The sequence below is a fragment of the Trifolium pratense genome, linkage group LG4 (genome assembly GCF_020283565.1).
Source record: "Trifolium pratense cultivar HEN17-A07 linkage group LG4, ARS_RC_1.1, whole genome shotgun sequence".
NCBI lineage: Eukaryota > Viridiplantae > Streptophyta > Magnoliopsida > Fabales > Fabaceae > Trifolium > Trifolium pratense.
The window spans coordinates 13,448,562-13,568,127 of NC_060062.1; the positions used below are offsets into that span (position 1 = coordinate 13,448,562).

A 119,566-nucleotide genomic window follows, 5' to 3' on the forward strand; every position below is an offset into this window, starting at 1 on the left:
TTCAAAATTCGATCAAATCCGATTTTCAAAAAAACAAAATAAAATTCAAACACATAAAATTCAAAACTGATTTTTTATCTTTTAGGATCAGCTTGTTGTTTTAAAAATTTAGGGGTGGGGGGGCCACCAAGGAAGTAGGGATGGCAACGGGCGCCCATGGGTGCGGGTTTGACACTTACCAAACTCACACCCGAAATCATCACCCAAACCCAAAGGCTGTTCGGGTGGCAAAACTACACCCACGCCCACACCCATTGGGTTCGGGTTTTTTTCCACCCAAACCCAAACCCGCAACACATTTGAAAATAATTTGTAAATTTAAGAAATTAAATTCCAACATAGACTTTGAATTAAATTACAACTAAAATTAAGGTCTTCCAAGGAAATTCAAACATAGACTTTCAAGAAATTACAACATAGACTTTCAAGAAATTAAATTACAACTAAAATTTAAGGTCTTCCAAGAAAATTGAGAGAGACTATGAGGGTAATTAGGTAATTATAAAATATTTCGGGTGGGTGTATGGGTTTCGGGTGTGGGTTTCATTGATACCAAACCCACACCCATATTATCGGGTGTCACCCAAACCCAAACCCAAACCCAGTCAAATCGGGTTTCGCCCGTTAACTTGGGTTTGAGTTCGGGTGGGTCTCTCGAGTTTGGGGTTTTTTGCCATCCCTACAAAGAAGGTCCCATCTTATAATTTCTTAGGTTGAATGTGTCCTCCCCTAAATGTGTGTGTGTGGGTGGGGGGGGGGGGGGGGGGGGGGGAGTTTACCAAGGAAGGTCCTGTCTTAAACCATGTACAATGGTTTAAACTTTCAACACCATATTTTTTAACTCCCAACACTCCACATTATTTTCTCTTTCTTCCACATACTCATTCAACACTTATTCAACTTTTACCCTTTCCAATAGTTTTTTCATTCAACACTCTACCCCACCACTTTCTCTACCCCACCACTTTTTATTTCATATTCTTATTTAAATTTATATTTTTGTTTTTATGATTACATAAAATTACAATTACCGATTAAAATTAAATTAAAATAATTAACACTTAACGATTGGTTGGAAAATTGATTTGGATTTTGAAAATTGTTGGGATTTTGGTAATTGTTCGGATTTTGATAATTGTTGGGATAATTAGAAGAATTTTGGCTGTTGAAATGATTATTGGGATCCATTTCACAAAAAAAAAAGACTAATACTTCAAGATTAACACTAATAGAAAGATAATAAAAGATTAATATAGTGAAAAAATCAATTTTTTTTCATGTGTCCAAATCAAATGAACCATGTCTCTATTTATAGACAAAAAAAAAATCATAAATTTTGGTGAAAAAATAAAAAAATAAAAAAATAATTTGCAACGAAATAATTGAGTTCAAAGTATTAAATAGATAAAAATCCAACTAACCAATCACAGCCAGCCACGTGGCTGGATCTTATCACATTTCCTTCTCTCTCCGCGTAAAAGAAACGCCCACTCTCACCCTATCGCGTGTGTTGCACACGCGCCTGCTTCAAAACCACAAGAAGAAGCCGCGTGTCCCCCCTTTACAGATTCAACTCTGTTGAATTGTTTCAACTTCTCTCCCTTCCATGTCACATTCAACTCTTTATTAAACACACATTGCACTGTTTTTTTGGTGTTGAATCTTCTTACAACAGACCATTGTAAATGATCTTATAATTTCTTAGGTTGAATGTGTACTTGTCCTACCTCGTCATATCACCAAAATAGTCATTCAAAACGTTCTTTTTATGTGTGAAATAAGGTCGGTTTCAACTGATAAGACTACATACAATGGTTTCAACACAAAAAAATATTCAACACCCACTTTTTCACTCCACATCATTTTCTCTTTCTTCCACCTAATCATTCAACACACATTCAACTTTTACCCTCTCCAATGGTTTTTATATTCAACACCATACCCACCACTTTCTCTACCCCACCACTTTCTATTTCATATTCTTATTTAAATTTTAATTAGCAATAGTTTTCTTGCTCTTAGGAGTTGAATCTTCATTAGCAATAGTTATTTGTGTTGAAAATTCGGGAAAGTTAGTTGTACCACCACTCGAAAAAATTTCATTAACCATCGGCATGTAACCATTAAACGGGGGTGTTTGAGATGTATTTCTCAGCATAGTTCCATAATATGGATGAAAGTTTGGAACAAAGGATGATTGGTTGAAATTTGGTGTTAAACCAAAATTAGGTGTGTTTTGAGGATGTTGGTTGAAAAATTGATTTGAATTTTGATAATTGTTGGGATTTTGATAATTGTTGGGGTTTTGATAATTGTAAGAGTTTTGATAATTGTTGGGATTTTGAGAATTGTTGGGATTTTGAGAATTGTTGGGATAATTAGAAGAATTGTTGGGATCCATTTCACTAAAAAAAGATTAAAACTTCAAAAGAAAGACTAATTAGAAAGATAATAATAGATTAAGATAGTGAAAATTTTGGTTTTTTTTTTGTGTCCAAATGAAATGAACCAAGTCTCTATTTGTAGAGAAAAAAAAATCACGAATTTTGGTATAAAAATTAAAAAATAAAAAATTAATTTTCAATGAAATAATTGAGTTCAAAGTTTTGATAAGATAAAAATCGAAGCAACCAATCACGATCTGCCACTTGTCCCACTCATTCTTCTCTCTCCGCGTGATTCAACAGCCATTCTCACCTGTCGGCGCGTGCATCACACGCGCTACGCTGGACCAAAAGCAAGGCAACACGTGTCCCTCCCGCGTCAGTTTTTTTCAGACTTCAACATGTTGAATTTGTTCAACATCTCTTTCTTCCACATCAGATTCAACAAGGCACATGCAATGGTTTCAACACATATTTTGCTGTTGAAAGACAGATTCAACACCCCATTGTAGGTAGTCTAAGTGACTCTTTATGATTGTCTTAAGGAATTTGACATAACCGCGATCAGTTGGTAGAATCAAAGTTATCAAATGAATAAGGAATTTGACTCTAACCGCAATATGTTTTTTATTTAGTCCAATATTAATAGACCACCAATCATTCCATGAACGCTTCTTATCATGTGAATTGAGTTTCATCCAATCTATGTCTTCAAGTTGAATATTTTTTTCTTTTGACCGATAGGAATGAGAATGTAAGATGCTAATATATTCTAATGCAATTTTTTTTATAAATTTCCTTGCTCAGCGAACTCATGATCTTATCTTTCTCTCCCTCTTCAAGAGGATTTGTCTCCAAATCCAAACCTTCATAAATTAATAAAATTCTCTCTTTTGGATATTCTCTTTTCTTTTTGCAAGTTGAATTTTTTTTTCTCTTCAATTTTCTCAAAATTGTCACCTTTCTCAATGTCCTCTTTTATTTTATTTTTCTCATAAAATTCTTTCTCAACCTCCGTCTGTGCGCGATTTGCAAAGACTAATTCCTTCTCATAAAATTGTCATATAATTTAGTTGGATACTTCTTTTAATCGATAAGAATAAGAATGTAAGATGCAAAAATATTCTAGTGCAATGTTTTTATTAGTTTTCTTCCACATGCTTAGAGAACCCATAATCTTATCATTATCTTCCTTTTCAGTAGGATTTGTTCTCAAACCCAAACCTGCATAAATAACTAATGGATTAGTAAAAAAAAAAACTCTCATTTGAATATTCCCTTTCTTTTTGAAATTTAATTATTTTTTTCTCTTCAATCATCTCAAAATATACTAATAATTAAAATTAAGTTAAATATAATATTAGTTAATACAATTACCGCGTTTATTAATTTTAGTATCTATAGCTTTTCATTTTTGTTTGGATTCGGTTATGTAAATTGACAAACAATTACTTTTAGTCCTTAAAATCACCTTATTGCTCATATGGTGTTATGTGTCATGAATCATATGGAACCGTTTGTTTCGGCTATTTTAAAAAAAGGTAAATATGTTTTTATCCTCCTATAAAGTAGGCGAATTTTGGTTTACCCCATTGGAAAAAATATTTTTGGATTACCTTTCTGTAGTGTGAAGATTCTCTGATTTATCTCCCTCATGGAAAATGTTGACTTAAGATTTCGTTCTTTTGCCCTGTGTAATGTTAGCGAGTTTTGGTTTATCCTCATGACTGACCATGCCACATCATCATTTTTGTGAAATCTTAGGTCAACATTTTCCATTAAGGGTTAAACTAGAGAATCTTCACATTACAAGGGGATAATGCAAAAAATAAATAAATTAAAACTCGCCTACTTTGCTGGGGTAAAAACTTATTTACCCTTTAAAAAATGAATTTCGTAGTGTTTTGTAGTTTTGTTAAAAAAAATTAACAAATAATTTTTTTATTGAAGCTTCAAATGAAAAATTGGTTTAAATAGCTTTTCTTAAAATATCGTTTTAAGTGTTTCAAAAAAATTTCTAAAAAAAAGCTATTTTAAATAGTTTTTTATTAAAATCATTTTTGAGAGATACATTTTTTTTTTAAAATTTTGATTTTTATTAAATTAAAATCTCGAGCAAGAATATTTAAGTTATGGAATGTCAAAATTACTCTTTATTCATAATAAGATGAATTTGAAATAAGTGTTACTATTTTTAATCAAAGTTATCATAAAAATCATTTTTAAAAATCCAAAGAAAAAATCATTTTTTTAAAGCTAAAACAAACTATATCTATATTGCACCATATATGACATTAGGGACTAAAACCATTAATGTTTAAATTTGTAGGTTTAAAACCAAACAAAACAATTCACAAGGCCAAAGCGCGAGGACTAAAATCATATTTAAACTTTAAATTTAAAATAAAACTCATATTTCTACTAATGCAGAGAAGCAAAGTGAGAGGTGAAAAGGGTTTGAAAGGGAAAGAGAGGAGTGACCGGAATGTTTTTTTGAGAAGGTATTCTTTCTCCTACATTTTTGCTGCCTCTGTTTTTTCTGCCTCCCCTGTTTTTTGTCTTTTGATTTTTTCTCTACCCGCCTTTTCTGAATTTTTGTTCTCAATTTATAAACTTCATTGATGAATACTTGTGACCATGAGATAAAATTGAGTTTGGAATATTGCATGCTTTTGCACAAAAAATGGTTTTGTAGAGATGAAAAAGGGAAGAGGTGGTTAACCTTGCTCATAGGGGAGGGAGGGGGCTCAGCAGCAATAGGGATATGGATTAGGGAATTCACACATATACTGACTGCAGTGCAGTCGGCCACATATAAACCGTCCGATCAAGATCGGACGGTTCAGATTTTAAAATCAGATTTTATAATTAAAATCTGACCTTAAAATCTGAGCCGTCTGATCTTGATCAGACAGTCCAAATCTACTGGCTGCATGCAGTCGACTTCACAGAATCCAAATCCCAGCAATAGGGTTGTTGTTGTGCATAATTTTTTTTTGTTTATTTTATGTTTTACAATCTGTAATCTTTTTAATTAAAGATGAATAATTGAAACAAATGTTGCTTTATGAAGAACTTAAAAATAATGTCAAATTCCGTGTTAAAACTCTTTAGGGAGAGTTTGTAATCTACTTGGGTCCTACAAGACTCGAGGGATTAGTCTTTGCATACTGCGCATAGACAAGAGCGGATCCATACATTTATTAATGTTTGTGGCTACATATCAAAGAAATTATATTTAAAACACTTTGGTTTGATTAACAAATGCAACCTTGATACTTTGGTTTGGGTTCGTGAGAGCATAACCCATATGCACACAATCAACATGACTACTAGAAGAAATAGCATGATTAGCCAATCTTTGAGCGTTCTTCCCACGAAGTGATCCCTCCGTATTTAGAAACATTTTTAAACAAAAAACATGGCAGACATAATATTAGGTCTTTAGATTCTCTATCATCATTCCAATCATACAAATAAAACCAATTTTTGCATAATCGACGTCTTTTGTCTAAATAAGCTTTCCTGACATCATTTTGGATATTAGGATGATAGCTTGAAATTGGAGGCATAATTCTTGGATCCCGGTTCCAACAATTCATAATCAACAACCTTAATACTCTCATCGGTTGAGTTGGGTAGAATATTAGGTTGCGGCACACTTGAATGTTTTGGTTGTTTCCAATGGTTTTAGATTAGCAGAAGAAATAGCTTTGTCAGCGGGAAAAAAAATTCTTCATCCTATAGAACAATGAAATTTATGATGTTGTCACACAAGAACTGGTCTAGAGCAAGCAAATCAGACCTGCAATTCATTGATGAAAATGGTCCAGCTACCTAGGTAAAAACATGATCACTATTTAATCTAATTAAAGTAATTAAAGAATCATGCCTATGACTAGATTGAACAAAGTCAAACACTAAATTATTTTGTGAGGAGCAAAGTCAAACTTTGCAAACTCAAACCCTCAACTAACGACTCCTTAACTAATCACTAGCAAACTCAAACGTTAAACTAATTAGGGAAAATTTAATTAAAGAAGAAAAGAATTTGTGTTTTTCTTTTTCATGTTCTGAACTAATTAGTGTCTGTATTTCGAATATTAAAAAAAAAAAATGAAAATTCCACTTTGGCTAAAGCCATAGCATAGAGGATGCCGATTTACAAATAAATAAAAAATAATAGTGAAAAATTTAATAAAACTATCACTTATTTTTTTGGAAATTTTTAATTTATCCGGACAAAATTGTGTACTACATTAACAAGTTTATAACAAAGTAAATCTAAAAAGAAATAAAAAATATAGCAACTCAATTAACATATAAAAATCATCCACTTCATTAAAAAAGTGCAAGGTATCAACACATGCATTACATTCCTGTCAAGCTAATGGGAAAAAAAAAAAGGCAAAGGTTTGAACACCAATTTTGCAAGCATAATAATATTCTTCTCTTGTATCATTTTCTTCTGCCAAAAGAGAGCAGATTCCAGTTTATTATCTATTTGATGCACACTCAAGTTTGTCATATACAACCTCAATCTTTGCAGAAGATCAATCTTTGCCTTCAGTCTTGTATACTTATTTGTCCAATTTCCCTGAACAATTAACACACACATATGTAGTAGTAAACAAACCCCAAATTTCACAGCAAGTTGTAATGCTTCCAAGTTCCAACCGCGTATTCTCACCGTTGACATAAACCGTCTCGTTTTGGACTTTTAACAAATAGAAACCTCCACTACTTGTGCGAAAGATTGCTTTCATTCAGCAATTTGTGAGGGTGTGTCCCTAGCATTACTCTTATCAGTTATTACATGAAGAAAAATTGTATTAGGCGTGATAGATGATAACTCCATTTATGTGAGTTATTTGGACCCTTGATACTTAAATTTTTTCCTGTAAATTCGGTGATCATTATTAAGTTTTGTCAATAAAAATAGGTTTTTTGAGTATTGTGAGTCAAGCACGCTAGGTGCTCTGTTTTATGAATTTCATTTCGCTTGTGTTTTGTGTGCAGAGTTTAGTTCTGGTGATGCTTGATGTCACGCCATGCGCCATAACCTTGACACTTAGTCCGTACAACCGAAATTTGAGGGATTTCATATAGGTGGTTTATTGATTTAAAATATGCTTTGTGATAGGATTATAGAGGTTGATTTAGTTAATTAAATAATATTATTATATTTATTAATTGAACTTTTATTATTGGACCTTTTGTTTAGTTGGGCCTTATGGCCTTTAGCCCAATTACTTTATTTTCCATTAGCACTATATATATGTGTAATGTCTCGGACATTAGGAATCAATCAATGAAAAATGACAATGTTTTCTTAGATAGTTTTATTGTCTTTCTAATCTTTAGTGTAGAACATAGTTAGCTTGGTAGGTTTTAGCTTCCTCTCACTTTGGCTCTCTCCGGAGACATAAGTTACCTTCATTTATTTCATCTTTAAAAGTTTGATATAGAAAAATTGATTTTGTAGTTTATGTTATCAAATATGTTATATGAAAGAGTTTGTTGGACTTTTAGGATTAAGGTTTTGGTTTGTTAATTTCTCATTAGCTTTTGAAATGCTTATGTGTATCTTTAGTATATTTTTGACATTCTTAATCACTAGTATTGACTTCAAAATATGGATGGAGAATGTCTCAACATATGGTCATTTTAATTGTACTATTTTTATTTTATTATTTGAATGAAAATTATTCTTTTTGTAAAATTATATTAATGATTTTAAAACATGAAAAATTCTAACAAGTGTCCTTAGGGCATTGCTTAAAGAACAAAAAAAGATTAAATTTTGCATAAAATTGAGGTAATTATTGTATTAGTTTGACAAATATTTGACTTGTATTTTCAAGACAACTTTATCTATTCTTTAAACAATGTCCTTTGGATACTTTGTTTGCATTAATTTTAAAAATAAAGGTCTTATATAAGTGATATAACTATATAATAAGTACACTTTAGATGAGTATTTATAGTAGCTATTATGAAGATACTATTTGATATGATGTAGTTTGAGGCGGTTTTCATCTCTCTCATTAAAATCTTATCCATTCATGTTTTTCATTTTTTTAATTTTTCAATGGAGGGCTTAGATTGAACAAGAGGAAAATATAATGGAAGAGAATCCATTGACGCGCTAATGGATGTGTTACATCAGATTTCGGGTGGCTTATGCAGTTTTGGGCGAATTGCATTGGCTCGGTTCGAGTGGTTCATTTGAGTTTATCGGTGCCTAAATCCGAACCAAACCATACTCTTTTTTTTTCCTCAGGTAGTACTTCAATTATTCATTGAGCCATATTTACCCAAGCCTAATCCTCATAGCCATATTTAGTATAATAGGCCCCAACTCATTCAACCAACAACCCATTCAATCCTAATCCGTCTCACTTTCAGTCTCATCGTCACAAGCTACAATAATTTCTATAGAACATCCTACGGATAGCAAATATATTTCTTAATGTTGCTCTCACCTATTGTTTCTTCTAAAAATATAAGAGATTAATTTAATGTTATTTTAACATGATGCTGATTTTAAAATGCATAGTTTTGTGATTATTTTTGAATAATGAGAGTGTGATTTTAAGTTTGTATTTTTTGTGTTTTTAAGATCAACGTTTCTGCCACTCTTGCTTAATCTTTAAAAAGAAGGATTTTTTTTTAATTTTTTTTTTTTTGTCGATTCGGTCAGTTTGAATAAATGGACCTAAACCGAACCGATGTGCACCTTTATTAAAGATAATGCTCACTAACCACAATGATACTAACTAGTGAATCATATAGCAACCTAAATTATTGTAGCCCATGTTTTCTCTTTAGGTTCGGTGAGATTCTTTTAACCGGATTTTTCCTGAATTTGAACTAGAAAAAACTTCGATTTCTGCGAACCGAAATTTTTATCAAGGACAAAATTGGATTTTTTGATTATAAAAAATACGTGGGGGCAATAATGCAATGCTAATAATCTTCAATATCTAATAATCTTCTACCCAAGAAACCAAACGAAATAATGCAATGCTGGTGTAATAGGAGGCTAGTGATATAACTAGGCCTTAAATTGCAGGAAATACTTAAAAAGGAAAAACCTTATTTTCACTAATAGTAAAAAAACTAGCCTTCTAATACTTGTCACAAAAAACTGCAAATTTGACATTGATTGTATATTATTTATAGAGGCCCCATATATGTAGCATCATTACATTATTACATTACATCACTGTCATTATTTGATTTTAATTCACCACTCCCCACACTTTCAGAAAAATCAATATATCTACAGAAAAACATCAATGCTAGCTATTGAATTGTATTCATGGTGATGCTGAAAATCTCACTGTTGGGTATTCTGAATTGAAATCTACTAACCTTTCAAAATAGGAAAAGTTTGAGCTGGAAAACTTTTTAATTATTTTATTTTCTTGGTTGTAAAATGCAGAAGCCATGACCTTTTAATTATCTTTAGGTAGTAATCCATAATGCTAAATACTCAGAAAAAAATGTATAAACAATATCTGGCATCAAACAGAATTATTTTGGCTAGAACATTAACTTTGTTATTTGTTTTTTAAAGTGATGATATATTTTGGTCCCTACATTTTTTTAGGGTCCAATTCAATCATGACAAAAATAAAACTCAAATTAATTTATGTGATTTTCATATTAGAGATAAATTATTTCTTCTATTATAATGAATGAATTAGGACTCTTTGTCACCCGTATGAAATTATCAGAGACTAATTTTAATTTTAATTTTGTTAGAGACTGAAATGAGTGGCCAGAAAATTGTGAGATTAAAATGGGTCTTACTCTTTTAATTGAAGAAGTGGAAAATGTTTACTCATTAAAGTGATATTAAGGCATTTTACAACCGATTTTAAGGTGATTTAAGTGTTTTGTACGTTAAGGTTACAACCGTCTCCAAAGAAAATGATTTGCTATGATAATTTTTGTGAGTTTATTTAGCTTAAGACATTAGGTGAACGAGTCACATTTAACATGACATTCTCATTCATAGTCATTATAAGATTTAATCACCCACACTTAAAATCCAACATTGAGTCTGTTTTGGATGTACTATATCAGGCTCTCATTTTTCAGAGGTTCTTTGCAAAAGATCATATAATATTCATAGGCCGGTCCAAATTTATTTTTTGTTGCTGCCCTCTCTACCGTGGATCCAAATCATCTCGTGTTGCTTCTCTTCTGTAGATCCATTTTGTGCCAATGTAAATAGTTGGATTAATATGGATCCACACGTTTATTCTTTCTTTCTATCTATCTCTCTTTTGCACACCAATTTTTATTTTTTTTTAATTCTTACAATAATGTGAGTTTGCGTGACTCCCGGCTTTCACTACGTCATCATCAAAAGAGCCTCATCTACAAGCCGTACAATAATTGTACAGTGTCAGTACAGAAAATAACATGTATTTTTTATTTTTATTTTTTAAATGTTAGAAAATAATCTAGGGTAAACCAACAATAGCAATTACGTGGTTCATAGTGACCCATGAATAACCACTATTAATTTTTGGGTTTTCTTATATTGGAGAATAAACAGCAATATAAAGAATCAAAGTATAATTGTCACTTATGCATGAATCAAGGAAAACGAATTATCTTATTGATATTCTTCCAAATGTTTTACTCCTTCTCCGTTCCTAAATATAAGTAAAAATCTATTTTTTAGATATATTGAGAATTTAATGTATTTATTCTATAATATAGACTAACTACATTAGATTATCAATGAATCTAAAAAATAGATTTTTTCTTATATTTAGATTGGAGGAAATATATGATTTTCTCCGAAGAAGATCTGAATGATAAGATGGAGAAGTCGTTGTTATAGGACTTTAATTGATAACATAGTTGATTGTTGGCGATGATGGAACCCCGTTGTGAATGAGAGGGTGATATCTGCACGTACACACTCTGATGGTCAAGTCAGTAAGAAATATGAGGTATTTAGGATTATATATTGCATACTTAATAGTCTTTTAGCATACTTTATATAAGTAAATAATTAGGAATTTAAGGCCTAAAATACTCTTATGCCCCATGTGATTGTGACAAGTGTTAGTGTCAAACGGTCCACTTGTCTCTATTGAGTGGTGATGATCGCATGTAATCAGAGTGTACCTACCATATAGTCTGTATTGCTTCTTTATGGATCGGGTGAACCAGTCCTACATGTGGATGGACATTTGGTCCAGTCAGAAACACTTCCTATTTGTTGTATTATTTCCTTATTAATAATACACCACTTGTCATTACTTAGGTTAATGTTTAGACTTAATTTATGTGCACTTGCTTCTTTTGTATAGGTCTGAGGTTCTATATATGTTCTGTTTGTAAATCATTGTTTTTGTTATAAGCAAAATTTTGAACAAGTTTTTATAAGCAAAATTGAATTATAAAGGAGTACAAGGGGTACTCAACCCCCTACAATTCAAGACAAAACATTATATGCTTTGTAAACATACAATAGGATTAGTACACCAAAAGAATATGTGGACTTGCGACCTACTCTGCCACTAAACCAAATCCACGATATCATCAACCAACAAAGTAACATCAGCCACCTACCCTCGAAAAATGATATTGTTCGTTAATCTCCATAAACACCAAGAAAAGAGATTTTATTGATTAGAGAATATGAGAAAAAATTATTTACACACTTGTTCTAACTCCTACTTATAGAAAAACAAATGATAGGTGGTTAACTTGATAAGCAAGTAACCAACTAACCAACTACTAACTAACCAGTTAGTTACAACCAACTAACTTGAATTGAAACTAACTTTTTAAACTAGGTTTCAACAATTACAAAACAACAGTATCAACAAACTAACTCAAAATGATTCATTTTATCGTGATACGCATCATCAACTACCATTTTGCTATTCATTTTAAAGATCACGGTATGATAACTTAACATAGCTATCCACTTTATTTCTTGTAACAGTCCCCGCACTTCAACTTCAAATGTTGTCATAATCACAGTGCCATAACACTCATGGTTGTCATGAAAGTTCCAATTGCATCTCTAAGACATGCTCCCATATTCACATTCTGATCAATTGTGAAAATCTCCTAAGCATTGCAGTTAGATACAAAAACCGTTGCGAAAGGTTAAGACAACGCCTCGGTTTATCATGGATGAAAAAACGTTCTCATAGTCTACGACAACAATTTTTTGGCATTGTTGTAGAATGAAAATGTTGTTTGTACAAAAAAAATGTTGTAATGAATGTTGCATCAGTTCATAGGTGGTGGCTTTGATCGTTCTTTGGCCTACTATTACAAGATGTGCTTTTAAGATCCATAGAAACATTAAAAATTCGTCATTTAATTTTGTATTTTGGTTTAACATCTTCCCTTAAACTACTCAAACTAAAATAAAATTGTAACCAAACCACCAAAACAACGAAATGATAATAAAAATCAATTCAAAATTTGTCCGCTCCAATTTTTAAAACATTTTAAGAGAAGTCAATGAAATATCATACTCCTCAAATGGTCCCTCTCCTAATTCATGTAACAATGTAATGAGTGTCCACAAGAGCTCCAAACAAAGTGAAAGAATGACTAACAGCTTTGGCCAGTTGGCATGCGCACATTAATAGTATCTATCTTTCTTTTTAATGTCCTTTTTCTTGGTATTTGAATTTCATATCCTGGCTGGCATCTGATGTGGCACATTCCTCCATGATGTGTTGTCCATTGGATTATGGAATAAGAGCTTGCTTCCCAAGCCACTCAAAATTTAAATTGAAAAAATATATATTTTTGACTATAAAAACCCATCAAGCCAAAGAAGTGTCTCATAGTAAAAGCTTCACTCTTTTCTCTATTCTCTCATCTTCAAATGTTTTCCAAAATGTGTGGGTTTTTTGTTTGTCTTATGTTGGTGTTTTGTGTGTCTTTGTCTTCCTCTTCTAAGTTTGATGAACTCTTTCAACCAAGTTGGGCTTTAGACCATTTTGTCCATGAAGGAAATCTCCTTAAACTCAAACTTGATAACTCTTCTGGTAATTAATCCATCATTTTTTTTATATAAATTTTTTCCAACCTTGTTATTTCATACTAGTACCTTAAAATCTTCAAAAAAAAAACTTTGAATCTATGCAAGTTTGAAACTTTTCTACACGTGTGACACATTTAATCGACATTTTAAACTCCTTTTTGCTAATTATTAGATTGCTAATTAAAAGAAAATTAATTAATGTGAGTGTGTTTCTATTTATGTGATAAACTTGCTAGTTATATATATTTTTTAAGGATGTTTATTTAATTAATTAATTAATAATGGCATATGGATATTTAGGTGCTGGTTTTGGATCCAAAAGCAAGTATATGTTTGGGAAAGTATCTATCCAACTTAAGCTTGTTGAAGGTGACTCTGCTGGAACTGTAACTGCTTTCTATGTAAGTGAACAAATTAAAATTCAGAAATGATATACGAACCTACGAGTAACTTTTAGACACAAACTGGATAAATATACACTATTTTTATTTTTTAAATAATATAATATTCTTGCTTCAAAAAAAAAATAATATAGTATTTTTTATAGATTTCTGTACATATTCATTTCCTCTTATATTTATACGATGTTACATGTGAAATATATGTAGGTTAAATTTGTGTTCAAATAACATGTCTCAGAAATGATAAAATTCTTTAATATATTGTACAAAAGTACAATAATACTATTAATCAAAAAATCAAAATACATTGAGACTATATTATATTTCATTAACATTTCAATCAAATGGTTAAGGAAGATTAAGAATATATTTTAAGTGCTATGCAAAAAAAAAAAAAAAAAACTCTTCAATATAAAATTATAAATACTATTTTATGTGTCTTTAGTTTAGTCATCAATGGAGAGCTCTACCTCTTGGACCCCTAATCAATAGAATACAGTTCATTCAAGTGCAAGAAATTATTTACATTTATATTTTGGTACTCATGAATTAAAAGAGTGGAGTACCATATAGTTATTACTTATTATTATTATTATAGTGGTAGCTACCTCTGCCCTTTACACTATTAATATTTACTTTTTCCCTACTTTTTTTTATCAAGAAGCTCAAATCATCAATAGTTCAATACTTTATTTTATTTGACTAAAGTTCAATACTTTATGTTAAATTAATTTTTGATGATTTTATTATGCACATTATTTTGTTGTTGAATTGACTTAACACTTTAATGTATGTGTTTCAATTATTGAGGAATCTAATTGACTCAATTTGTGATGTAGATGTCATCGGACGGTCCAAAACACAACGAGTTTGATTTTGAATTTTTAGGCAATAGCACAGGGGAACCTTATTCTGTTCAAACAAATGTGTATGTGAATGGAGTTGGTAATCGTGAGCAGAGACTTGACCTTTGGTTTGATCCCACTAAAGATTTTCACTCTTACTCTATTTTCTGGAATCAACGCCAAGTTGTGTAAGTTATTTTTTCACTATTGTTTATTAAAAAAAACTGTTACTATTTAATAGGGTAAAACAATGAAAAAATTGTAAAAAATTAAGTAGTTTATAAAGAATAAAATTAGAAGAAAAGAAAAGTGCTTACACCAAAAATTTCCTTTATCCAACTGATTATGCTTTTCCTTTATATTTAATTTATTAAAAATTATTGAAATTCCATAAGAAAAAAGTGAATAAAAAGAAAGGGAATAATAAGAAAGGAAAGAAACAAAAGAAATGGTGCTTTTATTTTTTGGTGGTGGTTGAGCCATCATAGACATTGGTGTGATTGTGTTCCCCAGTGGGTCACTCAAAAACAAAAATCATAGAAAAAAGGTGATGGAATCTTAATTGTACTATTTATTTATGCCAATACTCCCAATTGGTTAATTGCAGAATACTTATGTACATTCATCAGACTCTGTGCTTTGTAATTTCAGTCTATTTTTTTGGACTTGTTAGCACCATGCCATGCGCATCCAATCTTTTTCCTTCCTAGGGGGACCATTCAATCAACTGTAGTACAAAATATTTAATAAAAAAAATTAATTAGTAAAGTATTTTTTAGCAAATTAATTAAGTTGATAAGAAGTTGACTCATATATTTCGTAAGAGTCTGAGTTCAACTTTCGTTATTAGAGTGAAGACTTTTTTAATGGGTGATAAAATGTTCGTTGAACTTTGACATTTACTCTGGCTCCAACTTATTAAAAATAAATAAGATATTGAACTCAAGTGATTAATGAGTTTCTTCTAAGATGAATCATTTGAAAGAACCTGAGTTCAATTCCTAACTTATCGAGACCTCCTTCCCCTTAAAATCAAATGGTTAATGCTAAAAAAAACTTACATATTCAAAACAAATAATAATAATAATTTTAGTTCCAATGTTTTAGCCCTTGTCGCATCGATTCCTTTAAAATATTTTTTAAAAAAAAATTGTAGTAAGTTTTAATAATATTGGAAACCTAAAAATGTTTTTTAAGAATCTAGGATACTCATAAGGTAGGGTACAAAAATTAAAATTATGTTCATGATCAATTAATGTTTCAATTAAGTTATGTACTACTAGTACTTAATTATGTCTTACATTTTCTAACATTACCTTTAATGTTTTCAACAATCAGATTTCTAGTAGATGAAACACCAATAAGAGTACACACAAACATGGAACACAAGGGTATCCCTTATCCAAAGGATCAACCAATGGGTGTATACAGTTCAATATGGAATGCAGATAATTGGGCAACACAAGGAGGAAGAGTGAAAACAGATTGGTCTCATGCACCTTTCATTGCAACTTATAAATCCTTTGAAATTAATGCTTGTGAATGTCCTGTTTCAGTTGCTGCAATGGATAATACAAAGAGGTGTAGTAGTAGTGAAGATAAAAAATATTGGTGGGATGAGCCTAATTTGTCTGTGCTTAATTTGCATCAAAGTCATCAACTTATGTGGGTTAGGAATCATCATATGGTTTATGATTATTGTAATGATGGTTCTAGGTTTCCTGTTACGCCGGTTGAGTGTGTTCATCATCATCATAGTTAGTGACGTGGATGTTTGGTATCACGGCATGTTTGTCAGAACTATGATAAACTATTATGATTTAAATAAATCTACCGTAATACCAAACTTGTACGAAGTGATCGATGTGAATGTTGGGTATGGGAGGAAATGATGTATTAAGGAAAAAAAAAGTGATGGAATATGTGTTCCTTATGTTTAATATTATTGTAAAATATCATATTGATAAATTATAATGTGAATTACTTGGTATTTTTCAATTTGTACAACGAAAATTCTCTTTATCTTAATTTTAAAAACTCAATTCCTGCCTGCATTGAACAGAATCCAAAGAAGAAGGTTTGGAAATTTTTTGTTTATCTTAATTTTCTCTTTTTGAGCTTAGGCCTCTATATATGATATAAAAAAAAATGAAATTCAGTTCTATACAAATATATTAAAAAAAATCTTTGAAAGGAAAATTTCAATACATATTATTAATTTGTTAATAATAAAACCCTCTGCTTCAAAAAAAAAAAAAAATAGTAATAATAATAATAGCACTCTAAATGTCACAATTTGACCGTGCACAATTCACATAACATATTTTGACCATAGTTTCTTATTAATATATACAAACAACCGTTAGCATATAAGATGTTTAATTTGTCTCGATGAATATTTTTGAAATATATTATTTTACAAACAATTGTATGCATTGACTGTTGAGGTTGATTGCAATGTAAGTCTCACATTGCTAATGAAGAAAAAAAAAGTCAAGGAAATTATATTTGAGAAGTCTCACATTGCTTAGAAAAGTGAAGAGTGGAGGAGCTCAATGTTATATAAAGAGAACTCAAGTTCCTTGTTTTAACACACCAAACAGTAACACTTGTAAACACTTTAAGTTTATATTTGTGTTTTTTTCTTTTCTCTTATGCTCTTGTTTAAGAATATTTGAGATGTAGTTCAAATATTTACTTTGGAGAGTGTGGGTGTACAGGGGCATGAGGTGGTTGAGAGTGAAGTCTATGTGTTGTAACAATTTTCACATAGTGTTTATTCTTTGGTTGTCGGTTTTGACAACGGCCGTGGTTTTTTCTCCGGTTTTGGAGTTTCCACGTTATATTTTTGTGTTGTTGATTGCGCTATTTTATTTTCTCTATGCTTGTTTTTCCCAACATCGGCATGTATGGTGTGGTCAAAAGAGACACTTAAAAAGAAACGGAGCGAGTAAACATTTATCTTTTTTAAGAATTTTTTTTGTTTATTCTCATAAAATTAAATGTAAATTGCATTTAGTTTAATATCTCTCTCTCTCTCTCTCTTCTCTCTCTCTCTCTCTCTCATTTTTTCCATAACTAATAACCAATAAAAATTGTTTTTACATTTTTTAATCCAACTTATTTTAAAATACAAAAATAAATATACTTCAAATTATTATACAGATGGCATGAGTTCTTCCAACGTCATTTTTACAGATGAGGTTGAATTCCAATGTTGCTCATGATTTGGCAATTTTACAGCAGTATTGAAAGAAAAATGATGGTAGTGACATATTGGGCATATGGTTTATACCGATGAGGAAGAGGGAGCGACAACTATCAATTTTTTGAAGAATATGTTTACAAATACTCTAAAAAACACATTAATTCATTCTCTCTTGAAAGATAAAATTGTAAAAACAATATCAATTGCCAACAAATTTAATATCACAATCAACTTTCTTAACCTGCGTAATTTTTTCAATGAGTTTTATATTTAGGGATGAAGGTAGTATCTCTGTACTAAAAAGATACTTTTTTGGGAATAAAAGATACTTTTTTGAATGAAGATATGTCTCTTGTGTTTTATTACAAGATCTAAAACATAATGTTAAGTCCCCAAAATAGGTGGGGTGAATTTTTATACTAATTTCAAGTTACTAGTATACACATATAGTAAGAAAAACACCATTACATATTGGTGTATAAGATAAGATTTATTCATTAATGAATCGTCTTGCTTACTTCAATGACTCAGCATTTGACATGGAATGACATGGCAATTGGTACCACAAAGGATCACGGGTTGGAAGGAAATTGCTCTTTGGGGGGACCAAAATAAATAGCATTTCATTGGGGGGGAACAGAGAATGGTTGATAGTCTTGTACTGTTTTGGAGGCAATGAAAATAATTAAATAGATGAAATAGAAATAGAAATAGAAAGGTGTGGGACAAAATATTTAAGTATCAAGGACTTAGCTTTGTTGGGTAATGTTTATTTCGTGTCTTGTGTAACAAGTATTTATTAATCTTACTGGACTCTCAGCAATTTGCATCATAAAATGCCAAGCATGAGTGAAATTCAATGAATGGTTAATTGTTTTATTGCTTCTATAGAGGTTTATCCGAGATAATGCGCAATAGAATCAGATTCATTAATCTCAAATCTTATTCATAAACAAATAATTTTAAAAGTGTAGAATTGATTTTGACATATGTTTGATTGCTTTGAACTTGAGGTTGTCTCGAGCATTTGTATAAAAAACATTTCTTCATTTTTTATCAAGTAGTCTAATTAATAGACTTATACATTTGAAGTGTGAAAAAATTTAAATTCAAATTTAGACATCTGTCGATAATATTCTTAACCGCTACACTTGGGAAGCATTAATCATTTTTTACTACGACGTACATAATCAAACACATACCAAAAGTAGTTCATTTAAAATCATCATTTTTTAGTAGTACCATTTGAAAAAGAGTTTTTACCAATCTGATGATCATTTTTCAATGCATTGAATCTGATATATTGATATGATTCGATATGATTGCGTTGCTTTTTCTACACCTTTATGAATAGAGAAATAAAAGTTTGATACTATTTAGTATTTTGATTAACCATATAACATTATATTGTGCAAATCCTTTCTTTTCGACACAATTAGCGTGACTCGGTTGATAAAGTAGTGCCCAAACTATGAGGAAAGATTATAGTTCGATATGTGTAGATCACACTTGTTTTGGATATGACTTTTGGACTTAATTAAGTTAAATGTCAAATTCATCGGTCCAATGTCACATCTATTGACTTATATACATGACTCTTTACTACTATTATTAGAATTTGAGAGGTCTATACTCAACCACAAAAGTTAGCTTGAGAGTTGAGGTTTACACTACTATTATAAAGGTTATCTATATCATATCTCTGCCCAATGTGAAACTTCTAACAACTATCTCACAAGTACCTCTTTTTTTTTCATCGGTCACATTCAAGGTTCAATTTTCGACCTCTAGGTTGAAACAATCCTTCAACCTTACCACTATTCTGTTTTCTATCCTCTCTTTTATAGTTTTATCCTCTTCGGATAATTGTGAGTTCTGTGTAGAACAACACTTTACATGAATATTGGTGTGGTGGCAAATACCCTCATTATAGTAATTTCCTATTAAAAAAAATCTTTTTATTTTTAGAATTTAGAAAGCAATTGGGACATAACATTTGATCATGGTCTTAATTTGTTCATACGTGCATCCGAAATGATCCATAGAGCAGTGCAACAAAACAACAAACATGTGAAACTTATGATGTAATTGATGTGGTTTTCCTAATAATTAGAGTCAATTATTTGATTACATCTTGTGTCAATAAGGTTGGCTCATTTGATTGGCTTATATGGACAATTGAAGTTTGTCTTTCAGAAGATAGAGGCTAGAAAGGCTACGATGGTTAATTCCATTTGAAAGGGATAGTTAGGGCCATCTTCAATATATGAAATGTGACAAAAAATAAGATGGGACTTTTTTTCAACGTAGATTATTATTGGAGGGCCCTATTTGGTTAATTGTCATGAGTTTTTTAGGGTAAAAAGTTGAGTTGGATTTGTGTCATAGTCATATTTAATTGTGTTGTATAATTGTATTGCAATGATGAACACATGAAAAGGCCAGATTTCTAGCCATGATTAAGTGCATTCAAAGTGTATATCCCATCATGTCCTTGTGTAAATAATAGTAGAATCCAACCTCTCATGAAGAACAAACATATACGTTTCAATAAACTTAGGTTTGAATTTCCTGTTGTAACTGTTGTTATCCGAAAATTCGTACGAAGAGTTCGAGAAGTTATTAAGGGCTTTGAATTAAGGCAATCATCGAATAGGGTGGAGTTTCGAGCGATATGGCCTATCTAAGAGTCATGCATCAAATCAAAGTTCGAGAGGATTAGTCAAAGCGCGCCAAAAAGAAGATATTTTCCTCCAAGATTCAAATTCAAATCAAGTCTAAGCAGGAACGGTTTTGTGGACGTGGCCACGTTGTGGGCAAGTGGAGATCGAAGGACCCGGCCAATACGGAACAGTTGCCAAGATATTTCTCAAACTCTATAAATAGAGAAATTTTAGACTGTTTTAGGGAGTTCATTTCCAAGAGAGAAATACACTGCCTAAAATAGAAATACATCCGTATGCTTACACACACAAAAACAGCAATAGGATACACTTCTTAGCACATGTTGTAGAATCTTGAACGATGTATGAACTCAATTTATAATTCGAGTACATTTTCCTTTTATTTGTACATTATCTTGTGGAATCAAGTTCGTGAGCGCACGATTTACATTCACAATCCGAACCTTTCGTAAACCAAGTCCTAGATTGCTCATTAGATTCATTGTGTTGGAGTGGAAAAATATCACTTCGTTATGTTAATATACCACTGTCAACAACTGTGTCATGCAGTTACAGCTCTCAATCGTCCGATTTAAATAGACGATTGAGATCGTTTTACAATGCAAGTGATTTAGACCGTAGAATCTAAAACCAATTGTCTAAATTTATTTATGCGTGAAACTATTGTTTACGGCATGAAATCCTGGTCCATAAACTTGGTGTTTGGTGGACTATAAATTGATATGAACAACCATACCAAAAGACCCACTATTTCAAGACGAATCTATCAAACTACACTCTGCCTTAGATGGATCTCATTCAAGTGACACTCAACATCAGAGGGACTCTACAGCAGTTCCTGCCCAAAACATTAGAAAAAGCAAGTACTAACTAAAATATTATAATTGAATTTTATCAACAAAAAATATTTTAATTGAAATTCATGAGTCATATACATCTTTATCAAAGATTTAGATTTATCATTTTTTACAATGAAAAAAAAGGAAATATAATATTGAAAACACATCCTACTAAGCTCCAAATATGACTTAAATGATCGATTCATCCCTGTAAGTTCAGGGATTTTTGGTTTTCATCCCTGTATTTTTTTTTGTTTTAAAATAGTCCCTTAATGTTGAAATCCATTTTGTTTTAGTCCCTAACGTTAAGTGCCGTTACAAAAATGATGACGCAACAAATAGTGGGTTGACGTGATAATGTGTGACAAACGATGATGTCATGTCAATAATGATGCTTAGTCATCCACTTAGAAGGACCAAATCCAAAAATAAAATTGCAGAGAGGGACCAAAACCAAAAAACGAAATTAAACCCAAAAACATATTTTTCTTCTTTTTCTGTAAACCCAAAAATGGACTCATATTTTTTATTTTTCTAAATCCAGAAATTTGTGTTGAATATACTAAAACGATATTTTCTTCTTCTTTCTTCTCCCCAACCTAAAATTCCATAAAACTCTTTAACCAACAAAAAATTGAGTTTCCTGATACACAATTTATTTTGATTTAATCAAAAGATCATATTAATTTACTAATCACCATCTTCAAAATTTGACATGAATTTTTAATCAAACAACTTTATATATTGTAAAATTTGAGTTCCATTATATCCTCAAATGTCAACCAAAAAATTCACAAACTTTTAAGATAAAATGACTCATTTTTAGTCCTTTTTTTCTTTTGAATCTCTCAAATCGTATCCATTAAAACATGGTTTGCAATTTATGGGTTCATAGAAATAAAAAAAAAATATATATATATGAGTCAATTTATGAGTTTAGAGAAAAAAGAAGAAAAATATGTTTTTGGATTTAATTTCGTTTTTTTGGTTTTGGTCCCTCTCTGCAATTTTATTTTTGGATTTGGTCCCTCTAAGTGGATGACTGTGCATCATCATTTGCCACGTCACACGGTGCCATGTCAGCCTCTGCTTGCCACGTCATCATTTTTGAAACGACACTTAACATTAGAGACTAAAACCAAAAAGATTTACTCATTCAGGGACTATTTTAAAACAAAAAAAGATACATGGACGAAAACCAAAAACTTACCAACTTACATAGACGAATTGATCATTTAATCCCTCCAAATATATACTAGCTATAACTGGATAGCCTATCCAACACAAAACTTCCAATTTAATAGCATATATGCATGCTTAGCTTAGCTACAAGCTAATGACTCAATGAGATTAGCCACTCCCACACAAAACTACTGCAAATACTCCTTGATGCCTTGATGCAAGCTTAGACTAATTATCAAATATTTAAATACTCCTTGATGCAAGCTTAGACTAATTATCAAATATTTAAAATAACATCGAAGCAAAATAAAAATAGAATATATAAAATGAGAATTGTATCTTGAATTAAAGTGTTGCCCTTCATTCTTTTAAAAACTTGAATTCATCAATAAATTAAATCAATACTAAATTGTTAAAAAATAATAATAATAATAATCAATTTTAATCATTATATTGTGAGCAAGAAATTCACTTCAATCTTGGGGCTGTGGCAAGGAGTGTCACGAAAATTTCTCAACGCACCTCAACATTTCTCCCCCACTCCCTAGCGCACCTAAAAAAATTCGGAAAATACGTTCCGAACTGTTTTTTAGTGTAAAATTTACACTATAAAAATTTCGGAAAACGTTTTCCGAATTTTTTGGGGAGTGGGGGAGAAAGTGGGTGGGTGCGTTGAGAAATTTTCGAGTGTCACCGCTTAAGGCCTATAAAAATAGGGGCCCAACTTTTATTTGAAAAAAAGAAGCAATTATGCCTCAACTATCAGGAAGCAATTTTCATTACTGCATTGGGCTGCATAAATTCCAGGTCCAGTATATTCAAAACTAATTCAGTTTTGTTTTTGCATTATTTAGTTTCAAGACCCTTGGATGTGTGTGTAAATCATCGATTAGATTTGTTTCTGCCTTCTATTTTCTGATTTCTATCATTTGAAAGACTAAGTTAGAGATTGCTGATTAACAACCTGAATTTGCTGGGAGTTCCAAATAAGCATTTCATCACTGCCAAGTTAGCACCTATGAAACACGGACACGACAAAGATACTGACAAGTTAACACCGACAGTAATTTGAGAAAATGAAACAGTTCAATGTAATTATTAGTATCGGTGTCCGGTGTCCGACACCGACACGTGTCCGACACTGAGACATGCCTAATCCAAAGAGTGTTTGTGCTTCGTAGGTTAACACTCAACACTGGTGGTGGATACCTAAGTCTTGGTGAAAGAAGATTCTTGCCGAGTTGCTCTGAATGGATTCAGTTCTGTTGAGTTAAATTTACAAGTGAATCACCTACGGATATGACTGATAAATTGTGATATTTCTTTAGGAAAACACAAGAAGTACTTAAGAGTTAAGACTGAGTGTACCTACATTGTTTTGGGATATCTTCTGTTTCGGACTGGTTCAAGGCACATTTCCATAATAAACTATTAGACAGGGTCAGCCCCAATCACTAACGCTTGGATGGACCGTCTCATGGGCACGCCTACAATGAATCTAGGCCGAGGCCCTTATCCTAACCTTCAAATGAGGCATGATCTAGGGGAAGGTTGTAGGACCTAAGACTCTAATTTGCTCACTGTAAATTCTAACTCATGATCTAGACTTAGGTATGCACTATTGTAAACACTAAAACTTCAAACCACCGAGCTTAGTTGATCAACGGTCCACCACCAACGACCCGTATTCACTCTTTCTGGCCAGATATCTTATGTTTGAAAGAATCATCAACCATAACATTGAATTGTGCATAATTTGGACCAAAGTCATGTAAATAACTTCAATGATTTCCTAACCTTTTGAAGAGGAACATGGTTTTCAGATGAATAAAGTATCATATTGGAAATTTGGAGTTTTATTAATTTTAATCATGGATCACCAACTAATCTATTTTTTTAATAATTTCTCGTCATTTACAATCTCATAACCTAAATGTAGACTTGATAGATTATATATTGGATTAAAAGAAACAACACTTGGTCACATCATAGGCAACACTTCAGTGCATATAAATCAATTCTTCATCTTTGCATTCTCTAACAGCAATCTCCATTTGGTCACCAGCACTAGAAGGCAATACATCACAGCATTGCCTTCTTGGAGCCTGCAACTGAATTAAAAAAAAAAAGTTTATATCAGATTATTGCCAATGTTAAACCATGCTCCTAAAAACCATGAAAAAAATATTACAGAGTCGTTTACTTTCTAAAACATTATCAAATTTTACTTTCTACATAGGTGATTGAAATGAAATATAGTTAACCAAAGAGAATGCATTTTTTGTTGTCTTAACCTCTGGTTTTCAGGGAAAGGATTCTTGATAATCCCGAGTTCGGCGGAAAAGTAAGTAGAGTCTAGCCAATGATTGTTGAGTATGGCTCATATGCATCAGGAAGAGGATTGGGGGCAGCCCATATGGTCTTGGCACAAATGTTTTGGGGGTACTAGCCCCGCGGTACGATTCAGGTGTATAGTTGTTGTTATTTGGACCGAATTACTATTATAAACACTACCTGTAACATTGAAACCCTAAGTCGGAGACGTACCCACCACTTGGGGAACTCCGTTATCAAACGTCTTTTGTTCATTGTTTACATTTATTCCTTATTTCTCTTTTGTTACTAGTTGTTCCAACAGTTTCAGTTGGGTTTCTATCTCGGGTTCTCCTGAATAATTTGTATTTAATTGAAACTCATTAGCTACTTTAGTCCAACCAGAAAATGCATTTCTAAAAAATGTCAAAAACATTCAATCTATTCTTAAAATGAATTTCAAAAACTTCCATAATACCTACTCTAATGTTTATTTTATCGGTAGAAACAAAACCAAGAAAAAAAATGAGAAGTAAACATATACATATAACCATAGTTACCTGTTTGATGCCAAGGTTTAGCTTATGAGTGACAACTTTGATAACTTCAACTTTCTTTGGAGACACCAAATTCTTTGAGCAATTTTGAAAAGATCTCTTATAATAGCTACTTATGAAACCATCATTACCAGAAGAAACACTATCAAAATAAAAGATAGTAGATCTTTTACAAGGATCAGAATGAAGTGGTTTTGTATTAAAAGTATATGCTTTTGCCAACATATTTCCCTTTTTCCATTGCTTGAATGTTTCTTGAACATTAACAACTTCAGGCAAAAACATATGATTTGGGAAAACTTGAACAGCATAACCCCATGAAACTGAAATTGTCCATGAAAACCTTTTGTCATAGCAAATTGTTTGTTGTAGTATTCTTTGAGAATCAACTTTTGCTGCTTGAAATAAATGTTGGAGGGCTTTTGTCCTTGTCATGTTCGGAAAGATTGGTTCTGTGTAATCTGGATGATGTAGTGATAATAACGGTGTTACTGGATGTGATGCTAACAGGCCAAAAGTGTTTCCAGTCAAATCAACCTATCACATTTCATAACCACAAATTATACATTAATTTAGGTTCATTAAAAGGAAGAAAAACAGTGCGCGTTGTAGGCGCCGAATAGTTTAGTTTATATCAATGAAATTCTAAAATGATCTATGAAATCGAAATTTTTCAACCACGCTACATTAGTCATTCAGGTCAATTTTTGAACTAAATTGACCTGAACTAAAATGATTAGCGTGATTAAGAATTTTTAATCTATGGTATCCTATCGGGCCAAAGGTGTTTCCGGTCAAATCAACTTATGGTTATGCCATATCATAACCACGAAAACAATGCATTAATAAGGTTTGTCAAAGAAAAGAAAAACAAAGAGCGCATCATAGTCATCGAGCAATTCAGTTCATTGAATTTTTTAAATGACCTATGAAAATGAAAATCCTCAATCACATCACATTAATCATTCAGGTCAATTACATTAAAAAACAAAAAAATGGCTTACCTAAAAAGACTAATGTAAATTTCGTTAATTTTTAAGACCAAATTGTTCAATATCTACAATTTCATAGACTAAATTAACTATTTCATCGAAAATAAATTACTCGTAATTTTCAGCATTTCGAACTAATCATGATTTCAATTAACTATGCCTTAATTACCTGATGAAAACCTGGTTCATGTGTCAATCCAACACCAAGTTCTGCTAAGCAAGAGTAAACCCTTCCATCACTTCCATAGAGATGAGGGTATCTTTCCAAACAAGAATCAAAAACCTTAGCCAAAACTTTAGCCAGAGAAGAACTTATAGCAAAACCAGCACCACCAAAAGCCATTCCGAAACCAAAAATCCGATTTTGCTCATAAATCTCGGAGTGTGCACCAATATAATACCAAAGCTCATGATCATATTTAGAAAGAGTCTTCACTAAATTCTCCGGAAAAAAAACCGTATCATCGTCTCCAAATACATACCACTTCACATCCGAATGATTCAAGGCAACCGTCTCTGCAACAACACGCGCCACGCGTATAGCTGATCGAAGTCCACCTTTACAAGTGTATTTAAACCGCGAAGTGTCTTTCGAGACACAAAGTGGCGGAAAAGAAGAAGGGTCATCTTCATTTGGAGGTAAACTATCCAGAAACACACAACCCTTCATTGCATTGTTGGTTTTCCACCATAGTTTCACATAATCTTTTCTCTTTGTCCATGAACTTTTGCTTGAAGCAATACCAAACACAATATGATCTAGAGTTGTGTTTGTGGTTGTAATTATAGACACATCTTGTGATGAAAAATTATGTAAATGTAATAATAGCTTTGAATTTGAAGTACCTAATATTAATATTGTTGCAAGGACATAAAAGCCACAAAATGAAGATGTTACTAATATGAAATTAATCAAAAATTGTGTTTTTGTGTGTTTCTGAAATAACTGCATGTTAATTCACAAAGAAAATTTTGTTATGTTACTAATATGATGAAGATGTTACTAATATGATGAATATTGTTATGTTTTCTAATGATGTAGAGTTTTCTATATAACTAGACAAAGTACTACACCGTGATTAACGGCTTAAGAAACATAAAACATGCCTAAGGTTTGACGTTTTATGTAAGTTTTTTTTTTTGTACCATAAATTTTATGTAAGTTATAATTCCATGTGTAAAATTAAGGTAAGGTAGGTGTATTAGAAGAAAATAATGTCTCTTCCAATTAGATTTTCACGGTTGGCTAGTTAGTGACCAAAGTCATTAGATATTAGTGAAGTACTTGAATAAATATTTGTTGACTATAGAGAAGAAATGTTTGGTGTGGGAGATTTAGGTAGGTCACCAATCTAGTGAGGTCTACGGTTTGGAGACTTTGAATTGACTTTTCATAGTATCCTTCTACATTTACGCGGTTAGCATAATAATGGTTGTATGATCAAAATCAGATGGTTTAATTTTTATAAAATCTAAAATATCAAATTTAAAATATGGATTATTTGATTTTGATCTATCGACTATCAACATACTGACGTTAAATTTCTTACTTGAGGCAATCAAAATCCTAACTATTCAAATTCATTGCATTCGAAAGTATATGTAATTAACCAATCGTTAGTTGGTCTAGTGGTGATTGACGTTGGACTTTGTAGGGATGACTACGGTTCGATCTCCCGCAACTGATATAAGGAGGAGGCTGAAACCACTTGATGCAAGAACTGACTCCCGAGCCAGATTAGACGGTGCAGTGGACCGGATACTGGTGCTGAAAACAAAAAAATATATACGTAATTACACGCATAAATTAATTTAAGTCATTAATTTGTGATTAGTTTGTCGATTCACGTTATACACTATACAATCTACATTGTTGGTTTCATCAAATAGACAAGATTAATTAGCGTGTCACATATTTCGATCCAACAACCATCAATATACTGATTGCGTGAATGCGTTGAATTTCTTATGTGAGGCAATCAAAATCCTAACAATTCAAATCCAAATTCGTTCCATTAAAAAGTACACGCAATTACACGCATCACGTTATACTTTATTAGTTATCTTTAACATTCACATCGTTGATTTTACAAGAGATTAATTAGTGTGTAACACATTTCGATCCAACAACCATCAACATACTGACTACGTGAATGTGTTGAATTCATAACATGAGGCAATCAAAATCCTAACTATTCAAATCTAAATTCATTGCATAAAAAAATACACGCAATTACACGGATCACGTTATACTTTATTAATGATCTTTAAATTAATAATCTACACCGTTAATTTTATCAAACAATCGGGATTAATTAGTAGGTCACACATTTAATAATGTGTGAAATCCAAATACTAGCTACTATTCCTTTCTCTAATAAGGTTCTTGGTTTGGCCAACAGCCCCAAGAAATACGTGGCTTGTGTTGGTTTTGTGCAAAAATTCAGGCATGATAACACAAATAAGGTTTTACCTGTTTGCTACGGCTTTTTTGTGCTTTTTGTTTTTTATCATTTGGCCTGACTTTTTTTTTTTTCTTATTTAGAGCTTATGCAAACAACTTATGCAATTTTTATATATTATTATAAGTTTGTCAAGGTAGTTTATGATAAAATAGCTTATAAAATTATAATTTTCACTAGTGTGAACTTATAAAATAATATAAAACTTAATTTATATTGCATAAGCTATTTGCATAAGCTAAAAAAAAGTTAGTCCAAACGGATTATTTGACTTCAAATTAATTGTTACGTTTATCATTTTCCTTAGTCCTTACATTATTTGTGTCATTCATATCTCCAAAACCAATCACCTTGTCCTGTTCTAATTTGCCTTTACTTGTAAGATAATGCATAAAATTAACACTGGCATCACATGATTATTCGGCTTATATTAACTTAATTAATTCTTAGAATTTAAGCGGCAAGTAACTCAATTTTACAAAGTTTTTTTTTGTAAATTGATGATTGTTTTCCATTTATAAATATTTTTTGGAACTAATTTTCATTCCATGTGAGCCTTTTAAAGCACCTTCACACTTAAAACCATTGAATTTAATGCGTGAATATAAATAGTAAATGATCGAATAACCTTTCAAAAAAAAAATGACCTAATAATAGAAACATGAGATCAGATGGCCCAACAAATCTTGAAAATTCTCATACCATTTTAGAATTTAAGGTTTGTCTAAGTCAATCTTACAAATTGAGAAATTCTTAGGTGAGTACTCACCTAAGCATTAATAATTAGTCACAACCAATAAAATTCTTACAACTCATTAATATATTAAATAATTAAAGATAATTAATAGAGGATTAATAAATTCAAATCTAGACCAAATCTGGAAAATAGAAAGAAACAAAAAAAATAATAAAATCATGTAACCAAAATTATTATTTTTTTGCGCCAGATTAATATAAACTTCTATTCCCTTCCAATTTGTATTTTTGTTTTCACCGCAACAAAGAAAAAATAAGAAGAGAAAAACTATATTATTTTTTTTATTCTTATATTTCTTGGACTAAAAATGTGAAGATTTAAAAAAACTGCACTCATTTAAACGGCAAATAAAATAAAAAATAGTAAATGGTTTTTATCAAACGGGAAAAGTCAACACATTTTTATCAAACTAGTAATTATATTTTTTTTTATCAAATTGATCAAATTGAACCATAATAGTTTGAGTAAATTTCCAAGAAACATAAGAACCAAAAAACTAATATAGCTTATCTCTTCTTATTTTTTCTTGTTTTGTGGTTGTGGTGAAAACAAACATACAAATTGGGAGGAATAGAAGGTTATATTAATCGTCCCTACGAGCTTATCTCAGTTGGTAGGAACATCACACTATATGTGCAGTGCCCAGTTCGAACCCAAGACACTCCATTTATTGTGAATTTTTTAGTCACTAGGCTAATTGACAAAAAAAAAAGATTACAAAAAAAAAGTTTATATTAATTTGGCGCCTTCTTCTCCAATCCCCTCCCAGTGTGGAAAATTTCTCATCCCACCTACCCACTTTCTCACCCACCCCCTGAAAATTTCATTTTTGCCCTTGGTCAAAAAATTCGGAACGCCTTTTCCGAATTTTTTTTGCCTTCAAAAACAACTTCGGAATGTGTTTTCCGAATTTTTTCCAAATTTGAAGTAAAAAAATTCGGAAAAGGCGTTCCGAATTTTTTGACTAAGGGCAAAAATGGAATTTCCAAGGGGTGGGTGAGAAAGTGGGTAGTGGGATGAGAAATTTTCCCCGGTGTGTACCGGAAAATATCTTTCGATGGAATGGTGGGTTGTAGAAGAACAATTACCAAAATGTTAAAGGAAGAGAAGTGTTTTTGATGCCCAGCACAATATTCCAGAGTCTAGCCTGAATAGTTGTTGGGGAAAAGCAGTGTAAATGATACCTACTTGTGTAAATAAAGATGTAACATGGAAGATTTTATAAAAAATAAAATAAAAAAGATGTAACATGGAATCATAAATTCATATCTCATTGCATAAAAAGTACTATTAACTATGGAGCAACCAAAACAGTTACAGTACATTTACAAAATTTCAAGACAAATCAATAGTTAGCTTAAATAGCCTACAACGAGACATGGTCCCCTTTGGGATCACAATCCAGAGCAAAATTGGTCCTTCAGGTAAGAGGTTACCTCACTACAAACATGGGAGCTTCCATTAAATTTTGTGCATTTTATATGATGAATACATGCAATAATATGTACAACACTACAAACTGCAGGGAAAGAAGCCATTTGAAAAAATGCATCTGCACGGCGAATTAAAACCTGCCTGTGAGAGGTTGATCACCAGCACGGCATGTAGTTATCTCCGAGTACATATATTTCTTCTGCAAAGTGATCAATAATCTTTCTCTACCGCAAAGTGGACATAAACTTAGTGACATATTGCTGGCAGTGTCCTAAGGAAACATCCCCTCGACTTGTCGAACGGCCCTTGTTGAATGACATAACAAAGTTAATTAAGAATTGATGAAGGTTGAAAGAAATATATTTACCTTCGATCCAACTTTGAAACAGAGAAAATGATTCAAGTTCTAAATGAAAGTATATCCTATTGAAACAAAGTTCTAAGAACAGTCATGATCATAATCATGATGAAGAAGCATCCACCTTATATCAGCTTCAACATGGGTCCGAACTCTATCAAGCATTCATGCTCGCGAAAGTTTCAAAGCTTTTAATAGTGGCAACTTCTTAAAAGAATGCTATGATTCCATGGAGATCAGTTCAATGGTTTCACACCGTCTTAAATGAATACTGACTGTATCATTTGTAGATGGAAAAACATCGCAGCACTGACGACGGGGAGCTTTCATCTGCGATAAAACCGAACAAGACAATGTAAGCTTAGATAACTTGAACAAGAACATAGATAGACATGTGAAACCAAAAAATATTGTAAAATTTTAATCAACAGTTTGTAAAAATAATTTTACAATACCTCTTCAATACTAAGATCAAGCTTTCTTGAAAAAACAGTGATCTTCTTCGGGTGTGTAGGATTTGATTTCGGGCATTTCTTTTCTATTTGCCTACTGTAATCGCTCCAGATGCCCCTTTTATCAGAAGTAACATTTTTCAAGAAAAATATAGAAGGCCTTTTACAAGGATCTTTAGGATTGTCTCTTGTGTCAAACATGAAATTGGAATGAATCTTCCTCCACGGTGCAAAAGTTCTTTTTACCGCAAGTAGATCAGGAAGAAGTACATTTCCTTGAAAAACCTGGATAACGTAACCCCAAGAAACTGAGAAAGTCAAAGAATTCAAACGATCATAGCAGACAGTTTGCTGCAGAATTCTCGCGGGATCAACATTTGTAGCTGCAATAAGATTTTCCAAAGCTTGTGTTCGATTCATGTTTGGAAAGAGAGGCTCTGCCGCGTCCAAGTGATGAAGGGAACATAAAGGAGATAACGGATGTGCGGCCAGCAACCCGAATAAATTCCCCCGCATATCTAACTGATGTAAAAATACAGTTTGTTAAATTTCTGCAGAAGTTGTACACTTGAACTGAAAGATAAAAAGAATCCTCAAGCAGCTTAAATGAGATCTTGCTAAAGTACTGAAACTTGATACCGATACAATATATATGAGCAGTGCCAATGAAATTTGTTCAAAATGCTAAAGAAATTAGTAAGATGAAATCTCAAACCAAATAATATAAGTATTATTCCTTACATACCTCAAATGTGCACAAGTGATATAATATAAGTAAACTTAGTTTAAAGACATAGTAAACTTTAGAGTAAAACCTAAATTTAGTGTCTCAAGTTTCACTGTATTTCCTATTTAATTCTTAAAGTATATGAAAATAGATTGTAGTCTCGAAATGATAGACACCCAAGAACAAAGTAAAAATATTGTATTATTTACTAAATTCAAACGATCACAAGAATTTCCTAAAAGGATGAATACCCCTATGCCCAGCAGAAGAAACTGCAAAACTGAATGCCAAAAGTTATGATAACCACCCCATGACACTACCTCTATATAATCCCCAATTCCACGTGACATGACCCTTTACAGTATAACTACCAATAGCTCACTTTCTCTCTAACTTCTCTGTGCAGTTCAGTTGTTGAGCGTAGGCTGACTAGGCTCAAAGCCCGTATCCTATCACTACTTACTTGCCGCTAGAAGGACAGCCTTGTACCCCAAGACTGGTTGAAATGAGTAAATACTTTGCAATCAGTATCCATCATTGCCATGATCAGGACTTTTCTCGAACCAAACATAAAACTTTGATCCAATTTTTTGTATTCCATTGACCTTTTTTTCCCCGAAATCATGATAAGGTAACATTTTTCACTCAATCAAGAGTCCTTTGACACACAACCAAGGGGCAACTATAAGATTACACAATTGGCTGCCAGAACCTCCTTAACTAAATTGGTCTCAAAGAGCACAATATACAGGCTTGCAGAAGTAGTGAACTGAGTTGGGATGCTGCGAGAAAACCAAAAATTTGGTAATTATATTATCTAACTTTAGTTGTTTCCTTTCTCCAACATCAAGAAATAAATTTTATCATAATTACAAAGAGCTTCGCATAATTATCAAAGCATGGAAAGGTAATGCCAACAGAGGTTAGTCAGTTGATAAGAAGTTGGCTCATACCCCGCAAGAGCATGAATTCAACTCCCACTGCCAGAATAGGACCTCGTTGGTGGGTAATCTATTACTCCCTTCGTCCCTAATTACAGGAACCTTTTACAAAAAAAGTTTGTCCCTAAATATAAGATCCTTTACAAATTTCTACATGCAACTATTACTCTTTTTCCAAATATATCCCTCATTAATAGTTGCATCTATAAATTTGTAAAGGATCTTAAACAATAGTAACTAGTATCCAGACCCGCACGGGTAAAAACGCATTTGTAGATTTATTGACTTATAAATAATATATTTTACTTCAAACTGAAAAATTAAAATTTTAATTGCTAATAGAAGATAATTAACGACAACTACATAAATATTTATAATCTTATAAAATTTAATAATTAAAATAACACTCTGTGATAAAAAAAAACTAACTGCAAAATTTATGTATAGTGTCATAGATCCTCTAGAAATTTCAAGATATTTGGAAATAAAACATAGAAAGGTAATGAATGCTCACATCACACTTGACAACATTAAATCTAAACAAGATTCACACCTCCATGTGCAGCAATAATTTCCTTATTGGTATAAACTTCTGCTAATTTGACCAAAATATTCAATGACAATTCCTTCAATTCAGTCCTTCCATATAGCATTTATAGCAAAGAAGGTATAACTCCTTGCTCACCAAAGAGGTTTAACTTTAATTCTTTCTATTCCAAATTAATTAGACAAGTTGCAACTCACATTCTTGAAGACTCTAATTCCTTAATTATGTGATCAACAATTGGTTTGCACCCCAAACATACCAACATCATAAATATTTTCCCAATCTATTTCAAAAAAGCTCCAATACCTAACCAATCTAAAAGTGAATGCCATACTACTTACTCCAGTCTCAATTATAAGCAAAAATTCTCTGTTCACCGAATAACTGATATATCTGGTATATCGAGTCTAGAGGTAAATATTTAGACAAATATTTCTCATTACAAAATTGCAGGTAAATAATAGAAAAAACATAATCAAAGAATCCAACAAATTAAGCAAAATGAAAACAAAATTATATACCTGATGAAATCCAGGTTCATGAGTCAATGTAACACCAAGCTCAGCAACACATGAATAGATTCTAGCATCACTACCATACAAAAATCCATATCTTCTCAAACAAGAATCCAAAACCCTAGCTAAAACCTTAGCAAGTGAATAACTTAGAGCAAAACCTCCTCCACCAAACGCCATCTCAAACGAATACATAGAATTCTGTTCATAACTCTCAGAATTACTCCCAACATAAAACCATCTATCATGATCATATTTCGAAAGAGTCCTAACAACATTCTCCACAAAAAACACCGAATCATCGTCCCCGAACACGAACCACCGAACATCCGATTCATTCCGATCCACCGCTTCTTTCACAACACGCGCCACACGAATCGCTGAGCGAAGTCCTCCTTGTAAAGTATACGGAAATCCAGAAGCATCGCCGGAGATCACAACCGGAGGTGACAAAGAAGACGAATTCACCGGCGGTTTATCGAGAAAAGCGAGTGCGCGAGTCGATTTAGGTTTATACCAAAGCTGAACGTAAGATTGACGGTGTGGCCATGAGAGAGAAGAAGAAGCGACGGAGAAGAGAACATGACGGCGCGTGGTTGGTGAGAGACGAGATACGACGGAGGAAGGTTTATATGTGGTGGGGTATGGGGCCCACAGAATTAAAAGAAAATAAAAATTAAGAAGTAATGAAATGAGTAATATTAACGATTGAAACGATGTCGTTAGTGTTGAAGTTCTGAATCTGAAAAAATTGGAACTAGAATTTGAATTTGAAGGCATTGGTGAATTTGGTTGTGATGATGAATTTGAAAGAGGTAATGTTGTGTTTGGTTCTTTTTTTCTTCTATGGAACATCATTGTTGTTTTTGTTTTTTTGTAACTCTGGTTAGATTTTTAACTGGGTTTGAATTTTTTTTAATTAAAGTAAAGTGATGTAAGAGTGAGTTGAGTTATTGAGGAACATAGATGTTGAGATAGTGACAGTAATTGAAGCAACTTGTTTGATTTTTAATGATTTTGTTTGTGTTTGTGATATTAGAGATCGTCATGGTCCGTGTTAGAAGGTGTAACTGTGCGACAACAAAGGTTTGAATTTGGACTGTTTCTTTCTTCTTGGAAATGGAGGAAAATTCTACCCCAACAATTATCAATCTACCCCAACATTAATTTTGAATAACGAATTTGCCCTCATATAATATGTAAAAAATTTCTAATTTTTTTTTGTTACCTGAACACTTTGAAAAAAAGTGTGTAGGTATGTAAAAAATTTTTAAATTTATTTTGTTACCTCCATACTTTGGAAAAAAATGTTCAGGTATTTAAAATTTTTTTAATATTTTTTTTTACATGAACACTTTGAAAAAAAAGTGTGCAGATATGTAATAAGGATATCACTTAATAATGCCAGTTTGAAACCATAAGCAGAAACTCTACCCGCTAAAGACGCTCCCTGTGCATCAATGCCTCCGTCAACTCATGTTTGTGTTTCTGTCTTATGTCTCTAATTTCTTCCTCAAGCTGTCTCACACGACCTTCTTGAGTGTCAGCTTCCTCCTTTGCAGCAAGATATTCCTGCCTACTTTCAGCTGCCCTTTGTCTTTCTTTTTCCAGAGTCTTACTTAATTGAGTTTGTTCTGCCCTAAGGCATGAAATCTGAAATTCATTATTGAAGTTAGTCACATGTACACAAAACCATCATTAAGGACATGATTTCACTCAAGAAATTTCAGAACCTGAGCCTCAAGAACATTAATTCGAGAGATAAGCGATCATTCACAGATCGCTCTCTTTCCTCAGCAGTTGCAGCTTTAGCCTCAGCTTCCTGTAGAGTTAATTGAAAAATATAAATACAAAAGATTCTAAAAATTAAAAATAAAAAGTATTCTAAAGACCTGAAGTCGAGAATTAAGACTTCTTTCAACAGCAGCCCAAGCTTCGGCTCTTCTGGCATTTGTTTCCTGTTATCAGGTGAATTCAAGTCTTAGTACAGATCCCACTTAGCAGAACAAAAAACAAAAGGAAAAGTAATTTTTTATCACATGTTTATTACCTGCATGGCTTCAATTTGCCTTAAAAGCGGCCTTGTAGATTCTGGAACTTGCGTAATCAGTTCTTCACACCGTCTTCTGGAACAAAAGCAAGTCAAATTAGAAAACTACCAAAAGCACAAACACGGCTGCTAAACTATAATAAAACAAGGAAAAGCAAAACCATCAAAAGTTAAATAACTGAACAACAATCAGAAAGCAGGGGAGCAAACCTGGTAACAGTTTTTAAAGTGTTCAGGTAACAAAAAAAAATTAGAAAAATTTTACATACCTGAATACATTTTTTCAAAGTGCGTAGGTAACAAAATAAATTTGGAAAAATTTTACATACCTACACACTTATTTTCAAAGTGTTCAGGTAACAAAAAAAAATTAGAAAAATTTTACATACCTGAACACTTTTTTCCAAAGTGTGTAGGTAACAAAATAAATTTGGAAAAATTTTACATACCTACACACTTTTTTTCAAAGTGTTCAGGTAACAAAAAAAATTAGAAAAATTTTACATATTATATGAGGGCAAATTCGTCTATTCAAAATTAATGTTGGGGTAGATTGACAATTGTTGGGGTAGAAAAAAAAAATCGAAATGGAGAAGTCCCGAGTTGTTGGGTTTATTGAGTTTAACAACCGGCCCATTAGAGCTGTCAAAACGGACGGCCCGGCCCGATTCAAGCCCGCCCGGTTGGGCTTCAGGTTTTATCGGGTCGGGCTAAAAACCGGATAAAAAAATGGGCTACGAATATTAGTGTCCGAGCCCGGTACGAGTTGTCGGTCTTTACCAGGCCAGGCTAAAAAGCCGGGAAATAATTCAGGTTAGGATTTTCGAGGCTCAAACCCGAGAAAAAATCGGGCTTGGCGGGCCGGCCCATTTGGGCTAGCCCATTTTGACAGCTCTACGGCCCATATATGGTTCAATTACCACCAACCCCTTAATCTTCTCACGTGCTTTGTTTATGATTTTTCAAAAGTATTTTGCTCGAGTTTTAGAACTTGAATCAGGTTTTTGAGATTTTGAATTTTAAAACTCGGAAAAAAACTTTACTACCACGATTCAAACCTGTCTTCAAGTGTTTTCGATTATTGTTGCAAGTGAGCTTAATTCACATTTGAACGCAAGAAGATCATGTGCTAGCAACAATATGATGTTTTTTAGGATTATAACTAAGATTATTGTGTGCGTATTAGTTTTAGCCAAATACATTTAGGGGTCCGTTACACTTGTGTGTGTTTGTAAAAGTTAAGTCATCTAATTTTTTAAAGTAACAATTAGGTTTTTAAGTTTTAAATTTGTTGCACCGTTACTCTTTTAGTTATCATAAGTTTACAAAAACGTTGGCGTCGTTAATTCTAATGTTAACCATGATGAATTTGAGACTCAATCTGATGTGAACCATGAGCCCCATACAATTAAGGTCCAACTGAAAGGGAGGATATAACTGGAAGAAGAGTAACAATGCAACTAAGTTAGAAACTTAAAAAATTTATTTGTTAGTTTTATATTATATGCTCAAGCCTCGATCATATATTCAAGACTTTTTTTTTCAGAATATTTCATTTTGATTGAACATGTATTTTTTTTTTTTATTAAATGTATTTTCTCTCATTTTGTATTTAAGGATTCATGTTTGGATTTGTAATGTTTTAGCATGTTTTTTCTTTTCTCTCTCAAGGATAATGCTTTTGAGATTTCTAATGTCGAAGCCTTTCTCTTTTTCTTGTTTCTCTCATTTTTGGTGATAGCCTTTCATTGGCGCAGATTCACCAAGGGTGTGCAAGTACGTTTGTTAATCACGAGCTTAGTGTGATTGCAACAACCATTGACCCAACACTGCCAGATTAGTGACAATGTGGCATTAAGATTTAAGAGCGAGTCTTCAGTTTAGATCACGTTGATACTCCATCCGTACCATAATATATGTCACTTTGGGGGGAATGTATACAACAATATATGTCGCTTTATATTATAAATGAAGCATTTAATGTTATTTTTTCTATTATACCCTTAACTATTTATTATTTTATCTTCTTTTAATTCTTCAATTTATTTTTTCCATACCATAAATGAAGGACAATTTTGTAAATTAACTCATAATCTCTCTTTTTCATACAACATTAATTATCTTTCTTAATATGTGTAAAAGTGGCAAAATGACATATATTGTGGTACGGAGTGAGTATTTTTAAGGAATAATCATCGGATCTTTAGATGATGTTTGATCTAGATGAGTGATCTTCACAATGATTTGTCTTATGTTGATTTTTATATAGATTTTCTTCTTAAGACAGATGATGGTCTTATCTTCTTTTTATCTTTTTATGATTTTGTCTTTTTAATAATTTACACACTTGTGTAGATGATTAATAGATAAATTGTTCATTTGCTTGTTAGTTATTGCATTGTTATCATCAAAATATTTGCTGAGAATGATTGAACTGATTCGGTTCTAACAATCTCTTCATTTTTATGATGTCAAACAACTAGGAATTGTAAACAATTTTTTTATTTTATTAAATAAGCATTGTTTACACTCTCTTGAGTATGATACCAATTAAAAGAAAATAGAGTTTTGGATATACCAAATATACAATAAAAAGAGATATGTTCTCCCCTTGAGCATAATACCATTATTTAAGTAAAGCTAAGTAAATAACATCAAGAGAAAAAGATGTTCTTTTTTTTAAAAAAAAAATAATAGATACTTAGACAAAAAAAATACAAAAGATGTAGAATACTAGAATGAATCCTCTCGATTGAAAAAAAAAAGTATTTTAAGGTGTCTTAGTAATCAAGACTTGATTTATGGTAGTGGAAGCTCTTCCTTGATGAAGAGAAGATGAAAAATCAATGCAAATTAAGTTTGGTCGTAGCCAAAAGCCCAAAAAACTATCACTAAAAGATGAGCAATTGAAAAGTCAAGAATTTGCCAAAAACTAGGACCTGCCACGAAGCTGTGGTGCCCTGCCATAGTCGTGGTAGGTAAGTCAGAAGCCAAGGGTTTTGCACCTGCCACGACTGTGGCAGCTCTAGCAACAAAAAACGACAGTTTTTGTCTCTTCATTTCATCTTTAATTATCCATTATCTTTATATACTAAAGGATGAGTTGTTTTGCTAACCTAATTGCCTTGCCAATTTGTAACCCTAATCTCTTGCCCAATGAACCATTTACATCTTTGTATATTGGCCAATCATATCTTGCCATCTTTAGGTTTCAATCTTCACATTCATTCTAGGTTTAGGGTTATATTCTTATATCATCTTACACATGGCTTCATCTTACACATCTTACACATGGCTTATTATAATTCTTTGCATGTCTCATGTGGACCCTCCTATAATTGCTGGTTTTGTGATTGCTGGTTTATGCAAACCATTGACACAAGTGGTTTATGAAAACAATTGTGGTTTTATGATTACTTTCCCAATTTTTTTTCATTTGTGAAATTGTTTTCTCTCTCTTCCCCCTCTCTCTCTCTCTCTCGTACGCTCTCCCTCTTTCTCACGCTCTCCCTCTTTCTCATCATCCCACAGTTTCATCTCTCTCACTCCCCATCTCATCCTTCACCATAACATCCACCCCACAACCTCCACCACCATCTACGAATCAATCACTCGTCATGAGAGTGAGGGAGTGGCCGAGTGAGAGAAGATTTACCGGCGGGAGAGAAGTTCTGGCGAGGAGGAGGAGTTCCGGCCGAGAGAGTTCTTGTGGCCGTTTGTGGTGACACGGCGGTGCTTGGCAACGGCGGCGACAAAGCTTCTTGCTCCTTCTTTCCTCTGGTTCGATCTTAATTTCTATGCTCTGTTTATTTTTTATTTTTTTTCGATGTTTTCTTTTGTTGGTGAGGATGGTTGAAGATTGGAGGTGATGGTGATGTGTGGTGGTTATGGTAGATGGTGATGTATCTCCAAATTCATCTTCTAGATTTCATCTTTCTCAATTTGTCAATATTCATCTCTCTAATTGGTTTTCTATGTTGATTTTTTGCAGGCTCCATGGAAGGATAAAGCTCCTCCATGAAATTTGATCTTTGGATGTCAATAAACTCAGGTGACTAGAAAAATCTCATCTCTCTTTCAAACTTTTTCGTTTTTATTTTATTTTTGCAGGAAGCATTCCAATGATAAAATTGAATTTTTATCAATTGGTTTATGCTTAATCAAACCCCAGATGAATTTTGTGTTATTTTGTGTAAAACAAAGACTTGCTTAATCTTTCGTTTTTTTAGTTTTCTTTCATATACAGATTTGTCTCTGTTTTGCAGCTAGGAAAATGGTGAAAACTGGCGACCACAACCTTTTTAATGGGAAGAGGTGAATGTTTTGCTATTCTATTTCTGTTGATTTAGATTAGATTTAACAAGAAAGTAGGTTATGTTGGACCTAATTATTTATTTTTGATGATTCAAGGTTATTATGTTTTTGAGTTTGATAAAATAGTTTCTCCTGCAAAATTGCACCAAATCCATTATCGAAGGTAGATTTTGGTGGTTTTGATTTTTGATTTTTATTTAGGTTTTCAATTTCTGTTTTGAATTTCTTTGTAAGATTTGGTGAATCTCACCGCAGCACATGACGTCACTCCTCTCTCCATTAACCAACGTAGGAGAAGGAAGAAGAAATTCTAGGGTTAGTAGTACAACAAAATCAAACCTTCATTCCTCTTACAATTTGCTTTTCCAGTTTAATCTATACATTTATTTCAAATTCAACTGATTCTTTCTCATTTTCTCCATACATCCTCTTAAATCTCCATCTCCATTTTTAAATTTGTTTTTCAAATTTGTTCTTTTAACCATTCCTCAGTTAAAAACACTACACTAAGATTTTGGTGGTTTTGTAAGATTTGGTGAATCTCATTTATATTTTTCCTCTCAAATGTATTCTCATTTTATTCTCACCATTTGATTGCATGTTATATTTGAATAGGATTAGCACAGTTTCAGCAAGAGGAAGGGGAAGCTTTGCCAGAAAAACTCTCACACATGTCTTGATCCAGATGCTAGCAGAGTTAGTTGACCTCTTCTTTTTATCTTTTCTTTGAGACTTTCCCTATTGTGGGTTTAAGCATAGTGAGAGATAGAGAAAGACAATTGTGTGTGAAATGAGAAAAATTCAGTCTTTTGTTTGTTTCTTCAATGTTTTAGCAATTGGAATTTGGTGATAATGGATTCTCTTGAATATTATAGTTTCTTTGTAAGATTTAGCTTCAGAAGCATATAAAAATATTTTTTTTTCCCATCTTCTGATTGATTAAAAATTGGATTTTTTTGGGGACAATTTGTGACTTTGATATAGGGAAGAGGCAGTTGTGGAGTGGAGTGTTTCAGAAATTATATATGTTGTTAGATCAGAAATTGAAGTAGATCATGGCTTCTGTAATTGGTTAAATGTCTCGGCTAGCGTTTCAATTTAGTACCCAAACTTATGTCATTATTTTTTCCCTTAATTTTTAGGTGGTTGAGAAAGTTGAAATTGAGTATCTACCAAAGAAGGTAGACCTATATGAAGGCATGGATGAAGAATTTAGAAAAATATTTGAGAAGTTTAGTTTCACTGATGTCGCTGCTTCCGAGGTAATGAATTGTTCTTAATTGTCTTTTCTCATTGCAACTTCTTTGTTTTATTGTTTTGATTAAAGGTTTTCTATTGTACTACTAGGAAACTGATAAGAAGGACGAGGTGGCAGAAAATGCAGTTACTAAAAAGAAGGCTGGTTCTGATTCTGACTCTGACGATGAAGAAAACGAGCAAGAAGAAAAAGGTATAGCAATGCGTAATATCATTATTTAATCAATCAACCCAAATTCAGGGTTTAGGATAGAACTCGTGTAGTGTACTTGCAAATAGATATGAAATGTAACAATCATGATTAGCCATAAGCCTAACAATGATTATAAGACAAGCATGTAGTTGATTCATTATTACTTGATCAAGCTTATGTGAGCATTTATCAATACCTTGCTGTACAGATGTGTTGGTGTTTTTGCTTATTATTTTAAGAAAATTGCATCTTTTCATAATTATGTTTGTGTTTGGTGGATATGTGAAGATTATATTTAAAGACATATGTTAGTGTTCCTTGCTAATTTATTGTTCCATGTTTTTAGTTTGGATTTGAGTGCTATTGAATCCTGATTTTTCATCACTCATGGTTTCCTCTGTTTATGTCCATGCTGCTTGGCCAAACTTATGTGATGTGTTAATGTTTCTTGCATTTTTAATCTACACTGAGATAACCTCTAAATAGTGCCTGCATATATGTCTATTTTACTTTGTTCATTATTACTGGCAATAGTTCTCAAGACCAACCAAAATAATTTCATCGTCTATCTTTTATAATAGATGCACCAGTCCTTTTAGTTTTGTGTATCCTTAAGATCTTATCATCAATTAAAATAAACCATCTTTATGATCAAGATAATCTATACTTGCTATTAAATTATGCTATCCATACTAACTTCAACTTTTCATTTTGATAATTTGCATATTCTTTTATATTATATAGATATGAACCATCGCTACGACAAGACACATCCTGACATTCGTCCTTTTTCCATGATGACAAGAACAGGGTATATGGAGTACAATCCCATGAAGGTAAGCAATGCTGTTTTTTTTTTGGATGTTTTTTGGGTACCAAGTATGTAGTTGTAGTAAAAAATTGTGAGGGTGTTTTATCCAAGACATTCTTAATTGACATACTTGAATGAGTTCATAGTGATTATTTCCAGCTTGAATGAGCTGTTTTGTTTTGTTGTTCATTTCATGGCCTTTCCATTCTCTTGCTTTTAATAGACATTTTTAATTTCCAGAACTGAATGATCTCATAGTGTGTCTTATCAGTCTGATATATCTATTTTGCTTTGTTGATCATTTCATGGCCTTTTCATTTCCTTGCTGTTAATATTGTGATAATTGTGTTAATGGATGTCAACTTATACATTATATTTCAAAATAAGCTAGCATGCTTAAATGAACTCAGATTTACCTAACTTGGTCTATACACATCACTTCTTTGATCATTTCATACTATAAGACAAGATAGGGTGTAGTATTTTACACAAATCATTTTTAATTACCAATTTGAGTGAACTCAACCTTGCTAATGGCCTCTTCATTGACACATTGATTTCTAAATAAGTTAGCAAATATATTGTGAACATTTTAGCCAACTTTCATCCATTCTCCCCCTCTTAGTGCTGTGGTTATAATGTAGAAGTCAGCAAGTGTATCTCTATGCATCACACCCTTAAAATGACAAATATGAACAATATTAACAATTTGTCTGCAAATTGAAGCTGCATCTCTTTCACTGTATTTCCCTTTAGCAATTTAGCAATAATCCTAAAGTTGATCACCAACACAAAGTTCCATTACAACATGAAATGATTTTTTATCCTCATAAGCACCTTTAAATTCAACAATATTTGGTTTTCCACTCATATGTTGCATGATTTGAATCTCTTTCTTTATTTCTTCTTTTTTCGGCTTTACTAACAAATTTTCAGTTTGGAATTGACTTGCAAGCATAGATAAGTCACACCACATTTTCCTCTCCCTAATTCTTCCCCAAGTTTGTAAATTTTCTTGCATCTTCAAATTGTTTACCTAGGATTGTGTCTGTATCTGGTCTTTTAACATCAAACTGTTCACCTAGGATTGTGTTTGCATCTGGTATTTTTGTGTTTGGCCTTTTAATATCAAATTCTTTACCTATTTAGCATATATTTTGCTTTGTTGGACATTTAAAGGTCTCTTCATTCTCTTCCTCTTAATATTGTGGTTATTATGTAGAATCGAGGGAAACTACCAGAAATTTATGCACGTGTCATTGGTCAGTACATTGGTGATACAGTTTTCTTACAGGACATCAACGAAAATCAAATCCAAGTAGCTGTACTCAAAAAGAACAATTCAGAAATTTATTTAACTCATGGTTGGTCTCGATTGAGAGATTTCTATAACATCAATGCTGGTGCTTGGATTACTCTTTTGTTGATCAGTCCTTTTGTTTTTTTCATCCGGGTTCGATACATTACTGGCATGAAGATCACCTATCCTCATAAAACTCCTCCATATAAGCTAATGTTGGAAAAACCTTTCCTTGAAGCAACTTCAAATGGACCTATTCCCTACTTTGTTCTCCCAAAAGTTTTTTCACACAGTCTTGAGAAAACTCTCACTATTCCTGATGTCCAAACTGGGACTTTGGTATGTTTCATTTCTCATGCTACAAGATCATCAATACTTTTTATTCATCACTAAAATGTTGTTTAATTATTCAACAGACGCTCTATTGGAGAGGTTTCTGTCAAAATGCATTACCTAATGAGGAGACTCAACTCAGATTAATTGATTGGCTTGGTAATACATGGAATCACTGTGATCTCAAGTTTGTCAATAGTCCTTATATCAGCTGTAAGATTTCAGGCCAATGGGGTGATGTTTGCAAGGTGCATAATTTGGCTAAGGATGTAATTGTTAAATTTGGCGTCACCGAGGCATCCAACAATAGGACCATCTACTTTAAGCTCGCTCCTTTCATTGGTGTTAGAACTACCCTACATGCTCCTTCAACATCCAGCAACCGGAAGAAATTCTACCAGAGCCAGCACTATTACATGCTCTAGATTTCCTACTACTTATCTTTTGGAACTTTTTATGTAATATGTGGAACAAAATTGAATTTGTCTGCTTTTTGAGGTTCTTCATCTTGCTTAGAGTGTAACTCTCTAACAAAGACATGCTCTTTTAAATGCCATTTTGGACTATTTTAGTTACTATGCTTTGTAGGGAATATTATGATATAAATGACATTTTGGACTATTTTGATCAAAACCATATAGTTCTTTTTAGCTTAGGAAATGTTATGATATAAATGACATTTTGTACTATTTTGATCAAAACCATATAGTTCTTTTTAGCTTACTTTGATTCATATCGACCATGATTGGCAGCGACCATGGTTGTTATATAAATGAGGTCACTACAAACCCGTACATCGCACGGGTCGGTTACTAGTTTATAATAATATCTTAATGGTCTAGACGTAGGAAATTAAGATCCTCTAATGTAAATATCATTTCACACACTTGTAAACATTTTCAATTGTCGATAAAGTTTTCTTAATTAGTTTATTTTCTTGTTGTTCTTAGTTTATTTTAATGTTTTTATTTAGTTTTTGCAACCATTCACCGGTGTGAGTAGTCTATTTTCATCTTAGAGTTATTATGGAGAGTAGTCTGTATCACACTTTCTAACAAGTTTCATTCATTGTGTATTGCTTTTATCTTTCAATAATTTGGAGTATTTATTTATCTTGTAAAATAAAATTCAGTTACAAATTAGTTATGAGCATCACATGTCACATATAATTTTTTTTTTGGTAGAATATCACATATAAATTTACTTACATGAAATGTTCTTATCGATTGTTAGATAAATATTCTCAACTTATTAAAGAGTAGAGTATGTCTCACCTATCAATAATTAATAATCTTCTCTAAAAGCACCACTCATTTCCATGTCCATAAAATTCCACTTTCTTTGGGCTCATAATTTGCCAACTCGCATTCGTGACTAGTAAGTGTATCTTTGGTTTCAATTCTGGAGCATCCAGAATTGATTCTAGACGTGTAGAATTGATTCTGACTTGTTTGGTTTCACAAAAGTAGAATTGATTCTGCCTCCAGAATTGATTCTACTTGAAGCTAGAAATCGTAGCTTCTGATTCTAGAATTGATTTTTACACTCAAATTTTTTGTTCAACTCACTTTTTCATGAATATATCCAAACATAAACCACTTCAGCTTAAAATCAACTTTGGCCAGAATCAATTTTACAGAATCAATTCTGCCAAAATCAATTCTCTCCGCCGCAGAACCAAACACATGCTAAGTAATTGGCTGAAAATCAAACTCTCAAATTTGACCATACACGTGGATTTATATTAGCCATCCTCAAGAATATTATGTGGACAAAGACACATTTTGATTTGATTTTTTTTCTCCTGTACCCCTCTTTTTCTGCTAAATTTGAGTAATACCCCTGTTTTTAAAAAAATTTGCGTAATACCCCTATTTTGGAAGGAATGTTGCTGGAACAGTGTAAAGCACATGGCAGAAACGGGAAATGTGCCATGCAGGGGGTGATGGCGGAAACGGGAAACGTGCCATGCAGGGGTGATGGCGGAAACGGGAAATCCGCCATTGACCGGCCTAGATCAGCGCGCGCGTCAGTCCGCGTCAGTCCTTACTGCAGTTTATGCAATTTATGTTTTTTTTTTTTTTGTCTTTTGCTGTTTTTTTTTCGTTTACATTCAAAAAAAATACTTAAAAATGTTTTTTTTTAAAAAAAAATAAATTAATAATAATAATTTATAAAAATAAAAATTATTATGATTGACGCGGACTGACGCGCGCGCTGATCTAGGCCGGTCAATGGCGGATTTCCCGTTTCCGCCATCACCCCTGCATGGCACGTTTCCCGTTTCCGCCATCACCCCCTGCATGGCACATTTCCCGTTTCTGCCATGTGCTTTACACTGTTCCAGCAACATTCCTTCCAAAATAGGGGTATTACGCAAATTTTTTTAAAAACAGGGGTATTACTCAAATTTAGCAGAAAAAGAGGGGTACAGGAGAAAAAAAATCTTTTGATTTTGTACTCTCACAATTAGTATTATGGATCCAATCATAGAATTACATAAAACTCCAAAAAAAAGAGGAAGTTCTTAACAATATCAAATCAATTTCATTTCGCGTGGCCATATATGCAACAAAACATATGGACATTGTGTCATCACATCACATATTAATCAAAATTCAAAAGTGACCATTCTAGACCATACAAAAGAAGAAAAAAAAATCTGAATATGCTTTGCTTGGTATCTAATCTAACCACTTGACGACATAAAGTCCTCAGGTCACAGCACACGAGAACCTTCAAAGCATTTGACAAGGAATTCAGATATAATTAACCTAGTGCATTCACACATTCCAAATACATGCAGTTGTTAGAATAAAATTGAGGTCAAGATTTATTTTTTTTACTGTTAAACTCTTATTTTGCATTATATGTAATAATTATATTTTAATAAAAGACAAAGTGACAATAAGTTGTACTATTAATTTTTTTTAATGTTAAAATCAATTATAAAATAGAAAATTTTAAATTTAAACCTTGTCAAATGTTAACTTAGCATTCGAGCATGTGTCAAATATGTGATGTGGTAAATTTGTGAATATGTATGGAACCCTCCTTTGACAAGGTAGCTTGACTTGTAGAACTAAACCAAACTTTTATATACGAGACTTTTTTTTTTTGGGAATATTTTTGTGTCGACCTTAACTTACAAAGAATAATCCTAGCTAGCTTCTTTCTTATTTTCAATTCAATTAAAGCTAGTGGAGTCATCAAATCATTAGTTGGTTCAGTAATGATATACGCTTGATGGTGGTTCTGCAAGTGCACAGAATTGCAACCACAGGGATTGTGCCAAAATTACTAGTTTTGCTTAGGAATAGTTTTGCATTCGCTTTGTTTAGAGATAGTTGTGCGGGTAAAAGTAAATTGCAGAAAAGTAAATGACTGAAAAATAAATAAAGGTGCGTGTGTGTCCATGCGGGGTGGTTAAGTGTTTTCGGGTCCCTCCCTTACTCCTGCTTGGTGGTTAATTCCATTGTTCCTCTCTATTAGTCTTATAAAATAGGTTCAGAAGCACTCGTTCCCTATTTCTATTACAAATTGGTCAGAGCCTAATTAGGGTTGCCTTTACTCTACTCAAATATCCTCGCCTCAGTCGGTTCCACTTTTTCGTTTAAACTTTGGTATCATTACCCTTAAGGCTCAATGTGTCGCAAGCTGTCACGTGTTCCTCAAACTAGTTCTAACTCTGACTTCAGGTAGGATTTATCGTTCTAGACTAAGCTTTAATCCTACACTAAGACCTCAGATACTGAATTTAATGGTCTCATGTTGGACCTTAGCACACCATTCGTTCGGGATAATTAGCTTCGTTTCCTATCCGATATCCACTAATTTCCTTAGATTTTATTCTAATGTGATCAGTATTAAAATAAATATAAAAACCAGACAATAAAAGAGTTTCAATAGGAACAACTGAATTTATACCCAAATTATACAAAATCAATCATTCGTAAAGGAGTTCATCGACTCCACCTAACCTAGGAAAAATAAATTACAAAGACAGAAAAGAAATGAACTTTATTGGCCTTTGAGTTCTTTGGCCCTCCTGGCCTCCTCCTTAGAGTTCTCCTAACTCTAGAGTGAATATTCAATGTCTCTGAATATTTTGGAATGAATAATAGTGAAGGTGGAAAACTCTATTTATAGTTTTTCAGCTGGGTTTAGGCTTTTTCTGCACGTCCATCGCACCTATCGTGGCCACAATGGCGTGTAATTTCGCCTCATCGTGGCCACGATGGATCATATCGTGGTACGATGAAAGATTTTCTCCAGATTTTCTATTTTCTTCAACCGCCTTTCATCGTGCCACGATGACAAGTCATCGTGGTACGATGGTAAAGATTTGTTGCAGATTTTCTTCAATTTAAATCGCCTTCTCATCGCGCCACGTTGGATCTCATCGTAGGTATGATGGATTGCGCTGTTTATTATGTTTTTGCCCTTTTTTGATGTTTTTTCCACTTTTCTTGCTTCAGGGCCAAGTAACTTCACTTTTCCAGGTATTTGCTTGCTTTAGAGCTTCAATTGCTATTAGAACTACCATAAATTGTTACTAAAAACATCATATAATTGACTGTCATCAGCGCTGAACTTGGTAGGGAGGACCACGGTTCGATCCCCGCAATTACGATCGGGAGGAGGCTGGAACCACTTGATGTGAGAACTAACCCCGAATTAAATTAAACTGGTAGTGAAAAAAAAAAAAAAAACCTAGTGGAGTCATATATATGCTTTGCATGTGTATAAATTTAGAGCTAGCTGTTTCATACTAGTAGTTTTTTGTTTTTTGACTAATTCATACAGTAATTGTTAAAAGTTATCAATGTGTAATTGACTAATTTCTATCTACGTACCGTAATTTTGGTGTTTTTCAAACACACACATAGTCTTGAATTCACTACATTAAAATTTCTCTACATTTCTCTTTAGTTTTATCAAATTTTTAACGATCTATATAGGTATATATATTCTATTTAGTTCTCTTATTATTTAGCCAAATCTGCAAGAGTTACCTATCAACTTTTTTTTTTTTTTTTTTTTTACAGAAACTTATAATTTATGTTTTAAATAGGTCTTTCATATTTTTTTCATGCTAAATTAATCATTTAAATAGCTTCCATTATAAATTTGTGTACATGATCATTGAATAAATACTATCATTTAACTTATTTGACACATAATTAAAGAAAGGAATAACATGACACAAAATAAAGAGAAAAAAACTTGTTTGAAATATTAAATTAAGGATCCTAAAAACAAATATTATTTATATTTTATAAAATTTTCTTTTGATTTATAAACACGGTAAGCAGGGCCGGCCCAACATATTCTGATGCCTAAAACAAATTATTATATGAGGCCTTTTTTTAAATTAATAATAATATTTTATAAAAAAATAAATTAATGATTATATTTTATAAAAGAGAGCTGGTAAATAGTTCGAAAAACATTTTCACCATTTTTGACGAACTGCAAGCTTCTGCACTCTCTTTTGTTATTTTAAAGAGGAGATTAAATTAATCAAATAAAAAATGCATGCCCTCCAATAATTCTAGTGTCTCATGCCATTTTTTGAAGATAAAGTTGAAACATCAGGAAAAAACTACAGTATTTCAAATCAACCTTTGGGTGCATATTATAATGGTAATGATAAAGTAGCAAATCCTTCAAAAATAGTTCATAATAATAAAGTAGTAAAAAATTGCCATGAGTATGAACTGAACGCATGATATGTTGATGCAATTGGGAAAATATTGCCGCTCGGCTGCACTACAATTGTTTACAATGCTTTATAACGTACTCCCTCCGTCCCAAAATAATTGTCATATTTTACAACTGCACACTTGCCGATGCACAATTTTGATCATTAATATCTTTAGTTGTGTATTACTAAAAATTATGAAAAATTGATATTTTGATAGTACTCATCGAGACAAATCTAACAAGATCTCATATGCTAATATTTATCTTTATACATTAGTAAAAAAATATGGTCAAAGTAGCTTGCATGAATAGTGCACAAAGTCAAATTGCGACAATTATTTAGAGACGGAGTAACATATATATACAAAATATGGGGCCTAATTTCTAGACCCAAATTGCCCAATAATTTTGGGGCCTAAAGCCCTACTTTTGTTGGCTTTGGGCTTGGGCCGGCCCTGACGGTAAGAGACCTTAAGATTTACCCATAAACACGGTAAATAATTTTTAATTATTAATTCAATATCAAACAACTCAAATTATACAATAAACAAATTAATGTTAAACAATTACTCCTTAATTTTTTATAATCAACAATTACTCCTTAAATTAGACGGTTGAAAGTACAAATAGAATCCATTACCCACTCAACCATTGGAACCAAATTAGACGCAACATAGAATCCATCTTCCACTCATCTTTGACTGAAATTGGTCCCTTTTCTTCCTTCTTTCAATTTTCACATTGTTGTTTGACATGATTAGAAAACGACAAATTGGCTAAAAAATAAAACATTGGAGTATTGATTACGTAACCAAAATGACATTAATATTCTTGTCCACAAGTATTCCTCCAAATGGCACCCATCATATGTATGTGGTTCAAACTTCTAACCTCACAAGTTCCTATAAATTAAATGCCTCATACACAACAATTTTCTAACCACAAAACTAAGCTAAATTAATTAGCAAGATCTCTCAAAATGTGCAAAGGTACTATAGAAGAGAAAAATCATAGTTCATGCAAGAGGTTTCCATCTAATGAAATTGCTTCAACATGTGACAAAAAATCAACTTCAAGTTCAATATCTTGTGAGCTTTGTGGATTGAAAGCTTCATTGTATTGTCATTCTGATAATGCATATTTATGTAGAAAATGTGACAATTTAGTTCACAAAGCCAATTTCTTGGCACTAAGACATGTAAGGTCTTTCTTGTGTAACACGTGTCAAAATCTTACTAGAAGATATCTCCTTGGAGCTTCATTAGAGGTTATTCTTCCAACCACCATAGAGAATCTTCCTAATGATGATAGCATCAATAGAAATTGTTCAAGAAAGGAGAAAAGTACTACTCTCTTTCAGTTTCTTTAGTATGCATAACTTTTTTCAGTTTGTATTTTCTTTTTTAGTTGATTTTGAGCTTAGTTAACATCTTCTTCATGGTGTCTTGGTGAGATTATTGTTGAAAATAGGAGAGTTTGTAATTTTTTCTTGATAACAAGATTCAGAAAAATGTGATAATTGATTCATCCAGTTTATTTTCCTTCCAAATATAGTATGTAATATTATTCAAAAGTAAAATAAAATAAAATTAGTAGTTATGGTTATTGTGTACTATGATATGTACTGTGATGGTGAGTATATAACCATTAATTTTGATATGTCTCAATAACATATTAAATGACTTTTAATTTTTCTAAAAAAATTTATGTATGATCTATATGATATAATCTATCAATCTAACGATCGATTTTGTAAAATTCGTATTCGTTATAATGTTATTTGACACTTGTGCACCATGCACAATATGAGTAACTTGTTCATGTTAGAAAAAGCCTATACTTATGGTATGTTTGGTGATCAAGAGAAAGTGAGAAAAGAGAAAGAGGTGAGAGAGAGTAAGAGCATAGAGAAAGATGTGAGAAATATAGTAGATTTGATCTATTGATTGGTATAAGAGAAATAAAAGAGAAATAGAAGAGAAAGAAATGTTGATTATATTTAAAAGTACAAAAATGTCCTCAAATAAACACATTTTCACTAGTATATATTAATGGGTCTTGTTAACATGTGCCCTTATGGCACATGTTAAGATATACCAAAATAGAAATTCAACATTTAATGATACAAGAAATTTAATGCTTCAAAAGTCAAAATGCATAAATTAGCATTTAATAATTTCTATTTTTGCTTCCTTAACATGTGCCTTAAGGGCACAAGTTAACATTCTCCTAAGAGAAATACCCACTTTCTTCTGTCTTTCTCTCTTCCCTTTTTCTCTCTCCCCTATTTCTTCTAAATACAAACTCAAGCCAAGCCATAGTAGTTTCTCCTAGCATGCCAGACATAAATTATAGGTGAATATTTCGATACATATTTTATTTGAATATTGGTATATCTATTGAGATGAACAATTCTGACACTTCAATACATATCTTAATTAGCTATATATCGTTACACTGTTGGGGTAAATAATTCTAATAAGTTTACAAATAGTATTTAATAAAGAAAATTTAATAAACGCTATTTGTGAATTTACCAGAATTGTTCATCTCAACAGGTGTCCCAGTACATATTTAAATAAAATATGTAACGAAGAATTCACCTTAATATATTTCTTTTGTTTTTTATCCTTTAAAGACAGAATTAGATTATGATCCATGTTGTGACGGGACTGATTTAGGCCACAAATGAGAATGAAGGTGTCAATTTATCTTATACCATAATCTTCTTTAATTTTATTAGACATATGTCAGGAGGATCAACACTACGCAACCACCATCTTATTTTAGATTTTTCTCAAAACTCGGATATAGAGCTTCCCTCAAGTAACAACCGCGATCCACAATTGAATATATATTCTTGATACCATGACTACACTTAAAAGTTAAGACATTCAACAAGTTAAATTTTTAATCAGTAGCAATACAAACTGGTTCCTACATATTGCACTTGAATGTAAATGTGACGTGTAGAAGAAAATGAACTATCTTAGTTTTCTTACGATAGAGGGTTATCAATACAAAACAAATAAATAAAAATGATCACACTATATTAACATATCTTCAATAGCTCCTATTTTTGAATAGCTAAATAGTATTATTAAAGAGCTCTCAACGAATAATACTTGATTCTAACGGAACAAAAATTTAAAGACTTGTTTGTTACCTTGTTCTTCAATTATCATCATCATCTTTCAGTTTTAAGTACATCAATACATAAACAACAAAACAATTTTGCCCAATAGCTAAGAGAAAATTATGCACAAAATACAATTAGTTAGATCCAATGGGAATGTGGAAGGCATGCAAGAGATATAAATTAAACTAATTAAATGACAAAGATAGAGGAAATGATGGGCTTCCCATGTAAGATTTTTAATGGCAGTTGTTTTTTTATCTCCTCGAGTTTTGGTAGTCCTTACAAATTGTATTTTTTCTTTTTTAATATTATTTTAGAGTCATTTACTAGGTGATTTAGACTGAGGTCTCAATATAATTAGGATGTCAAGTTATTTTTTGTCCATTAATTTCACCCCTTTTCAGAAAAAAATAATATAATTGAAAAGAACACAAAATTAGTAAAGTTAGGAATCATATTTCAACGCAACATAGAATTCAAACCTTCAAAAATATATTATCATGGTTCAATCCATATTAGTCGCAAAAAATGTAATAATATGCATGGGCTCATAGATTCCACTTCTTCGTTATTTGATATCATTCTACTCTAAAATATTTGGTTAGGAGGGTTGATACTAGGCCAATTTGCACTCAAAGATCATCTCAATTCGACTTGAGATACATATGCACGACAATCAAAGCACTCATGTGTTAGATGATAGCTCCCGACATTTGGGAATTAAAGACTAATCCACATAGGAGTTCCCCACCTAAGATTTACACAATTTAAGTGTCAAGAAATGAGAAATCCTAAAGTTGTTTGATATAATTGAGGATTGTTCAAACATATATTAAGAGTTGGAGGAAAAAAAATCAATCTTTTCACCTAAATTGTGAATTTAGGGTTTTAAGTTTAGATTGTTCATGCTGTGAAGAAGTCAATGTTCAATCAATCGTTTGAAGGTTCAAGGTGAATACTTCAAAGATTGGAATTGAACATATTCATTGCAGAAAATCAAAGACACATTTTGAAAGGTTTTCAAGATTTGAGTTTTCAAGGGTGTAGGATCATAGGGCTCGAGGAGTTTCTAATTATAACAAAACATTCAATAAAAATTCTCTTTAAGACTCTCAAGAAAAATTGACCTATAATAAATAATCTAAGAAAAACCAGAGTGTGAGAGTAAAACAACATTTGAACTCTAGAAAAAAATGTAATAATGGTAACCTCTATTTGGTAAAGATGGAAAAAGCATAATCATAAGAAAAGAAAAAAAAAAAAAAAAAACGAACGCATCAAAGAGATATACATACATGAAAAATATCATGACTCTGATACAATCTTATGAAACATGGTAAAGCTGATATAAGAGAGAATATGCAAAAACTGAAAAATAAAAATTGTATTAGAACGAGTACAAGGATAGGATATTGATTCACATCAATCAACTATTACATAACCTTATATATAGATAACAAATGAGTAACTAACTACCAAGAAATTACTTACTCAATTAATTCAATTAGTATCTGCGATATTGTAGATGAAACTTTATCTACATAGAGAATTCATTCTTTTACACTTAAAGATAGGTTTTTGTTATTATGGTCACTCCAGCCACAACAATGCCTACATATGCAAATATTCTCGTCACAGGTATAGGCAGTTTGGGAGGCGGAATTGTCACAAGATCCTCAATCTGATAATAGTAAGGAAAATTGGTTTCAGAAAATCTTTCAAATACAAAACAGAATACTATACTATTTTTTTTTTTATTGTATTAATCCTCTGATTCCCTGGGAAAAATGGTTTTGTTAATCCAGAGCTCGGCCAAGAACTATAGTTTAAATAGTTCTTTTTCTTTTCCAAGAAAAATAGGAGCAGTTGAATGATGCACACATGATACTCCTACATTCTAGCAATTATTATAATTAAATATAACATATAAATAACAGAATATTCACCAACCTACCTTGATAGGTTGCTTCCAGTTCTTTTTGATTCCTTGAAGATGCCCCTTTCCAACAACAGCAACAACTGATCTGCTCTTTCTTGCCACTTTGAATAATGTGTGGCACATGTATCTGGATAGAAGCAATATTGTAAACCTTGTCATACATAATATATGATATGATATGACACAACATATAAACATATAATTCTATTGTAGACAAAATCTAGATAGAGTTTTTAAATCAACTTATTTGAACTTATTCATTGATATAATCACTTGTGAGATATTTTAAGAGAGCTTATAAAAAACAGCTTATGATATGTTTATAATTAATTGTTTTAGCTTATTTTTATAAGATCTCCTAATGTTTTACAGGTTTCAAGAACACGCCTTAGGCATGCATATCAAAAGAAAGGTCATACTTGTTTTGGACTGGACCAAGGCCAAATACACGCGGCCCAAGCGCTTTAGTTCCCGCCTAAATTCATTCCTTCTTGGAGGCACCTTAATAGTAACAGACACAATAGTTACTGTACACTACCTGCAGTGGATACGCACCACCCTACACGCTCATGGGACTGTTAGATCCATCTCAACGGCTCTCATCATCTTAAGTGTTAGTTGTTGTCAGTTGTCGCTGAAGGTTATAATCGTTTGTCTCTATATAAAGGCAAGCTTTGGTGCCAAGACACACAATTGCAATCACTTTACACTTCACTCTCTCTTGATCACATACTAACTTGGGTGTTGGAGTGCTAACATGTTTTGCACTACTCTCCCCAACCGGAATTCACCGTACTTGAGATCTATCGCCACTGTAACTGTCTTGAGTCTCACCGTACTAGTTACACACTGTCTTGAGATCTTTTCTGAATCTTCCCGAACCTACTTCTTTAACGTTTTCATCGATTAATTTCATCTCTGATGGCTGAATCGAAGGTTGCACGTAAGAATCTTGCATGAAGGCAAAGATCAGCTTTGCAGACACTGGAATCTTGCATGATGGCTGATATCGGAACCGGTGCTTCACTAATAAGTGGTTCCCGCATATTTATGTAACTCAAACATTGTGTTCCAATGAAATAAAATATGGATCATATTAACTTGTGGCCCGAGTGCACATCTTAAAGAAATATAACATTTAATGATACAATCCTTAAAAAAAAAAAAAAATATTTAATGATACAAAAAAAATTAATGTTTAGAAAATTGAATGCCAAAGAGATAGGGAAGAGAGAAATAGTGAAGAGAGAAATAAGAGAGAAGAGAGATAGAAGAGAAATTGGATGGAAATTTTATATGGTTTGGATGAATAGAGAAGTGAGAAGAGAGAAATTAATAAAAATGAGAAAATAACAAATTTACCCTTTTTTACAAGAAAATAAACTAGTTGAATGAGGGTATTGTTGTAAAATTATTTATTTCACTACTTGTCACACAAATCTCTCCTAATATGGAGAGATTTATTTTTGGCAGTTACTAACCATTATATTTCCCTCTTTCCTTATTTCTCTCCTCATCCAAACTATAGAAATAATTAATTTCTTTGCTATCTCTCTCTTTCTTATTTCTCTCTTTTGTAAATCTACCTAAACAAACACAGTGTATAAGTTCATTAAATATGGGTCAGGTTAACTTGTATCCTTAGTGCAATGTTAACATTCTCCGTAAAATATAATGCAACTCTTAAGTAAATGCTTCAGTATGGAATTATTTAAACCACTACTAGAAAAAAATCCAATTAAAACAGAATTTTGGGATATCCAAAATAATATCAAAATAATTACACATTAACGGACAACAAACTATACCGATAATCCTCTAAAAAGAAGAATAAATAAGTAACGAATCTTGAATCTTCATGAAGATAGAGATTCACTAGATACCCATTAGTGATGCTCTTAATACAATAATTTTTTATTTTTTTAATCCATTTTTACTTATATTTTGGGATAGAATATACATTTGATAAGTTAAAAAAATCTATTTAAACACAAAAGTCAAATACTTAATATTGTTCACTTTATTTATTTATGGTATACGATGAACAATTCTAATATTTTAAAAAAGAGGATTTTTGTTCCGTCAACTAAAAAAAAGATTTTTGTACACAAAAATTGATTTTTTTTTAATAAACGAAATGACAAACTCAATGAAAACTCACATATACAAAGTGGTGGGATCGGGGTTCGAACTCCGATTATGATGTCCGACACTAGCAATTTTTGAATTTCTGTCGATTGAGAAAAAGTGAATGAAAACTCACATACACAAAGTGGAGGACGGGGTTCGAACTCCGATTATGGTGTCCGACACTGACAATTTCAGCATTTCTGTCGGTTAAGCTAGGATTTGTGAACGAAATTGAATTGTGTTTTATTAATCTATTTTTTTATTAACACAAAATAAATTAAAAAAATACTGGGTCCACAATCACACACAAAGCTCTAAATTTTTGGCCAATATGAAAGTAAATTACTCGTTTTTTAACAACATGTTGACAAAACAAAAGGAAATTCCAATTGCAATGGATGAATGAAAGGAATAAGTTGATTTACCTTAGAGAAATGATTGGTACCAACTACGTAGATGTCACAAACACCATCCTTTGCTGTAGAATCACACGACAATACGATCACATCTTTCGAAAGTTCCTTTGGTAGCTCAACTCGCCGTTGTTCCGGTGACATTTCTCCACCGCAGTTTGCGGCGGTTTTGAGTGAAAATCTGGGAAAATGAGTGAAAGGAACGAGTTGAGCGAGTTTAGTACGAGTCACCAGGTGAGTCATTGTTTCTTTCTCCCTCAACAAACAAACTTTGAGTGTGCAATGCAATGCTTGAGAGTTGGGACCCCACTCCCTATAAAATAGGAATGGAAGTGAGAGTTGTGTGTGATTATCATCTCTGTATTTTTTGTGTTGTATTCAAAACTTTAATTAATCATTTTTTTTTTTACCGAAAAGAAATATAAAGTTATTTCGATTTTTTGACTGTAGAATAGTAAAGTCATCTCTAAAATTGGAATGCTAGTTGTTTTCTTTTTGGTTCACTTTCTCTCTCTCACCCTTATTTTGTTTAAAGATGTGAGGTAAAAGTAAGGAAATTAATATTGTTTTACAGGACAGGTTGATGAATAGGGAAGAGTGTTGGGTCACTGATTCATGGGTCGAATTACTGGATTACTGATTGAATTGCATGACTAAACCGAATAAAATCGGATAACTTGGTTGAATAAATCGGTCTATATAACAAATTTATATAGGTATTAAATTGGGTCGAACAGAATAATTCGATCTCTAAAAAAAATCATAACACCTACAAAATATTAAAATTTCAAAATATCATAATTTAACAAGTTTATTCTTTAAATTCAAATTCTAAAAAATTAAAATTAGGTTGAAGACCCAACTAAAAAAATCTTACTCTCTTCGAACACAAATATAAGTAAAATTGTACTTTTAGATTCATTGAATAACAGATGTATCTAGTCTGTATTATAGTCTAGATACATATGTTATTCAATGAATCTAAAAAATGCATTTTTACTTATATTTGTGTCCGGAGGAAGTAACACCTAAAAAATAAATTATTTATAAGTTGTTATAAATATAAAAAAAAATTGACAATAGTTTCAACTTTACTCAACAATTTGGTGATATTCAGTTTTGCCAATGGTTCCATTGCCGATGGTTCGATGACTTAACAAAAGATGAATTAAATAAGAATTTTTTAGTTTTTTGCACATAAAAATTCATCTTATGTTAAAAAATTCTAAATTTTTATCGGAGATGTTCTTATAATATTATAATTTATAAACATGAATACAAAAAATCATTCAAAAATGTGAAAGTATACACGAGTTAAATGAAAAGTAAGGACTAAAAACAATGACGGGAAAAAATTTATGGACTAAAAAGTGTGAAAAAATCTTCAAGGACTAAAATGAAAATTCTAGAAAATTATAGCGACCAAAAACATATTTAACCCTATATTCGATCGCTCCTTTTCTTTTAATAGCTAAATAATATTATTAAAGAGCTCACAACAAATAATAGTGGATTTTAAAGAGTTTTTTTTTTGTTACAATGAGTTGGGAATCAATCACATAACCTATAACATACTACCTAAACCCGTCATCACTAGACCAAACTCTAGTAGCTTTGATTTTAAAGAGTTGTTTGTTATCAATTATCATGTTCTTGTTCTTCAATTATCCTCATCATCTTCATCATCTTTCAGTTTTAATTACTCAATACATAAACAACAAAACAAATTTGCCCATAGCTAAGAGAAGATTCTGCAAAAAATACAATTAGTTAGATCCAATGGAAATATGGAAGGTATGCAAGAGATATAAATTAAATGATAGAGATAAAGGAAATGATGAGCTTCACATGTAAGATTTTTAATGAATTGCTGATTTTTTATCTCTTGATTTTTGGTCTAGTCCTTACAAATTGTACTTTTTTATTTTTTAATGTTATTTTAGAGTCATTTACTAGGTAATTTAGACCGAGGTCTCAATCTAATTGGGATGTCAGTTCTCTTTCGTCCATTAATATCACTCCTTTTAAGAAAAAATAATATAAGTGAAAAAAACTCAAAAGGTGAAGTTGGAATGATATTTCAACACAACATAGCATTCAAAACCTTCAAGAATATATTATCATGGTTCCATCCATATTAGTCACAAAAAGATGTAATGATATGCATGGGTTCATAGGTTCGACTTCTTCGTTATTTGATATCATTCTACTCTAAAATATTTGGTTAGGAGGGTTGATACTAGGCCACTCTGCGAGTGGATAGAAAATTCGAATTGGCTATGTACTCAAAGATCATCACAATTCAACTTGAGATACATGTGCACGACAATCAAAGCACTCGTGTGTTAGATGATAGCTCCCGACATTTGGGAATTAAAGACTAATCCACATAGGAGTTCCCCACCTAAGATTTACACAATTTAAGTGTCAAAAAGTGAGAAATCCTAAAGTTGTTTGATATAATTGAGGATTGTTCAAACATATATTAAGAGTTGGAGGAAAAAAAATCAATCTTTTCACCTAAATTGTGAATTTAGGGTTTTAAGTTTAGATTGTTCATGCTGTGAAGAAGTCAATGTTCAATCAATCGTTTGAAGGCTCAAGGTGAATACTTCAAAGATTGGAATTGAACATATTCATTGGAGAAAATCAAAGACTAAATTTTGAAAGGTTTTCAAGATTTGAGTTTTCAAGGGTGTAGGATCATAAGGCTCCAGGAGTTTCTAATTATAACAAAACATTCAATAAAAATTCTCTTTAAGACTCTCAAGAAAAATTGACCTATAATAAATAATCTAAGAAAAACCAGAGTGTGAGAGTAAAACAACATTTGAACTCTAGAAAAAAATGTAATAATGGTAACCTCTATTTGGTAAAGATGGAAAAAGCATAACCATAAGACGAAGAAAAAAAAAAGAATAAACGAACGCATCAAAGAGATATACATACATGAAAAATATCATGACTCTGATACAATGTTATGAAACATGGTAAAGCTGATATAAGAGAGAATATGCAAAAACTGAAAAATAAAAATTGTATTAGAACGAGTACAAGGATAGGATATTGATTCACATCAACTATTACATAACCTTATATATAGATAACAAATGAGTAACTAACTACCAAGAAATTACTTACTCAATTAATTCAATTAGTATCTGCGATATTGTAGATGAAACTTTATCTACATAGAGAATTCATTCTTTTACACTTAAAGATAGGTTTTTGTTATTATGGTCACTCCAGCCACAACAATGCCTACATATGCAAATATTCTCGTCACAGGTATAGGCAGTTTGGGAGGCGGAATTGTCACAAGATCCTCAATCTGATAATAGTAAGGAAAATTGGTTTCAGAAAATCTTTCAAATACAAAACAGAATACTATACTATTTTTTTTTTATTGTATTAATCCTCTGATTCCCTGGGAAAAATGGTTTTGTTAATCCAGAGCTCGGCCAAGAACTATAGTTTAAATAGTTCTTTTTCTTTTCCAAGAAAAATAGGAGCAGTTGAATGATGCACACATGATACTCCTACATTCTAGCAATTATTATAATTAAATATAACATATAAATAACAGAATATTCACCAACCTACCTTGATAGGTTGCTTCCAGTTCTTTTTGATTCCTTGAAGATGCCCCTTTCCAACAACAGCAACAACTGATCTGCTCTTTCTTGCCACTTTGAATAATGTGTGGCACATGTATCTGGATAGAAGCAATATTGTAAACCTTGTCATACATAATATATGATATGATATGACACAACATATAAACATATAATTCTATTGTAGACAAAATCTAGATAGAGTTTTTAAATCAACTTATTTGAACTTATTCATTGATATAATCACTTGTGAGATATTTTAAGAGAGCTTATAAAAAACAGCTTATGATATGTTTATAATTAATTGTTTTAGCTTATTTTTATAAGATCTCCTAATGTTTTACAGGTTTCAAGAACACGCCTTAGGCATGCATATCAAAAGAAAGGTCATACTTGTTTTGGACTGGACCAAGGCCAAATACACGCGGCCCAAGCGCTTTAGTTCCCGCCTAAATTCATTCCTTCTTGGAGGCACCTTAATAGTAACAGACACAATAGTTACTGTACACTACCTGCAGTGGATACGCACCACCCTACACGCTCATGGGACTGTTAGATCCATCTCAACGACTCTCATCATCTTAAGTGTTAGTTGTTGTCAGTTGTCGCTGAAGGTTATAATCGTTTGTCTCTATATAAAGGCAAGCTTTGGTGCCAAGACACACAATTGCAATCACTTTACACTTCACTCTCTCTTGATCACATACTAACTTGGGTGTTGGAGTGCTAACATGTTTTGCACTACTCTCCCCAACCGGAATTCACCGTACTTGAGATCTATCGCCACTGTAACTGTCTTGAGTCTCACCGTACTAGTTACACACTGTCTTGAGATCTTTTCTGAATCTTCCCGAACCTACTTCTTTAACGTTTTCATCGATTAATTTCATCTCTGATGGCTGAATCGAAGGTTGCACGTAAGAATCTTGCATGAAGGCAAAGATCAGCTTTGCAGACACTGGAATCGATATCGGAACCGGTGCTTTTTGTTATTCATGAAGCTTCTCCGCAAAACGCCACCGATTCACTTCAAGAATCGCGAGCATCAGTGTTTGCACCTTTTCAAGCCCAAATCAATCCAGTGTTTCAAGTACAAACACTGCCGCCTCCGTCAAACGTGTCGCGAAGCACCATCGTACGCGAAGAGAACCAAGGAAACAGACAAGAGAAGGCACAAGAAATTGTTGAACAGGCATCAACCAACGATATACTGATGAACATGAACATGTTGCAACAGCAGAATACGCAGCTACACAACGTCGAAAAGTCGCAAGATCGTATTCTGGTGGAGATCGCCACACAGATCGAAGGAATCCAGCAGACTCAACATAATGTGGTCCACGAAGACGAGGATCAACCGAATGATGCACAATCTCAACCGCTTTGAAATGATAACTCAAGGCAGAAGAAAGCCACATCACAGCGCCACCACAGCTGGAACGGAGGCGTAACACGTTCACCTCCCCATGACTCTGACAACAGTGGAAGTAGTCACACTCCACCGCCACCGTAGAAGGCAAGACTCCGTTTCCTATCAAGAAGACACACGCGCTGGAGAAACAGTTGAATCCGGAGTCATACAACTCGTATGACTCTGAATTATATGACAATTAATAAAAGTGTTTCAGTAAATGAAATTCATTTTATTATTGAAACATACAACTAACTAATTACTATTCTTAAGAGTCATACACAACTAAAATGAAACACTTATAATAAGACAGAGGTATAGTGCGTAGCTAGCTAACAAGTAACAACCCTTTCCCCAAAACCAAAGCCCTATACTCTTCCTCCTAACTCCAAAGCAAGTTTTAAAGCATGTGATAGAGACAATATTAGAACTTACTGATCTCTTTCATCGACAAAGGTCTCCACTACAGTTGGCAGCAACTCAAACATTTTTTCCTTCAACCGAAGAGGCAATGCAAAAGTAAAACCCATGTTAGGATATAGCCAAGAACTTAGAATAGACATGATAAATTCACATTTATCACAAGAGCATTAGATCATGAAATAGTATACCTTTATTTTAGCTATATCAGAGAATGATAAAGAATCTGAGAAATTGATGTCTGGATAAGAAGAAGGATTGAACGCTTTTATGATGTGCTTGAGTGGCAGCTTCCTCCAAGTTCTCTTTAATGTAATCTGTCTCAATCAAAATTATAACCCATCAATACAATATCAAAGTTGCAAAACATAAGTAGTACTGTTAACAATGAAAATAAAAATAAAAATAAATAAATTAGTGAGCATTTAAGGATTTCATTCATGTTAACTCTTAGATTCTTAAGGAAAAGGTTTAATTACAGTTTTGGACTTTTGGTCCCTCTATTTACACATTTTCACAAAATTGGTCCCTCTATTTTAAAATCACTCAGTTTTGGTCCTCCACCGGATTTTTATTCTTAAAAATTGTGATTTAATATATTTTAAATGATATGGCATACGATTTGATGATGTAGATTCATCCAGGTGTGATAATTGCTTACATTTCATTAATTAAATTTCAAAAATGAATAATTTTTAAATTGAAATCGAAGTTTTTATTGAGTTTTTTAGTAATTTCGTGACTTTTTATCATTTATTTGTCATCGGTATCATTTATTTGTCATCAGATTGTATGTCGCATCATTTAAAATATGTTAAATCATCATTTTCAAGTAAAAAAATTTGATGGAGGGACCAAAACTGTGTGATTTTAAAATAGGGGACCAAAATTGTAATTAAGCCCAAGGAAAAAGACGATAGTAACCCCAAGTTAAACGAAAGTTAAGTAAAATCATGGCAAATATTGTTTCTGTCAAGTAAACTCAAGTGCTTTTGATCGATCGAGTTGAAGTTAACACGTATTAACCATTCAAAGATTTAAGTATCTGGTCTATATCATTGTCTAAATACAATCTTTAAATGAATTTAAAAAGTAATATTTTTTTTATTAAGGACTAGAGGGAGCATTACTATCATAATAACACTATTCATGAAAATACCAAGAGTTGAAAGCTATATAAAGAATGAAAAAGATATTACATTATACTTATGCAATATCAGCAGTTTTTCATGAAGTACCAAATTGATGAACTCATAAATATGAATTTAAAAATTAATCTAACCTGTTGAGGGCGATCACCAAGTACCACTTTGCCACCATACTTGCTTGCTTCTCTAAATCCAGAACGAAACTCAGCACCAGGATAGACATCAAGTCCATTGGCAATCTGTCAGAAATGGATGCAAGAGATGATAATTGCAACATTTGTTTTCTCGAAAATAATATACAACATTCCTGTATTAGATGGAATGGAAATGATTGTCAAACATAGAAACATGCCTCGGCAATGAACCTCCAATAAAGTATTCCAAAGATGTTGTGTTTTTTCTTCAACATTGCAATCATGTCTTCCACAGTAGGTACCTGGAAGAAAGAACGTAATGAGGAAATTAAGAAATTAGTTATACCATGATGATGTGGCCAAATTTCAAGATTTGATTGGATTGCAACTATTGTACTAGTATATTTCTAAGTGTCTCTTTGGAAGATTTGATAGTCCCTCGAACTTGAATGGAGGAATTTATTTTATTTCATAATACAAATCTTTATCTTTATTATTAGAAAAGGAATAAAACTGATTCGGGTTAAGCAACTAAATGGTATGCAAGAGGAACTTTTATGTTACTTGCTATTATTAAGCCTGTTTGAAGCTTTCTTTTGACAGTATTAAGTTCTATCATATTAAATTTCATATGAGAGCTTCACAATAAGAAACAAAAAATACAATGTTTGGTTCAATGATGGATTGATTTCTTTGCATAGAAGGTGTTATATGGTATATGATTCTAAAACATGGTATATGATTCTAGCATTTGGTACATTAGCATTTGTGTGTTTTAATTCCTACTTAACATCTATATTTTAGTAATTCTAATTTTCAAGTTCTTAACATTTGCGTGACAAATTTATAACAATTGAGCAATGCAAATGAGAGAGGTGATGATGTTCAAGTTCTTAGTCAGATGGCTAATAATAATAATAATAATAATTGTGCTTTGGTATAATTTTGTTAGTTTTTTTATTTTGTTATAGATTTTTATACTTGATTCATTTGCTTAATTTATTTAATTAACAAGAATTGGCTGAATATTGCAAAAATAGCACATTCATTAAACAACTTTGATTTGTTAATAATGCTATGACTATGATATATAGATTGCTTATTTGTTTTATTTTTGTTTCTCAGGTTACTTGGTTTTTGGATTACAAAGGAGGGTATTGAAGTTGGTGATTCAAACAAAGAGTTGACTGCTGCTGCGGCTGATAGTCTCGAATCAATTGTTGTGAATGTTGTTGGCAGTTGTGCTTGGTCAGTTACTAAAAATCTTAATTTAAGGTCATCCTCCATTTCAACCATCCAGCTTAAATTTAATGGTTTACATCTCCTATTTCTCTGTTGTTTTGTACTTTAGAAAATAGACAACCTTAACCCTTTTCTTTTCTAGATTTTCCACAAAATGTTTCTAGGTTCTCAATCACACATATTTTCTAGATCAATGAAAACTATTGGAAGTCATTTTGATCCATCTGATAGTGCTTCATCACATGTTATAGTAAGTAGATTATTTCCATGAACAATCTTCGAAACATAAATTCAAATTTATTATCAGTAATTTAGTTTCTTTTTTTATTCTCCACTCATGCTAGTGCTCAAAACCACTTTGTACATGTCCGTTTAATTTAAGGCATTATTCTAACCCTGCCTGAGGTGCGTAAGCACTAATAACATTAAAAGTGTCTTATTCTACTACAAGTTTTAGGGTTGTGATCCGATCTTCTATCCTCTATGCAACCACAATATACATTTTCCACTCCTTAAAGGTGATAAGTCAGAAAGAGATCATGTCCAGAGAGGAATATAGTGATACTTTTTTTTTTATCAAGTAATCTAGTAGCTAGAAAATCCACTTTAGAGGTGAATAAGTGGAGTGTTCGGGGTTTGAACCCCAGCTTCTACACATATAGTGCAATGTCCCTGCCAACTGAGTTAAGCTCACGGGGACGGAATATAATAGTGAGAAAAGAATACTAGCAAATAGTGTATATAATATAATAGGCCATATTAGTGTGTTGCCATATATACTTGCTAAATTAATCTAAAATATAATGTTAAAAGTGGAAACCTTAATGCTTTCAGCGAAGAGGACTGCTAGACGACTTGAGCACAATTCCAAAAAGACGGTCTGCGATAAACAAAAGTGAATCAGACGATTTCATCATAAAAATATGTACAAAGAAATAAGGGTATGAAACAGCTTGATATCAAACGAAAAAAAACACCTCTGGTTTCAAAAATTTGATGATATCTTCAACTTGTTTGCTTGATTCCTGCAACATAGTTCAACATAAAGTTTGGTTTGATAGTAACACGGACAATGTAATAAGATAAGCAAAAGTTATTTTTTAGATTCATTGAAAAACCAATGTATTTAGTCTAAATATTAGCTAGATACATTGATTTTTCAATAAATCTAAAAAGTAAATTTTACTTATAAATAAGGCCGGAGGGAATACTATACTAGCTCCATTGCAAATTACTAGACATGTTATTTTTCCAATATATCTCCTCATATTGATAATACTACTAATCTATGAGAGATGAAAAGTTAATCTTGAATAAATACATTTATATGCTAACAACGATCTACAGCATCTCTAATCTAATCGTCATTTTGTGGTAAACCAATATGAGTTTCACACACCACTAATAAGTGGTTCCCGCATATTTATGTAACTCAAACATTGTGTTCCAATGAAATAAAATATGGATCATATTAACTTGTGACCCGAATGCACATCTTAAGTTACCTAACAATAGAAATATAACATTTAATGATATAATCCTTAAAAAAAAAGAAATATTTAATAATACAAAAAAATTTAATGTTTAGAAAATTAAATACATTATAAGTTCATTAAATATGGGTCAGGTTAACTTGTGTCCTTAGTACACATGTTAACATTCTCCGTAAAATATAATGCAACTCTTAAGTAAATGCTTCTGTATGGAATTATTTAAACCACTACTAGAAAAAAATCCAATTAAAACAGAATTTTGGGATATCCAAAATAATATCAAAATAATTACACATTAACGGACAACAAACTATGCCGATAATCCTCTAAAAAGAAGAATAAATAAGTAACGAATCTTGAATCTTCATTCTATGAAGATAGAGATTCACTAGATACCCATTAGTGATGCTCTTAATACAATAATTTTTTATTTTTTTAATTCATTTTTGCTTATATTTTGGGATAGAATATACATTTGATAAGTTAAAAAAATCTATTTAAACACAAAAGTCAAATACTTAATATTGTTCACTTTATTTATTTATGGTATACGATGAACAATTCTAATATTTTAAAAAAGAGGATTTTTGTTCCGTCAAATAAAAAAAAAGATTTTTGTACACAAAAATTGATTTTTTTTTAATAAACGAAATGACAAACTCAATGAAAACTCACATATACAAAGTGGAGGGATCGGGGTTCGAACTCCAATTATGATGTCCGACACTAGCAATTTCAGAATTTCTGTCGATTGAGAAAAAGTGAATGAAAACTCACAGTGGAGGACTGAGGTTCGAACTCCGGTTATGGTGTCCAACACTAGCAATGAAAAGATGATTAAATAAAGATAATGTTCATTTCTTGTGCCAAAAAGGCTAAAACACATGAAATTGTACTAAAAGAAAAAACAAATTCATTTTTCCAACACTTCTTTTTTTACACATTTTCCAACACGTTTTTAGGACTCTAATGCTACTATTTTGTATTGTGTGTATACTAGTATAAATTTAGGTAAAGTTTTAAGTATCTTAGAGTTTTGTTGGATATATATATCCGGGTATGCTCTAAACAAACTTTATTTAATATTTAAATTTTATTTTAAAATAAAAAAATCATAGCTAATGAATACATATTCAATCAAACTTTAAAAGTGTTCACTTAAAAACTACATAAATCGGTTGCTGCTGAAGGAGCAATTCCACAATTTGCGCATGGATGAGGGTACGAAAATCTCTGATCATCTTAGTACTTTAAATAATATTGTTTCTGAGTTAGAATCTATTAAAGTTGAGATTGATGATGAAGATAAGGCGTTAAGGCTCATTTGGTCCCTTCCACCTTCTTATGTTCATCTTAAACCTGTTTTGATGTATGGGAAGGAAAAATTGAATTTTGAAGAAGTTGCAACTAAAATTATTTCTGAAGAAAGGAGGATGAAAAGTGATGAAAACACTTCATCAAGCTCGATGTTGCTAACTAGAAGTGGGACTAATGGGAAGAAAATCCATGCAAAGAATCTGCCGTGTTGGAAGTGTGGAAGGTGTGGGCATTTAAAGAGAAATTGTCCAGGTGGAGCAGTATCTGAAAAAGACTCTGAGACAAGTGCTAGCAATGTCTCCCTTGTTTTGGGAGATGATGGCGATCTTATCTAGAAGATAAAGTGTGTCCTTATGGTATTTCCGCTATACCATGGGAAAGGACAAGTTATTGCTAGCGGATTCAGAACAACACACGGGCATTGGTTGACATTGATGCAAGGTGTGTGGTGAGATGTGTTGATGGCTGAAAAAAAACTTCCTGAAAGCCAACATGGGAGTTGCACCATAACCTTTCAGCAGGTTTCGACATGAAATTCTTGGGATGGTTTAGTTCCAAGTGAAGTATACTTTTTATGGTGGAGTATGATTGTCGGTATAGACAATGGAAGCGGAAGATGGAACTCTTGCAATCAAGGTGGAGATTGTTGGGGTTGATTGTCAAGTCCCACATCGCCTAGTTTCTTAAATAAAGAAGGAGGTTAAAAAATAGCTATTGAAAGTCCCACATCGCTTAGAATTGTGAAGCAAGGAGAAAATCAAAGCTATATAATGGACCTAAGTTCTTTGTTTGTAATTGTACTAGTCAGTAGCACTTTAAGCTTATATCTGACTCTTAGTTTAAATATTTGCTTTGTGAGAGTGTGGTTGTATTGGGACATTGGGGTGAGAGTGAGAGAAGTCTATGTGTTGTAATAATTTTCACATAGTGATTATTCTCTAGTTGTCGGTTTAGACAACTGTTTGTGGTTTTTTCTCCGGTTTGGAGTTTCCACATTATATTCTTGTGTTTTTTGATTGTGTTTATTTTTCTTTAGTGTTGTTATTTCCTAACAGTGGTATCAAGAGCTTCGGTTCGATATTCTGAAGGTGCTAAAGAAGGGGCTTTGCTATGTCTTATTCAAGTGCTATGAAGTTTGACATAGAGAAGTTTGATGGAAGAATCAACTTTGGCTTGTGGAAAGTACAAGTCAATGATGTGTTGATACAATCAGGTTTACACAAGGCGCTGAAAGGAAACACTTCCAAGATGGATGCTGACAAGTGGGAGGAACTAGATTTGAGAGCTGCAAGTGCAATTCGCTTGTGTTTGGCAAAGAATGTTCTTGCGAATGTGCAGAATCTGTCATCAGCCAAGGAACTCTGGGAAAGGCTTGAAGGGTTGTATCAGGCAAAGGACATCTCAAATCGGTTGCTGCTGAAGGAGCAATTCCACAATTTGCGCATGGATGAGGGTACGAAAATCTCTGATCATCTTAGTACTTTAAATAATATTGTTTCTGAGTTAGAATCTATTAAAGTTGAGATTGATGATGAAGATAAGGCGTTAAGGCTCATTTGGTCCCTTCCACCTTCTTATGTTCATCTTAAACCTGTTTTGATGTATGGGAAGGAAAAATTGAATTTTGAAGAAGTTGCAACTAAAATTATTTCTGAAGAAAGGAGGATGAAAAGTGATGAAAACACTTCATCAAGCTCGATGTTGCTAACTAGAAGTGGGACTAATGGGAAGAAAATCCATGCAAAGAATCTGCCGTGTTGGAAGTGTGGAAGGTGTGGGCATTTAAAGAGAAATTGTCCAGGTGGAGCAGTATCTGAAAAAGACTCTGAGACAAGTGCTAGCAATGTCTCCCTTGTTTTGGGAGATGATGGCGATCTTATCTAGAAGATAAAGTGTGTCCTTATGGTATTTCCGCTATACCATGGGAAAGGACAAGTTATTGCTAGCGGATTCAGAACAACACACGGGCATTGGTTGACATTGATGCAAGGTGTGTGGTGAGATGTGTTGATGGCTGAAAAAAAACTTCCTGAAAGCCAACATGGGAGTTGCACCATAACCTTTCAGCAGGTTTCGACATGAAATTCTTGGGATGGTTTAGTTCCAAGTGAAGTATACTTTTTATGGTGGAGTATGATTGTCGGTATAGACAATGGAAGCGGAAGATGGAACTCTTGCAATCAAGGTGGAGATTGTTGGGGTTGATTGTCAAGTCCCACATCGCCTAGTTTCTTAAATAAAGAAGGAGGTTAAAAAATAGCTATTGAAAGTCCCACATCGCTTAGAATTGTGAAGCAAGGAGAAAATCAAAGCTATATAATGGACCTAAGTTCTTTGTTTGTAATTGTACTAGTCAGTAGCACTTTAAGCTTATATCTGACTCTTAGTTTAAATATTTGCTTTGTGAGAGTGTGGTTGTATTGGGACATTGGGGTGAGAGTGAGAGAAGTCTATGTGTTGTAATAATTTTCACATAGTGATTATTCTCTAGTTGTCGGTTTAGACAACTGTTTGTGGTTTTTTCTCCGGTTTGGAGTTTCCACATTATATTCTTGTGTTTTTTGATTGTGTTTATTTTTCTTTAGTGTTGTTATTTCCTAACAATATGATCGGTGCCAACTACGTAGACATCACAAACACCACCTTTTGCTGTAGAATCACACGACAATACGGTGACATCTTTCGAAAGTTCCTTCGGTAGCTCCACTTGACGACGTCGTCGACGTGACATTCTTCCATCGCAGTCGGCAACGGGTTTTAACTGTTGCAGTAGGTCTAAAAAAATTGTTCCATAAATGATTTATTCATTTCGATAGTTTAAACAATTTTCGTATATTATATATTAAAATTTGTTCTTTGATTAAATTATAAATTTATTAATTTTTCAGTAGTTTAAATTTATTAATCTACATTAGTTTTTCACATATATAAATATATTATTATAAATTAGAATTGAAATATGATGATATATATAGTCAAATTTTTTAAAATATGATGTTAAATCTTAAGAGGATCTTATATTTAGGGACGGATATAATAATTTCTACAACATCTATATTTCTACTTATATATTAGTATACGTTTTTATAACTTATACGCGAACCTATATTTTTACTCATAATAATTTGTACTTTTAATAGGACACATTAGACTTTTAACATGTCAGACTTAAGCCCAAAAGATAAACCCATGATTAGGGGTGGGCAAAAAAACCAAAAACTGAACCGAACTGCGGAACTAAACTGAACCATAACTAACAGTTTTAAAGCTAAAATGAAACAGTTTGGTTCGGTTCGTGATTATCAGTTTGGTTCGGTTCGTTTCTCTTAATGGTCCAATTCTTTTTAGTCAAAAGTTAGTTATAACTTGATTCAGAACCATAAAATAAAACCATTTTAACAGTTCGATTTAAAAAACAAATGGTTTAGTTCGGTTCTGTTATTATGAATTTTGAAAACAGTTTGATTCAGTTCGGTTCGATTTTTCTTAAAAACTAAGCCATGTCCACCCCTACCTATGATAGGGCACAAACCAAACTCAGACCTTCGTTTTTTTTTTTTATGAACTCAAGTTCGGCAAAGTCTAACTCGGCTTATCCTATTCTCACTATTAATAATAACAACAAGTAGTTTATTTTTATTTTATTTTACAAGTCAAGAAGTAGTGGCTCCACTCTTTTCCTCCACTCCACCATTCTTCAACTTCAAGGTAAGAACTTTCATTCCCCCCATTGACTCACACTCAACGACAACAGTTCATTTTTATTCTTACTTTTTTCTTTTTATAAATAATTTTATTTATTTATTTTTCTTCAATTTTGTTCCTAACGAATTTATTCTATTCCCTTTTTATTTACATATATCTTTCGTTTTCTCAGCAACAAAACAACAACGCGCAACCGTGGAAAATTTTCGATTGAATTAGGGTTACTATATCTTCTTCATTCATCAAACTCGAATAATTCAAAGCTATTTCCGATTATTGTTTATCGAATCGCTTAACGTTGAAGATGTTTGAACGGAAGCAGTTCAAGACAAGGTTATGCGCACTCTATCAGAAAGGTCGTTGCAATCGCCATAACTGTTCCTTTGCACATGGGAATGCTGAGCTTCGACGTTTTTCTTCCTCCTTTAACGGTGAATTTTCAATCTTTCGTTTTTTCATCTGTTTTTTAATTTTAATTATTTTTTGTTATGAAGTAGTGTTTGATTTGTTTAGGTTATTGAATTAGTTAGTTAGTTAGTTACATACTTGAGTGCATTTTAATGTTAGTTGATGAATGATGGATGCATATTGTGTGAATTATTACTTATAGAAATTCAGTGCCACTTGCATTGGTAAGTCATTTAAGAGGTTTCTGGCTTCAAAATTCAAATGGCCCCCCTGCTGGTGGACGGTGTAATTAGTATCCATTGGATTAGTCAGTCTTTGGGTCGGATACCGCGTCTTAAAAAAATATTACTTATATAATGTTGTTTACTAAATCTAACTGATCACTATTGTTTCGCGGGATCCTATTTATTTTAGTTAACTGATCAGTATTGTTTCGCGGGATCCTATTTAGTATGAAGTGTTGTCAAATGGCGGCTAATCGGCTATTGTGGTGCAATAGTGTTGTAGCGTATAGGAATTTGAACAAACCGCTATTTTTTGCCATCCAGGATGACATACATTATAAATGCAATTCTGTAATTGATATGCACTTCAATTATTATTTGGATTTTGGTGTACTTCAGTATAAATATTACACCTGTTTTGTTCACTTGCTTTGTTGGTTTTATTTCTCCTCGTATGGGTTTCTCTTCAATAACCGTCCTTGAATTGAGGAAATCAATCTTAGAGCATATAATATCTATTTTTGTGGCTAACATCATCTTCCATCAAATCTGTCGTACTTAATTTTTTTTTTATTTATTTTCAATATTGTGTTTTATTTCATGCAATTTTATATCTCTATTCTAGAACCTGACAATCTATATTTCATTTCTGGATTGCCGAGTTCAAAAGAATGTTTCTGAATGAAGAACTTACAAAATTTTGAAGAGCTCTTCATATTCCTTCTTGCAGATATAAGAGGACTGTAGATATTTCCTTCGACTATTTGTAGTCCACTAGTCTTTGTGTCTTTATGTGTTTGTTTTGTGACTTCTACATAAGCTGGTCTATTATTCATGATATAAAGATGTTTAAGCAGTGAAGAGTCCAAGTTGCCTCTCATATTTGTGATAACATACTTAACTTGAATTGGGAAAATTGACTAATGATAAGAAAATGAAGCATTGCATCAAAGGAGAAAAATGTGAGGAAGTAAATTATGCAGTGTCACATTATCGGCATCCCTCGTAAACTAATTATTCACATCTCCAGCTTGTTTAGTCGGCACACTGTTATTCTATTTATTTAGCTGGATTCAATACTCTTAAAACACTGAGGAGCTGGATGCTTATTTATATCTGATAATATGGCTCCTATGTCCATTTATTCTATGTAAGCAGACATTGAAGCATACATATGCAATAACACATAGCACGTGAGCTTAATGTCAGATTAATATATTCAATTTCAATGATCAGACATCTGTCCACGTTATCTTGTACATTGTTGCATTTCCAGCAGTACAGATATTTCATTTAAATGAGAGATTATTCCTCATGGATTCTGCTGATTGATTTATCTTTGAGGCAATGCTGGTGTTGTTGACATTGCATTTTCTTGGCAATGTTTTATATGCTTCATTCCATGAATCTGTGGAACTACAGTGTTTCCTGAAGGATCTTAATCAGTCTTACATGGATGTATCTGCTAGCTTCTTATTTTGATCAGAAGAGTTCAACAAATTTCCCAATCATTTCATATACAAATTCCACTACTTAAATGTGATCTAATGATATTCCTTTTGGCTGTTACTTCTGGATATGCCATGGCTACATGGACATAGGCAAAATGGAATTATTAATGAAGATGATATCAGGAGATATAAAATCTGATAGCATTTGGATGGATATTTATTTCTTAAGCACCTTGGATATGATGCCATTTGAGGTTATATATTATATCATACTTCTCAACAAGATGAGGATGTGAAATGTTGTTAATCTATTTCCACCTTGATTACACTTCAAAGATATAAACTACATATGCCGATTTTACTATATCTTTCATAATATGAGGGTGTGATATTTTCTATCTCCTCTCCTCTTACATGGGAGGCACTAATATTATTCATTATTATGTTTCTCTTGTTATTCCAGTTAATGGTAAGCTGGTCTTCATTATCAGTTTATGTGCTCTGTTTTTAGCTTCTGAAATATCTGTTGCTTTTTATTTTAGTCTGCAATACTAAAGCTAATTTTCATATTTCAGGAAGGAGGGACTATTTAGGTAATGACTTGAGGGATAAACTTGAGAGAAGGAATTTATCACCTCCAAGATATTCACCTCCAAGATATTCACCGGCTCGAGATGCAAGAGCTCGGCAGACTACTCGCGGTTAGACTCAACATCTTTATATCTGCTTGATCTCATTGTTTTTAGTATCGTTTGTTAGTTTACTCGTTCCATGGAGGGGAAGGTTTAAAGTCACTCTAAAGAGGTTTTTCTATCCATGATAGCAATTTTACATTTCATATTTTGAGATTGATTTCTTCTAAATCTTGAATGTATCTGATAACAATTTTAAGAGATCTTTAAACAAGAGATGGTCAGAGACGTGTTCTATTTCATTGCTTCACGATGAAGTTATAGCCAGCATAAATGAGAGGGGTAGATCATATTCACACAGATTGCACACACTGTTTTACTTAATGATCCCTTTTCTCTTTCCTAATGTTCCATGAAATAAAATTGCAGAATATAGTCCACCGAGGTCTCCGGAGAAAAAAAGGTAAATTAACACGAATTACTTTTGACAATATTGTTTTTCTCCTTTCATTTTTGTTGCCAATGATGCAGTGTACTTGTGTTTTTCATTTTTGTTGGCATTGTTGTCAACTACTTTGTTATTCTTGGATGTTCATATAAAAATATACTATATAGATGAAGTGGAAATTCAGAAATCTAATTAGAAAAAAAATTATTGACATATATTTGGGAGAGACAAACTTTGAAAGGGAGGAGGGAGATTAGAGAAGGATGGGGGGAGGCTTGATCCCTCATGAATGAATGAATGAATTCATGAGAAAGTGAAACATGCGAAGCATGCCAGAAGTGACAAATATATACTTTGTCTGCCATGCAATTATATATCATTTGTAATTGTAAGTCGATGATATTTTGTTCATTGATTTTTGTTATTAATAATCGTCAACTTTCTTTCATGGAACTCACTTGCTGAGGAATAACGGTCTTATTGTTTAAGTTATGTTTTGTAATTGGAGTTACAGGGTTTGATACCTAGGACTTGGTGAGGGAGTTTCTATAATTAAAATTCTGTTCTTACTTTCAAGACACTTAGGTAGAATTTGTTAGATGTGTTAAGATGAGACACATCAAAACATGGGATTCTACTTTATGTTTGGTACATTTTAAAATCTAACATAGCATGATTTAATATAAAAATGTGGTTATTTTGATTCCACTAAAGGAGCAGAACCAAATAGTACAAAACAGAACCATTTAATTTCATTCTGTTCTATTCCATGCTGACTGCATGCAAAATTACTTTATGTATGTAGTATCTCTTTCAAGGCCAACCTTTAATTTCTACATAAAATATTTCATTTTGTTTCAAATCCATGTCCATGCTTTAGTCTAAATATTAGCAACTCATGGTGCAGTGACAGAAGATATAAGAGAAAACAGGGCATCAGTGGCCAAAGCGATATTTCTGGAAGTTTAAAAGTCTCTGATAGAATTATTGATCAAGTTAAAGAAGGAAAACTGCATTCCTCTGATTCTAGAAATACTCTTGAGGATCAGGTTTAGAAATTGTTTAATCTTTCTATCACAAATATATATATCCAATACTCTTGTTTGTTTTGTTAAATTTCATGTTTTTTTATTCTTGGAAATTTTTGCAGCTGAAGAAAGTACATTCCGATATCGACACTCTTGAGAACCGGAAATCCCAACTATCGGTTAGTTTTGTCTCTTGTAGTTGCATTTTTTCACATTCTCTATGGTAGCAAAAATTCGAAACAGAAAATTGTTTTGTTATGTTCATTTGGTTCCATTCTCTTAAAGCATCTAAAATATACTACTTTTCTGAACACCATGTCCCATTCGATTTTGTTTTTAAAATGCACTAAACATAAGACAAAACAAAACACATGGGTCATCCCCAAAACCAGACTCAAAACACGTCTAGCTCAGTTGAATTTGAATACAATCGAATTTTGAATGTCTCTTAATCATTCACAAGGGTTTTACAAGTTTATATACTAGAGAATATAGTAGATATTTCACTTTTTTTTTTATATAAGGTGAGAAGGAAGTTAGAAATGACAGCGAGATTACTAGCTATTTTTTTATATACGCAAAATATTTGAATTAAAAAAGGAGTACAAGGCGTACTCCTACCCGCCATTATAACATATATACAGTATTAAATACACCTCAAACATAAACCAAGCTGAAAAGGAAGTGACAAATCAAGTGAAAGAAGGCATGCTGATTATATAAGGTATATAAGCTGAAACCAAGTGCAATGGCTAGACAATGGTTCGATGCTCACAGCAGCTAAAACCCTAACAAAAATCAAGTGAAATGGGAGACAAAAATTAAGGATCAAACCAGAGATAGCTCTGGAAACATGAACTTGAACAAGTCATATGGGATTTACAGGTATATATACAAGAGAGCAAAGAGAAGCACGAGCCCATAGTATTAGAAATTTAGAACGAAGTCATTCTACCTAAGCTAAGCTAACTAAGGAAACTATGAAAGCCTAATAGGTAGGAAATAGTAACTGTAATCACATTATATTTACACACATACTGTGAAGCAATTTGATTCTGCCAAGCTGAATCTAAAAGCCACGCCTGTGTGCACTCCTTAATCATGTTTTTTTAAAATTGGTTGGATGAGCACACACTTTGTCAGTTGCATCCCTGTTCAGAGAGGAAAAGTTGGAGGTTAAAGTTATCTTATAGGGGGTATTCAATTGTAATTTCCAAATCTTTGCTTTGAGGCTTAAATCTGATGCTGATATTGGGAGTTGTTTCATATGCCATTTTGAGAAAATTAATTAGATTGAACTTCCTATCCATTTCGCTGAAATAATTATCCTCTTCGTGGTTGGATTAAATTCAATTCCGACTTTTTGACTTGCAATGTACATTTTTGAAGGTCCGTCTAGATGAGAGTGTTCAAGAAGTGGATAGCCTTAATTCCAGAATTCAGGAACTTGAGGCTCAGTTAAACAAGGAGAATGGAGAGTATAAAAGGTATTAACCATTTCCATTACTTTTACGGTTCTTGATCATGCCATTCCCTTTCCTGGTTTTTATTTATTCTTTGTTTCTTATGTAAAACATAAAATTCAGAATTACTTCAAGAATAAGGAAGTTTGTTCGAATGCACAATCATAATTTGGAGTTGCAAGATGAACTTAAGAGGCAAGTTACAACATTTGTATGAATTCATGTCATTTGGTCACTTTGTTTTCTCAATTGCATTCTTTAATCCTTTAGCAGTGATTTTCATTTTCAATTTGTTTGTTTTGTATGTAGATCACAGGTCCGACTTCAAAGGTTTGGAGATCAGCTTTTCTCGGACATTTCTATAATTGGTGCTAATGAGGAAGATTTTAGCGTTGATATTGTAAGCAATGGTGAGAATACTAGTCTCCCTCCAATCACCAAACATAATTTGGAGCAGAATGGCGGATCTCCCTGCAGAAAAAGGCTGCATGGGGAACGAGATTCTGTGGAAAAGTTAAAACAAGGTAGTAGTTGGTAAAGATAGTTACTTTGAATTTTTTTCAGAAATAATGCGACTTTTCTAAGCAAAACATAGGATAGCGCTTAAATGAAAATATATTTCATTTGCGTGGGGATGTATATGTTCAGACAACCTATAATCAAGCTAGTATCTGACATTTTTTATATTGTGAATAATGCAGAATTGTCTTTTAAGGCCATATATTTCGTAACCTGTGTGGTTCTGGACCACTAGTTTTTTAATGTTTTAGTTGTTATTAGCATAAATGGACAAATTTAACACAATCCTCGTATTCTCATTTCATATTTGATAAGAACATAAAGGTAGACATGTGTATAGGAGCATAAGACGTCTTTACCCCCACTTTGTATTGTCATGGAAGTATTAAATTTTTTACTGACCTTGCACTGATTATATAAAAGATTACTTGATACTGTCTCTGTTTGCCAGAGACACATTTCTTCTAAATTTTATCATGGTTCATGGATTTTGATTGTCTTTTTAAACCAGTTGGTCTGGTAATTTTTTTGAACAAGCAGTTGGTCTGGTAATTGACTCCGGATAATATTTGATTGTTAGCTTGCTTAAATATTCTAATAACTTTATTTGGACATATGCTCATTTGCTTTCAGCTCCTTTGACATCTTTAAGGTTGTTCTTTGCTGCGCAAATAATATGCTTCAATTTTTCCTTTAATCTTGCCACCGGGCATAGTTATTGGAAATGAGCTTTTTATTATTTTGCTGACCTCTTGCGGACGTGCATGCAGATAAATCAAAAGTGGGGCATTTGGTTGAAACAGAAAGAAGCGGGAAGCGTTCTCGATTGTCTGCTCAAACGAATGACAAGGGTTGTGAGGAGGCCCCAGGCAATGGAATTGAAGTTATTAGGCACGTAGATCTTGAAGGAAAGCACAAGAAAGGAATATGGAATTCTTCTAACAACACTCATTCAGAAAAGGTACTAGTTCAATTAATTTCATGGCAGCTTTGCCTCTGCTGACACTTAGTAAAATGAAGCTTGTTTTGGTATGTTGCATTTTTTGGTGATGCTGGGTTTTTTGTTTCGGTCATACATGAAACAGCTAGTTTTATATCTTGTCTTAAATAAGATTTTCAAAAGTTTACCATAACCATGAATATACAGCAGAAGGAATCCAGGATTGAAGTGCCATCAACCAGCATGGCAGCTCATGTGTTTGACGAGGAAGTTGATATTGAACATGATAATGGAACTGATATCGATGAAACTGCAAAGACAGAAAATGAGAATGCAGTGGCATTACAGGTGAAGGGCATACCTCTCATGCTTACCCCAGATTTGATTCCCCGTAGCAATTATTCACAGGTTTGTTCTTCTCTGGGGTTACAATTTGTTTACTACCTTAAAATCTAGACTCTTGTAGTAAGCATTTGTAATAGCACTTTAACTAATGTGCAGTATGAGGGTAAACACGAGAACGTGGATGTGGATGGTCTCGATGAAGAGGCAGCAGGATCACGCATGGACATGGTCTAATTAGTATTTGCAATCTCTAGCTTTTTGTTTTGGCGGTTCAAAAGCTGTATATTTGAATCATAATAGGATAGGATGCAAGATAGTAAAACAAGAAACAAATGACTTCAGTACTTATCTTTGAATGGATGTAATGATGCATTCCTTATTAGTGGATATTGATGTGACATTAATGTGTTATACTGTTATTTGTTATTAAGATGATAAAAATCAAACCCAACAAAAAAGAGAATAAAAAAGACACTTGGGTTCAATGTTAATCCACATGAGAAACCTAGACTACAATTACAGTCTCATCTAACATCAGCTCTCACCTCTGTTATTCTTCAATACAAGCTATCCACTGTACCTCTTATCTCTGTTCCTCATATATGAATCTTCTCTACAAGCCGTCCACTATGTGATGAATATTGAACTTAACTCCACTTTAAGATCATGATTCAAAGGGGAGGGTTGCCCAGTCTTATATAAGCCCTCATAAACATGGTTAATTCTTCACCTCAAAACTATTAAGTCTTCACAATGTTGTGCTGTTTTGGAAAATCATTTTTTTGCATGTGAACATTAATGACTCCTAGAAGTGGCAGCCAGATCCATTTGAAGGTTATTCGGTCAAATGTGTATATCAATTTTTAACAAAGAAGGATCAAGTGGTCATTCCGGATCAAAAATGACGTGATTTGAAATAATTTACTTCTGCGAAAAATATCTATTTTTACATGACAATTATTTTGAAAATAAGATAACAACAAAGGATAATCTAGCGAGAGGAGACGTAACTCAATTAGATTCTCTACTTTTTTCAGGGAGGGTGTGAGTTCAACGAAACATCTAATTGTTTATTTTTTTTTTTGAATGATTTTTTCTGTAATCTTTTGAGGGGTGTTGTAAAGTGCCTGGGAATTGATACTGTTTTTTCTATTGATTTTCCTCTTCATCCTCTTCAATTTGGTAGTAGTTATTTGTTTAAAAGGGAGACACACAAGTGTTTTATTGATTAAGTTTATCTATAAACTATAATATATATAAAGAGAATAATCAGTTTTGGTGTGAAATTTTTATAATATCAACAATATTTTTGATTTTTTTTAGCAGCAAATTTTTTTTTTATTAACAAACTCACCAAAACATAAGGCTGGTCTATTGTCTATCGACGCCCTTTTTTATTTCTTTTTTGTTCATCCTTTGACTCGGTAAGGGAACGGAAAGCAATTCAATGGCAACTTGAAGCAGAATATCATAATTTTTTATTAACAAAGTGGTTGAAGACAGGGAAAAAAAAACTTCATGTACGATTTAAACTATTGGTGACTAAATCTTCTGTACTTGTACAATTGTACTTTTTTTTTTTTACTTTATCTTGTACTTGATTGATAAATTTTTTGTACTTTTACAGTTTTACCCAATTTGGTGCATGATGCATCTTGTACTTGATTGAGATTGTTTTACTTAATATATTATTTGTTTTTCCAAAAAAAAAAAAAAATATCTATCAAACATTCAAATATCATATAAGAATAAAAAAATCTTTAATATCTCAAAAATTTGTTGCCTTTTCCTTCCACCGAACACAAATATAAGCAAAAATGCATTTTTTAAATTTATGATGTATCTAGCCTGTATTATAGTTCAGATACATTTGTTATTCAATGAATCGAAAAAAGTATATTTTTGCTTATATTTGTGTTCGGAGGGAGTATTCAATGGATAAATAAAAATAACTTTTTCAGGTTCATTATATTATTAATGTATCCGGTCTATATTATAGACCAAATACAATAGTTATGCAATAAATATAGAAAATATTTTTTTTTACTAGTGTTGTATACTATGAAGCACGGACACCGGACACGACACAGACACTGACACGTCGACATCGATAAAAATTTAAAAAAATGACATAATTTAATATAATCATAAGTGTTGGTGTCAGACATGGACACCGACACGTGTCTGACATGGACACGTCTAATCTGACGAGTATCGGTGATTCCTAAAATGTATATCTTTTATCTTTTATATAAAATAAAGGAAGGAAAGTAAAATAAAGAAAGAATAATTCCAATTCGTGCAAACTACACCACCGTTATTTTACCACTTTGAGTGAGAGAACGAAAGAAAGAAACAATATTCAATTTTTATGACTCACCTCGTCACTCGTACTCAACTCGCTCGACTCGCGCCTTTCATTCATCGCTCCATAACAACAACAAGTCTCATTCCAAAACCGTCACCTTACCTCAATTCTCAACCATAACCGATCTCAAACTCCTCCGAACAACTCTCCGGCAATGGAGGCACAGCCACCGGAATCCAACACCCCCGCCGTTGAAGAAGGAGGAGGAGGAGAAGACTTCATCCAAGTCCACGATCTGAAAATGGAGAGTTTATCTGATAGCATGGTTCGAATTGATCATCCATCAGATGCAGTCGATGCAGCTTCGTCTCCTTCTGATGATCCGATGGTTATAGATCGCCGTCCGGTAGCGCTTCCGGTGGAGCTTTCAAGAAACGTGATGATGCTTTCTTGTGAGTCTTCTGCTGTTGGCGGTGTTTGTGATGTTTACTTGGTTGGCACCGCTCATGTATCGGAGGTAGTTTTTTTTGTTTTGATTTTGGTGCAGTTTTAATTCATTTCAATTTTAATTGTTATTGTGTTATTTCTTTGCTTAAAATGAATATTTGTCTTCTTTTAATTATATTATGTTATTGTGTTTTTAGTTCATTCATTTCAATTGGAATTGCCTTTTGTTTAATTTTGTAAAATGCATGGTTTTAAATTGCGGTTGTAGTTGTGGTTAAGTTGTTAACCTTGATACCGGGGCATAATGCAGGCATTTGTTACTTTGGTGGGCGCCGCTGCATTGCCAATTGAATTCACCATCGTTGAATTGGTGGTGAATTGACATAGTTAGAGACTTAGAGCTTAACATTTACTACCTCTGGTCCTAAATATAAGAAATAGTTAACTTTTTAATACATTGAAAAATTTGATGTATCTAGTCTATGATATAGTCTAGATACATACATCAATATTTCAATGTATCTAAAAAGTGAATTTTTTTCTTATATTAAGGACCGGAGGGAGTATTTCAATTGGAATTGATTTTTGTTTTGTTTGTAAAATTTATAGTTCTAAATTGCGGTTGTACTTGTGGTTAAACTGCGAACCTTGATACCGGAACAAAAAATGTAGGCACTTATTACTTTGGTGGTCGCGGTTGTGGTGTCAAATTGAATTCACTGATGTTGAATTGGTGGTGAATTGATATAGTTAGAGGTTAACATTTATGTTGAACTATGTTGCAGGAATCAAGCAAAGAAGTTCAAGCTATTGTCAATTTACTAAAACCAGAGGTTTTGTTTTCCTTTTGAACTCTGTTAAACATAAGGCTGAGCTGCCTGATTTTGGATTTGATGCTGGTTCTCTTTCTTTTCCTTGCACGTTTTTAACATGAAACCATATGGTTGGCCTTTGTTTGCTGCAGTCTGTCTTCCTTGAATTGTGCTCGAGTCGTGTTAGGATGCTTACCATGCAAAATCTTAAGGTATCTACTTTTTAACTTGGTATTTCATAATGAGCAAGGTTGGCAACACATTATATGGTTATATGGTGACGGATATTGATTTTGTAAAATTGATTTTTGTTAAAACTGAGTTGAACGTTAAGGGTCTATTTTTGGGTTCAACAAGGGGGTGGGGTAATGGAGTGGAAGGGGTTGTGTTTGGTTCGACGAGGGAAGGGCAAGTCTAGAATTACATTTTTTTCCTTTGTAATATGTAAGGTCACATTAAATAAAAATCTATTTAAGTCCAATTTGTAAATAAATATTTGGGGTGGCTAAAATTGGCTTTAGGAGTGATTTTACTTCCCTCCCCTCCAACCAAACAACTGATTTATGTTTTTGTACATTCATGTAAAAATGCGTTTAGCATTCAATTTAAGACTAAAACTTGCATTTGGAGTTAAAAGCTCCAAATCCCAACTTCAAGTTTAAATCAATTTTGGAGGCAAAAACAATTCTATTTGAGAACATCCAAATATGCCAAAAAAACTTCTGCTTCTAGAATCACTTTTGTCTCTCAAGAAAGTGAATACAAAATGTGCAATATATATTTAGTGGGAGTCATGACTGGTGTATCTTACTATTGGAGAATATCAGCAATAGCATGCTTTATAGTTATGCATTAGATGAGTGCAGGGGTTGAAAGGTTAAGTATATGCTTGCTGAATATTTGTATTGCTGACTGGTGTTGTACTGACCAAAGGAGTATCATCATCATTTTATTATACATATTTATTTTTTAATAATATGCTTATTTACCTTGATGTTTTAAACCTTTAAGCTTGCTAGTTTTGAGTATTTTGCTTTTCCTTGTGTATTAAGGAGGTGAAAAAAACATCCTTTCTTTCAGTAATAAAATGATAATTGTAATTGTCGTAGCCGTATAAAATATTGTTCAACTATAGCATTAACAAGTTGCTTTAATTTCATCCATATGTTGATTCTCATTTAGTTATCTATTTTCATCCAGGTACCTACTGTGAGAGAAATGATTGAAATGTTGAAGAAAAAACATAACATGTTTGAAGTAGTTTATTGCTGGTTCTTAGCCAAGGCATGTTTCTATGCTTGACTATCATATTTACCATCCCATTTACATTTTCAACTATTTATCTTTCCTTCTCTTATTCAATAATGCTTTATTTCTGATGTACCGTAGTTTTTATGCCCTTGAATTTCTGACAGGTTGCCAGTCAGCTTGAGGTCTTTCCGGGCGCTGAGTTTCGTGTGGCATATGAAGAAGCATTGAAGTATGGTGGCAGGGTGATACTCGGTGACCGCCCTGTACAGGTTGGATAAGTTTTTTTTAAAATAAGAAAAGCCACTGATATTGCATATGTATAATGTAATGTATTATTCATTCTTATTATGTTTTCAACTCTTCATATTTTCTTTGATACATTATTAAGGCTAGTAGTAGTATACAAGCAATGCTACATCACTATTTTTTTGTTGCTCTCTGCTGTAAGAATTTCCCTCATCTCCTTTGTTCATCCATTGTGTATGCTGTCTTATCGCGGCTGTAAGCAAAAAGGCTGTTATAACATTTAGAACAATTGACCGCCATGTCACATAGCCTACCATTTTGTTAGTTTTGATACTATTGCATAAAGGCCTACTCTGTACCACTTCAACCCTACAACATAAATATATGTTTTTTTCCTCAACTTCTGAATCTACTTCAAACACTTACTGGAAAATATTCAATTCTTACGATATTACTCTTGATTCTTTCTATAGCCGTTGGAGAAATATTGATATGTACTATTGTAGTCAATAAAAGGAAAAAATTGAAAACAAAATATTTTTTGTTGTTTTTTGGAAGAAGTTAGAAGAAATATCCTCTGAAATGCTGTTAAAAATAAGATATGCCATAATTCATAATAGCATTTATGTTTTTTTTACAAAACTTTGCTAAATGCACCCTAATCTGTTCATTTAGTTTTTCAATATTTGCAGTTATATGAAAGTGCTTTCAACATGGTTTGATTGTATGATGTTTTAAAGTTTCTTGTTACTGTATTAATGAGTTTTTATTTGGAATGAGACAGATTACATTGAAGAGAACATGGAGTAAGATGCCACTTTGGCACAAGGCAAAATTGGTGTACAATTTACTTTTCCAAACAATTTTTTTACCAAGCTCCGATGATTTTAATAACATGGTATATTTCACGATCTTCATGCACTAATGATAAATGTGAATTAATCGTGTTTGTGCAAAGTTCTTGTCTATATCCTAACATGGGTTGCTTTGCTTCTTCAGCTAAAGGAAATGGGTGACAATGACATGCTAACTCTTGTTATTCAAGAAATGAGCAAGGAATATCCAACTTTAATGGAGACCCTTGGCGATGAACGAGATCAGTAAGCTCTATTGCACTTAATTAAATTTTCATTTATTGTGTCTGGCCCGCTTCCTTTATTCTTAAATTAGGGGGTCCTTGGAGTTGGAGGGCATCCTAGACATGGTTTTAGTACATTTTCTGCTTATCCTAGCCAAACCTTGGGTCTGAATTCAAATGCCTTGGAGGGGGCTTCTTACCACGTGCCTCTTTCGTTTCAGAGCTTCAGATATCAAAATATTTTTGAACTGACCATACTGCAGAGATTTTTTGGGGGGTTGATATCATCCAGTTACATCTTTATCTAGTGCACTAGCATCTTGGAGTTTAGATGAAACATGTTCTTCATTGTTGCAATTAACAGTATATTAGTGAACGTGACTGGATTAGTTCAACTAACCTTTATTTTATCTAGAATTGAGGGTGACTGCATTTGTTCAAATAACCTCTGCTTTATCTAGAAGTTCTATACAATAAGATTATGTATTTATATTGCGTCTTATATTATGTATGATTTAACTTATATTGCGTCTCTGCAGGTACATGTCCTCCACATTATTACAAGTGGCAAGTGAGAGCAGATCAGTTGTTGCTGTTGTTGGGAAGGGGCATCTTCAAGGAATAAAGAAGAATTGGAAGCAACCTATTGTGGTTCGTGAACATTCAGTTATTTCTGTTTATAATTGTTATAATTGCTTGAGTTTATCCTGTGTGCACTTCAAAGCAGATACTCTTGAATTTAGAAGTATTTTTATCACAAAAACATTCTTCGGATACACCTATTTCATGATTTGTAGTTTTTGTCTTTTCAAAATTCTAGTACTCATTCATGTATTAGTCATTGACAGATTTTCTGACCCCAATTTTCCTTACTGTTTGTTATCAGATGCAGGATCTCCTGACAATTCCATCTCCCAAACCGGCTATCTCTGCATTGAGAGTCTTTACATCTGTTGGTGTTGGCGTGGCTGGGGTGGCCATAATATCAGGCATCTATCTTTCATGCAAGAAATGAATTTTCTAGGTAGAGACATTGTTATAATTTTCATCTACAGGAACGTTTGGTATATGGATTGAAATATACACATATTGAGTCAAGTTATACCATCATCAACAAAGTTGGTGCATAAGCCATTTAATTGATTTTGTTTTATTGTTTGCATAAGCATTGCAATCCCTTTCCTCTAAACCTTGTTAAATTATGCACAATCCCATTGGTGGCGTTTAGATATTATTAAAACAGGATAGAACAAAATGTATGCAATCCGGAATAGAAATATAGGAGCGTTTGAATTTAGCTCTATTATCCATAAGATTAAATGTATGTTGTCTTTAAATTCCGGCTTTGAGGTGAAGCCCATACGACGTCAAGCGAATTTGGTTGCTCATACTATAGTTAGAGCGACCATTTCTTGGTCTCGTCGCGAAATTTTTAATTCAATACCTTCTTGTATTCATAACTTATTATAATAATGAAATGATGAGTTTCCTTTTGTAAAAAAAAAAAAAAAAAGGAAAGAACAAAATACTTGGTTCTGTACTAATATTTATTGCATATATTAAAAACAGAATAGAATAAGACTAGAGGTAAAAAGTTATGCATTTTAACTGTAAAAAAAATAAAAAATAGAACTGGAATCAAATAGAACATATAACTCCAACAATTCAAAGGGTAATTTAGTAATAATTGCACAATTCAAACAAATTCATTACTCCACTAACTTTTTTTAATATCCATATTTTTTTAGAGATTCTTATATTTAGAGACGGTGTGTGTAGATCACTTTGATAGTTTTATACAATAAAAATTGTAGTTAAATGTTTGTATGGAAAAATCAACTATGAGTTACTTTATAACATTACATTTCATTAATCATTAATGTATGAGAAAGATAGGTCAAAAGAATTGAGAAAAGATGGATAAAATTAAGATTTCTCACCTCCTTTATCAACAAGCAAGCTTGTTTAATATAAGATTTCTCTCTTATACTAAAGATGGACAAAATTAAGAAATCGAAGAGTATACGAAATTGAGAGAGAAGAGGTGCTTGAAACTGAAGGAAAAAATTAATTTGCATTCAATCAATAGATTTTTAGAGACTCACCCGTCCGTATCCAATTGTTCATGACTGATTTTTTACAAATATTGACCTGAGACTCGACCTAATGCTTCAATTTGTTGGCGGTTATCTCAGTTGAGTCGGGAGTGATAGGTTTGTAATCATATATAATTCCTCCAAAAGTATTATTAATATGAAAAAGAAAATAATGGGTCAGGGACTAAATCAAACTCACCAAAACAAGATAACAGTAACTAAGCAAACCAACTTTGTCTTAAAAGAAATCATCTCTAGAACAGTCTGGTAATTGATTCCACCAAACTAAATCATCAACAAGGTGTGTTTTAGCATGCTACATCTATTTGCTTTAGACAAAAATACCCTTATACTCTTTGTTCAGTTGTGATTAAATGTGTGGCTTTAAAGCCATTCTCTCTCTCTCTCTCTCATTAGTCGGACACAATCTCTTTGAAAAGAAGAAAACCTTTCTTGCTGTTCGGTCAACACCAAAATCCCTGCTTCTTCTATCTTTTAGACATTCGATACCAATTGCTTAAAACACAAAAGAAACAATTTTTTCAAAACAGGATTTTTATAGTAACTAAATTTTAGAAATTTTGTTGGCCCAATCTGATTTTATTTTGAACTTGGTTATAACTGTGATCTTCATTTTTTGACATCATATATAGTTTTCTAAATCCATACTGCTTGCTACCACCTACCAGGGGGTGATAATTGATAAATCTATGACAAAACTTCATTGCAAGCAAATAAATGTTCATAGTATTACACAACAAATATTAGGATATTTTTAATAATCAAATTTAAATTTACAATCTTATCCCTGTATCCTCACTTTTTTAAAAGGTAGATTTGAGGTTTTTTTATCCAAAGCAAATGGGTGTAGCATGCTAAATTGCTAACTATTCTTGGTTACAAAATAGTAAGATATAAGATCGATTAAATTATTTTCTTTCTCCCTTTTCAAAAGACTCTCTTTTAACTTTTTAACTACATTAACTATTTTGACAAACATACCACTAATAAATTTATTGTTTTTGTGATATGTATTATGTAATAAACATACTAATGTAAACATTTACTTATTTTCTCCTTAGAAGACTAAACTTGTAAAATTCATACCAAAATTGTTAATAATTAACTTTTTAACTACATTAACTACTTTTTAACCACTAATTAATTTATATTGTTTATGTGATATGTAATAAACACACTAACGTAAACATTTACTTATTTTCTCTAGAAAGATAAACTTATCAATTTCACCGAGTCCATGTCAAGGACAGCGGGGCAGTCGTCCTTGCCCTAGGGAGCTGCTTTGTTTATATAACTAAGCAAGCAGTCTTTGGAGTGTCCTGTGTTCTTTCAATGTAGCAAGGTCGTTCACACTCAGTTAGTGTCCAATTTCCTAACAAATTTTCATTTTATTTACTTGTTTTCGACCTCTAAATACACCAATTAGTAGCTAACGAAATCAAATGTTGGACACGACTGCCACCACATTTAGAAAAATGATACAGACCTGCCTCCCCCCAATGGTTCTGCTATATCCCATCCACTTGAACATTGCATCCCATACACTTTGAGTAAAGTGGCAATTAAAAAATATATGATGTCAGTCCTTTAAATGCAGGACACGGAAGGAACACGCATGATAGATCATGAGAGTTTGAAAGAACACTTTTAGATGCTAAGGTAGCCCGTGTTGGTAATTTCTCCTATCAACAACTCCTTTAGCTCGAGTAGATCTTGCTCTTCCGATCGATAAAACATCGCACCGTACCCACCGCCACGACGTTCCCTCGCTGTTGCTGAACATCTAATCTGCTATCAAGTAGTTTTGTCGCCGCTCTTTTGCGAAAAGATTAGGATATAATTCTCCAAATGAGTTATGGCCGACCACGCAACTAACATTCGATCTAAACCAATCAGACACAATTGATTTCCCCACATTTACCACATCCCTCCACCAAATTGAATCCTTAGAACCCAATAATGTTGTAGCCGTCCATAATAAATTAGAAGACAAAAAACCATATCTATAATTCAGCTATTCATATCTATAAACACCTCCATTTCCACATTAAAAAAGATGTAAATTTTTTACTCCATGAGCACCTTGATCTTTTGGTAAATAGACTTGCTCTCACTTCACCCAACACGATTTTTTATCTTCTAACATTGTCCTCTAACATTTGAACTAATCCCTCTTCACCACTTTTCAAAGCCATTGTGGTGTTTGCTTTCATTCAACTACTTACACACGGTATAAAAACCTAGTGTGCACATCACCTTAATTAAGTTCTCAAAGCCATTATTAAATAGAGAAGTCTATTGTTTTAACTTTAACATTCTCAAATCTATAGCCATAATTGTTCAACTTAAATAGTTTTGGTCCCTACACATCTCAATCTCAATCCAGAAACGCTTTACATTAAAATACGATTTTTCTAATCAAATTATACACTATTTAATAGGACCGTTCATGGTTCAATTCGGACAAAAACAGTTTAGAAGAACTGAAACGGACTGTTATAGTCTTCCTCTGAACTGAACCGAATTAATGATTCAATTAACCAGTTCTTAATTTCGAATTGAACCAAACCATTATCATAAATAATATCTGGAACCATATATTATATTTTTTTGGTGAACTGAATTATTGTACCCTTTATGAATCCAATTTCTTCATTTTTTTAATATTTCTTTTTATATGAACTACAACACGTCAACACCATCACCTTTATTATCTTCCTCCGTCAAACTTCAAACCGGTTTGAGGATGAGGAACCATAACAAAAAAATCTCATACGACATAATTGTTTTGTTTCTGTTTGCTTTTTTGGATTGAAGTTTTATCCATTTTTTAGAATTCACGTTTGTTAAGGTTTTATTTTGCTTTTTTTTCCTCAGTATTTTTGAAATAGAGATGAGAATCTTTGAAATTGACTTTTAATTTATCGGTCTTTATTTGTTTTGTCGTTGTGTTGTTTCTCTTTGATTTTGTAAAAAGAGTGGGAAGTGAGGGTTGAATTGAGCTAACAAATTTTTTAAATTGAACTTTTTGTAATAAGTGGAGTTTCGCAGTTAACCAAAGTTTGGTTTTGGTTAGAGAATTAACCTGAACAATAGGCTCATATTCGGTTCAGTTACTTTCAATTTTTGAACACTCATAATAAGTGGAGTTTCGTTACTAACAGTTCGATTTGGTTAACCACATTTCGGTTTTGTTTAGAGAACTAACCTGAACAACAGGCTCATTTCAGAAACTGCTATAATGGTTCAGTTACTTTCAATTCGGCTCAGTTATAGTTCAGTTATTTTTGAACACTCATAATTAGTATGGTCTGCATTTCTTGATGCTATTGATATAAACTTTATTTTTAGTATAAGTTCATTACAAAATTATAAAACCCATTCTAGTTGAGAGATATTTTGCTCCTGATGTTATCAGAGTCTTATGTACCATTTTTTAAACAAGTCTTTTGGAGAAATTTATTTGGAGATTTTATTATCATACATAATAGTGTCTTGTTGAATGTACTTATATTTGTCTTGGTTGGGTGATGCCCCAACCCTGATGCAATTTTTGCTAATTTCTACTCCTTCCATCTCAAAAAAATTGTCGAATTTGTGCAAATTAAAAAAAAAACATATTTAAAAATGGTAAACATGTAGTGCTGTTATTTAACTCCTAACTCGTGGGGTCAAACAAGAGATGAAGCTGATGACAACACAAAAATATTTGAGTTTTTCAGACTCTAAACAATAAGAATGTGCAGAGTATAGTGAAACTCATTTTTGAAAATTAACATTGTTTTGCCTCAGTTAAATCCATTAATATCATATGAATGTAGTTTCACCAAGTAGGTTCACCCTGTAAAACAGGATCTTGGTTCCACAACACCTCAAAAAAGTTGGATTAAATCATCATAGGCAATGTCAAAAATCAACATGACAAAGTATTGGAGAAAAACATTGGCCAAGTAAATCAACATTACAAATAAAAATAATTTGTTCCATAAACTATAGTATTATCATTTAGTGCTGAATTAGATGAGACTAATTTGATAGATTAAAATAGTCTAGAGACTACTTAATATACTATGTAGTATACTTCAATAATGTTAAGTACATAGAGGTCAAAAAACGATAATTTAAGAAGAAATCAAACATGTAGGCTCAGAACATTTTAACAGCTCTAACAATCACGATTTTTCAGAAGCAGAACTGGCATAAAGCTGATTAATAATCATCATAGCCAAATATCATACTAAATTAATTAATTTATAATATTAACGGTGTTTTCATAAAGAAAAAGAGAAAATCAAAAACCTCAAGGCAAAAACAACCGTGTTTCAATTTATGCCTCTAGGACTAGCTCAAAAATCCAAAGAACACGATGTTACTATGTTCGAAAACAAGCTGAAGGTTTAACGAGGCAAATTCTTCAAAAATTAAGCAATTAAAATTGTTAATGAAAAAAACAATGTTGCCATTACTTTGACACAGATCAATCGTGGGATTTAGTGAGATGAACTGCAACACGAATAGCATTGATTTTGCATGTGCAATGGGGCTTTTACGTCATTTATTATTCAGAATAGCCCGGGGTTGCAACATGCTTACAATTTTATGTATAAGTCAAGGAAAATTAAATTAACTTAATGATAGCAATGTTTGTGTAACATATTTCCAATTTTCTCATGTTATCTATCACTTCCTTAAAGAAATAGAGAAACTCCATTTAAAAGAATATACAAACAACAAATAGAATACTAGTATATACATACTAAACAATTAGACTTAATTGCATTGAATCACCCATTTATTTTATTTTAAAAATAGTGGCAAACAAAATTATAGTAGAGGGATAAAAAAGCTTAATTTTAAAATAGGGGACTATTTATAAGTTTGATAAAATAAATGGACAAAAAATGCAATTAAACCAAACAATTAAAATATGTATCCACAAATATCCAAATCGTTTATATATCTCTCTTAAATAGAATCATCCATTTCAGATAATATCGAGCCAGAACTGTCGTAACCAGGAAAAAAAATTAAAATTTCGAGCTTATTAAAATTTGATTAAAATTAATGTAAAAATTCATAATAAATAAAAAAAATGTATGAGGCGTTTCCAAGACCAAATGGCATTGAATAAAATCCATCAATCAGGATCACCACAGAATTGATATGGCGTCCGAGCCATTACACCAAAAGGAACAATTAATCCTTTGGAATTGGTAAATGGACGCAAGATAAAAACAAAATAATATAAACATGAAATAATAATTAACATGAAAAATAAACCTTAAAAAATTGTAATTTATTATAGTGCTCAGTGGAAGGAGAAGTCGTTTTAAAAATAAGCTCACGGCGAAACCATTTGATTTCGTCCACTGCCTAATAACACTTCCTGGTGTTTTAATCTCATCATAGCACTAATTAATAGATAAATTATTTCATAAAGAAAATAAACTTAAATGTCAGAACTGACTCCGATCCAGATTAAACTAGTGGTAAAAAAAAAAAAAAATTAGTAATAAAAGAATGGCCTCAGTGTGTGTAACAATCAGATCCTTGATTAAAAATCTCACTGAAATCCGCTAAGATAAAGTATATTATCATCATAAGCCATAAGTTATAAAAATTGATTAATCAAGTAAAAGATCAAAGAAAATTGATGAAATTGGTGAATGAATTGTGTGTGCTCAGACAGCCAAGGGGTTGATAATCAGATTCTGGGTGAAGTTGTCCAGATCAGAAACTCTAGTCCACATAAGTATCGTCACCGCACAATATTCAAAACCAGAATTCATAAACAAGAAAAAAATAACAAAATTGAAATTGAAAACATACTCTAAAATTAATTTTGTAAAAGGTAAAAGGGTTGTGTGTGTGTGTGTGACGATGAATGAGAAGTGATTGATTAAGAATTGAGGCAATAGGATGGAATATATAGGAAAGTCAGGTAAATTAGGGTTTATGACTGATGAGTGGGCGGAGCGGCAAGGTTTAATGTGGGCTGGATGGATCTTAAGCTGAAAATTGGAGGCCCATATCCCTATTATTATTATTATTATTATTATTATTTTTTTTTAATAATTTCCATATTACTATTATTTTATTTTTATAATTTTATTGATTTTTTTAGGGTTTTTTACACAAATATATTTACAGCATTTATTTATCAATAACAAATGTTTAATATAAGGAGGAGCATCTCAAACGTCTGATGACTGATATAAGAAATGATCATCCTCCAAAGTGGATGCATTTAGCTGATACTATCATGGTTGTGTTTGTGCAATACTGTTGTTGGTCTGAAATTATAACCTCGTTAGCGATTTAAAGCCCCCACACCGACACACTAACCAAATTCCATTGGTTTCTGACCTTGTGGCTGTTATTCCCCCATGAAACGCATGTATCCTTCCCGAATTTAATATATCCATCCTTGCCGTCTTCCCAATTCAACGAGCAATTGTTCTATATGCACAAGCATAAATATTCTTTGATGTGACAATTTTAATTTTCTTTTTATTTTTTTTGTATGTGTGTGCCCAGATGTTTGTGTCCAAGCAAGTGCTTATCCAAATCAACTTATCCTTCTCCAATTGACTGAAACTGCAACAAATGAACCGCGAGAGTCATCTTTGCCACCTTCGGTGGGAACAAACATTAAATTTATTGAAATCCCAACATCTAGCGTCTTCCGCCATGAATTGATTCGCACACAGCTAATGAACCTCTTCACTTTGTTGTGAGCTATCACACAACTAATTAAGATACAAAAAGTGTTACTCATGCAGATATGAGTTCAATTGAACGTAATTTTTTAAACTGCAAATAGGAAAATGAGTGCTATAATATCCAACCCAGTTCCATCCGTATACCTATCTTAAAGTTTCAATTAACTTTTTTATGCTTAACCTTCATAAAAGAAACCTATATTTTAAGGAAAAATGCTGAAAAACATATCCAAATAAATAAATAAATAATCAATTATTTCAATCATGATTCATGGGAAAATACATTTTCAACTTAAGGGAGGCAACTTTTCCCCTTATTTTATCGTGTCACAAGAAATTTTCTACCTCCCTCAATTCTGCTTCATGTCACCAGAAAAAAACTTTGGAATCACCATATCATTTGGAAAACAACCAAATCATAGGTTATCTCCAATATTAAGACACCACAACATTAACATGAAATAAACAACAAAAAAATAAATGAAAAATTAACATACAAGAAGATACTCAAATATTAATTAACAAATGCACAATGCTTCCTAATCTCTCCTTCAGTTCCAACCTTAACATTAATTCTTCCCATTTTCTCCATAGACTTAGCAAATTCAACAAAGAATTTTTTAGTTGATTGAAGATGTTGTGCAACAATAGATCTTGTTGTAGAGCTTTTAAGCAATGCAGCATCTGATTCAAACAAACCTCTTCTCTTAACAACTTGCTTGTAATAGCCAAGATCAAATGTATTGCGACTTCCGGGATCCATTTCGAGAACTGTGGTTTGATCACTGATACTCTTACACTTGAAGGTTTTCAAATTTTTAGCATATGCACTGTCTAGATCTGGGTCTTGATCAAGTTTGCCAGTAAAATTATATAACCTGTTTGATACTGATGCACAATGTGAAATACCAATTGTGTGTGCACCTGAAAGAATTAAAATTTTTGTGATTAGATAAAGCAACAATTTTAGCATGATTAAAAAGTACATGGCTTTGATACGTTTGATAGAAGGCTGTGTCCGACACATGTTAGTGTCCAACACTGACACATGTAGCTAGAGGTAGAGCTATCAATTTATGTAAGCCCAAAAATTTGGAGCAAAAAGCCGCCATGACTAAAGAGCCCCTACTCAAATAAGTCCACATGTTCTAACTATTTTTTATTTTATTTTATCTTTTATTCAATTACTTTTATACAAAGTTACCTCAAAACAGAAACAAGATTTCCTACAATTACTGTGTTTGACGCAGTAACTGATCTGAGCCGTCCGATCTATAATCGGTGGCTTAGATTGTTTTAATGCATACAACTGTATGTAACATCAGAACCGTCCAATCTCAAAGGAAGAACTGCGATCTAATACTGCGTGAAAATCTTACACCATGGAATCCAGATCCCTCAAAACATTATGGGTATCAAAAAATGAGCCTAGGTCCACAAAAAATGATATAATGGGCTAAGGAAAAAATAAAACTTCTCTCCATAGGCATATGGGATATTTATTAAGAGGCGTAGTAAAATGTTTAAGGATTTCAGAGCTCCATATATATGACGTTACATTTAGTTGTTTTTTATTTTCTTAAATTATTGTCGGTATCTATGTGTGAGGGCTAATATTTGTAGTATATAATGAAACATATATAATGATTAAGGAACTTAATTTGTGTTTAGAATTTGGTATACCAGAAAGCAAGACCAAGTCATTTGCATCAAGTCCAACATTGCCAAAGAGTGTTAGGAGAGTGGAGACGTTGTGAAATGGAGCTGGAAGGCCAAGAAAAACATCTGCTGCTTTAGATCTAACCCCATCCCTTCGACCAGTTGGTACATTCCAAAAAGGTCCACCCTGCAAATCCATATCAATCATGGTAGAACAACACAAATTGGTTATTTATTTATATTCCCCACAAGAAAGCAAGGATACTGAACTAGTCATGAAAACAACATGACATGAGATTGAATTATTGATTGAACCGTTTTTCGCCTTTAATTTTTGTCAAAATTAAAAATATATGACATGACACGACTACAATGTTTATGTTTTGTTGGAAGAAAGTGTAGAGACAAGGATTAATACTTACGACGGCATGAATAGAGTCTCTAGCACTCAAAGTCAATATATCAGCACAAGAGACAACACCGGGGCATTCAGCTTCAATAAGACTCTTTATTTTGTCAATGAATTCAAATCCTCTAAGTGTAAGATTTGGAAAAGAGTTCTTTTCGGCTTGAGGATTGCTTTGTGTTGCGTTCAAAAGAACAGATGCATCACATCCCTGAAATGAAAGATGTTAGTTCCACACTCATAACAAAATTATCATTTCATATATCCTAACTTTGTAACATAGACACTTCTGATACAAAGCCTGTGTCCAATGTAAGACATGTGCAGATTTGAATTGGGTGCAGCCGTGCAATCGACAATCTGTGGCTGTCTGATTGAGATCAAACGGTCCAAATTTTAATATCATAATAAAAAGCTATATGAAGATCTGAATCGTATGATTTTGATCGTACGGTTCTGAGATACTGACTGCACTAATTATGACTGCGTGTAATTCAATTCCTGACGCAGACATATGTGATTTCTTACAATTAATTTTTCTTTCTGTCAAATTTTTACTAATGTCAACGTCTCAGTGCCATTGTTGCCTATAATATTTGTATTAGTGTTTCTCGAATATGAATATATGAAATTAAAGGACAAACATAAACAAAATAAAGTTCATACCCTAACAAAACAATCATGGAAATGTAGTCTTATGAGTGCAGCTGCTAGTGATGGTGCATTTGGAATATGTTTATGAACATACTTCAAAACAATTTTCTCAGCTTTTGGGCAGCTTTTAGCATAGAAACCAAGCTGCAACTGAGCATTAGCTGCTCCAATTATTGCTATAAGACAAATAATCAAAACCTTAAAGCAACTTTGGCTTCCCATTTTCATGTAATTGGCAGAGAGATCTTAAATTTTTGTTGCCAAAATCACAATAGATATGAAAAAGCTTAGACACTTTTTTTGTAAGAAGCTATTTCATTTGATTTCGATATCAAACAATGGCTAGTTATTTATAGTCCTAAGTTTGTGTTACAATAAAGGATCAAATCATAGAGATGGTCCATGCAGCACACTAACATGTGGTGCAAGGTAATCGGAATAGGTCTTGTTAATATTTTATCACATATACTTTTTAGCGTAATAATGTCAATTATGTTTAAAAATTAGTTAATTAAGTTAGGTATTAGGTATATATGTTCTTATATGTTGCTTACTATATAAAACAATGATAGTACATAGGTTTGTATTAAAATAATCGACATAAAATACATAGATTTATCTTAAAATGATTGTCAATTTTAATTTTAAATCTCATAAATTAATTAATTTTTTCCTATGTGCATCACTATTAAAAAGTCAATGCAATCATACAAGGAGACATTATTTGTCGTCCGATCAAGATTGAACTGTTTTAATTTAAGAACAGTATTTTTAGAATTCTTAAATAAAAATAACATATCTTTTTTCAGACTGTCTGATCTTGACCGAACAGACATAAATATGATGACTACATGACTACACAAAAAAAGCAACTACATATATACTCCCTATTAAGTCGTATATTGCATTATGGTAATCGTTATCTCCAATACCTCAGTGAGCTTGACTCAGTTGGTAGTGACATTGCATTATATGTACAGAGATCAGAGTTTGAACCCTGGACATCCCATTTATTCAACTTAAGTGTGGAATTTCTAACCACTATGCTACTTAAAAAAAAAAAAAACTCCAATACTACATTACTAAAAAAGATGTTAGAATAGCAGCAAAAATTTAGATAGAAAAAAGATTATAACCGTCTCTATCTTTGTCGCTAAATTTTAGAGACGCCAAATTTGTTAATTAATTTTACTATGGTAAGTGTTTTTTTTTTGAATCATGGTGAGTGGTTTTAATAAATTAATTTTGTCGATTCAAAAATAAAATAAAAATGTGTACGATTCAGTTGTAAGTACTCAACGGTTCAATTTTTCACATAAAACTGTAAATAAATACATAAAAATTATGTAAATATTGTAATAATTGATTAAAATTTTGTATTTTACATCTTAAATACTATTTAAACAAATATTTAAGCTTCTGAAGGAATTTATTTTAAAAGAAAATATTATTAAGAAAAGAATTTCTAGAGTCACAAAAATGAAAATAAATTTTTTTAGTTTATTTTTAGTTTTTCTTAATTTTTTAAGAAAACAAAACCTGAACCAAACTATACTAGTATGTAACACACAAAAAAAAAAAAAGACTATACGAGTCCATTAAAATCCTCCCGAAACCCTCTGTTTTGTCAACTTGTTGGTAATAAATTTATTCATCTATAAGATGAATAAATGAAGAGTTTTGACATCGAACACTAACACGCTCATATTACAATTTCCCATAACAATTAAATTATGTTCACGGGACAAAATTCATTTTGATAATATGTGTGAAATAAGGTGAAATAAACTAGTGTGTCTTGACAAAAATAAAATAAAAATAAAAATAAAATAAACTAGTGTGTCTTTTTGGCGAGTAAGTGTTATTATTTCCAAATAATATATGGTTTATGAATACATCATGGACCATTACACGCCAAGTGATATAATACAAAAAAAATTCCTTTCTGTTTAAACATGCTATGTTTCACCTTCCACTTTGGACTTATAGCTTCTACTTGTATAAAATTAATTTTAACAATTTAGCATTTCTTGCGCTGGTGGTCAACATATATGTATATGTACAAGAATTTGATGTGTATCTCTTAACAGCAAATTGATGTTTTTGTAATAATTAATAAGTTTTAGAGTTAAATAAATTTTAAAATGAAAAGTTGACTTAACTGTTTCGATGAGGCTTGGTGGCTCTAATCTTTCTGTCACACACATGAGCCATCACCTTTTGTTCAAATAAAATTACATATTAATGTACAAATTGTTTATATGAAGAAAAAAAATGGGAACATGATACATGAATTATGGAGTGGGTGAATAACAGTTGTATGATTATGATCTTAATTATTATGATTATTAATACATAAAATACTAGTTGATGACATAGGTAAAGACAAATTAGCCGGGAAAGAAAATTGGTTTACTTTTGTAGATTTTTTTTTTTTTTTTTTTTTTTTAAGAAAGTAGTAAGGATAATTGTATGCATTGCTGGAATAACAAGACAACATTACTAATACATAATTTAAAAATAAAAGTCAAAACTACAGAAAGAGAGAGAATTATGGCTAGTGTTACGGAGTTAATAATGTAACACGACCAACATAACTTGCTTAAACATGTTAGTTTGACAGGTTCATAAGAATATGATCATATGGATAAAGATAATGGAGAGCTGAACCATGTTATGAATGAATCGGATTAACATTCTTTTTTTTAAGGAGTATGGTGGCTGTTTGTGTTAGAGATATTTCCAAAATATATAAACTTGGAAATAAAACATTGTATTACTGGATATAATGATTAAGGTTGAGAAATATATTAGAACTATTAAATATGGCTTTGTGGCTGGGTGCGTAATCCAATGACCTGTAGGTACAGGGTTTGGTTCCTGGGTCTTCCTGTTTTGCGTTTTTATTGTCAATTAATTTGAATTATCATGATTCAAATTTTAGCAAAAATGGTTGAGGCAGGAGTCGAACACGGACATAATCAAACCAAATTCTCTCCCACTTACATTTTCTTCTAAATCATTCTTCACTTCATTAATGCATGAGTGAATTGTTGGAATCATATTTTTGTAAAATGTTATCAAAGATATGCTTGTTGTGTTAGTGCAAACCACTACAAGGTGATCAAAGTATCCTGCAGGGTATTCGCCGTACATCCCAATTGCATCCAATACACATTATTGGTGGGGGCGAATAGAACCTAAAGGTTAGTGTGAAAACACGCTTTGATTCTTTACGTGCATCCATCGGCGACATCTTCTTTGTTCAAGTGTTGCAGCATCTTCCCCAACAAAAATCTCCAACAATCTTTAGGTTCTATTTCTATTTCTTAATCAATGGCTGCATCACTCAAAGAAATGACTTCTGATTTTGTGAAATTGGAGCGGTTTGATGGAGGCCATTTTAACCAATGGCGGAAAAAGATGAAATTCCTTCTCACAACCTTGAAAGTGGTGTATGTTCTGAATACCACAAGACCAACAGAGAGGGAAAATGAAAGAATTGCTGAAACAAGAGACAGACAGAAGTGGGAAAATGATGATTACATCTGCATGGGCCACATTCTCAATGGATTATCAGACTCACTCTTTGACATCTACCAAAGTAGCGGTTCTGCAAAGGAACTATGGGAGAAATTGGAAACAAGATATATGTTGGAAGACGCTACCAGTAAGAAATTTCTTGTCTCTCAATTTAATAATTATAACATGGTAGATTCTAGACCAGTGATGGAACAATTATATGAACTCGAACGAATTCTTAACAACTTTAAGCAACATAAAATGCATATGGATGAAACAATCATTGTTTCTTCCATAATAGATAAACTTCCTCCATCATGGAAAGATTTTAAAAAGTCCTTGAAACATAAGAAAGAAGACATTTCTCTTGAGCAGTTAGGAAATCACCTTCGTCTTGAAGAAGAGTATCGTAAACAGGATGATACTAAGAATCAAAATGCTCATGAGAAGGTATATGTTTTAGTGGATGGAAAGTCTAGTAAATCCAAGGATAATATGGATATAGATGGAGAAAATGTTCATGACAACAACAATGGACATGGACAAAAGAAAAGAAAGAGAGGAAGTTGCTTCCATTGTGGTAAGCCGGGACATTTCAAGAGTGAATGTAAGTTCTTGAAAAAGTTGAACAAAGAGAAGAACTCTAGTGCACAAGAGGATCATCTTGTTGCATAGAAGTCACTTCTAGAAATTTCTCACCCTTAAGAATATATAATATGTACCCGATGATGGGAATGTTGTAATTTAAGTATGTTTGCTTGTAACTGGTTATGAATTTTTAATTTGGTTTGTAGTTTGGTTTGTATAACTTATAATGTGTGATATTTTATAATATGAGATTGTGATTTATATTATTGTTAATTACTTGTATGATTATTATAGTGGTTGATATCTAATTTTCATGAATTCTTATAAACATGAATTGTTGTTTTTGCTTTTAATAAGATTGTTTGATTAATCTGTAAAAAAGTATTGAAGTAACTTGAATCACTGTTTTCCAAATTTTTCTCAAATGCAGTACATGAATTTTAACTAAATACCTTGGTTTAAAATGTTAGGATTGTTATATATACTGGTATGTGTATATATTAGTAACAATGTTAATAATTTGATTGTTTGAATACAATGCATTTCATTGTTGGAGTTGTGTCATCTACTGCTATTGTTATAAGGTCTTTCGTAGCAGCAGATCACCATGATAGCAAACATGTTTCGTGTGGAAACTATAAAAATTAAGTTATTGCAATTGCTAATGTTATAATAAATTTCATGTGTGTGTATGATAAGCAAGACATGCATTATTTTATAGAATTGAAATTTAATTCTTAAGTGTTTTTTAGATTTGACTATATGTGTATGATTAACATGTATGTGACTCATAATTTGTTATTTTAAGATTATGGTTATTGTTGATCATTGGAAATTTGATGATCATTTTTATACATGTTTTATATTTTGAATAAATGATATTCGGTGAATGTTGAAACGAAAGTGAAAACTTTAAATCGTAATGCTTGTTATTAAATGGTTTAGTTTAATAACAAAGGTGAAATGATTTAAAATGAGTTTGTATAAAATACAAAGTAATTGAATGACTCAAAGTCATGAATTTGTGATAGTTGGTTAAACTATCAAGAATATATAAATAGCATAGCTATGAAAGTGATTGAATATTCAAAATTATTTAAGTGGAAAAACTTGCAATTATTTGACGAAATGATTGACAAGGTTATGGTGTCTTCGGATATGATGTTAAAATCATTGAAAACGTCATAAGGGATGTGATACAAACCCGGATCTAATTGATCACCAATGGTGGAAACTCAACTCACACTTGAATAATATCAAGTCTTGAGTTCAATGGTGAAAGTACACTATTAGAGTGATTGAAGTACTTATAATAGATACATCCCAAGGGGTAAAAGTACTTGGACCATAAGATTGAAAGTGGTAGGATGAGGTTTTTCCTCTTAATAGACATATAGCATATATTTGCTTGAATGCATAATTATGGGTGCATTTATGATATAGTCTACCTATATGAGAATGAAGTGAGGCCGCTTCATAGAGTTCAAGGGTTTGACTCTTAAATTCTCATGAAAAGGATACGTGACACAAGGCCCTATTAAATGTGTCAAATTTAATAATTCCTTTTGATAACACCGAGATTTCATGTGTAAGTTATGCACACTTGTTCAAATGAATAGTTGGTTCAAAGCTTGTCTACCAATGTCTATTCGGGATAAGTGGAACACATTATCTTACTAAGTAATGGTTCAAATCGTGAGATACCATTATCTGAAACCATGATATTTCCAGAAATATGGATTTAGTTATATTTTGTAAATAGTGGGGGATTGTTAGAGATATTTCCAAAATATATAAACTTGGAAATAAAACATTGTATTACTGGATATAATGATTAAGGTTGAGAAATATATCAGAACTATTAAATATGGCTTTGTGGCTGGGTGCGTAATCCAATGACCTGTAGGTACAGGGTTCGGTTCCTGGGTCTTCCTGTTTTGCGTTTTTATTGTCAATTAATTTGAATTATCATGATTCAAATTTTAGCAAAAACGGTTGAGACAGGAGTCAAACACGGATCCATTTGTTGAAGGTTACACACACATGCCAATAGACTAGAATAACAGTTACTGATATATTTTGAATTGTAACCGTTAATTACGGTTATTAGGAGAAGTTATTCTCTTGATCAAATCATGGTTATCTCTCTATAAATAGAGAAAGTTGGAAACAGTAAACATAAGAAAACTGACATAATCAAACCAAATTCTCTCCCACTTACATTTTCTTCTAAATCATTCTTCACTTCATTAATGCATGAGTGAATTGTTGGAATCATATTTTTGTAAAATGTTATCAAAGATATGCTTGTTGTGTTAGTGCAAACCACTACAAGGTGATCAAAGTATCCTGCAGGGTATTCGCCGTACATCCCAATTGCATCCAATACACATTATTGGTGGGGGCGAATAGAACCTAAAGGTTAGTGTGAAAACACGCTTTGATTCTTTACGTGCATCCATCGGCGACATCTTCTTTGTTCAAGTGTTGCAGCATCTTCCCCAACAAAAATCTCCAACAGTTTGTACAAAAAAAAAAAAGCAGCATGCTGGCTGTATGGTGGCTTCAATATATTTTAGAGTATCTAGATTTCATAACTCGAGTGAAATATCAAATACTCCTGTGAAATTATAAGACTCGTTAAATATCTTCTAAATTTGTAATTAAACGTCTATGATTTATCGAATATCCCATGCTCCATTTACTTAGTCTGTTGTAATGACGTGACTGTTAACTATACATATGTGACACCTGCCAACATGACGCCACGTCACAGGAGGTAATTGACGAAAATACCACAAAGGTAATAGAGAGAGAAGGGGGGCCGGCCCGCCAAACCCGATTTTTTCCGGGCTCAGGCCTTGAAAATCCTTGCCCGAATTATTTCCGGGCGTTTTAGCCCGGCCCGATAAAGCCCAATTAAAATATGGGCTAGCCCGAATGGGCCGCGGGCGGCCCGCAAGCCCGAAAAAGTATAATAAAAAAAATTAAAATTAAAAATAAATATAAATAATTTGTTTTTGATGATTTGAACTTAGTTTGTAATATAAATTATAAAACACCGTTCGCTACTTAAGTAGTGGATGAATAAAAATAGGGCACCCAAGAAACTCGTAGGTAGAGGATGAGTAAAATTAGGACGTGGTAGAAACTCGTACATAGTGAATGAATAAAAATAGGGCGTACGAGAAACTCGTACGTAGTGGATTTGTAAAAATAGGGCGCGCAAGAAACTCATAAGTAGCGGGTGACTAAAAATAGGGCGCGCAAGAAAGTTGTAGGTAGCGGATGAGTAAAAATATGACGCATGAGAAACTCACAAGTAGCGGATGGGTAAAAATAGGGCGCGAGAAAGTCGTAGGTAGCGGATGAGTAAAAATAGGGCGCGCGAGAAACTCATAGATAGCGGATGAGTAAAAATACGGCGCACGAGAATTATTATTATATATATATATATATATATATATATATATATATATATATATATATATATATATATATATATATATATAAGTAGCGGATGAGTAAAAATACGGCGCGCGAGAATTATTATATTAATATATATATAATGTAAGTAACGGATGAGTAAAAATAAGACGCGCGAGAATTATTAATCCTATTTATAATGTTGAGTTTGAACACTAAAAGTAAAATAAAAAATAAACCAGGCCGGCCCGAAAAGCCTGACAACCCGTACTGGGCCGGCCTCATGCACTAATTTTAGTAGCCCACTTTTTATTCGGGCTTTTTAGCCCGGCCCGACGAAACCTGACCGTGCTGGCCCGAAATGAGCCGGACCGCCCGTTTTGACAGCTCTTGGGGGAGAGAGAGAAATAGAGTTAGAGAGACAGAGAGGAGAGATAGAGATAGAGTGCACAAAAGTTAGGGAGAGATGAGATGGGGGAGAGAGAGAGAGAGAGTGAAAGAGAGGGAAATGGAGCGAGAGTGTGTTAGAAAGATGTTGTGAATCCAAAGAAAATGGCGCCCCATGCGCCATGACAGTAGCAACTCCAATTTTCTGTTTTCTGCATATATTTTTGGCCCAATCCCACTTTCCATAACCCTAAAATGAGGAGAAAAACTCAAACTTGCTCACATCAGAACAAGTACCCGCCCCCTCTTTCCTTTTCTTTTCTCATCTTCTCAATTTCCACCATTATAACCTTTTTTATATTTAATCATTTGTTTCCATAAATATAATGATTAATTCATGTACTCTATTTTATCTTCTACTTTTTTCTATGATAATTAATCATCCTCTATTTTGTCTGTTGTTTGTTTCTACTTCTTCCTTTGGTACTATGATGATTATGGATTTGGGTTTCCATCTCTTTGTGGTGTGAAAAATTCAATCTGCTCTCTTTTTACTTTTTTTGCTTCTTTTTGTCTTCTGAAAAACTCAAAACAGTGAGTTTTGATCGTAAAAAAAATAAAAAAGAGAAAACCGCCAGACCGCAAAAACGGCCGATTCGTCCGATTTTCCCGGTTTTATCCGGTTCAAATCCGGTTTTCTGGTTTTAGATCCGGTTCATATGCAGGACGGTTTTAGGGTCTACCCGGACTGGATGAGGGTCCGGTTTTAACAACCTTGATTACAATGATAAGTTTTAAAATGGCCAGTCAAAACTATGTATACAAAGAGATGAGTATGGATGGCTAATGTTGCGGAGAGAATCTTGTAGCAAGTAGTAGCATGACAAACACAACTTTGAACTAGTACGGTTATGAATAAGGGATATAGCTTACAAGTAAAATAATGACGTCCAAAATGCATCTCTATAATTTGTCCAACTCTAAATTAAAAAAGGATGGGGAATGCTAAATTAAGTGGAAAGTGGTTTATTATCCTAGGGTAAAATTAGCGAATTTTCATTGATTCTCCTACACAATTTATTTTCTGTTTGTCCCCTGCAAAATTTTTGATCTCATTTTGCCCTCTAAGTGGACAACTGGACATCTGACTCCGCAAATCTGATGAGGTGACATGTACATGTGGAAAAAATTAATTTATATTTATAATTCTCAGGCTTTATGTATATGTGTCACATCTCTTATAAATGTAACATTCTTGTCATCCATAGTTGATATAAGACTTAATTAACAAGCCGAATCATGATTCTGATACCATTTGTTGGGAAGTCTGAAGCAGCGTCGGAAGTAACAACTAATATCAATGCTTCAGGACTATAAGATAGGGGGATGCCACATCTTCACCAAAAATCTTAAGGCATTACATATGTGTGTGTCATATCTCTTATATATAAATCCAATATTCTTCTCATTCATAAATGATGTGAGACTAAACCACTCGCATACATATGTCTTTTGGCATTTAGAAGTTCAAGTTAACATTCCAAAAGATGGGATCTTACACAAGTAATATCCACATTTGATATATAAATTTTTGACAAAATAAAATTGTCTCATATGGTTCTTTTAATATATAATAGTAATAGACCCGTGCTATCGCACGGGTCGTAACGTTACGACGATATTTTTTTAAGTTATAGTTTGATAATCAAAATTTGAAGCAAATGCTTTTAAAATTTATATGTAGTTAATAAGTATTTAGAATTTTGTTGGAAATATGCAAACAAATATATTTTTTGCAAAGTGAATGAATTTTGATTAGTTTTAAAGGTAAAAATAGTTAGATGGTGTAAAATTGTGAAAAGACATAAGAATTTAAGTAGTTACATCATTCTTGTTAACCAAAAGAACATTGGAAAACAAAGTTAGAACTTATCCCGCGTAAAATAAGTTTTTTGAAATTTTTATAAGTTAGAATTTGTCTCGTATATGATAATTAATTTTACATTTATATAAGTTCGAAATTATCCCGTATAAAGTAGTTTTTTTATTTTCATAATTTATAACTTGTCTCACGTTTAATAAATATTTCTCAATTTTTATCAGTTAGAATTTATCATGTACAAATAGTTAATTTGGAATTTATATAAGTTAGAACTTATCCCTTATAAAATAAGTTTTTTGAAATTTTTATAATTTAGAACTTGTCTCACATATGATAATTATTTTGAAATCTTTATAAGTTAGAATTTGTCCCGTATATGATAATTAATTTAAAATTTATATAAGTTATAATTTATCCCGTATAAAAGTTTTTTTTGGAATTTTTATAATTTAGAAATTGTCCCACGTTTGATAATTATTTTGAAAGAAGAAGATGAATGCTATAAAGAATGCAGATTAGAAAAAAAAGTGACAGAAGAAGTGAATGATATGAAAATGAGTTAAGCTATATAGAATTTTGAATAAGTGATGAGTGGAAAAATTTGAATTTGAAATTTGGTAAGACATTGGGAGAAGCAAAAAGATGTCTCATGTGTTTGTGGCTTAGATGACTTAGTTTCATTCAAATTGAAAAAGACATAAATGGTTCGGTGGCTTGGTTACAATGTAAAATCTGGTTTGATAAACATGTTTCCACTCACAAATGCCCCAAATGACTCATATGGCTTGGTTTCATTTGAAAATGTGTGTACTTTTAGTTCAATCTTTAAATTTTTGGACATCAATTACCCTCATTTGGGACACATGACAACACCTTAAGTAAGGGTAGTTTAGACTTATCCAGAACAATTAACTTTCTTATATAGATTAGATAAATGTGTTTTCACTTTTATGATTTTTCTGATGGTTTTAAAATACCATCATTGCATAGTCTTAGTTTATTTCATAAACACCAATTTGAATATTTTTAAAATTCACAGTTGAGAGATTGTTAAAAGTATGACTTTTCATTAGATTTGACACAAATTAGGATTTGGAGTTCATAAATTTTATTTTTTGATGAGAAAATTTGAACAAACATCATTAAAAATGTTTGATGCGGCTTCTGATGCGGTTGTGATGGGGTTACGATGCGGCCGTACACATGAATTAAGATCACACCGCAATTGCGGTGCGATGCGATTGCAGAGACTACCGCTTCAGCAATACTACGGCCGCAATTGCGGATGCGGATTGTAATTTAAAACCTTAAAATAGAAAATATATATAATTAGTTTTAATAAAAAAATATTGAACTTTTAAATCATTAATAATTTTAACAAATGACTTCTTGCAGTTCATAAGTGTTGAAATATTGAGTGAGCTGAAGGGATACACACAACATATTGATTTGAGACATTTAACATTAATTTCAATTTTACAAATAGCTTCACGCAACTGGTAAGAGCTTAAAACTGTTTAATTAAAATCAATAAAGTATGCAAAATTTTACTTATAAAGCGTTCACAACTATTTTATTTATGTAATGGAAACTGGAAAGGATGCAAAATATGGCTCAAATTCTCATGTTTGTTTATACTTTGATAATTTTTCTTTCCCTGATTCTTGTTGAATCTGATAAAAGTATTCATTTTTCACAAAATTTTCAAATTTTCTACTCTATCTTAATATTTTATATAACCTCTTAGTAACTTTCCTTTTTTCTTATTTGACACTCTTAGCTAAATATCGTTGCAATGATGTCCGTGATTGTCCAAAAGTTACCTATAAATTTCCTATTGTTTGGCAGTGCCTTGATGGTTTTTGTGAGTTAAAAATTACACCTTTCAATTTTACGTGATTTTCATTACTTTCATTTTATTTCAAAATTTTATTTATGTTTCTCTGATCCTGCACTTGGAAAACAATAATTTGTTAGAGAACCTTCTTGTGTAGAGAATGTAAATGCTTAGCAAAATAAATGTTCAAAATTAGTACTCAAGTTTATGTGTAGTGTGATTTGAATGTAACGAAGATTAAAAGTTGAGCTAGAGAGATCACAAAAAAGAATTACCCTGGTTCACCCAAAGAAGACTAGTCTTGTCCCTACAATATGTGAAGTTAAAGGAGTCCTTATCATATAACCTCCTCGTGATATAATTAACGCTTAATTCTTCTTTACAACCTAAAAAAGATTAAATGTGTTTTACAGAAAACCGATATCAATTTGTGAGTGATTCTGTAGGGAAGGATTAACAAACGCTAATCCTATAACAAAACACAAGTTTGCAAGCGATATACATGTCAAATAAAACTCTGGAATCTGTCAGATTTTTGGAATTCACCAGAAAGAGTAAATAATTTAGAATCCATCAAATTTGAGAAAAATCTCTATAATTTTATTGAATGAAAAAGTTGTCTTCAAGACTACATTACTAACTTCAATATCTTGATATGATCTGCAATCTCAAGTCCAATATGATGTTTTTCACTTTGTTATGTTGGAACCTTTTGTCATTCTAAGTTTAATTTTCATGTCCATTCTGAACTTCTTCACTAAGAACTTCATTCCGATCTTTGTAGAACCGATAAACAAACGAATTTGGTTGCTCATATCCTTGAGCTAATTTCCATAAATTTGAGATTATTCCCTAGAACATTTATTAGTTAATGATATGAATTGAGTTTATTTGGTTAAAAAAAATTCATTGAATAAACATTAGGGTGACTCTATAGTCTATGCAACAAGAATCATTTTCAAGACTATACATGCAAAGTCTGATCCAGCAGATTGGTCATTTCCTCGTGACGTATAATTTTTTTTTAATAACAATTTAGAGTAATGAATATATATAATTATTAATATTATTGTGTTGGAACTTGGAATTAATGTTGTATTTTGTTGTTTTTTTTCCAGGTTATAGATATGCATTGTATCCAAGGATGAAACCATAATGTGGTAACTCTAGAGTTGGAAAAGGAGAGGCTGAAAGCAAAGTTGGCTACTTTAGATGTAAATATTGATGCTGCTTGTAACGACCCATTTTTCGTATTCGTATATTTTGTTAAATGTTATTTTATTTATTAATTGGCTTTTATTATTTTAGTGAGCGACGAATAATTGTTTAGCCGAACGTAAGTTATTAGACTCGAGAACCATTGTTTTGGGCTTATGGGCGTGAGAGGCATGGGCCTAAGCCATTTGGGCTTGGTTCATGACATTTGGAAAGTAGTATAAGTAACAAGTCAAACACATGAATAGTTTCACAATTCATTTTCCTTGAGTTTGAGTGAGTAGAGCAAGAGCAAAACCATAGAGCTAAGCTAGGGTTTGATCAAGAGAGAAAGCTTGAGCAAGAGAAGGCTTGGATCATCATCTTTGCTTAAGGTAAGAGATTAGAATTCATGATTCTTGAGTGGCAAGGAGAGGGGAGATTGTCTATGTCTCCGTTCCCGAACTCTCCCACTCAATTTCTTTTAGACTTTTGGTTAAGCTTTTGTATGTGAGTGTGATGTTCTTCATCATTACTTTGTATGTGTTAATCACTAGCTTGATTCTATGACAAATATGTATGTGTTTGGATCATTTTTGTTAAGTTTATGAAAGTTACTTAAAACCCAAGAAATTGGCTTGATTTTGATTGTTAGAGGTATTTGGATGTTTGGAAGGGATGATTAATGTTCCTTGATACCATATATGTTTGAAATGGTTGTTTATATGAATTTATAACATGTTTAGATGAATTTTTGTGTGGAATCAATGTTAAACCGCCTTAGATAACTCAAGAACAGATATTTCTGGTGTAGTTCGCTACGGATTCGCTACGGATTCGCTTAGCGAATAAGTTCGCTACGGATTCGCTACGGATTCGCTCAGCGAACGTGTTCGCTACGGGTTCGCTACGTGTTCGCCATGTACCTGTAACCCTCTGATGTAGTTCGCTACCTGTTCGCTACAGCGAACGTGTTCGCTACGTGTTCGCTACGTGTTCGCTACGTGTTCGCTACGGGTTCGCTACGGATTCGCTCAGCGAACAGCACTGTGACAGCAACTTTTTGATAATTGTTTTAAGTGCAATTAGGCACTTGTAACATGGTTTAAGGGTATCCTTACATGTTTGTTGATACATGTTGATGTTGTTAATGCTTATTGATAATCGTTATATGATTCGCACGCGTATGCAATGACTTGTAGTTCAAGTGACTATGTTTATGTTTTAACATTAATTTGCAATGTTAAGGAAATGATGTGTGTTTTATGACATAAGTGTAAATGAAACTTTATGTGTATAAAAATGGTTATGCAGATAATTATCATGTGAATAATTATGATTTGAGTGATAGGTTATTGTGTTATCCTAATGTGTTAGATGTTGGAATTGTGTTTCCGCATCAGTGAATGAATAGCTTCGAGCTAGATAGCGTCATGTATTTGATGTGTTTAAAAGTAATCATGCATTCATGATTGTATGTGAACATTGGAAACTTGGGTTCCAATAACGAAAATGGATTATGTGTCCATAATGAAGCCGAGGATCGGATTAGATGAATCCATGAGTCCGGAGCTGCTATCCAACAGGATATAAAACTGTTTTGGCTTATCCAAGGGAGATAAGATGGTTCGGTAAGTTCCGACATATCCAGCATGATATAAAACTGTTCTTGGTCCACCGTTGGTGTGACATCTTGGTACCACATGCATTTAGTTATGTCTAGGGATGGCATGACAGTGAATTAATTGGCATTAGATACCTTAGGGTAAATGCGCATATATTTGATAAGTGGTATGTGACATTATCTGGTTGAATTGTGTTGAACTTTATTAATTGATAATTGTTTAGTACAATGTTTTGGCGTGAGTTAGAATATGTATGATAGCTCGAAAGTGTAAGGCTTTTCTTATGCTCGTATGATATGCGATTATGTTTTTCTAACTCTCTGCTTTGTGTTATTTGCTGGACCTTTGGGGGTTCAGATATTCAGGCTGAGGATTGTGCCGACGTTTAGACTGCTGTTCTAGCGTGGTGTTGAAGTACCTTTTGGTGAGGAGACATAGCATAGATTACTCCTCTTAGTACTAGCTTTTGACTAGAGTTTGTAAATAGTAAATGCTCTGGTAATGTAACATCGAGTCGGGGTTTTCGCTTGGCTTTCATCGTATACCGGTGTTACCTTTTGTTATGCTAGTTCTTGTATAAGTGACATCCTTAGGGATGAATTTGGCTTATGTATATATATATGTATATATATGCATGCTTGGTTTGATTGGAATCCGCTGTTGCTTTTCATGTTGAATTTCATGATGCTCTGTGTGTATGCTTGTGTTTTAATTACCGCGTGGCACTCTGCCTTTACACTTGTTGAAAAGTTTTTAAAATTACGTTTTTAAGGGTAGTATGGGTTAGGGTGTTACAATAGTGGTATCAGAGCAGGTCGGTTCGTGTGAACCAATTAGGACTTTTCTTTTCCCTGTATGAGCATGTGTAGGGAACACTGTTAGTACTTTCTAACGTCTAGTTGTGATTCGTTCAGGAATCATGGCTGCTGCGAGAACGAATGCTCAGATTGCGGAAGCTTTGGCCGCACTCACCAACATTGTGGTTAGAGATCATCAACCTGGAAGAGAGGTAGAGATGAGGTTGGAAAGGTTCATGAAGCAGAAACCGCCAACATTTACCGGAGGTTACAACCCGGATGGAGCTCACAAGTGGCTGGAGGAACTTGAAATAATTTTTGAAGCAATGGATTGTTCCGAGGAAGGGAAGACAACCCTTGGGACATATGTGTTGCGCGAGGAAGCGAATGTGTGGTGGAAGAACGCCAAGTTGAGGCTAGGATCCGGTGGTATGGCTATACCATGGGCAATGTTTAAAAGAGAATTTTTGGTTAAGTATTTTCCTGTGGATGTGAAGAATAAGAAGGTGGTGGAATTCATGGAGTTGAAACAGGGAAATATGACGGTAGCTGACTATGCCGTCAAGTTTGAGACTTTGTGTGCGTTTAGTCCGCATTACAACACTATGGAAGCGGAGAACGACAAGTGCGTGAAGTTTGAAAGTGGTCTACGTCCAGACATTAAGCATATGATTGGATTTTCGCAGATAAGGGATTTTGCGACCCTTGTGAACAAAAGTAGGATTTGTGATGAAGATGGTAGAGCTAAGGTGAGCTACTACAAGGCTGTGAACGACCGAAAAGGGAAGGGACAAGAGCGCGGAAAACCTTATGATAACCGCGGTAGGGGTAATACAAGTGGTGGTAAGAAGCCGGTGAATGGAAATTGTTACAACTGTGGAGAACGGGGTCATATGTCTTATGATTGCCCGAAGAAAGGGGATAGGTGTAAGAATTGTGGAAGGCTGGGCCACAAGACCGAAGTGTGTAGGACAAAAGTGGTGTGTTTCAACTGTGGAGATGAAGGCCACAAGAGTCTGACTTGTAAGAAGCCCAAGAAGGTGATGGGCAAGGTGTTTGCTTTGAGTGGAGAGGATGCTAGCCTTGAGGACAATCTCATTAGAGGTACGTGTTTCATCTATGACACTCCTTTAATTGCGATTATAGATACGGGAGCGACGCATTCTTTTATTTCTTTGGATTGTGCAAAGCGTCTTAGTATTCCTTTAACGGATATGACGGGTAGGATGGAAATAGAAACTCCTGCTAATGGTTCAGTGATTACCCGACAAGTATGTCGTAATTGCCCCGTAACCATTTTTGATAGGCACTTTGGTATGGATTTAGTGTGTATTCCACTTAGTGGTATGGATGTGATTTTTGGTATGAATTGGTTAATCTTTAATCGAATTCATATCAACTGTCGTGAGAAGGCCGTTGTTTTTCCGAAGCCGGAGGAGAACTTGCATTTGATGAGCGGGAAGGAAGTATCGGAAGCATTGAAAGAACATGCCGAGATGTTCATGATGTTTGCATCATTGAAACTCGAAGGAGGAGTTAAGATAGAAGAGTTACCGATCGTTTGTGAATTCCCAGATGTGTTTCCGGATGATATATCTGACGTGCCTCCAAAGCGAGAGGTAGAGTTTTCTATCGACCTAGTACCTGGAACTAGTCCGATATCGATGGCGCCGTATCGAATGTCAGCATCAGAGTTGAATGAGTTGAAGAAGCAACTTGAAGAGCTGCTTGAGAAGAGGTTTGTTCGACCGAGTGTTTCGCCATGGGGAGCGCCGGTATTGCTTGTGAAGAAGAAAGATGGGAGCATGAGATTATGTATAGACTATCGTCAGTTGAACAAAGTGACGATTAAGAATAAATATCCACTTCCGAGGATAGATGATTTGATGGATCAACTAGTTGGAGCTTGTGTGTTTAGTAAGATCGATTTGAGATCTGGATACCATCAGATTAGAGTGAAGACGGAAGACATACCTAAGACTGCATTTAGGACGAGGTATGGGCACTACGAGTATTCAGTTATGCCGTTTGGTGTGACCAATGCACCTGGAGTTTTCATGGAGTATATGAACCGAATTTTCCATTCATTTTTGGATAGATTCGTGGTGGTGTTCATCGACGACATTTTGATTTACTCAAAATCCGAGGAAGAGCACGAAGAGCACTTGAGGATTGTTTTACAAGTCTTGAAGGAGAAGAAGTTGTATGCCAAGTTGTCAAAGTGTGAATTTTGGATGAAAGAGGTGAGTTTCCTAGGGCATATAATTTCAAGTGGAGGAATCGCGGTAGATCCTGCGAAGGTTGACGCTGTGTCACAGTGGGGAACGCCGGAATCTGTTTCAGAGATTAGAAGTTTCCTTGGTTTGGCCGGTTATTATAGAAGATTCATCGAAGGTTTTTCGAAGTTGGCTTTGCCGTTAACCAAGTTGACGAGGAAAGATCAAGCGTTTGTTTGGGATGGTATTTGTGAGAAGAGTTTCCAAGAGCTCAAGAGAAGATTGACTACTGCACCCGTGTTGATTTTACCCGATGCCAAAGAGTCGTTCGTCGTGTATTGCGATGCTTCGAAGTTAGGACTTGGTGGAGTGCTTATGCAAGGGGGTAATGTGGTAGCATATGCTTCAAGGCAACTGAAGGTTCACGAGAGGAACTATCCAACGCATGATTTAGAGTTAGCCGCAGTGGTGTTTGCTTTGAAAGTGTGGAGACACTACTTGTATGGATCGAGGTTTGAAGTGTTTAGTGATCACAAGAGTCTGAGATACTTATTCGACCAGAAGGAGTTGAATATGAGGCAACGAAGATGGCTCGAATTCTTAAAGGACTACGATTTTAATTTGAGTTATCACCCCGGAAAAGCCAATGTAGTGGCCGATGCATTAAGTAGGAAGACTTTGCATATGTCATCATTGATGGTGAAAGAGTTAGAGTTGATTGAAGAATTCCGAGACTTGAGTCTTGTGTGTGAGGTTACTTCTTCAAGTGTGAAGCTTGGGATGTTGAGATTGACGAATCCTTTTCTTGAAGATATTAAAGAACGTCAGAAATCGGATAAGAGATTGATGGAGAAGATGGTACTCATCAATGAAGGCAAGGAGACCAATATCAAGATGGACGAAAGTGGAGTCATGAGATTTCAAGGAAGAGTTTGTGTACCGGATGTACCCGAATTAAAGAGAATGATCATGGAAGAAGGTCACAGAAGTGGGTTGAGTATTCATCCTGGGGTAACCAAGATGTATCAGGATTTGAGGAAGTTGTTTTGGTGGCCGGGAATGAAGAGGCAAATTTCTGAATTTGTTTATTCATGCTTAACTTGTCAGAAATCGAAGATTGAGCATCAGAAGCCGTTTGGTTTGTTACAACCAATGTTTATACCCGAATGGAAATGGGATAGCATTGCAATGGATTTTGTGGGAGGTTTACCGAAGACCAAGAAAAGTAACGAGGTGATTTGGGTAGTAGTAGATCGTTTGACGAAGTGTGCTCACTTCATTGCTATCAGGAAAGGTACTTTGGTGCCTAAGTTGGCCGAGATTTATGTGGAGCAGATTGTGAAGCTACATGGTATTCCAACAAGTATTATTTCGGATAGAGATCCGAGATTTACTTCTAGATTTTGGGAAAGCTTGCAAGAAGCTTTAGGAACGAAGTTGAGGTTGAGTTCAGCGTATCACCCTCAGACAGATGGTCAGTCGGAGAGGACGATACAATCCTTAGAGGATTTGTTGAGGGCTTGTGTTTTGGAGTAAAACGTGAATTGGGATTCTTGTTTGCCATTGGTAGAGTTTACATACAACAACAGTTACCATTCTAGTATCGGAATGGCACCGTTTGAGGCTTTGTATGGGAGAAGGTGTAGGACACCTCTGTGTTGGTATGAAACTGGAGAAGGTGCAATTCTTGGACCAGAGATTGTACAAGAAACAACAGAGAAGATTCGGATGATTCGTGAGAAGATGAAAACGTCTCAGAGTCGACAGAAGAGTTATCATGATAAGAGGAGGAAGGACATTGAATTCCAAGAGGGAGATCATGTATTCCTACGAGTTAAATCGACTACGGAAGTAGGACGTGCGTTGAAGTCAAGGAAGTTGACATCGAGGTTTATTGGACCGTTTGAGATTTTGAAGCGAGTTGGGAAAGTCGCGTATAGGATTGCATTACCGCCATCGTTGGCAAATTTGCACGATGTTTTCCATGTATCACAGTTGCGCAAGTATGTGTCTGATCCGACACACGTGATTGAATCGGACGATGTTCAAGTGAGGGATGACTTGACCATCGAGACTGTGCCTTTGAGAATCGAAGGAAGAGAAGTGAAGAGGTTGAGAAACAAAGAGATTGCATCCGTGAAAGTCGTGTGGGGAGGACCGGCTGGTGAGAATGCGACGTGGGAGTTGGAAAGCAAGATGAGAGATTCTTATCCCGATCTGTTTCAAGGTAATTTCGAGGGCGAAATTCTTTTAAGGGGGGTAGGATTGTAACGACCCATTTTTCGTATTCGTATATTTTGTTAAATGTTATTTTATTTATTAATTGGCTTTTATTATTTTAGTGAGCGACGAATAATTGTTTAGCCGAACGTAAGTTATTAGACTCGAGAACCATTGTTTTGGGCTTATGGGCGTGAGAGGCATGGGCCTAAGCCATTTGGGCTTGGTTCATGACATTTGGAAAGTAGTATAAGTAACAAGTCAAACACATGAATAGTTTCACAATTCATTTTCCTTGAGTTTGAGTGAGTAGAGCAAGAGCAAAACCATAGAGCTAAGCTAGGGTTTGATCAAGAGAGAAAGCTTGAGCAAGAGAAGGCTTGGATCATCATCTTTGCTTAAGGTAAGAGATTAGAATTCATGATTCTTGAGTGGCAAGGAGAGGGGAGATTGTCTATGTCTCCGTTCCCGAACTCTCCCACTCAATTTCTTTTAGACTTTTGGTTAAGCTTTTGTATGTGAGTGTGATGTTCTTCATCATTACTTTGTATGTGTTAATCACTAGCTTGATTCTATGACAAATATGTATGTGTTTGGATCATTTTTGTTAAGTTTATGAAAGTTACTTAAAACCCAAGAAATTGGCTTGATTTTGATTGTTAGAGGTATTTGGATGTTTGGAAGGGATGATTAATGTTCCTTGATACCATATATGTTTGAAATGGTTGTTTATATGAATTTATAACATGTTTAGATGAATTTTTGTGTGGAATCAATGTTAAACCGCCTTAGATAACTCAAGAACAGATATTTCTGGTGTAGTTCGCTACGGATTCGCTACGGATTCGCTTAGCGAATAAGTTCGCTACGGATTCGCTACGGATTCGCTCAGCGAACGTGTTCGCTACGGGTTCGCTACGTGTTCGCCATGTACCTGTAACCCTCTGATGTAGTTCGCTACCTGTTCGCTACAGCGAACGTGTTCGCTACGTGTTCGCTACGTGTTCGCTACGTGTTCGCTACGGGTTCGCTACGGATTCGCTCAGCGAACAGCACTGTGACAGCAACTTTTTGATAATTGTTTTAAGTGCAATTAGGCACTTGTAACATGGTTTAAGGGTATCCTTACATGTTTGTTGATACATGTTGATGTTGTTAATGCTTATTGATAATCGTTATATGATTCGCACGCGTATGCAATGACTTGTAGTTCAAGTGACTATGTTTATGTTTTAACATTAATTTGCAATGTTAAGGAAATGATGTGTGTTTTATGACATAAGTGTAAATGAAACTTTATGTGTATAAAAATGGTTATGCAGATAATTATCATGTGAATAATTATGATTTGAGTGATAGGTTATTGTGTTATCCTAATGTGTTAGATGTTGGAATTGTGTTTCCGCATCAGTGAATGAATAGCTTCGAGCTAGATAGCGTCATGTATTTGATGTGTTTAAAAGTAATCATGCATTCATGATTGTATGTGAACATTGGAAACTTGGGTTCCAATAACGAAAATGGATTATGTGTCCATAATGAAGCCGAGGATCGGATTAGATGAATCCATGAGTCCGGAGCTGCTATCCAACAGGATATAAAACTGTTTTGGCTTATCCAAGGGAGATAAGATGGTTCGGTAAGTTCCGACATATCCAGCATGATATAAAACTGTTCTTGGTCCACCGTTGGTGTGACATCTTGGTACCACATGCATTTAGTTATGTCTAGGGATGGCATGACAGTGAATTAATTGGCATTAGATACCTTAGGGTAAATGCGCATATATTTGATAAGTGGTATGTGACATTATCTGGTTGAATTGTGTTGAACTTTATTAATTGATAATTGTTTAGTACAATGTTTTGGCGTGAGTTAGAATATGTATGATAGCTCGAAAGTGTAAGGCTTTTCTTATGCTCGTATGATATGCGATTATGTTTTTCTAACTCTCTGCTTTGTGTTATTTGCTGGACCTTTGGGGGTTCAGATATTCAGGCTGAGGA

General features: G+C 32.9%; 8 protein-coding genes, 2 long non-coding RNA genes and 8 other non-coding genes across 56 annotated transcripts; 4 read left to right on the forward strand and 14 right to left on the reverse strand.

Moving 5' to 3' along the window:
- The first annotated feature begins 12,976 nt into the window (after positions 1 to 12,976).
- On the forward strand, positions 12,977 to 16,669 carry LOC123923733 (xyloglucan endotransglucosylase/hydrolase protein 9-like). The gene is made up of 4 exons (XM_045976456.1): positions 12,977 to 13,429; positions 13,726 to 13,826; positions 14,666 to 14,859; positions 16,010 to 16,669. Exons 1-4 carry the CDS (start codon positions 13,267 to 13,269, stop codon positions 16,431 to 16,433), a joined length of 882 nt encoding a protein of 293 aa, XP_045832412.1. The 5' UTR covers positions 12,977 to 13,266; the 3' UTR covers positions 16,434 to 16,669.
- Positions 16,670 to 24,406: 7,737 nt separating this feature from the next.
- LOC123923235 lies at positions 24,407 to 27,555 on the reverse strand. Its single transcript, XM_045975919.1, has 3 exons — positions 26,616 to 27,555; positions 25,458 to 25,991; positions 24,407 to 24,695 (listed from the first exon to the last, which is right to left on the reverse strand). Exons 1-3 carry the CDS (start codon positions 27,396 to 27,398, stop codon positions 24,585 to 24,587), a joined length of 1,428 nt encoding a protein of 475 aa, XP_045831875.1. The 5' UTR covers positions 27,399 to 27,555; the 3' UTR covers positions 24,407 to 24,584.
- A 3,355-nt stretch (positions 27,556 to 30,910) lies between these two features.
- On the reverse strand, positions 30,911 to 35,668 carry LOC123923366. 2 transcript variants are annotated; one of them, XR_006814369.1, is made up of 4 exons: positions 34,646 to 35,665; positions 31,913 to 32,431; positions 31,582 to 31,787; positions 30,911 to 31,404 (listed from the first exon to the last, which is right to left on the reverse strand). XR_006814369.1 is itself a non-coding variant. In XM_045976056.1 (3 exons), the coding sequence occupies exons 1-3, from the start codon at positions 35,495 to 35,497 to the stop codon at positions 31,677 to 31,679; spliced, it is 1,482 nt and encodes a 493-aa protein (XP_045832012.1). In that variant the 5' UTR covers positions 35,498 to 35,668; the 3' UTR covers positions 30,911 to 31,676. The 2 variants fall into 2 exon arrangements, 1 of the variants encoding a protein (XP_045832012.1); XM_045976056.1 differs by having other exon boundaries at positions 30,911 to 31,787; positions 34,646 to 35,668.
- Positions 35,669 to 36,397: 729 nt separating this feature from the next.
- LOC123924707 lies at positions 36,398 to 36,765 on the reverse strand. The gene is made up of 3 exons (XR_006814820.1): positions 36,690 to 36,765; positions 36,532 to 36,597; positions 36,398 to 36,461 (listed from the first exon to the last, which is right to left on the reverse strand). It is a non-coding gene; the product is annotated as an uncharacterized LOC123924707 (long non-coding RNA).
- Positions 36,766 to 39,807: 3,042 nt separating this feature from the next.
- Positions 39,808 to 45,530, forward strand: LOC123920271. 29 transcript variants are annotated; one of them, XM_045972528.1, is made up of 10 exons: positions 39,808 to 40,469; positions 40,681 to 40,740; positions 40,955 to 41,003; positions 41,238 to 41,318; positions 41,619 to 41,699; positions 42,146 to 42,265; positions 42,351 to 42,453; positions 43,198 to 43,289; positions 44,487 to 44,903; positions 44,981 to 45,530. In XM_045972528.1, exons 6-10 carry the CDS (start codon positions 42,203 to 42,205, stop codon positions 45,320 to 45,322), a joined length of 1,017 nt encoding a protein of 338 aa, XP_045828484.1. In that variant the 5' UTR covers positions 39,808 to 40,469; positions 40,681 to 40,740; positions 40,955 to 41,003; positions 41,238 to 41,318; positions 41,619 to 41,699; positions 42,146 to 42,202; the 3' UTR covers positions 45,323 to 45,530. The 29 variants fall into 29 exon arrangements, with proteins under 29 accessions (XP_045828484.1, XP_045828464.1, XP_045828473.1 ...); XM_045972508.1 differs by having other exon boundaries at positions 40,058 to 40,586; XM_045972500.1 differs by having other exon boundaries at positions 40,129 to 40,469; positions 41,100 to 41,318.
- A 9,543-nt stretch (positions 45,531 to 55,073) lies between these two features.
- On the reverse strand, positions 55,074 to 55,996 carry LOC123920273. The gene is made up of 3 exons (XR_006813591.1): positions 55,697 to 55,996; positions 55,234 to 55,423; positions 55,074 to 55,110 (listed from the first exon to the last, which is right to left on the reverse strand). It is a non-coding gene; the product is annotated as an uncharacterized LOC123920273 (long non-coding RNA).
- Positions 55,997 to 61,247: 5,251 nt separating this feature from the next.
- On the reverse strand, positions 61,248 to 67,227 carry LOC123922138 (traB domain-containing protein-like). Its single transcript, XM_045974883.1, has 8 exons — positions 67,171 to 67,227; positions 67,014 to 67,073; positions 65,170 to 65,253; positions 64,952 to 65,056; positions 63,861 to 63,986; positions 63,685 to 63,743; positions 61,828 to 61,939; positions 61,248 to 61,555 (listed from the first exon to the last, which is right to left on the reverse strand). Exons 1-8 carry the CDS (start codon positions 67,225 to 67,227, stop codon positions 61,439 to 61,441), a joined length of 720 nt encoding a protein of 239 aa, XP_045830839.1. The 3' UTR covers positions 61,248 to 61,438.
- A 5,431-nt stretch (positions 67,228 to 72,658) lies between these two features.
- Positions 72,659 to 80,564, forward strand: LOC123920274 (zinc finger CCCH domain-containing protein 13). 10 transcript variants are annotated; one of them, XM_045972532.1, is made up of 13 exons: positions 72,659 to 72,711; positions 72,881 to 73,139; positions 75,255 to 75,260; positions 75,367 to 75,492; positions 75,853 to 75,886; positions 76,779 to 76,920; positions 77,022 to 77,078; positions 78,289 to 78,386; positions 78,486 to 78,557; positions 78,672 to 78,886; positions 79,652 to 79,842; positions 80,029 to 80,229; positions 80,323 to 80,564. In XM_045972532.1, the coding sequence occupies exons 2-13, from the start codon at positions 73,013 to 73,015 to the stop codon at positions 80,398 to 80,400; spliced, it is 1,347 nt and encodes a 448-aa protein (XP_045828488.1). In that variant the 5' UTR covers positions 72,659 to 72,711; positions 72,881 to 73,012; the 3' UTR covers positions 80,401 to 80,564. The 10 variants fall into 10 exon arrangements, with proteins under 10 accessions (XP_045828488.1, XP_045828497.1, XP_045828498.1 ...); XM_045972541.1 differs by having other exon boundaries at positions 72,881 to 75,260; positions 78,672 to 78,772; XM_045972542.1 differs by having other exon boundaries at positions 72,881 to 75,260; positions 78,672 to 78,772; positions 80,032 to 80,229.
- Positions 80,565 to 82,457: 1,893 nt separating this feature from the next.
- Positions 82,458 to 87,611, forward strand: LOC123920275 (traB domain-containing protein). Its single transcript, XM_045972543.1, has 9 exons — positions 82,458 to 82,991; positions 83,707 to 83,754; positions 83,886 to 83,945; positions 84,934 to 85,017; positions 85,149 to 85,253; positions 86,015 to 86,128; positions 86,230 to 86,330; positions 86,848 to 86,959; positions 87,195 to 87,611. The coding sequence occupies exons 1-9, from the start codon at positions 82,689 to 82,691 to the stop codon at positions 87,321 to 87,323; spliced, it is 1,056 nt and encodes a 351-aa protein (XP_045828499.1). The 5' UTR covers positions 82,458 to 82,688; the 3' UTR covers positions 87,324 to 87,611.
- A 4,448-nt stretch (positions 87,612 to 92,059) lies between these two features.
- Positions 92,060 to 92,168, reverse strand: LOC123882564. The gene has a single exon (XR_006799888.1). It is a non-coding gene; the product is annotated as a small nucleolar RNA snoR97 (small nucleolar RNA).
- A 42-nt stretch (positions 92,169 to 92,210) lies between these two features.
- On the reverse strand, positions 92,211 to 92,327 carry LOC123882535. The gene has a single exon (XR_006799862.1). It is a non-coding gene; the product is annotated as a small nucleolar RNA Z278 (small nucleolar RNA).
- A 236-nt stretch (positions 92,328 to 92,563) lies between these two features.
- LOC123882527 lies at positions 92,564 to 92,656 on the reverse strand. Its single transcript, XR_006799855.1, has one exon. It is a non-coding gene; the product is annotated as a small nucleolar RNA Z223 (small nucleolar RNA).
- A 220-nt stretch (positions 92,657 to 92,876) lies between these two features.
- Positions 92,877 to 93,016, reverse strand: LOC123882591. The gene has a single exon (XR_006799912.1). It is a non-coding gene; the product is annotated as a small nucleolar RNA snoR134 (small nucleolar RNA).
- A 499-nt stretch (positions 93,017 to 93,515) lies between these two features.
- LOC123882566 lies at positions 93,516 to 93,640 on the reverse strand. Its single transcript, XR_006799890.1, has one exon. It is a non-coding gene; the product is annotated as a small nucleolar RNA snoR80 (small nucleolar RNA).
- An 88-nt stretch (positions 93,641 to 93,728) lies between these two features.
- On the reverse strand, positions 93,729 to 93,838 carry LOC123882548. The gene has a single exon (XR_006799874.1). It is a non-coding gene; the product is annotated as a small nucleolar RNA Z152/R70/R12 (small nucleolar RNA).
- A 108-nt stretch (positions 93,839 to 93,946) lies between these two features.
- LOC123882547 lies at positions 93,947 to 94,032 on the reverse strand. The gene has a single exon (XR_006799873.1). It is a non-coding gene; the product is annotated as a small nucleolar RNA R11/Z151 (small nucleolar RNA).
- Positions 94,033 to 94,099: 67 nt separating this feature from the next.
- Positions 94,100 to 94,196, reverse strand: LOC123882543. Its single transcript, XR_006799868.1, has one exon. It is a non-coding gene; the product is annotated as a small nucleolar RNA Z157/R69/R10 (small nucleolar RNA).
- A 1,185-nt stretch (positions 94,197 to 95,381) lies between these two features.
- Positions 95,382 to 98,233, reverse strand: LOC123920277 (peroxidase 39). The gene is made up of 4 exons (XM_045972544.1): positions 97,879 to 98,233; positions 97,229 to 97,423; positions 96,831 to 96,993; positions 95,382 to 96,071 (listed from the first exon to the last, which is right to left on the reverse strand). Exons 1-4 carry the CDS (start codon positions 98,092 to 98,094, stop codon positions 95,662 to 95,664), a joined length of 984 nt encoding a protein of 327 aa, XP_045828500.1. The 5' UTR covers positions 98,095 to 98,233; the 3' UTR covers positions 95,382 to 95,661.
- Between the last annotated feature and the right edge of the window lie 21,333 nt (positions 98,234 to 119,566).

Bases quoted from the DNA above. Each gene is read 5' to 3' on its own strand.
- LOC123923235 (XM_045975919.1), bottom strand. From the start codon at position 27,398: ATGCAGTTATTTCAGAAACACACAAAAACACAATTTTTGATTAATTTC. The intron at 25,992-26,615 runs GTAATTAAGGCA...GAAATGTGATAG, and splicing joins ATGAACCAGGTTTTCATCAG to GTTGATTTGACTGGAAACAC. The intron at 24,696-25,457 runs GTAACTATGGTT...TTTTTAATTCAG, and splicing joins TAAACCTTGGCATCAAACAG to TTGCAGGCTCCAAGAAGGCA.
- LOC123920271 (XM_045972528.1), top strand. From the start codon at position 42,203: ATGGATGAAGAATTTAGAAAAATATTTGAGAAGTTTAGTTTCACTGAT. The intron at 42,266-42,350 runs GTAATGAATTGT...TTGTACTACTAG, and splicing joins CTGATGTCGCTGCTTCCGAG to GAAACTGATAAGAAGGACGA. The intron at 43,290-44,486 runs GTAAGCAATGCT...GTTATTATGTAG, and splicing joins TGGAGTACAATCCCATGAAG to AATCGAGGGAAACTACCAGA.
- LOC123922138 (XM_045974883.1), bottom strand. From the start codon at position 67,227: ATGTTGCAGGAATCAAGCAAACAAGTTGAAGATATCATCAAATTTTTG. The intron at 67,074-67,170 runs GTGTTTTTTTTC...TGTTTATCGCAG, and splicing joins TCAAATTTTTGAAACCAGAG to ACCGTCTTTTTGGAATTGTG. The intron at 65,057-65,169 runs GCATGTTTCTAT...CATTTCTGACAG, and splicing joins ATTGGAGGTTCATTGCCGAG to ATTGCCAATGGACTTGATGT.
- LOC123923733 (XM_045976456.1), top strand. From the start codon at position 13,267: ATGTTTTCCAAAATGTGTGGGTTTTTTGTTTGTCTTATGTTGGTGTTT. The intron at 13,430-13,725 runs GTAATTAATCCA...ATGGATATTTAG, and splicing joins CAAACTTGATAACTCTTCTG to GTGCTGGTTTTGGATCCAAA. The intron at 13,827-14,665 runs GTAAGTGAACAA...TTTGTGATGTAG, and splicing joins GAACTGTAACTGCTTTCTAT to ATGTCATCGGACGGTCCAAA.
- LOC123920275 (XM_045972543.1), top strand. From the start codon at position 82,689: ATGGAGGCACAGCCACCGGAATCCAACACCCCCGCCGTTGAAGAAGGA. The intron at 82,992-83,706 runs GTAGTTTTTTTT...ACTATGTTGCAG, and splicing joins GCACCGCTCATGTATCGGAG to GAATCAAGCAAAGAAGTTCA. The intron at 83,755-83,885 runs GTTTTGTTTTCC...TGTTTGCTGCAG, and splicing joins TCAATTTACTAAAACCAGAG to TCTGTCTTCCTTGAATTGTG.
- LOC123923366 (XM_045976056.1), bottom strand. From the start codon at position 35,497: ATGATGTTCCATAGAAGAAAAAAAGAACCAAACACAACATTACCTCTT. The intron at 32,432-34,645 runs GTATATAATTTT...TTTTTACATCAG, and splicing joins ATGAACCTGGATTTCATCAG to TTAGATATGCGGGGGAATTT. The intron at 31,788-31,912 runs GTATTGTAAAAT...GTTTTATCGCAG, and splicing joins TTGATCTTAGTATTGAAGAG to ATGAAAGCTCCCCGTCGTCA.
- LOC123920274 (XM_045972532.1), top strand. From the start codon at position 73,013: ATGTTTGAACGGAAGCAGTTCAAGACAAGGTTATGCGCACTCTATCAG. The intron at 78,887-79,651 runs GTAGTAGTTGGT...ACGTGCATGCAG, and splicing joins TGTGGAAAAGTTAAAACAAG to ATAAATCAAAAGTGGGGCAT. The intron at 79,843-80,028 runs GTACTAGTTCAA...ATGAATATACAG, and splicing joins ACAACACTCATTCAGAAAAG to CAGAAGGAATCCAGGATTGA.
- LOC123920277 (XM_045972544.1), bottom strand. From the start codon at position 98,094: ATGAAAATGGGAAGCCAAAGTTGCTTTAAGGTTTTGATTATTTGTCTT. The intron at 96,994-97,228 runs GTAAGTATTAAT...ATGGATTTGCAG, and splicing joins GAGACTCTATTCATGCCGTC to GGTGGACCTTTTTGGAATGT. The intron at 96,072-96,830 runs GTATACCAAATT...TAATTCTTTCAG, and splicing joins TGACTTGGTCTTGCTTTCTG to GTGCACACACAATTGGTATT.